At 51.7% G+C, this 113786-nt stretch overlaps 1 protein-coding gene across 3 annotated transcripts; it reads left to right on the forward strand.

Moving 5' to 3' along the window:
* The first annotated feature begins 18677 nt into the window (after nucleotides 1-18677).
* On the forward strand, nucleotides 18678-104869 carry LOC122366401 (chondroitin sulfate synthase 1-like). 3 transcript variants are annotated; one of them, XM_043338638.1, is made up of 13 exons: nucleotides 18678-18785; nucleotides 27917-28085; nucleotides 28128-28283; nucleotides 29065-29164; nucleotides 29927-30083; nucleotides 39854-40024; nucleotides 91041-91181; nucleotides 94505-94616; nucleotides 97227-97420; nucleotides 100181-100360; nucleotides 100900-101061; nucleotides 101762-101986; nucleotides 102646-104869. In XM_043338638.1, exons 1-13 carry the CDS (start codon nucleotides 18783-18785, stop codon nucleotides 103177-103179), a joined length of 2304 nt encoding a protein of 767 aa, XP_043194573.1. In that variant the 5' UTR covers nucleotides 18678-18782; the 3' UTR covers nucleotides 103180-104869. The 3 variants fall into 3 exon arrangements, with proteins under 3 accessions (XP_043194573.1, XP_043194582.1, XP_043194564.1); XM_043338647.1 differs by having other exon boundaries at nucleotides 28131-28283; XM_043338629.1 differs by having other exon boundaries at nucleotides 27917-28283.
* The last annotated feature ends 8917 nt before the right edge of the window (nucleotides 104870-113786 follow it).

Here is a 113786-nt window from a genome sequence, read left to right on the forward strand (position 1 = left end):
ACTCTTTCGCATATCTTGCATAATAAATTCCAAGAGTTCGGAATGTTTTGACTTTTGAGGCACCAATGCAAGGCTGCTCCATGATCAAGGTCACAAAAAAGTGTCGTGGCTAGAGGCTATTTCACTGTTTCAAATAAGCCATAATAATTGAGACAGTTTTGCCATATTGAGGCTCTAAATGAGTAAAATGGATGCCAGATTCGTGATCAGTGGCTACAAATCCATCATATACGACCTTCCATTTGCTAAGGTCAACCAAAGATCAATCGAGGTCACATGAGGTTAACATAAAACTTGAACTTTTCCAACCAAAATATGTATATGTCATTCAACGCGGCGTGACAAGACGAATGCGTTGGTACCACTGCCATAGCTCTAGGAATATTTTTGTTGAAGTTATTTGCATAAAAACTAAAACTCCACCTCGGGTTCGTTGACCTGACCTCTCTATCTTTATATTTTCCTAGGTCAAACGCTGCACAAACGTGCTCGTAATATGTCTTTACATATCTCTATTCTCTATTTTTGGCAGCTATTTGAAGCTCACGTCTGTGATGCCGTAGCTTGCCATGCGGTATCTAGGAAAATCGACTCTGTAACGTCATCAATGGGACGTTTTTTACTCCGGAAGATGTCAAGTTGATGGGGGAACAAGTACTTGAAGTTTCGCTTTTCCACCCCTAAGCGTTCGGGAGCTATCGCCAATATTCGCCCGGGGGGGGGGGCGAAACACGCCCCCCGGGCCTGCGAGGGCTAGTGCAGCCCAATTCCTGAAAACTAACTTCCTATACCTACTAACCGTCGCTTTTAGCCTCCCCCCGCCCCCACCAGAGTGTTCGCAAATACGCTGCGCGCCGCCGTTTTTGGTATGCCTGTTCATACATCTTTACGTTGTTTTAAAAATTTCAGACCAGGGTCGTTCAAGGTCATGTCACCAGGTCACGTCAAGTGGCCTTACCTCAGAAAAAGTTCCAATGCTCGCTATACCCACACCAACTGAGCGATCACTTTTAAACTTCAACGATTGATAAGCTATTACTCTTATAAGATGCTTCAGAGACCCGTCTTGGAAAGCCGATTTCCACATCCGTTTACGTTCTACGACCATCAGTTCGGAAGCCAGGCGGAGGGGGCAGAATCTGCCCTCTAGCGAGGCACGTTCGGGGCAAAATTGACCTTTGATGAATTTTAAAGACCAGACCTTTGACCTGACAAAAGAACCTTCCTCATTATTTTTGTGCTATTTTAAATGCCATTTACGAGGAGTTGCACGCTGTTCGCGACCTCTGAATATAAGCATAACCGTTTAGGGTTGAAGTAGGTAACTGAAGACACAGCTTGAAAGAAAGATAGGCCATGGATTTTCAAAATATATCAGCCTGATACTGTCACGTCGATTTGGCCAACAACATACAAAGTGACGTGGGCATGCTTTTCGTAGGTGTACAGTGTATAGTCGACTACAGAATGATGTTCCACTTTTCACCAGGCAATTATTTGCCTGGAGTGGTAGGCTTTGTCGCATCACACGGGCTGAGTTCACAAATTATAGCTTTGTTCCAATGCTCACAATCGACACGCTTAATTGCGTGATAAACGGCACAACTTAGCGCTCCGATCAACTGATAGCTTCTGAGGAGTGGAACATCATTATGTGGTCGACTATACACCCATTGTAGCCATCTCATTCACCAATCTCACTCATTATTCTTACGTAAGGCACGTCCAGGATTAGGCGCTCCGGACATGCATAGCGCCTCTAGCGGCAGCTTTCGTACTAATAGTGGACAGGTGGCGGCTGGCGAGCTGAGGTGACAATCTGGTGGCGGTCAGGGCGATTTTAGGACTAAAGTACGTATCGCTAAAGTACGTAGGACAAAAGTACGTATGCAAATGTTCGTACGCAAATATACGTAGGCGCTAAAGTTCGTATGCCAAAAGTACGTACGCAAATGTTCGTACGCAAAAGTACGTATGCAAAAGAACGTAGCGCATAAAGTACGTATGCCAAAAGTACGTACGCAAATGTTCGTACGCAAAAGTACGTATGAAAAAGTACGTAGTGCATAAAGTACGCATGCCAAAAGTATGTACGCAAATGTTCGTACGCAAAAGTACGTATGCAAAAGTACGTAGTGTAAAAAGTACGTATGCCAAAAGTACGTACGCAAATGCTCGTACGCAAAAGTTCGTATGCAAAAGTACGTAGTGTATAAAGTGCGTATGCCAAAAGTACGTACGCAAATGTTCGTACGCAAAAGTACGTTTGCAAAAGTACGTAGTGTATAAAGTACGTATGCCAAAAGTACGTACGCAAATGTTCGTACGCAAAAGTTCGTATGCAAAAGTACGTAGTGTAAAAAATACGTATGCCAAAAGTACGTAGGGGAAGTTGGGGGAACGCCGAAAACTTTTTTTCTGACGCCCGTAGCACGCAAGGTAGACAACATAAGCTATTCTTGTTGGCGTCATTCGAGAGGCCAGTCTTTTGCCTTTCAAACATACCAGGCGCATTTTATGAATTCGCATACCGATAAGCGCACAAACTAAAAATATCAAAGAAGTGACTTTTTCGGCGTTGCCCCGGACTGCGGGGAAAGCCGAAAATGGGAGAAGTGATCTACGGGGAATGCCGACATTGATGTTTTGCCACTTTATCTCAAACTTTATCCAGAATTTATCAAAGCTGACACGCGTTTTAAGAGCTTGAGGACGCTTGGTGCACACTGGAAGTTATAATTGTGTGATATAATAAGAAAATGCCAGGTAAATAATTCCTTATAGGTAACAGGCCGTTGTGTCGGTTGAAAGTGTAATTTGTGTGACTAAAAATTCGCGTTGCTATTCTACAGCAGTAAAGTCCACGTAGCGTGCTTTAACGTGCGTAATTGCACGTTTTCGGCATTACCCCAGCCAGCCATACTTTCATTTGCAGGCCCATAACTGTCCAACGTGCCGTATAAATTTCAAATAGGCAGCACACTTATGCAAAGACATGCTGAAGATTACTTGACCGAATTGGCCAGACAAACGGTAGCATAATGAGTAAGAAATGCAGCTTCAAAGGCGCATGTAGTACAAGGAACGCGTACCTTGAAAACGCTCTTGGCGCCCTCACAGCCGAAGTATTCCGAATGACGACTCGTAACAAACATGCGATAATTGTAGTCACTTAAGCTTCAGAGCATCACTGACAGGTGGCATCCATGTCTTACGGTTTCCGAAATATCTCGAATTTCGGCTTTGCCCAAACTCCGGCATTGCCCCAACTTCCCTACGGTTCGTATGCCAAAGTACGTAGTGTATAAGTACGTATGCTAGAAGTAGGGTATAGTAGTGTAAGTTGAGCCACTTTTTCTTTATTGCTACCCTGTTGCCATACTACAGGGAACTCATGATAAATTCATATACCAAATAATATAGCTTTGTCCCTTTCGCCCATTTACTCATCGATAAATTTTGCTATGCCTTGTAACAAATGCTCATAAAATAAAGAATAAGAAAGGTATTACGCATTGATCAACTTAGGTACCCCATGGGTGGGGTACGTACTTTATACCCAATACGTACATTTGCTATGCGTACTTTTGTCCGTGACGTACTTTGGTCCAAATGTAGGGTAGACCGGGGCAAGTCGCCCCGCCGAGGTAAAACGCCTGGCGGCCTCACCGATGTTTCTCGGAACTGACAGGGTTCTGGGGAAAGATCCTCTCTTCTGTTAAAGGTGCACTATATGATCATTATATGAGCAGACTGGAAAGAAATTGTGATAGCTCTCTGGGGAGATATAGCCAAAAATGTGTTTTTGAGTGATTTTTATGTTTGGTCATCTGATTATGCATCATCGCGTTCTTTTGTAGTCCACATCAGGTTAACGACTTTTATGTATTTTGAACAACTATTGTCTAACGCTTATAATGCCGCGTTGGTTCGTGTCTTCATGTCTTGCTGGAGCGCAAGGCGTTGTTCGCTGACCGAACTACGTGATGGGGTAAAACGCCCCAGTAGGTCGCGGGGCAAAAAGCTCCATGGGGCGTTTTACCCGCATGTGTTGTTCGGACTACCCACTTCCTAATGTTCGGTAGCTGGCGAACAGCAAGTTTCTATGCATTTATATGTATTTTTCTCAGCAGCTGTATGGCAAAGGAAGTGTATTGTTAACTGATTTGCTTTGCAATAATTTATTATTTGGCCTTATGAGGCACGTGAAAAACCTGCTCATACAATAGTGTCATAGCTGAACACCTGATAGGATGGAAGGTGCTAACTTCAGTGCCGTGCCTCCAGCGGTCTAACGGACCTCTCATATAAGATTTAGTCAACTACCATGTTTAATCTTTAAGCTAGACTCTAGAGTATGGGGCTTCTTGCCTCAGGCCGTGGGGCGTTTTGCCCTGGTGTTGGGGCAAAATGCCCCATTTGCAGTTGCTTCACAAATCACTTCCTAGCTGGGAGTCCGATCATAAGTGAATAAATTTTAGGGGTGAAATTTAAAGTAAAATGTCCAAAGAACACATTGAGCACAAATTTGGCCTTCCAGGTGATGTAGGACAAAATTTAGGTAGGCCTATGTAGCAAAATAAATTATCTGGGGCGTCTTGCCCAAGGTCTTTACCTTGCGTCTTTACCTTTATACCCTACGTACATTTGCTATATGTACTAGGGTGGCACTAAAACGGGGCTAAAATTTCGTTTTGAGAATTTTCAACGGGACGGGCAGCCAATCTGTTCTACCACCCGAGAAAACGTTGTGTGTAAAATATTTTTGGAAAATGTGTTTATTTAGTGGTAGCTCAACCAGGTCAAAGTTCACATTTTTGTGAAAAACACAATTTTGCCGAAATTTTAATTTCCACGTGTATTTCTGATGTTCACAATGACATTGGACGCTGCCAAGACTTTATCGAAACGTTTCAGCACCTAAAGCTCAGATATATAGGTACATATGAGGCACATAATTCTTTTGAAGGTATGCATAACTTACTGCATAACTCCATGAAAAGAGAAAGCGGTATCATCCGTAATCAGCACATGTACACATCATTCGTCGGCTAGTCTTGCCTACTTATAAGTTACAGTCGCCTTGCGTATGTCAGAATGCTTGCGTCTTTGCTCCTCGACGACCTACAAGAGGAGCTGCTGTTAGTCTTTATCCTTCGTGGGGGTCAGATCGATTTCCTGGCCATCAACAAAATGCCTCGTTCCGCGAAGTCGTCGAGGCGTAAAGAGACCTCGTACTGCATGGCGGCGTTGTAGAATGGCTTGACCTCCAAGGAATCAGATCCTTCAAGAGGAAGTCGGTGTCCATACCGAGGATGCTGAAGAAGCTTGTGAAGCCAGTTGTGATATGACGAAGTCTGCCGTGGACTTGCTAGAGACTGAAGCTATAGTAAGTTCAACGTGGGCTCGACGGGGGGGGGGGGTTACTCGGCCCTCTCCTTCTCTCGTAACGATGCAGCCATCTCACGTTTAGTAGCAGCGATCGTTATCTCCTTCATTAGAAGTTGAGGGCGACCAGCCTCTCATTTAGATACCAGAGGTGACGGCTGAAGGCAATGGCTATCGTCTTGGACACCAATTCGAACACCAATTCGTACTCCAGAAGGGACTTGAGGAAGTCGAAATCTTGCGCTGGTGCAGACGCCAGAAGCGGTGCATTGAATCGAGCCGAAAACTACGTTGTTCCCACAAAGGTCACGATTTGTTGGAGGCTCTTCTTCTTAGACGTAGTGAGCCGGGATTGTGCTCGGAAGAGGTAAAACTTCATAGCGTAAATGGCATTGGTCAACCAGCACACAAGGAGCATATCGAGGCGAGCGATCTTCATACCTCGTTTCGGAACACCACCGAGGACAGTGATGACCAGCTCCAGCATCTCACGGTACGACCGAACATCACGCGGGTTGTGGAGGTGGGACATGTCACAGTTTTTGAAGGTTTATGGCTTCGTTCTATCTAGATGCCCACTTTTATGGAAGCGCTTAAACAAAACAACGTCTGGGCCGCTGGACGAGCCGAGGCACGCTGAAAATGTCTTTATAGAACAAACTCGTAAATGTCGTGGCAAGTCAGGTGGAGCAAGTCCTGCTCAAGCCGCTGCTTGATGATCGTGCAGGCTCCTGCATTGAGACCGGTGTTCGATGCACTTGTGTCAAAACTGAGCGCTTTCACTCAATCATTCAACTCTCACTCATCGAGGGATTCTTGAACAGCGTTTGCTGTGGCCTGTCAATTTGAGCCTGGCTAGCGAAAAATGTTCTGAAAAGGCTTAGCAAAACAGTCAACTTATCTTTTTCACGTGCACGTCTTCTCCCTGACATCACGAAGACACGGAGACCTGCCCTGTGGCCGTACACTGGCAGTGTCCCCCTGCGCATCAGTAACCGGGGATACATCAGCACAGTAAATGCGTATTACAAACGGATCACAATACTCAGCAAAGAAAAACCATTCCTGATACGCATTTATTTGCTCATGTAACCCCGGTAAGTGCCAGCAGTCTCGTGACCCTTCCCAACCATCGTAATACGAGAGAAGAGCTGAGGTTGCACGCCTGGCAGCGGGCTACCGTCACCGAACAAAATAAGCTAAACTACGCTGAACGGCCATTGGTTGAATCACGCATTGCGTCACAGCGCGTTTGCGGCGAGAAACACTGTGGTTATGAAACAAATAGAAAGGCATCTATCATTCATTTAAACGTATTACAGCTCAAATATGACAATGCTTGGAATGGCGCGACACACATCTGAATCCCCGTTCACAATATACGTTTTCTCAATATGTACCAAGTATGACCCCATTGAGCTACCTCTAAATATAAATATTTTTTGATAAAATTTCATACAGATCATTTTTTCGTGAGGTAGAACAATATGGCTACCCGTCCCGGTCGAAATTAAAAAAGTCGAAATTAAGTGCCACCCTAATATGTACTTTTGTAAGTGACGTACTTTTGTCCATACGTTTACGTAATTTATACCCTACGTACTTCTGCCATACGTACTTTTGTCCGTGACGTACTTTTGTCCATACGTACCTTTTACCCTACGTACATTAGCTATACGTTCTTTTGTCCGTGACGTACTTTTGTCCATACGTACTTTATACCCTACGTACTTCTGCGATACGTACTTTTGTCCCTGACGTACTTTTGTCCATACGTACTTTTTACCTTACGTACATTAGCTATACGTACTTTTGTCCCGGACGTACTTTTGTCCATACGTACTTTATGCTGTACGTACTTCTGCGATACGTACTTTTGTCCCTGACGTACTTTTGTCCATACGTACTTTATACTGTACGTACTTCTGCGATACGTACTTTTGTCCCTGATGTACTTTTGTCCATACGTACTTTATACTGTACGTACTTCTGCGATACGTACTTTAATCCTACGTACTTTTGCTTACGTACTTTTGTCCTACGTACTTTAGCGATACGTACTTTTGTCCGTAACCCGGTCAGGGCAGTGCCTTACCTGTATATAGATATACTGTTCCTTGTTAGTCTGGCTTTCAGATACCAGGTAAGGAAAAGGGCAAGCAGGGCGAGCAAAGCCAACTCAACTATGCAGCATGTCAGGTATTGAATGCCAGGAATCATTGGGAAGAAAGCTTGAGAACGACGGCGGTATTCTGCTGCCTACCTGAGCGATCACTCTGACTCTGAATGATCACTGATCCGCTGGCAGGAGAAATGTTCGAGCCTTGCAGTGTAGCGTCATCTACAATAATGCAAACTGCGACATCTAGGCAAATTTCCCGAGAAACATGAGATGGGATAAACTTCAGGGACACTGCCATACCTCGGACGAAGGCGGAAGTTTATAGAAAAAAAGAGCTATTCCACACCAGTAACGTTTATATAATTGGTAGCTTTCGAAGGCCGCTGCCTTCTTCGTCAGCCATAGGTATATGTTCTAACACAACAAAACAAAATAGTTAAAGTGATCGTCTGGTTGGAAGGATGCAAATACCTATAATAACACTTACGCCTTGTCCGTCCATAACATCAGACTCGTTATGGGGAGAAATTGAAAAGATCAGCTTGACACACCAAACTCCAATCAGACACCTGATCAGACACTGGTACCTCAACGAGTGATTAGCTGCGAATCCGTCTAGTCACTTGTGCCTTTTAACACGGAAAATAATAATGACATTGTACCTATATTGTTATATACCTATATTGTACCATTGTATGTACCTATAGGTACAATGGTACATTGTACCTATACATTGTACCTATAGGTACAATGTAGGTATAGGTAGTAGGTACCTACCTATAGGTAGGTACTGGTTCCATGAATGCGGTTAGCCTGATTCCGATCGAAAACCCGATATCCCCTTTGAACTCATTGCTGAACCGTTTCTGTCGTCCTCGCCAAGCTGAGGGCCAACAGCAACTAATCTACACTTCCTTAGGATTAGGCACCATAATTCATCCGGGCTGTCGGTCATATCCACCAGACAATCGGGGCGCGGGGATAATCTATTATGTTAGGTCAGGTCAAAGGTCAGATGACCAGAGGTCATCAAAGGTAAAATGCTGCCTATTTCAACCTTTTCTAAGCAGCGGCACATAACCCAGAAACCAGTAAAGCTGCAGCGCCGCAGAAAAGCGCATTCGATATCCCTCTCAACCCTCTTTCCGGAGTGTGCCCTCAAATTGGACCTCAGGTCAACGGTTTAGCCTCCAGAGGGCAAAAGCTAAAAAAATAACCGTTTTACGCATAGAATGTTTTCTTTACTAACTTTTGACTCAAAAGAGTCACGACATTACTCTTGCCAGCATCGTGTTCCTCTCGTCGAGACGTGTCGAATGAAAATAAGTTGAGCTCCTTGAAACAGGAGGAAGCCAATTATATGCAATTCTAAGGTCACGTGTCAGTTGTTGACCTTCCACTTCAAATCAATGACCCAAATGTCCGGAAAATCGGGACCTGCTAGCTGTCCTGGAGTGAGAATTTCTAGGATATTTTCGGGTCGTGAAGATAACTTTTGCATTCGTTCTGTTGAGTAATGTTAATTTTGGGCCTTTTGAGTGGGTCGCTTCAAGTCAGGTCAGGTTAACCTTCAGGCTCCCGTCGGCTATATTCAGGGCCCATGTATGTAAGAATACCTATACTTGCCACCACCGGTATCTCAGTCGTATGATAAATACTAGGAAGACTTAGAGAGCGAACTTAGTTCTCAAACGCTTACCTATACCTAACGGTGTTAATTAACACGCGTCCCGTTGAGGTCTGGCAGGTTCCACGTCCTGTTGTGTGTGTGTGTGTGGGGGGGGGGGCAAAGGGTTCCCTTCGTATCTCCGGAACCAACAGTCGGATCGGAAAAATCATACGGAATTCGAAAGATCTCATCGAGGTGCACAAGCTAGGATACCGATGACCTTGATATTTGACCTGTGACGTCACAGGGAGATCAAAAAGGTCAAATCAGTTTAAGTTAAAATGACGAGAAGTCGGTCATAAAATTAAAAAATACATCTAGGTTTCCAAAATGAGTCTGAATACCCATAGGATATAGCTGGCATGTGGATAGTCACCTGAATGGATGATGACCTGTGACGTCACAACAGGGGTCAGCCTCGACCAACCAGAAAACACTTGCGTGAATGGTAGGGAAAGGCATGCTAAATTGTGAATATTTCAGTCTTTGTGAAGACATGTCAGATATACCTATGCAAATACAGAAACATCCTTGACCATTTCGTTCCACGACAAATCGACAAGTGCCCTGGACCCTCATATTTTATTTTTTGCTTAAAATTGGTCTAATGGGTTGTGATGGGCGGGGAAGACAGCTGTGGCAAGGATTTTTTTCTTCGAACAACGGTTTCCGAGATACGAGATGTATAGCCTTGGGCAATTCCTCGAGGTCGCGCTGCAGCCCTAGTTTGGCGACCTATAATTCAAAAACTATTGGTTTTCTACGATAAAACTTTATTATGGTTCAACTCACAATCAACCAACAAACATTTTGGCTATCTCGGATTTTCAATTGTTGAAAATTTTGATCACGTGACCTTTTGACCTATTTTTCGAAGAGTGACCTTGATATTTTCCCCACTGAAAGTTGCAATTTTGTCTGATGACGATTAAAACCTTTTCAATTGTCATTCATATGCGAAAATAAAAAAGTGGCTATCGCCCTGCGTTAACCTCAGGTCAGGTCATTTTTATGACCTGTCCATTATCACGAGCGGGAGCGACAGCGAGATCTCGAGAATAAAGCAAGATAGCGACAAGCGGTAAACGGTGCAGGGTACACACGGATAAGGTCTATAATTTTTACTGAGGTCATTTTCAGGTCAGGTCAAAGATGACGTCACAGGAGCAAAAAGGAAGTCAAAATTGCGGCACTACACTACATATATATGAAGTTTTTCTCGAATATTCTTAATATTCGAATTTCTTTGACCTGACCTGAAAATGACCTCAGTAAAAATTATAGACCTTATCCGTGTGTACCCTGCACCGTTTACCGCTTGTCGCTATCTTGCTTTATTCTCGAGTTCTCGCTGTCGCTCCCGCTCGTCACGTGACCTAAGGTCAACTTTTGACCTTTCGACCTTTCGAGGTCAACATACATATGTTTCGATGCGGATCGACGAGAGGATCACGATGGTGCTATTAGTTTGTTCCTAGCTGGGATACCTTGAAAGTTATTCGAGAAAAACTTCATATATATGTAGTGCCGCAATTTTGACTTCCTTTTTGCTCCTGTGACGTCATCTTTGACCTGACCTGAAAATAACTTCAGCAAAAATTATAGACCTTATCCGTTTGTACCCTGCACTGTTTACCACTTGTTCGCTATCTTGCTTTATTTAGTCACCGTGGCTTTATTCTCGAGATCTCGCTGTCGCTCCCGCTCGTAATAAGGGACAGGTCATAAAAATGACCTGACCTGAGGTTAACGCAGGGCGATAGCCACTTTTTATTTTCGCATATGAATGACAATTGAAAAGGCTTTAATCGTCATCAGACAAAATTGCAACTTTCAGTGGGGAAAATATCAAGGTCACTATTCGAAAAATAGGTCAAAAGGTCACGTGATCAAAATTTTCAAAAATTGAAAATCCGAGATATCCAAAATATTTGTTGGCTGATTGTGAGTTGAACCATATAAAGTTTTATCGTAGAAAACCAATAGTTTCTGAGTTATAGGCCGCCAAACATAGGGCTGCAGCGCGACCTCCAGGAATTGCCCGAGGCTATATCTCGGAAACCGTTGTTCGAAGAAAAAAATCCTTACCACAGTTGGCTTCCCCGCCCATCACAAGCTCTCACACCAGTTTTCAACGAAAAATAAAATATGAGGGTGCAAATTTAATTTTTTATTTGTCGATTTGTCGTGGAACGCCCCTTGGAGCTATGACGTCACAGGAATGTTAAAAAGCAAAAGGTGAACCGGTTTACAACGAAAAATAATTTTTTTACGTAAAAGTGAATTTAATCTGCATAACAGATCATATTCACTCAGGAAGAGGTTAATAAATATCATAAGTATTACTTCTAATTGATTTCAAGCCCAAATTCTGAAAATATAGTGACGTTATATAGGTATTAGGTAACTTAGTTTTACGCAAATAACTTTAACAAAAATAGTCTTAGAGCTAAGGCAGTGGTACCAATGCATTACATCTTGCTAAGACGCGTCGAATGACGTAGGTGCATATCTATGCTGTTTGATAAAGGTCAATAGGTATTTATTTTAACCTCATGTGACCTGGAATGACCTTTTGTTAACCTTGCCACTTGATAGGTTGATTGACTTATACTCTTTTATTCTTTGCATGTTTGTGCCGATATATGTGTGAACCTGTGTGTTTTTAGCATAGTTTTTTTTTTTTTAGCAATGTGATATTTACATGTACTGACTGGGCCGTAATAGCCACTCTGTTGGAAAAGCCCTAATAAACGAATACGAATAGGTCACATATGATGTATTCGTAGCCGCTGATCACGAATTTGGCATCTATTTCTAAGCATTCATTTTAAGCCTCAGGATGGATCTCATCTGACGTGCCGCCGGCTCTAGCTCACATTGTGCAGCGCCGCTCGGACGTAACAGACCGGCGCACTCGGAGCGCATGTGGAGGCCAGCTCGAAGTCCCTCGTATCTCCACTGAGCACGCCAGGCGCAGCTTCCCCCATAGAAGTGTGTGCACATGGAATCGAGAGATGGCCTCCAAGTGCATTGTCGGACATAGCTGAACCTGACTGTCAATTCTTTTTAACCGTATATTAATTCACGTTTTTAACATTTATATTTTCATTGTGTTGTTCTTACCGATAGAGTGTATTTTACTGTGTTTGTATTATGTATGACGAGAGGCCTGAAAACCATTTACTGGAGACCTCAATAAACTGATGATGATGATGATAATGATGCTGCTGCTGCTGCTGCTGCTGCTGCTGCTGCTGCTGCTGCTGCTGCTGCTGCTGCTGATGATGATGATGATGGCGAACTTGTCTTAATTGATATAGCTAGCTTGAATTAGTGAAAAAGCCTCTATCAAGAATACTCTTGCGTGACTTTGACCTTGCGCCTTGCATCCTAACACACAGTGGCGGCGGAACACCTTCAATTAACCCTATTAGTGGCAGGCTCCTGGCTACCCCATATTAGTGGCAGGGGGGGGGGGGGCTGTTTACGACCCCCCCTTGATATCTCGAGATCTAACCGGCCGATTTTCAAAATTCAAACGGCATTCGATTTGGCTCAACGAGATCTACATTTCTAAAAAAAAATGAAATTAAAAAATGTCAATAGGGGGGTGGAGGGGGGTAAAAACGGGCAAATTGCAGATACATTTTAGACTGTTTATCACGGCCAGGTTTCTGAACCAATCTTAACGCAACTTTTACCGATCGATAGAGAATGAACCAGGAATTCACATGGATCCTAAAAATATGCATTTTCAAAAATCATAGGCGGATACAGATCATTGAGATTGGGGGTACACAAAAAGTATAGTAAATAAGGTTTTTGTTGGTACTGTTTCTAAAAAGGATGGCAATGGTCTTGTTATGTTACAATTTTCTTATGAGAGAACGACTAAAATTGTATTGGTCATGCATAGGCGGTGTCAGGGCACCTATGTTGGGAGGTAAAAAATAACCCCCTTTTTGGACGCCTGGATCCGCCTATTATAGCAAAAACGTGTCAAAAGAGGATGCACAATAACTTTGTATATGTTATCACATGATACCTTTCATTCACTGTTCGTAAAACTGGTGCAGCATCGTGATCTTCGCCCAAATGACTCGCTTCACGAATAGGACCCCCAATTCCCAGTGCTCTAGAGCCGCCCCTGGTAAAGTTATGAACTTGAAATTTTCAGGGAATGTGCCCAATTTAGTTTTAGGAAAAGTCAGAAAATTTCAGCATCGTAGCTTCAGCGGTTTCGGAGATATTCCCGAAAAACCTGAGGGGTGGATAAAAACAACCCCCCCCCTGCCACTAATAGGGTTAACCCGCGCCGGGCCGGTGCTCTGAGATTCCGCGCCGGGCCGGGGGGGGTGTCTGAACACCCCCCCCCCTAACTCGGCTCCTGGGCCACGTAGCGACACGCGGTAAGCGGCAATCGAAAGAACGTCCAAAATAAGGACGACGGTCACAGTTGCCATTTTCCGGTTCAGTGTGTCAATTTTACCTACATCTCGATGTTTGAGAGTGTCTGAATAGCGTTCGTGCAAAACAGACGCTTTTCAATTTTCTCCCATTGACTTATAATGGAGAGGCCGCAAAATTGAGCTGACATTAGGTCACCGATATCAAAATTCCGAGATATAGGGGAAGCGGGGGTAGCACCGCCATGTGGGAAACACCGCCATCCTCTCTATCGGCAAAACTCTGAATTGTAAATGTAAACACCCGCCATTTCGGTGTCCGAACGGAAACGGGACGCCGCATGAGGTAGGTTTCGCTAAGATTCATTTGATTTTGAGATCGCAATTGCCCATTTTGTGAATTTCAAACCATCGTTGTAATCATTTGGCATGTTTGAGCAGCAAGTAAGTGGTCATTTCAAGTCAAAATGCCTTGATTTTTACGTTAAATTTGAGGGCATGAAGTGCTCTTTGCTGAGAAAGGAATTACAGAAGAATCGCGTCCCGGCTTGTTTTGCTGTCGGGGCGTTGTCGGTCCATGACTGTGAGTGGGGTAACACCGCCATGCTCGGCGGTGCTACCCCAAGGGGTGGCAAAATGGATAAAGCCGCAATGATGATTCACTCAGCTCGGAGAAGAGCTTTAGTTAGGCCGCAAACGTCGTCTGTTTTTTTAACCTCACGTTTGACTTCACTGGATGTTTCGAAATAAACGTGAATTTGTCATGCTTTGTATGCATATTGTCCGCAACAAACAGTCTGATCTGTGACAAACTAACAACCAACTCTTGTGTGTCTTATATGAGTTTGAGTTACTATTTCAGACAGCAGTAACGCTTCCAAGGGTGGCTGTCACCGTAAAGGCCTATCTGTGGATAACATCGCCATCAGTGGCGGTGCTACCCGCACATTTTTTGGAGGACGAAAAATGCAGGACTTGTTTTCGACGTCTGTAAAGTAGCGAAATTTTATAATGGAGCGCTGGAAACTATGCCAACATGTAGGAAAACATTCCTACTTTCACATGAATGCAAAAGAGCTTCGTTTTTACTACGCATATCAGCTCGGTGAGCAGAACTGCTTAAGGCGGTGCTCCCCCCGCTTCCCCTACATTTTATAGATAATGTTGCTCTAATCAATCGCTGAAAGTTTCAAGGCAATCGATCAGTCGGTGTAGCTATGACGAGCATTCTTATTTTTTTCTGAGGTGAGCTCACTTGGCGTGACCTGGTGACCTGACCTAAGGCGACCTGGATCTGAAATTTTCACAACATGTGCGGAAAAGATGCACGAACGGCGTCGTTTTCCAGATATCTGCGAAAAACCGCAGGGGGGTGTTTAAACACCCCCCCCCAGGCCCGGCGCGGGTTAAGAGGGCCACTGCCAACTTTTGGTCCCATTCTTTCCATGCAACGCCCATAGGGCTCATGTTAACCCGCGCCAGGCTGGTGCTCTGAGATTCCGCGCCGGGCCGGGGGGGGGTGTCTGAACACCCCCCTTTCTAACTCGGCTCCTGGGCCACGTAGCGACACGCGGTAAGCGGCAATCGAAAGAGCGTCCAAAGTAAGGACGAAAACACTTCGGTCATTTTTTGGGTCAGGTCAAAGGTCAGGTCACCAGAGGTCACCAAAGGTAAAATGTTCACTATTTCAACATTTTAGAAACTGCCAACGACTATCTCGGGAACCGATAGAGCTACAGCGCTGCGGAAAAGCGCATTTGATAGCCCTTTTACAGACCTTTCTGTATAATGTTCTCCGATTTGACCTCAGGTCACAATGGTTTAGCCTCCAGAGGGCAAAAACTAAAAAAAATAGCCGTTTTTACGAAAAACGTTTTTTTTTCGGCAGTAACTTTTGACTTAAAAGAGCCATGACATTACTTTTGCCAGCATCGTGTTCCTCTCGTCAAGACGTGTCGAATGAACTATAATTTGACCTTGAAAGGTCAACTTTAAAATTTGACCTCAGGTCAAGGTCGTGACCTGACCGGAAAAGGTCATGTTGCATATCAGTCGATCTGCAACGTCAAGCCGAACACATCTAAGGCGTTTTCAGCGCTCTAGCACGCCTCTATAATAATTTATTAGCGAAAAACTGTTAGATTCTGTTCGTGACCTGAGATGACCTAGGGGACATAACGAGGGGTCACAGTTGCCATTTTCCGGTTCAGTGTGTCAATTTTACATACATATCGATGTTTGAGAGTGTCTAGAATAGCGTTCGTGCAAAACCGACGCTTTTCAATTTTCTCCCATTGACTTATACCTAATGGAGAGGCCGCAAAATTGACCTGACCTCAGGTCGCCGATATCAAAATTCCGAGACATACGTTTTATAGAAAATGTTGCTCTAATCAATCGCTGAAAGTTTTAAGGCAATCGATCAATCAGTGTAGCTATGACGAGCATTTTTATTTTTTTCTGAGGTCTGGGTCTGAAGTTTTAACAACATGTGCGGAAAAGATGCACGAACAGATGTGCCAAAAAAGGCGAGATATGTGCGAAAAACCGCAGAGGGGGGGGCACACAGATCCATCGCAATTTCAAATGTGGCCGAAACCTCGAATAATGACCATTTGTAAATTCCTTCAGTGAGTGATTTTTTAACACAAAACAGATTGAAGCATCTGAAATCACCTTCGGCATATTTTTTAACCACCTGATCTCCGCTCACCGCAGTCGTGAACCTGGAACTTCTTCGGAAGCGCATGGCAGACCCAAAAAACATGTGAAACGCGCGCAACTTTGAGTGACTGTAACATTGTAATAATTTGCTCGAAACCGCAATAAATGGGCATCGCTATGTTGCATGGTTCGTGCTGAAAATTTTGGTACCAAAAATAATGTTTTAGCTCGTCATCAATGCCATGCTAATTAGCAATTTTCGGGCACATGCATCACAGTACGCATTTTCACTCATCGCATACTTGACAAAGGCCTACAAGAAAATCATCAATCACCCCCCAAAATTCGAATGGCTTAAAATGAGCCTTAGAACGTTCACAAACGGTTCCCGAAAGAATTAGCTGGGCATCAGTGGTCAAACTTTAGCTCTGGGCCCTGGGGGCAGACGTGATGTGATGTCGGGCGGATTCGGCCGGCCGGCTGACCCGCGAGTCAGCGTCAGCTGTTGCTAGGCTGGGTCAGGGTCGACCGAGGTCAATATTGGCTGGTTGCCAGCGGGCGTCTGCTTGAATTTGGTGAGAGTATGAAAAGTGCAAAATATGAAATCAATCCGACGCGTTTTAATATGTGCGCCTTTACTTTGAAATTTTTCACAAATGCATTGGAGGTAAAAAAATCAACATGTGAAAAATTGTTAAAAATTTAGGCCTATAACACGTAAAATGATGACAGGATTCCAAATCTGGTCGCAAAATTCAAATCGGAGAACATTTGACTCCTGTTTTGGCCAAAAACTGTCCAAATTTGCCCAAATTGGATATTTTGCATATTTTCGACAGTTTTTTCGCCAAATAGGGGTCAAATGTTCTCCGATTTGAATGTTACGACCAGATTTGGAATCCTCCATCATTTTACGTATTATAGGCCCTAATTAGTAATGAGTTTTACATTTTAATTTTTGACCTCCAATGCATTTTTGAAATTTTTCAAAGTAAAAGTGCACATAGTAAAACGCGTCGGAATGATTTCATATTTTGCCCTTTTCATACTCTCACCAAATGCAACCAGACGCAGGAAGGGAACCGATGATCCCAGACAAAAGTGTTTTTTACGAGCCCTAAAATAATCCCTCTTCAAAATTTCGCGTATCGCAAAAAATGTGGTTTAAAATGGCAGAAATATTTCTCATTTTCTAAGAGCGTGATTCATCTGCTTTCATTTGAGCCCTCTATCACATCTCTAGCTTCCGTAGTTTTTGCGCTAGAGGTTTTGTCCACATTTGAATTCGAGATGGACCTGTGTGGGGGGGGGTGTTCAAACACACCCCTCCCGATTTTGGCATTTTAACATTAGCCCTAATGGCGGTGCATGGAAAGAATGGGACCAAAAGTCGGCGGTGCCCCCCCCCCCTCTTAATCGAAGTTGTTCTGCCGCTACTGTCTGGAACACTTAGTTGGAGACAACTACACATACGACTTTTTTCCTTTGACTTTGATCCTTGAAAACTGACCTGAGGTAAACAAATAGGTGCTTTAAAATTGTCTCGTGGAGACCTTTCATTTGGTATCACTTTTGTTTCCGTAGCTCCCTTATTAACGAAATTAGACGGGGCCGGAGGGAGGGGGGGGGGGGGGAAGAACGCCCCTCCCGGGCTGCAGTGGTCGGGATTACCTTCGGGCCCGGCCGGGTTAAATTCGAAATCAGCTCCAAAAACTACCCAAAAAGCGTACAAAATTTCAAAAGTCAACTTCCACAAGGTCGTGAACGGTCTATGACCTTGATCGGACTTCATATGACCTTGACCTGACCTTTACGTGACCTCAACCAAACCTTCACATTACCTCGACACTTATCAGAATTCATGACCCATGGGGCAAACGTTTCGCATGCTGGCGAAATTCTTGTCACAAATAAGTTCGGAAACGCATGGATGTTCAACATTCCCCTCACACCGTCCTGCGTTTTTCTCACACCGTCCTGCGTTCCCCTCACACACAAGTCCTGCGTTCACTCACACACCGACCTGCGTTTCCCTCACACCGTCCTACGTTCCCCTGACGCACCGTCCTGCGTTCCCCTCACACACCGTCCTGTTCCTCTCACGCACCGTCCTGTTCCTCTCACGCACCGTCCTGTTCCTCTCACGCACCGTCCTGTTCCTCTCACGCACCGTCCTGTTCCTCTCACGCACCGTCCTGTTCCTCTCACGCACCGTCCTGTTCCTCTCACGCACCGTCTCAAGTTTCCCTAACACACCGTCCTACGTTCCCCTCACGCACCGTCCTGCGTTCCCCGCCGCAGGGTGTCCCCAGCATTGGCCCGTCCTTGGGGTCGGGGTCCGCGACTACAAACCACGCGGACCCTCGCGCCGCGCGCGGCCCCCTACCGGCGAGTCAGTCTCGCGCCGCGCGCTGTGGGGAGAGGGTGCCCGCGCTGCGCCGCTGTGAGCTGCACTGTTTGGTTACTGCGACTGTGGAGCCAGCGGCGAGGGGAGCCGACTGAGCTGCGTCTGGAGGCGGACTCCGTCACCATGGTGAGTGCTTCTTTCCGGGAGAGACGCGTCGATCACGCCTGACGTGTGTGATCGGAAACTGGAAAAATGTGAACTATAAGGTAGTGTGAATGATGTCCCCATGCGTGAAGGTTGTACGAACACGGGAAGATAATGGGTATGGCGTGTGCAAGTATTATTCAGCAGGGTTGGACAATTTTCTTTTTTTTTGTCCCTGAGATCCTAAACATATCCCTCCTTCGTAACACGTCGTGTTTCATCCCGCTCTATAGCGCGGAATCTATTTCCGGTATAGGTACGGCACGCTGTGAACGGAAGGCATATTTACCTACATTATACACGTTTGATTTTTACCTTCTTTTTCGCCACGGTCTCTCTGCAACAACCAGCAAGATGAGTGGCTGGGATACTCTCTCAGATACGTTCTCCGCTGACTGCTGAGTTTTTATCAACCCAGCATCGACTCGACCTCCCTCATTTTAACCCTATAGTGCCACCAAGTATCGGTCCTCTTTGTCTCGGTTAAATTGATGAGTTTGAGTAGGCCATTTCAGCTATTTCAGCCATTTTAGGCCATTTCAGCCACGTGGTTTCACAAACCCTCTCCGGCGTCTGTGCCGTCCCCCTCTCCACCTGTGCCTCTAATCCCCTTATCGCTGCCCGTTGTCCCTCTGTGCCTCTTTTCCCTCCGGGCGCCGACGCCGCCGTCTGCCGCCGCTTACCGGACGTGCAGCCATTGACACCGCTTCCGGTGACCCGGCTATGGCCTGTTTGGAGCGGGTCGCGCCGCGCCGGACGGACATACATACGGACATACATACGGACATACATACGGACATACATACGGACATACATACGGACATACATACGGACATACGGACGGACGGGCGGACCGGGCTTCGCCGACCGGCCGGACGGACGGACACGGGTCGGGCCGCGTCTGGGACGGCGGATGGCCGGACAGACGACGGTCAGCCACCCTTGCCTGGCCACACCATGCTGGGGCCTGCAGTGACGGTCACCGTCGCGCTCGTGCGCCGCGCAACTGCGAAGTCCCGGCCCGTCCCGCTACCCAGCTGCGTGGTATACGAGCGACAGAGTGTGGCGCACCGGCGGCAGACGTGGTCCCGCCGGCTGCATCACATCCGGTCAGGGTCTGTGTGCAGGAAGGCTGGAGCAGGGGCGAGCTCAGAGCAGCTCAGGGTATCGCTGAGCGAGGGCTGGAGCAGAGGCGGGCGCAGAACTGGGCTCAGGGGAGGATTGGGAGACTTTTGGAAGGTTGGAGAAGGTTCTACGAGGGCTCGGAACGAAGTGCTTGAGGAGCGACTGGAAGAAGAAAGGTTTATAAATAGAAGAACGTTTATCGAAGGGTTCGGGGGAGGACGTTGCTACCTCGGAAGGGCTGAACCAGGAACTGCACCCTATCTTCGCGGCGCCGAGGTCGGTCCGGATATCACCGGCGCCACCGGATGGCCACATCCAGGGACGTTTATCACTGAATGTGGTAGGACGTGGTCGGCGGACGAAGCCATGGGCGGGCAGACCTCGACGGGGCCGTCAGGTCAGCCAAACGGTCCGCTGACCTAAGCGAAAACAATATGAGTCGTGCAGTCCATATCCATCCGAGGACAGACGCGCACTTTCCTGTGGGACGTCCTGTCCTATCTGGGCGTTTCCGCGCTAGAAAGCGTCAAACACTCGCTCTGCCACTCTTACGTATAGAGCCGAACTGTGGAAGGTCTGGTGGTGGCCAACTGTCGTTAACGACTGACCAGATCAGACCAGATGCTGGTCACTCAGCCGCTGCTTGGTCACTTTCACCGCACGTGGGGCCCGGACCGGCTGCGTGCGCCCCAACTGACTATCTGCAGTGGCTTGGGGGCTGTGCGGCTCCTGATTCGACTAAATATGGTGCGACCACGTCCTACCACCGGCGTAACTCCGCAGTGAGGCGACGTGTAGGTACCGGTCAGGTCGGTATAGGCACAGGCGCGGGAGCCGGGGGGGGGGGGGCAGTGGGGGCAGCTTGCCCCCCCCCCCAACTCTGGGGCCGTGGGGGCGGTGCCCCCACAGCTTTGAGACGGAATACCACACTTTTTTTTGCAAATGTTTTCTTTTTTTGTTGAGAAAGCCGAGGGGTGAAAAATAAGTGGCCTAAAACCGGTGAGAAAACTAGATTTGGGGGTACCCTTGGCTGATCTCTATTATGGTGTGCCCCCCAGTCGGAAAGTAGTTCCCGCGCCCCTGGATAGGCCAGATACACAAGATATCTGGAGAAACATGAAACAGTCGGGGCGTCACGCATACCTCGATTCAAGGCTGAACTATGTACCTTTTGTTTCATATTAGAGCCCCAGAGGCTTGGTCTCGTATGGTTGTACTTTTTTCTGTTCCGCGTGCTCGTCGACTTTTGGAATATGCTCGAATGCCGAGTGCACATTTTGATGGAAATTGAAATACGATATATTTGGCCAAAGATTGAGTATATTCATCTACGTAAAATGATCCGACACCCACTCCTCAGCCATCCTGCAGTCTGCACGGCGCTGCTGACTAGAGTTCTGCACGGCTGCAATTTTCCACAGCCTAGCCGCCCCGCAGCCGTGGCTCCACAGCCACAGCCGCCCACAGCCGTGGCAAACTGTGGGCAGCCAGCCGTCAGCCGGCCGTGGATACTTTCAATGAAATGCAACCAAATAGTATATAATAAGTTGTTTTTAGTTGAAACATATAGCCAAAAGCACATTGCAATGGGCTATAGATTCTCAAGCTCATGAAGCATCATAGGTTAAGTGGTTGTGTATCTGGCTTTAGGCCGAAGGCCTGAAGCCTGATGCGCAACGCATGCCTACACAAGCCCTTGCAAGTTGTTGAGAAAGATGGGTAGGTAGGTAGGTAGGTACCTACATCAACAGAAAACATAAACAACGAACCAGAATAGAAGCACTAGCACAGTATAGACATCTAATGCCAAATCCTGAAGCATGGTTGTGGGACAGAACAACAGACCCTGATGCTTTTCATTATCAATGTTAGGTATGGAAAATGAAACTGAAGTTGATGTACTGTCAAACAGTGATTGTCTAGTCAAAACTCTTGCTTCTTCCTTACCTTGCATATTTTCTGGGGTGTGATATGCCAGGCTTGAAGCAGCCTTCTGAACAAGTCTCAAACTAATTTGATATGCAAGGCATCAAAACACTAGTGAGCATCAAAGAAAGAAAAAACATTCATCTATTTTAATTTTTCCAAATAATGATCTTCGCTCAAATCCCCAAGGACGTGCGAGCCACAATTGCCTCTTTCAATCAAAAATTTTACTTCAGTCTTTAATGACGTCAATAGCAAAAAAGTGGCAATAAATTGTTTTGTTTCATTATAAACAGCCATAGAAATTATCATTTATGAATAATAATGTTATACAGTTAAAAGCTTTTTCTCAAACAAATATTTGGTATCAAATTTTTATATTTTCAGAAAAAGACGTCATTTTATTAGTAAAGTCAACAGCTCGCGTAAGAAATATTGTGTTCAGGGTTTTCACCATCATGTGAATTACGTGTTCAGGGTTTTCACCATCATGTGAATTAACCGTAAGTAAGGTTCATGCTTACTTATTATCTAATGTCATTGGCTCCGTTGATCAGCATTTTCTGTTAGCGGTCACTCACACACCAGTTAGAACATAAAGCGCCAGTTTTATATTATGTAATTGGACTTGCCGAAAATCCAGAAATACATATAAGAGTTATTTTAGATAATATTTTATTAAGCTTTTACCTGCCTTTACCTAGGCGTGATTTCTTTTTCTATTACCTGAAAGAATTATTGTACGCTCGTCTTCAATAGCTGTAAGGTGCTCTCCTAATGACCAGGTGAGATTGATTTGAGAGGGATGTGACAATGCAACATGTTGCATTTTCTGAAACTGTCAAGCTCTTGATGATGAAGGAACAATTGGTACCTATAATTAGTATTCTGTACCAGAGTGCAAACTCCCCTACAGCAAATGGTAAAACCATTACAGGTTTTCAAAGGCTTCACCACTTTCAATGATGCTGGGCATCCTTTGCATGATTTTTATAGGCTAGACTGCTTATCAGAATGTAAGATTAAGGATTTGAAATTTTATATTTGAGTACTTAAGATTGAGCTTGAAATCTCACAGCCGTGGCCACAGCCGTAGCCGTGTTCTTGGAGATATTTGCAGCCGCCCCGGCCCACAGCCGTGGGGCTGCAGCCAGCCGCGGCTGCAGCCGGCCGGTGCAGACCTCTACTGCTGACCAGGCCCTCTCTCGTAGCCGCGTCAGCCGGCCTGTCTATGGTCGGCGGTGTCATCCAGGGCACAGAGTGTCAGCTGTGGATCGGATTCTCAGCCGGTGACCGAGTAACGTGTCCTTGCCCTGTCGGACAGTACAGGATTGGGCAGTACACCACACCGGCCGCAGTGCAGTGTCCTGGGTGGGGACGAACCGTCGATGACCGTTCGTCTCTGCGATGGCTACCATGAAATTGACCGAGCGCATGGTAAATCTGTGGTGACATGATGTGAATATAAGTTTCAGAGTCAGGTCCAGGCTTGACGTCTTATGCCGATTTGTATTTGACCCAATGCTATTGGGGTAGTTGCTTCATTCACCGAGCCGATATGTCATCCAACTCGTGCCTCGTCTCGTCCGAAGTTGAGCCGTCCAATACTAAGTCCGATACAGCTGATATCGAGCCGGAGCATCATTTCGAGCTGGAAAAGTTCGTGAAGCACGCCAAAATCCAATTTGCTTCGATGACATTAGGGGATGGTATTAGTATTGAAATGAGGCCTACGTTTATTATTGATTTTAGCAGAGGAAGGACATGGCGATTGGTGGTTGCGGTGGTCTTTCCGCATTCGATGAGCCTTCGATAGTCACCGTGCCTTCGACTCGTGTTTTCGACTGACCCCACCAGATTTAACTGGTACGATCCGGTGCACCCGGAGCTGGCTTTCCCCCGTTTTCGTGCCTGGTCCGGGTTATTCCATCGTTGGGCATCCGCGGGCGGATTTACCCGGTTTTTAGCGCGTTCCCCGATCGAAATCGCAACAGCGGCGCGAGTAAGGGTGTCTCGAAGATCAGCAATCTTTGTTCCTTTCAATCGCGCGTGAATACCGAAGTTGGCTAGTTTTTTAATAAGACAATTTTCAAATTTTGCGTAGAAAATTTATATTGTTGATGTAATTATATTAACGTTTTGGTTTGCATGGAATATATAATTATTCCTGCGCTTAACAACATTTTTGCGAATCATTGAAGTAAGAACAAGGATTGAGGCCAGTCTATAACTACATGAACTCTGTGCATGAGCCACCGTTCCGAAGTTCACCTTCCACGGGCGTCCTCATGTGATTGCCGCCTATCTCTCCTCCGCCGGAGGCCTTTTACTGCCGCTAATTCAGCTGTGACGTCAGCGTATCGGTCGATCGCCATGGCAGCAGATTGTTCCCCGACAGATGACGCCAAATGTGCCGTCATTTTCGCCGTATCTCAGCCCTTGTCGGACACGTCGCTTCTCCCGGCTACTGTCGTTTTTCTGTTCAGTTCATTGACACTCGTTCCACCGCTTCGAACTGCGGCAGCTGCCGTTGAACTGAAGACATTTACGATAGTTGTCGGGCATGCAGAAGCTGGATCCGTAACGAAATAGCCATCACGTATCGGTAATCACATTTGCCGGCGTGACAATGAGACATTTGGAAAATTCCCGAAATCGCCTGCCGTCTTCGGCGGGAACCGAACCAGACATCCCGGCGGACTGTTGATCCTGCTCTGCTCGCGACCCTGCGCAGACCGCAGACGATAAGGCGTCAGTCGGTCTGCACGTCAGTGACCTCACCGTGTTACCCACCATTCCACTAGCCTCCATCTCTGAGTGATATCATAGCGGCATTTGCACATCACGGGGCGTGTCTGGGCAGTCCGAACCGATCACCGCCGCTGGTGTGCAGTTTATTTTCAAACGGGCTCGATCGGTGACCGTTCCTTGTCACCCTGTTCTGCAAGGGGACCACCCAGAGGCGATCTCCGCCGCCACCTCGGGTGTGGAGACGCCTGGGAGCGCCGAGCCCGAGTCCCATGTCACGATGGGCGGACGGTTCGGACGCTGCGCGGATGGGCGCTGCATTCCGACACGCGCCCACTGCGCTGCCGCAGCCGGAGACCCGTTACTGGGAGGCCGGGCAGTGGTGCGACGGTCGTCAGCTTCAGCCGTGCTGTGAAGCTGAAGACAGGGAGGTCCATAATCAATATAGATTAAAAACGGTGAAGACATTCTTCCGTGAACTCTGGTAGACGAACTCAGGATTGTCCATTCTCGCGATGCGCATTGTGTTCCAGCCATATCCCATGGATGGGATTGTAGGATTATGGATACGCTGAAGGGAGACTCATCATTAGCTCCTGAAAGAAATCAATTTCCATCTGAATCAGATCAATTGCTGCCCCATGATTAAAGCCTTGAAATAACGATTTAGTTACACTCTGATAGCCGCTTCGCGAGAACGTTCACGAACCACGGAAGCGATATAGCCGACTTTTCTCGATGCCCGTCAAAGCTCAGATCCGATGGTGCAATCTGCCAAACGCTTGTACGACATTTTTTTTTTATCTGTCCCACAAATATAAACCAGTATAACGCCTTTTGGGGCGACCAACGGAGCGAGCGAGAGGGTGGGCCTTGCACGTGCGAAATTGCGAGGGGGTACCTCCAACTGACTTGTGCACGGCACCCTACTAACCGGTCTCTAGCGACGTGCCAAATTTGGGCACAATCGGCCCAGCCGTTCTCGAGATCTGGAAGCGGCACCCTGCACGTGCGCACGTGCAAAATAGGTCCCAACTGACTTGTGCACGGCACCCTACTAACCGGTCTCTAACTGTGTACCAAATTTGAGCGCAATCGGTCGAGCCGTTCTCGAGATCTGGAAACGACCCCTGCACGTGCGCACGTGCAGCAGCACCCCAACTCTGGCACATGGATATGCATTGCCTAGTGGGTGCCTACCTACATGCCAACTTTCAGCGCAATCGGCCAAGTAGTTACGGAGATATTGCAACAATTACAAAAGTGACACCTCTTCGTTTTGCACGTGGCACGTGCATAAGGGGTCACCCACATGCATCGGGAATAGTCCAATACTTGGTAGAAGGAATGAAGCTACCCTACAAAAATTACCGCGTGTAAATCGGTCAAGTGGTTGCTGAGATATAAGCCTCGCAAAAGCGTGACCACGGCCGGCCGGCCGGCCGGCCGGCCGCTCATACTCAGAAATTTCCGTTAATCTAAGGAAAGACTACGCTCGCTTCGCTCGCTCCGTAAACATTTATTACTTCTAACCGGCAATGTTAGGATCACAATAAGCTCATTCCGGTGACAAATGCCAGCCTTATTGACTAGATGACGCCTCGAGTCTTGTCGTGATTGCTATTGAATGCTGTTTTGTTTAGTCCCCAATAGGATGGTGCCGTTTGTCATCAGGGTTCTGGGTGTGCATTTCCAGTTGTCGGTCATGCCATGGCATAGGTATGCACGACTACCCCGGTAGCCATCTGTTATCTTTAGGTACAGCTTTAGTGTCGCAGCATCCACACACATTAGTCCCAAAACGGCAGCCCGTTTCCGACGACTACCTATATGACCCCCCATGTGCTTGTGGTCGATTCTGCTCCACTCGACTCAGTTGAAAGTGACTAAATTCATACAATCTCACACATACATAGTCGAAACGGTAAGAGAAGAAAATGACCGTACATGAACGTTCATTGCCGAACAAGAATATCACCTGCATGGGAATTAAGTCCTAGGAGTCGCGTGGCGAAGTCCATTTACCGATGTTTTGGCTGCTTGGTTGGATCGGACTATATTTACTTACGTTGTAGGGTATAATATTAGGTATGATATAGTTAATTACTGCGTTGTGTAATGAGTTATTACGCAGCCTTGAAGTGTACAAATTTATGGTGTCTGTCGCCCTGAAATGACGTGCCTGTGTACTACGGATATACGTTGTGTCACAATAAAACCGGTTGGCCGACAGCGGTTTAGCCAGTATCTGGAACCAGCAGACACGCAATGCGCTGCAATTGGAAACGCTGCGCCCACAGCCTCGAGGGCGTCGGCTCACTGTCTCGCTACTCAAGAGGTTGAATGGATGGTTACTTTGGATCGGTCAGCAGCTTGCGGCGTGGGTATCATGGGGTGATATATAATCTGCAGGGTGTGGCATATGACGATATCTATTGTTTGACTTAAGCGCGTGCAACGTGCATTCGATAAAAGGTCTTCCCAACATTGAGGTGTTTGCTTGAATGCCATTTCGATACGGGTGTTTGATTTGCACAGCTTATGCCAGTCTGATAACCCTTTTCTTTCATTGTCAAGGCATGTTGGCTTTCAGTGTTCTAAGACACATCGCCAAGTCATCTTCAGCGGGGACTCGGCTGGCTGCGGCCAGCGCAGTGCGCGTGCACACGTGCGTCGTACTCCCTGCGCGGCTGATCCCGATCTTTCACCGCCGACGGGCGGCTTCTGCGCTGGCGCCGATCCACTCCAGCGGTGCTGGTGACGTCACTGGGTGCCGGTGACGTCACCGTGTGGCCCGCTCCGTGTCCTCGGGTGCTCGTCTGCGGTGCATCCGCCTTCCGCCGGAACAGTCCAGTGCGGTACCGGTTCTGGGTGTCTGAACATTATCGGTCTAGCGGAGACTGCACGTGGGCTGGCGGTGGGAATAGGCAACACCCCCGCCTGCAATCGCCACAAAATGATGGGTAGCTGCAATGCGACAGGACATTGACCCCTGAACATTCATAGATGCACAAGTCGTGTTCAATGCACATTGCACAAACCGTTATTTTTAGTAGACCCTAGCCTGCACGGCCAGCGATGTCTGAAGAGATAGCAAATGGTTTCACATCGACACCGTTTTAGGCATCTATCCATTCATGTCACCACAACCTCCCAAAGCTTCTGTGTTGCCACACCACCCCTCCTACGTGCCACTCGAGCCGTTCGCTCCTGGCCTGTAGCCGCATCAATGCCTAATCCTATGCTAATTCTATTCCGCCTGCCCGTCTGGGTCGGTGCATGTCTGGCGCTGACCGAGCTCTCCGTGTCCGCAGAGGTCGCTGCGTCGGATGAACGTCCACTGGGCGGGCTGCGTCACGTCCACCCTTCTGGGCGTCTACATCGGCATGCAGCTGTTCGCGCTGCTGCAGGGCGCCGGGCCGCCGCCGCCGGCCGTCCAGCGCCAGGAGGAGGGCACGGCGCGGCACGCAGCCTCACTGAGGGCGGCGCGGGCGGCGGCGGCGCCGCGCACCACGGCCGCGCCGCCGCCGCCGCCGCCCGGCCCCGACCTGCTCTTTGTCGGCGTGATGACCGCTGACAAGTTTCTGGACAGCCGCGCTGTGGCCGTGTACGACACCTGGGGCCAGACGGTGCCCGGCAGCCTCGAGTTCTTCACGTCCGAGACCTCCGGCGGACCGGCAGGTCAGTCAGAGGGGAACCGCCGCCGGTGGGGCCATCAGGGATGCTGTCGGGGTTGAGGGCGATTGCAAGGCCTTTAATTTAAAATGAAGGGTACCGAACTCAATGTGACAGCTGAATTGATATTTGAGTGATAATTATTTCTAGAAAAATTATTTTCACCATTTTCGCTTGTGGGACATTCCCGTTGGCCGTTACTTTCTTCACTCTTTAACGACTACGCCGAGACGCTAATGCTCAACTGATGGCCCCTTGAGCGCCATGTCACGCTGGGTCCTCGTGTCACGGCGAGCCCGAGTGACCACTGTGTGACCCTGAACTAACGAGGTCACGGCCTCACCCGAACGGCCGGTCCCTGGTGGAGGGCGCCTCTCTCAGCAGTGACAGGGCAGGGGTCGAGTAACGCTGCTGTGCCTCGCAGGGCGTGGTCCGAGATTGATGATGCTCTGTTTTGTTGTGCACAAAATCGTTAACCTTGCTACCAAATTTTTATGTCATTCCATACAAACATATGGAACGGACATGTGACCCACTATTTTTTTCTTGGCTTTGATCTGCCATGTGAATGTCCATGACGCGGCATATTTTAATTGCGCAATCTCTCACTTGTCAATAAGCTTTTCAGAGACGGAAGGGTGTGCCGTGTGTAATTAATTTTCCACCAATCGTGCTCACCATTTAGCGACAGAATATGCGATTGGCATAATAAGGAAACGTCAGCCTGACGATTTTCGAAGCAAAACGGGTTGTTAGGGGATTGGTGACCATTTGCTGATGCCGGCAGATCTTCCCATCGTGCGCCTACGAGGCGTCACCGACCAGTATCCCCCGCAGAAGAAGTCCTTCATGATGCTGAAGCATATGTATGAAAACTACGGAGACAAGTAAGTGAAGCCTCTGACCCCGTTTCCGAATGATCAATTTGTGCGTGACTGCCCGCTTCGGACGTTTGTGAAGTGTTGTTCCGACCTCCGCAGCGGCCTTGTTGGCCCTTCCCTTCACTAAGGTTTCTGTCTTTGCACCACATCCAACTCGGTGCGTGCGCCTTGACATGCAGGGTGTGGTTCCCTCTGCGGAACACGAGATCCCCTGCAGTCATGGACCGCGCTCTCGCGTGTGGGAGTGACCTTACACGACTCATTCAGGGAATTTTCCCTGTTGCCTTAATCTGTTGCGACGGTGTATAGTCTAGTTGCTAACCTGGTAAAAAATAGTTGTTTGGTTTGAGGCATGTTTTCCTGGATTAAGCAGTCATGTCTGACGAAGCACATTTACGTTTCACGTTTTACGAAGCCGGTTTACGCTTGACTGATGTCCTGCCATATGTATGGATGAGTATACGGAATCGGGCTGGTAAGGTTGTACTTCCTTACCTTAAAGCCGGCGATGAGCTGGCTTATCTGTTAAGCATCTGTATCCATCCCTCTCTCTCTCCCTTCCTATTCCGTCTACTTTCCTCTTGAGTCTCAGTTACCCCTCCGCTCTAGGTTGTACAGCATGCAAGAGTGTTATTGCCTCCTCCGCGGGTCTTACTCCACCCTCACCCGCAGGTACGAATGGATCATGGTCTCCTTCCACCCTCACCCACAGGAACGAGTGGATTGCTCCTTCCACCGAGGTCTTAACTATCCCACCCTCACCCACAGATACGAGTGGTTCATGCGCGCCGATGACGACGTGTACGTCCGCACCGACCGTCTGGGACGCTTTCTGCGCGGCATCAACTCGTCTCAGCCCATGTTCATCGGACAGGCCGGCCTCGGCAACAAGGCAGAGTTCGGACGGCTCAGCCTCGCCAGCCAGGTGAGTTCGCGGCCCACCGGGTCTCTCTGGTTCCATTTTCTTCTGAAATTGGTTCGTCTTTTCTTGTAATCCTTCGCATGATGGTTATGGCTCTACTTCCAATGCCTCATCAGCGGACGTCAGTGATGTTCTTTTATTGGCTTTTCTCTTTCTATAGTTTAGTCTCGTACCTCGTTTTCTGAGGTCAGCTTTGGTACGTTGTTGTTTTACTGGGTCATATGCCTCTATCACAATATCACAATAGTAGTAAATTATGTCTGAGCGGCCTTTTGTGCGATAAGGAATCGGCTCAGACTCAAAGCAGTTTGCACGCCGATAATGCAAGCCCGAACCCTGGTATTTGGCGTTTTCACAATCTAATCTCGGTCTCAGCGGCTAGGTTAGTGTTGGCTTTAGTCTCAGTGTTTATCAACGATCCTGCGAGACGAAAGGAGTAGGCTATGTTTGGCGGTAGGGTAAGCACGGGCTGCAAGGCCAGCCGAACCTGGACAACCGTTCTCAATGCTTCAACGACTCGATTCTTTCGCTCCCACGAATGGGACAGTGTTTGTGGGAACAGTCGCGGGCGAAGCTGGGCAATGGAGCTGGTCATGGTAGTTCGTGAGTACATATTTATCTGCGGAGACTATGATGTGGGACGTCAGTGCATGGGGTACTTGCTGCTAAGCGCAGTTTGAATAGACAACTTTTCCTATGTGGCTTTCATGCAAACAACTGGCAGAGCATTCCACTTCTCGATGCATGGGTACCTGGATAATGGTTATTACAATCGTCGTGGAAGGTTTCTCTTACACAGGAGTTTCCTCTCACACAGTAAAACGAGCTTAGCGCCGTGGTGATATGCTCGTCGAACGATGACGTAACGCCCCACGCACGTCAGGCGTGCGGGCGCCGTGCGCAGAATCCCGCGCGGTTTCGCCGCTCGTCGGTCCGCCGTTTGGCGCGCTTTCTGTGTCCGCCATATAGAGAGATAAGCCGGCATTTATTGCTTTACAGGCTCAGCTGTGCCCGTTGATCTGGGCGGTAATCTGGTTTTACTGCTGCCGATACACGCCGGCTTCGCCGCGTGAGCCGCTAGTTTTAGACGGAGGAGAAAATCCCAATACCGAGGATTGGCGAGATGTGGAGAGCATCTGTCAGGTTCAGGCGACTACCTGGTGATTGTAAGAAATCCGTGTTCCTTAGTAGTTCGCGCTACTGTTAGCCGAAACATCAAGTGTCCATGCCGATCACCCCGTAGCACAGGACGCATCAGCTGTAATTTTTCAGAAAAGTCTGAACGTCTCGTCAAAACTCGTACCTTTGCTTCGCCTGAATTTCTTCATCATTTTCCACGCTAATATTCACTGATAGTATGCTGCATGGCGACCGATAACCGCCCACGGCCCACCGTTAGGTGACAGGGACATTCCACCGTCCCCAAGCTGACAAATTGACCGTCCGTCGGACGTCGCCACGGATCCGGACATGTATCTCCACGACGCGACGTGCTGAAGGCTCGATTTCACTGGCGGCGTGGAATCTGTCCTGAGAGCTGACCTGTTTCTCGGATTTATTCCTGAAACTGTCCTGTCCATAATAGTTTCTGTTCGGCGGCACTGCTGTGGAGAACTGCCCTGTCGGGAGGACCTGGCCTGAATTTAGTCCTGTCCAGCGCGTGGATCCTGAGGAATCGTCTGTCCGCCTTACATCATCTTCTTCTGTCCGACCTACCTCACCTATACCACCCCTCATGCATCGGAGAGGGATGCTCATTGCTCACTTATACATAAGACGGAGGTGGGATAGAATCGGCTGTGGCCTGTGGCCCAGCCAGACTCCACCGGCTGTCGGACCTCGGCGAGACTCGGTCTCGACCGGCGCGACAGGTGCTGGACGCCAGGAGGGATGGTGGACGTTTGTCACTGACGCTGTTGCCGAGCGCATGTCAGGATGACGGCCTTCCAACGCGGCTGAGGGTATCAGACGTCTACAACATTGGTGCTTCGGATAAGTCGATTGTTGCTAAAGTCTTAGGCATGTGTCAGTCAGCATGGAACAACATGTCGGTCTGGGTGGAATGGATGCGAGTTAACCCTCGCCCGTAAACGGCGATCTGCCACCTTCGCCCATGCAGGGGGGGGGGGGGGGGGTTGGGGGGGGGGGTGCGACCCCCCCTTGGCGTTTGAAAACGGAGCGTCGTAGAGCTTAGCGGAAAAGACCAACGGATTGCTCTCGCCGAGATCTCGCGATTGGTGGTATATTTTTTGATCCTAGGTCAACATTTGACCTACTTTTGACCGGTCAAAGGTCAAATTTTCGGAAAAAATAGACTTTTTCAACTTTCCGCGGCGATTGCGGCAAAACGGTGGGAGATATCGACTTGAAACCTTCACTATCGTGTTCCTTGATCAATTCTCTATCGTTTGGTATGTATTTCGTTTCCCTAGCTCTAAAAATGGCGCGTTGGGAGCGCCGGAAGTCGGCAAGGTCACAGTCGGCGGCAGAAATTCGAAAAATCAAAATTTAAATTTTTGAAATCTGATTGTATTTTTGGATTTGGGAGGTCCATTTGCTCCCTATAGAAGCTAATATTGCTGCATATTCCCATTGAGGTGACAAGAATTAGCAAAATAGTGGTTCGGGCGCTTTTCAAAAATAGTACCGGACGCTGTTCCTCTTGTGACGTCATCGCTCCGTGACCTGACCTGACCCGGTCAAGTTTCTTATACCATATGATAGCCAATACTTGCCCCAACATGCATGGGAAGTTTCATCACGATCCATCAACCGATGTCCGTACCACCGGCAGGAAACCTCGGGCGTTGGCACTCAGTTTGTGAAAATCCGGCCGGAGGCTGTTCCCTTTGTGACGTCATAACTCCGTGACCTGTCATGACCCGGTCAAATTTTTTTTTATCAAAAGATGCGCAAGGTTTGCCCCATAAGGTACCCAAAATTTGGCGGCGCTGCGCGCCGCCGTTTTTGCACTATTTCCGAAAAGCCTCAGGGGGGGGGGGGTGCACCAACCCACCCTACATGGGCGAGGGTTAAGTTTCCGTACCATGGGTTAGCTGAGCCAGCTCATCGTTTTCACCTTTTATCCAGTTGATGGCCAAGACGTCATCCGCTCAAATGGTCGTCACCCGCAGCCCTACCTCACCGTCCGGCAGCAGCGGTGGCAGGTGTGACCTTCACCGTCGTCGCCGCATGTCGCGTCCCGCTGCGTCGGTCGGCTTCGTCCAGACTTCCAGTCACGCCCCGTCACGCCCCGCGCGTCACGCGGCACGAGCTGTCACCTTGCGTGACGCGGCGTCCCGCGGTCATCCGCCGTACCCTGCCGGCTGTCACCCCCGCCCTGCAGTGACGCCCCGGTGTGGCACGTGCTGCGTCTCGCGGACAGGTGTTTGTGACATAAGCGCGGCTATGTCATCTGAACCTCCATGTCGTGACGCTTCACGGGATCCCTAGCTTCCCGGTGTGATATTTCAAATGCTTGCCGGATATTCAGCCGCCACAGCTCGCATGGCGATACGTGATTCCTTCTTTCCGCTTCACATGGTCTGATGATGCCATGTCATGAATCTTCCCATAATCGCCGTGCTATTCACACCACCTTGCTGCTTTTGACCTTACATCGATAGGTCATTGACACTAGTCCAGAGACACTGGTGGCTTCTCTAGGAGATTCCTCATCGCATTCTTGTGGCCAGGTGCTTGCTTTGCTTATTAAAGGCATTCATGATTTCCCTTACGTCCGTGTGCCACATCCACTTATCTCTCAGCTATTCCATCTTCCTTCGTTCACCCACCCCTGTTCATTTTACCCTTCTTCGTTATCTCTACTTCCTTTCATCGCCCCTCATTTTCGCTACCCCTCTCGTTTTCCTCTACCTTCACCTTCATCGGCATGTTCCCTCTTTTCACTTTCCCCTTCTACCACTCTCCCTATCTCATCTCTGCTCCACCTCACCTTCTCATCAAATTCCCTCAGTGCATCCCATCTCTCAATGTGCACGTCTCCTGTCTCTCTCTCTCTCTCTCTCTCTCTCTCTCTCTCTCTCTCTCTCTCTCTCTCTCTCTCTCTCTCTCTCTCTCTCTCTCTCTCTCTCTCTCTCTCTCTCCCTCTCTCTCTCTCTCCCTCTCTGCACACCTCCTGTCTGCTCTCTTCCTCTTTCCATACCTCCTGTCCATTCCCCTCGGCCGCTGCGCAGGTGACTCTGCCAGCGCCGCTCTGCTGAGCAGGCAGGGTCGTTTCGCTCCCCTGGTATGTTGTGCTTCGCTACCGTGACGCCGACGCCAGTAAGAGGGGTCAGGAACCGGCGGGTGGCGATGGCATCACCGCCACTGGCGCTCTTAGACACCCTTGAAGGCGCCTGGGTCATACCAGAGGGTCCCAATTAGGGCACCATGCTGAATGGCGAGAGTTTCAATGGGAGCATATAATCAGTCATCTTTTTATCTCTCTACTTCAGTACCAAATTACGTCAGTTGAGGCGGCGAGACAAAAGCTACTGATGCATCTTATTTTCCGATTTTGATTCGTGCATCAGATATCTACATTTTGTATCGGCTTCATCTGGTTGTGTCTACTGCAGACAAAAAGGTCTCGCGAAGGCAGACATGGGGCGGATGCTACTTGTTTCCGGTGGATCATTCGGGTTTCCATGGAGACCCGTGAGAACCCGTCTGACTCGCCGCCTCCCGGGTTGCGGTACCAGCTTTGCAACATGATGCAATCGGGCGATGTTGCATGTCACCCACCGCGGCACGAACCGGCGAGCTTCCTTCGCACGGTGGGCTCGCCGCAGCCACCTGACCAAGGCTCAAAACCCGTCTGACCTTCCCTGGAAATCGTCACGGTCGTGCCGGGTGTCTGGTGACGTCAGATCACGTGATGATGCCAGTAAGAACTCCCTTCAGCCGGTTCCGAGCTACATACGCCTTGCACCCTTTTACATAGGGCATCTTCGGGCGCCGGGGACCGCGCACTGGCCGGTCGCGGGGCCTCCAGCCGGGCTCGGACGGCCGGCTAATCGACAGTCGACTCGCCTGGCTCGGCCACGGTGTCAGCCGGGACCAGGCGCCGGTCGGGCCGGGCCGCCGAGCCACCGAGCCGCGCACTGGTGGCCGCGGATGCTCCGGCTCCAGCTAACGGTCCGTGACGCGACACCGCCCTCCCCAGCCGGGCCTGTGGCGGCGCGGCGGCGCAACGCACCACGCCGGCCGGCCGGCCGGCTGAGGTCAAGGCCCAGGCCAGAACTGGTCGGGCGGGTGGGGCCGCGGCGGTCAGAATGGCCGGTGTTGACGTCAATGTCGCCGCAGACCTGTGTGGGGTCTTTATTAATGGGGATTGATGAGCACCTGTTCTTAAAGCTGAAGATATGTGTTTTCTTGAGAGAAGATAAAAAGATCCCGGACTCAAAGCCGTCTGTCGATGCACTTGTCCATTAGAAAATTTCGCACCATTTGTTCTGAAAATTATTTTTAGAACTTGCAAATGATTCAGCTGGCTCGCCTCTATTCGCATATATGTTCGATGAAATTATGGCATGTGTTTGATGGATGCCTACACTTCATGATCTTATAAAGCGCAACTCAACTTCAGCAATGCTTTTTTCGCTCACATGAGTGTGTAGGGCATGACCTATAGCGCTTGCCGCCGTGTAGGAAGGTTTAGCACACACCTTTCAGTTAAATTCATTTTATCAGATATCTGAACGCAAAACTGTACACTATTTACCTAGTATGTCTTTCATATCCCCTTAATAAGACAAATTATAATTACATATCGAAGCCTGATATTGTGTGATTGCTTCCGAATACCACAAATCATGCGCTAAATCGGATGCATGTGACGTTTGAACGATAACGTATGCTAAAAATACCTCTGTCTGATCATCCATAAACAAGAAAAAATCTATCCAACCTCAGTGCATGCTTGTTTGTGTGCTATAATGATCAACCATAGATAAAATGAATCCAATGGCTTACCCCGTTATGGCGATCTTGACACGGTGTTTTTTTTTTTTTTTTTTGCTTGCCTTGTCGATTGCCTGCAGCCTGCAGGTTATAACTTATAATGCGTCTCCTCTTCAGACCTTTGCTATCGAAAGTAAGTGCATGTTCGCTTGTTGTCGATGGATTGCCAGTCATGGTTTTATTATTTGTAGGACAAGGTTTTATAGGTGCTTGTAAGGATGTTTCGCTTAGATCATTTCTGGACATAACGGAGGAGAATGCGGTGCCCCTGCAAAACATCAAGATGGGTACAGCGTAGTAACTTTTTTTTCTCGTAGATTCTGCTGATTTTCATAGGCTGGAAGTAAAACCCAGCGTATTGACAGCTAGCGGGGAATTGATAATGTCGAAACTGAAAATGCCAATGACCGAGCGAAAGCAAGCATACATACTTTAGTGCGGAATGCGAAGTAAAACCGTCGAACGTTTTATGGCTTTTCTATTTGTCCTATTGATAAAAGTGAGCACTGTGCACGCCGGCCTCACTCTCACTGGGAAGTCTGTGGCTCCTTTTTTGACGTTTTTTATGACATGAGTGTGACCAGCAACAAACAAACGGTCGAGAGAAACCCGGCACCGCGTTCCTAGCTTTCAGTGTGTTTTTCTGACAAACCTTGGACCCGCCTATTTTTTTCACGGTGACCCGACTGCCCTCCACCTAACGGCGAGCCGGCCGATTCATGGACCTCAGGGCGCCGACGCCCACGATCGCTGAACAATGCCGGATATCTGCAGCTGAACCTTTGGCCGCTGTGGCTGACCGCCCGCCCCGCCCGCCGGCACCGACGCTCCATAAATAAACGGGCCACACATCGGCACCTTCGCCCCCCCCCCCTCCCTCCGCCGGCCCACGCTCCGGGCTGGCTTCAATTCATCCCCCATGAACTGCCAGTCAACTTTCGGCAAACGCCAGAGCTGGTGCTGCCGTATGTTACAGAAGGCGGCGGGGTTCTCAATGAAGTGATAGTCTCTGTGATGGCGACCGACTGGTATATCTCTTTCGGCACTCACGCCTGGCCGTGGCTGCGTGACAGATTTGTGCACTGTGCAGCGTGCATCAGTCTGCGTCAGTCGGCGGCCCTGCATTGGGGTTTGATTTCCTCGGAGCTGGCAGCGCCGGGATGGTAGAATTGTGTATAGAAGACTCATAGCAAGCAGCCTCCAGCGACCTTGGGTTTGACCTATCGAGTCACAAAGCCATCAGATCAGCATCGATTCAACGGCCAAATGAGTCTCGAAAGGAGCTAATCTTTAGCGGCGACATCGATCCGGGCTCGTCCAGGTGGAAATCCTGCGGCTCTATTATTTAGTGATGAGACCGGTGGCTGCCATTACCTGTGGGAACATTCAGAGGAGTGCCCGATGAACAGAACCGACCGCTGTGCTCGCGTGACGTCACGATTCCGGTGCTGTGACGCTGGTGTCACAGGGGGATTGTCGGGGCGTGTCGGCGCCGGGGTCGCGGCTCAGAGTCGAAACCGCACCGCGCTGTGCGGGCCGCAGTGTTACACCCATTATGTAAGAGGGATGGGCCCCAGGGACCGACAGGAAGAGGTCAGATATGCCGCCACTATAGAGGAAAACCCTGCTCACAGACGAAACCCTTGTATGCTTCATGAGCAGCTACAAAGCTACGACAATTAACATGTGTACTCGTACATGCATGCCTGTGCCCGGTGTGGACCGGTAATTAAATTTAGATTACTGGCCTATACGCCGTGCACAGGTGTAATGGGGAGAATGACCCCAGCGACATTACCTAACTTCGTAGGACATCCATTCCTAATGGTAGTGTCTCCAAGTAATGGTATCCTCTCCATCTTCCCTATGTTGAATGTGTCAACGACGAGCCCGAACGTCTTTGAATATACCTATGTGTTTGAAGGCATACCTGAAAGACAGACGTATGCTGAATGGACACTGTCGGTTAAGGTTCAAGCCGAAGTTCATGTCAATAAATGAGTGACACATTGACATCACAACTTGTCAAACACTTCTATTGTTAAAACAATCTATTCGATTTCAGCGGGGCTGCCCTCCTAGTGGGGCAATCGATCAGCTACTCAGATTCGTGGGTGGAACTGGACAGATGTTGCCTAACGTTTCCTTTTCCAACATGCTAATGACCAGTTTCTGAGGAAGGACCTGTTTCTATCTCACAACGAAGTAAATTGTTACAGACATACGTCTTAGCTAAAACGATAACGCATTGTATCTTCTTCTCGTTTGCATTGTTCTCATCCGACAATGTCTAATAAACGGTGGCTGTTTTAAGATTTCAACGTGACTGGAGCCGCCGGGACAAGATTTAGCTATTTGAAGATCCGCCACCGTAGTTATAGTGGTTGTTAGTGACGTCCTTTTTGTTTCTGACGTCGGGTAGAACGCCGATGAAATAGTTCCGTGCTTCGACAGCACCCGGACAGCATCATCGTTTTCCCATCTCTAGCTCCGTATCTGTTTCAGATGGCAAGTTTGCTCAGCGGCTCATTCTCTGTGAATTGATAGCTAATCGGCTCATCTCGGTCCACACTGACCCTGCTGACCCGACTCGGGACGGAAGCTCATTAGCTGTGGGTCCACGGGTGGCTGCGGTCAGGGGTGCCGTCCCATCCGCCTGCCTGTCGACCGGTTCCACCTCGCCGTGGACCTGTGTCTCTGTCGGCGGCGGTCAAACGTTGCACAACAGTCCAGGCGTGCGACCCGCGCCGAGCTCGAGGGGTACATCGGCACTGAAGTGTCCCGGAGGGCCTCTGAGGACGGCTATAGGAGACTGAGAACTCCGCAGACCCCGATAACGCCGAGTTCAAGAAAGGCTTTGATAATTTAAAAAAAAGATTACCTATAAAAAGATCGACAAATGAGCTGTTTCCAGGCCTACCGATGTTTCGGTAGAACGGTATGAACCATGTGGTATGAAGTACGGAATAACAGTAGAAATGAAGGATTGCATCTTCGACTACCGATGAAGGGGATTAAAGATAATAAATACCAGTCCATAGCTCGTGGAATCTTTGGCAATGACGTAAGTGCCGATGACTGGGCCTGGTTGAGTGGCGCCTCGGTGGCTGCGGATGACCGTCCTCTCTTCATCATCAGGAGGAGCGGTCATCGAAAGTCCTGATTCCACAGCGGCAGTAGAGATTCCTCGCCAGTGATGTGGCCATCTAAGCGTTAGGGTTTTTTATCTCCTGTCGTGTGTGTGTGATGTCATCCTGGTCCGTTCGATCGAGGTGTCCCGTTACGATCGGATGGTGATTTACTGTAATATCACCGGGTGCTGGACAATTAAAAGTAACTGGATATTTGATGTACCTTCTGTGAAACAAAGTCGACACAGTGCTGTTGTTCTACCAAACAGGAACTAACGCAGAAAAGAGCGTTCGGGTCATATTGAGTGTAATCCATATGACATTTCTGCAGCGAAGGATATTTGCTTTTCAACGTACATCAAAAGCATCAAAGCTGTGTTTCCTGCTGACGGGTTTGCAGCATTGCTCACTCACTATATCTTTCGGCGCAGTGCAATAACACGTCTGGTATGTGTTTACACAAGTCCAAACCGTCAGGATTAGTGGTAGAATGTGTGCAAGAAGCTTTTTTCTATTTTGCGCACATTAGTCGCTAATTCCTCCGTGTATCTACACGCTTAGCGACATTCTAATAGTTTTCGCCCGTTTGCAGGCTGTTCTATCAAGCAAACATCCCGCAGACTCGCGTGCTGTTTTCGACTTGTCGACCCTAACTCCCATCGTGTCTGTCTCCCGCAGGACAACTACTGCATGGGCGGCCCGGGCATCGTGATGAGCCGCGCCACGCTGGCGCTCATATACCCTCACATCCGCCAGTGTCTGGCCAACCTGTACACCACCCACGAGGACGTCGAGATCGGCCGCTGCGTGAAAAAGTACGCCGGCGTCAGCTGCCTCTGGAATTATGAGGTGAGTCCGCTGAGCGTAGCGGCTTGGGCACACACACACATGACGCACACATGCAGGAGCTGTGGGGACACACACATGGAGCGTTGTGCGGTCATCACTGTTATGGTTGGCTTTGGCAGTGCGAGCTCAGTTTCGAGCAGATACTTTGTGGCAAGGATGCGGCTGTATGCGATGAAGCGAGTGGACAATTGTATCGCTTATTGATAACGAATAACATGCTCGACCGTGGCAACAGCCTCGCTTCAGGCTGCAATACCGACCGAACACGATCTCTATCCGGTGCGTGATATCGTCACGTTCTTTCATAACCAAACCCGCTTGGTTTTTCATCGACTCTGGTGTAATTACGTGAAGAAGAACGTCCTCTGCTGTTCTTTTCACGCCATGAAGTGCATGGCTTTTCTGGTGATCTTGCTTTAGGGCGTTTCAGCGAAGCATGTTTAGCTGTCCGCCCCCGGAGAAATTCCGTCGTAGATTATCTCCTACTTGTCAATGGACAAGGCCGTCGGAGGTCGACTTTTATGGCGTAAATATGTCCAATTTCGTTTCTTTCACAATGGAGTTTATCACACCTGCCTACCAATTACAAGAGGACAGGTTCCAGCAGCTATGGGTCTGTCTCTAATTATTTTCGCTGCCTAGCCATACGCCCACTACCGTGACAACATGCCTACACGTTATATTTCGATGAATATTAAAGCGGGATTTATTCAAGACCTTATGCATAATGTTACTGCAAATACGACGCGCAAGACTCCCGTCGCATTGAAATTGCTAAGGTGCGAATAAGTGCCCATTTCACAGAGTTGACTAAATATATGTTCATAGGATGTCTGCTAACCTATTTATTCATTATGGTATTGTTTGTTGGATAAACAATCACCACTCCACTGCGCAGCCTTGTCCGGAACTTTCCTGTCAATTCTTACTGTTCTCAGTCGTTTGCGGTAACCTACACATAAACGAAATGATAAACCATTCCATTATTTACCAATGCCTGCATTGTGCAGCGATAATATTCAGGGTTACTTTTACAGGAAAAGTTGAGAGGGGGAATAAAGTTCGGGGCAAAGGCGGATCCAGGGGCATCTGAAAGGGGGGTGGGCGGCAATACCATTAGGTTTTTCGTTAGGATGGAGCCCGCAGAACCTTACCTACCCCCAAATCCTATTCTTTCCTCGGGTTTCAGCCACTTTATTTTGGAAGGTTGCCAAAAAATAATTTTGCTAAAAAATATATGCACCTACCTTGGCTGTAAGGGGCGGGGAGGTCCCAACTCGACTGCGCCCTTGCAAATGCCAATCAGTAGTATCAACCTATCAGTGGTATCAATAACTAGTAGGTATACCCCGGCCAAACATTAAGTAACGCCTTTCTAAAGAGAGAGGTTAATCCGCGCCCTGATTGGAGGTCATTTTGGCCCCCATGTGGGTTTTCTTGAAAAGCGAAAAACGGCGGCGCGCAGCGCCGCCAAATTTTTAGTACCTTACCGGGCATCAATTTGAAACCTTCGCACAAAATTTCAAGTCTTAGGTCACCTTAGGTCAGGAGTAATTGATGTCAAACTGTTCGAGCAAAAATGAGCAAAAAACATGAAATTCTTAAACGCTCACAAAAGCTACAGTTAAGCAATTCCAAAGTTCTTTGTGTGGTCGTGTATGTAGAGAAACGACGGCGCTACAAAACTGCAACCTCTACAACTACAAGGTGGGCAGTGATATCCGAACAAAAACTAATGAAGCACAAAACTTGAATTATTATTATTAGTAGGTATTAGTGAGCAGTGAAAGTTCCATTGGGAAAGCCGGCTGTGATGAGGTACATTTTTTTGCGCCCTGCTCTGCATGCAAAGCAGATGAACGTGAATGCTGCATAAAGAGAAAAGTCATTTATTACTCAAAGCTTTGATGCCTATGGGACAAAAATAACGTTGTTTTTCCTTCAATGATTCCGGTTTGGAGGATGGTTAAACACGGCCATTGTCATATTGGGACAAAAATTTTATATGTCTGGCCTTGGCGTCGATGAAAAAGTGAAAATAATCGTGAATAAATGGGTCGTTTCTGAGAAAGAACATGCAGAATATAAAAGGGGGTCCAAAAGGGGGTCACCTTCTTTTTGCGTCAAAGGAGGGGCCATGGCCCATTGCCCCCCTCCCCCTGTATCCACCCTTGGTTCGGAGAGGTAATCCCGTCCCCCGCCGGTTTCTACGCCGACGCCTGTACCGATATGTCAGTGATTGCGAAAAGACGGAAGAGACAAGACAAGAGACGGTCCCACCGACTATCCGATCGGTATCGGGTCAAATCTGGAGTTCCTGCTGCACTGAACGTAAAATGGTTGGATGGAACCGAAAATTGAAAATTAATAATTATCTTCACGCCAGCAACGTTGATTGATGACGAGAATCTGATTAACGATGACTATAGAATCTGAATAGCGAATTGATTGAAAATGGGCTCCAAAATAAATTTGAAAGGGGGAAATTCCCCCTTCCCTCCCTAGCCGTTCAGACACGATTTGAAAGGGGGAGCGGAATTTTCGAAGGGGGGAAATTCCCCTCTTCCCCCCCTTTAAAAGTAACCCTGATAATATTCCTTCATTTCCTGTCAATTTTCGTGACCTTTGCTATGCATTGAAGTTTTGCAATAATGGCCGCACAATTTGACCTTCTCGTTAACCCCGCTCTGAATACTCAAAAGATGAAGTAGTATCCTCGCTACCATCCGCGCCCATGGCCCTCGCCGAAGTCCTCGTCATCACAGCGGGGTCAGCCGACGTCAGCTCCAAGGCCCTATATACTGTCAGCTCGCTCGCTGTATCCAACCACTCGGCTCACCTGATCCGGCCCCGATCATGAGTCAGCGTGAACGCGACAGGCCATTGTCTGACGGCCGAGCAGCCGCCGCCGAATCCCATTGTTGGCCCGCTGAAAGAAAGATGGACCCCTTCAGTTGTTGGAGCATGCTCGTTTGTGCTCTTCCTGCATGTGAGGAGGTAAGATGGGACGACGTTCCATGTTCGTTGTGCATCTTAGCGAGAGAACGAAATGAAGCTGCTTGGCGGATGAACAGATTGACTTCCTGTCGGAAACCTGTCGGAAACCTGTCGGTATTTTTAGCAAGGGTAATGTTTCGGGAGCCCGATTGAATCATTCGCGTTTACGACGTTGCTCGTGCTGGCTCATTAAATTACCTTTCATCCGGCTCGTGAAGCGCTGATATGCCTTTGGCACGACGCCTGCAGTGGGCGTTTCTGGCCGCTATCTTTACCCCGCGGGCCTATTTACCTCCTTATCGGTGCAAGATCCGCTCTCATATCGCCGGCGCCGTTTGAATGGGTCGGCCTCGGGCCCGGATACCGAGGAACCAGGAATGTCTGGCGTCATCAGTTACGGCGAACGGAGCAGGCGTGTCTGGCGAGTCCTGTGAGAGGTGACTGCGGCGGCCCGCGGCGCCGGCCTCGCCAGTGACGCGGCGCTCTTCCTCGCATGTTGCGTCACCTGCACCTGGACGTCTGCAGTTCATCTGGAAAGGCCGCCGGGCGCCCGACGCAGCGACACTGTGTGCCGTGTACACTGACCAGTGGCCACCGTTCAACGTCCATCCCGCTCCCCGGTGGTCTCACCAAACAGCTTGGCGGGCCGGAGAGCGCGGTGGCCTTGTCAGGCAGACGGGACACACAGAGCGACCGCCGCTACTGACCGCTCGGCTGGACCGGCTCGCTGGTGGAATGTGTGGGCCGGCTTCACACATGGCGCTTCGCGCGGCTCACAGAACGGCGGCCGACGACCTTGGGGCCGCGCTCTCCGCCCTCTCCTTCCCTCCCCCTCTCTCTTTCTCTCTCTTTCTCTCTTTCCGCTCGCCGCGTCGCCCTCGCCGCGCAAGGTGTTGGCGACGGCGACGGTGCACGCTCGCCTCGCTCCGCTGTGGGGTCGAGCGGTCGAAACCTCCGGAAGTGCGTTACCGCAACTCTCGCCTCTCGGGGACAGCAGTTCGGTGGCACTTCCGCGATTGCGTGAGCCCACTGCCGGCTGTCCGAGGGGTGTGAGTCAGGCCGGACGGCGCGACGTTTAGGAGCGATTGATCGTGGGTACCCAGTGTGCGACTGGGGCTCTCACGAGCGCCCTGTCGCAGCTGCCACGGACAGCGCGGCGAGTGGCGCCGGCAGGCGTCCTCCACACGGCCTTGGCGTGCGCTAATGACACGGAGCGCCGTTGGCTGCGTCCAGCGGGGCCAAACGGCGGTCAGCCGTGCGGCCGGCCTGCTCCAGAACTCTGCGAAGCTGCCTGCGGTACTACTGGCAGCAGCTGAAGGCCTGCGGTGACCGGTTGCGGCGGCGCCAGTGGCCGGTGGGTGGCCCGGAGGCGGTCCGTGGAAACGTCAGGCAGTTGGAATGGAAGGAGAGGACAGGAGGGTCACAGCAGTGCAGCCGAGCGTGGCAGAGGCCAGCCGGGCCCCCTCTTCCGCCGACAGGAGACACGGATGCCTGCCGGCGCCTCACGCATCACTTGACGCACTAATGCCCTCCTATATCTGACGGTCAGATCCATTACGAAATCGGCGCCACCGCAAGGCTACTGGAAGAGCCATGCCACTTGCTGCACACTTTGCTCGATCGGCGTAGACTGGCTGCAGCCTCGCCGGCAGCAGCCGCTCCTCACGAACCTTGATGATAGCCCGCTGATGGCCACGATTGTCGGACAGACTCATCTGATGTTGCGCCAAGGGCCAAACCCTTTGGTGCATGACATCGGAGACATCTTTCGCCTTGGCCCGATATGGTGTATCTGACGAAAAGGTAAAAGGTCCGCCCATGCTCTGCAGAATCCTTTCGCACCAACGCATTGTCCTTAACCACTTTGACGAGCAGCCAGCGTACCAGCGTACTTCATTTTAGTTTATGTGTGAATGGAGACTTATGAAGCCTGTCTGGTGGGTCTAAAAGTAACTATTCTTTTTGCATAATGGTTGCATGATAATGCTAAAACGTGTCTCTGCTAAACTAATGTTTCCGGCGTGCAATTAACAAACAACTTCTATTGTAAACCTTGAACAGTCGCAGGCAGAAATGCCGCACAATGCCTCATGAAAGCCTCGTCCTTGCTGGCTAGTGCACTTTTATCCCCCGAATGAAACATCCACAGACATGAAGCAGTTTTCTCTTGATGCACAAAGTCGCGAAGCCCCCGCTTCCAAGAATGATTGCTGACCTTTTGTCATCCAACCACTTAAGTATTCAAGTTGCAACTTTCGTTTTCTGCCGTGACCCACTTGGATTGAAGAGCTCATGGACAATTTGAGGCTGACGACAGTTGCAACCTTCACCTCCATTTCCTCCAACACTTCCACCGCCGCTGTCCCTTCGTCCGCCGCCAGACCGAACATCCTCTCATTGACGCGTCAGCCCGCCTTGCGCAAGGCGGTGGGTGTCGCGGCCGGGCTGGGCCTGGCGGCGCGGCGGCCGGGGCCCGCGGCAGGGTGGCCGTCGCCGACCCTGTTTGGGCAGGAGGGTCCGAGTTCAAACACCTCAGCCAGCGCCGGCGCCGGGAAAAACACATTTGGACGGCGCGGCGCGGCGCCGGCGCGCGCCGCTTTACGACCTGGCGCGCCAAATAGCCGGCGGCTGTCGCGGGAAGACCCGTGGCTGATCCGGCCGCCGCCTCCTGACCGCTCCGATAGAAGGAAGATCGCCGATCGGGCTGTCCCTGAGAGCCTCCATCGCCGGCCTGCGAAGAGCCGCAAACCCTCAGGCGGTGTCTTTTAATAGGAACTAATCCCCCGTGCCTTTGAGTCTCCATGACTTCCTGGCCGCCCGCTTCTGGCTTGGTCATATAGCTGGGCTGATCCGAAGACCATCTGTTTTAGAGACGCTGACCAAGCTGAATGGACCTAACGGATTCTTGTGATTGATTATCATTGCCGTCTCGGTGGAAGCTCGATCCAATATCTCGGATGTGATTGGTTATTGATGGCCAAGATTTGTTTTGGAGCGAATCACAGTATGTCAAACCGAAGTATATCAATGTGGAGCTCTACAAACGGACACGGTATCAACGCTAACTGGTGCAACAGCGACATCCTTGCTGCTGCAAGAAGTGTACGACGTACCACGAACTGTGTCCCACCTGAGGCCGACATTTCGCTAATTTAATTCGCTGTTCTAATGTGCGCTGATGGTCATTAATAGTATCCTGAAGGCCGTTTCGGACGGGATAATTTGAACGGGGAGCGAAGCACGGCTCCCGGCGGTAGGGATGGGAGCGTGGCGTCCTCAGCGTCCGGTAAGTACGATCGGCTCCTCTTGTCCCGCTGTTCATGGTACGATGATCTCCGCTCGCTCAATGCACGGAGCGAACCGCCTACGGGCCGATCGTCCCTTTTTCGGCTTGTCTGCATTGATGTCTCGTAAATAAACGTCCGCCAGCAGCGCGGCCGGCTATGATCTACACCGTGCACAGTGGCCGGTTTATTCCGAGTCCTGCAGCCAGCTCCGCGGGCGGTCGCGGCCTAAATTCCGCGGATCGGTCGTCTGGCTCCCGATATCGGGTTGTTTCCCACATGGTTGCGATATTAGGGCGGGTCCGAATGACAGTGCGTATTGAGGGCATATTTCGCTGTTGGCTAAGATATTAGATATACATAACTTTGTCGGCTAAGCGTTGTAGCAGCAGTTGCGAAAATGTGACCTTCGTCTGGTATCGTCTGCGATTATCGTAATCGTCATGCAGTGACGTGTCAAATCTTTTAATTGCATACTTTAAATGTTAAGTAATCGACATCGTCTGAGGTAGCCACATTTCAACGGCTAGTATCTATAATCTATTCACCGCGCGCGCCTTTTCTACACGTGCCTTCCGTAGATGAGTCGATTTCTGCGTAGACATAACATTAAGCTGATGCAGACCATCAGCATGCAGCATCGTCATCTGTTGGAGGTGGGGATTTACGATGGGGATGGGGAGGAGGCAGTGTGGTGGCATTTCCTGCTTGCCGTCCTCGTTCGGCTCTCCCTCTGAGTCCGGTGGATGTGTCTGTCTGCCTCCGACTTGGGTCTAGTTGATGAGCGGGGGTGCCGGCACCCCTGGCGGCGGTCAAGGTCTACGGAGTCGACGATTTAGCTGCCTGCCTCTGACCATGGCACTTCGGTAGGAGCGGCGGGAAGCAGCTCGAACCCGCCTCGTCCGTGGCTGAATCGTGGCCTCATCCCGGATAGTTTTTGTGGGACTCCAGCCCGCTGAGAAGAACCTTTGGTGGGTTGAAGGTGCCTTCTGGCGGACCAATATGAGCACGTGAAGCCGAGGTGGACTGGACGTCGACACGGCGGTGACAGAACCGGCGGGTCCGGCTTGCATTATCCAGCGCCGCTGACAGCCAGACTTCCAGCGATGCCCACAGCTAATTACACGCCTGGTGACTCTGCATAAGCGGCTCCGTGCTGACGACCCGCGGTATGAGGCCGAGACGGGGGACGTGTGATGCATGCCGTGCAGAAGGCTGTTGACTTCTGACCGCGTCCGCTGGCCAAATGCACCGCGCGTGAGTGTGCGCACTCCGCCACTAAGTGCGTGCCGAGTGTAGTTGCTTCATCACGCCTTCCGACAACGCTTTAGGGCATCGCAATCCCAGCGGCGGAGGTGTTTTCGGCCCAACTGGAAGGAAGGGAGTCATTTCCACAGGTTTGACAAGCGTAGTCCACCTGAGGCGGTTCGCGGACAAGTCAACAGGATAATTTATGTCGACGAACTGTTGCGCTCTCACGCTTACTAGTGCGATCTGCAGCTAGCGGGCAAAACCGAGTACAACGCGTCGAGCTGCAACTGCGCAATGTTGAAAGCGGTTTAGGTTGCTTGTTTAAGCCGACGACGTCATAGGGATGTGTGTGGGATCATCGCTGACCACGGGGCGTGTCCGACGCGGGATCCTGGATCCGCGCCGGAATATCCACCGGAATTCGTGCACTGTAATCCGGATCGCGCGCCTCCCCTGCCGTGTTACCCATCTCCACGTCTCGCTCTGAGGTCGGAACTTGTTCCATTAAGCTGGGTGTTGCATCGCTTCAGACAGTTGGCAACTCGTGGTAGAATGTCGTGGCGCAAGAATGTAGGCTGCTTTTGTTTTGCACGGGGATCACATATGTTGTCGTGTTGACGGCATGGGCTCAGGTGTTGCAAAAGTAATCAGACATGTCTGGCACATGGACCCCATCGCATTGGTGGGGAAGCTCAACACGTTGACGAAATGGGAGCTGGTCTCTTTGGCCTTATTGTGAAGGCGAAAACGTTGTTTCGTGAAACAAACGCTGCAAAGTCAACGAAGACCGCCACCGTTGAAATACACCAACTTGAACGGTGAACGTAAACGCAAAGCTAACCTTAGCGTGACCAGTGTCGAGAACTAAACGGTGGCTTAGAATAAGACTTTGAACGGCTCCCTCATTTCGTGTATTTGCCGTCATGCAATATCAGAAAGCTGGGCAATGCCCGGTTATATCTGGTTTGTCTGCATAGGCATAAAACACTCAACTTGACATTTGCACTAGTTACTTAGGCGTGCATGCAATATCCTGTAGAGATTCCATCGTAGCCTTAGTACCACAGCCTCCTTGCGGGGTGGTGAGCTCGTCCGAATGAACCGTGACGCACCCGAGCACCGTGTATCGGGCGGAGCCACGTCTGGCTCACTCAGCAGCTCAGGTATCATCAGTCAGCTCCCTGCAGCGATCCAAGCCCCGGACCTGCCCCGTCCTGCCGTCCAGCCTCAGCAGGTCGGCTCCACTGCACCGTTACCCAGCGAGGACCCGATAACCCAGTCTCGCGCGGAACACGGCCGTCATATCCACAATGGCATTATTGGGCAAGGCGCTCACCTTTCCGGGAGCGCTACGTGTCCGATGTGTCAGACTTGAATGGGGCGGTGTGACGCGGCAGTAACCGGCTTCATGCAGGAAAGTCACAGGGACTAAAACGTGGTGGTTTTATGGTGTGAACTGTGAATTACCTTTGTAGTTGTTGTCTCTAAGAAAGTCGTGCCAACTATCCTCATTGATTTATATTGCGTATTGTTCTCATCTGGTTTGTGTAGTAAAGTTTCATTCAGTATATTTAGTTACGCATCACATACGCTGTATGATATTGTGCCTGGTGTAAAGATGGTGCAGATGTTCTAGCCGGCATCCTGATTTGCTGCAAAACATTGGCTTCTGAGCTGAGTAACCTACATAGGTATATCAAAAGTGTCAACCACGTGCGGCTTACTCCTCTGGAAGCGTGCTATCACCTATAAATCGTGCCGCTTCAATGCTTGTCAGTCTTGTAGGAGCGGCCGTGACAGACATCCTTCTGTCTTCCACTAAATCCACAGATCACGCGCATTGAGCATTGAGCAAGCCGTTATCCTGCAGGAAGATGGAACCAACCACTGTTCCGCAACATTTGTCAAAGCATTGTTGGTATGCTAGAAAACTCGGTCAGCGTTGCTGCGTTTCCTACCGCAGACGTCTGTCGTCGTACACTGGGCTCGGGCAAAGGATCACCCAGATGACTGTTCGCATCGTTGCTCGGATCTTCGCATAATTGTCATTGTAGAAGTGTGAGCGTTGCGTGGTCCTTGCGGTCTAACCGTCGGCTTCCACCTCACGTGATTTCGTCAATGATGATAGACCATACCTATGCAGGGTCACGTTTCTGCTTCAGCACAGGGTCATGTCTCCCTGCTGGAAGACGGATAGTTTATACGTTTCGCTTATCGTTCGCCGTTGACTCATTGTAATTATCGCAAGTTTTCTCACAGTTTTACCGGTTCCCCCAGCGAACGGTCACAGTCCGTCCAGCCTAGACTATGAGGAATGTTAATGCATTCTTTGGAGTGGTCGGATAGGGTTATTTCGCTCTCTTAGCTAATCAGTTCAATGATTTTCACTGCAATTAATTCTGTTAAGTATGTATGCCAACACAATTTTCATTAAGTGAAGGAGAGTTATGAAATTATGATGAGCTCATTCTTTTGTTCGTCATTCGCTTTCCAAATTGTCGGATTCAAGATATGTTGACCCATTCTCCCTGACCTTTATCTGACCGAATATGTGTCAAGCTTATCATCAGTTTACTGTTTCATTTGATGCCAAGGTTTTCCACCCTGCTCTATGGTTGTGGTCTGTACATAGAAGCACAGGATCAGCGCGATTTGACCGCCAAGTTCGATCACCTCTCACGCCCGGGTCACCGGTCGGAATCGTCCGCTCTCAACTGGACGGGAGGCCGTCTGGAATCGGTGGACTAGCGTCTATTGCGCTGGTCAGCAGCATGACTGGATGCCGGCGGAGTGACTCAAAACCCGGTATCATGAACCGTCTGCATTTCTTATCAGCTCGCCGAGTCTTTGATTGCCAGCGGCCTGACCCGTCGGCAACTTCCCAAAGGCCGAGGCATTCATAAGCTCTTATCAGACGGGATATCCACGTAGCTACTTAGCGGAGAATGAACCCTGAAGGTTGTCATCCCAGAGAGCAGACACTAGTTCCGGAAAGGCCGGAGCTCTGTCCGATCCACTGCTTTGATTTATGTAGCTGTGAGTTGTCATGGCTCGGAACAATTGCCATCTTCTCACGGAGAGAGGTAGCTTTGGAAAGGCGTGTTGAGCCGATTCACCTTGCTGCCGCGGTTACGGACAATCTCCGAAGCTGCGTCTTCGATCAGACATTGCTCGTACGATGTGTCCAGTCCCCGAGCGGCGTACAATGTATCGTCGGGGGCCGGCGGACACCTGAGTCAGACGCCGCAGACCCCGGGGCCCCGTCAGTCCCCGTGACCCCGGCATCCATAGGCGTAGGAACGTTTTCGAAAGTGGGGGGGGGGGGGGGGCCAGGCTCCCAGAGGTCCAAAACCTAACCTACCCCCAAAATCCAATTTCTCCTCGGATTTCGGCCACTTTGTTTTCGCAAACATGCTCAGAGTTAAAAAAATCGAGGCAAAAACAAAAACAAAATTTGTTAAAATTTCAGGGAGACTCCCGTCCATAAACTCAAACTGATGGACGCGTTCCCCTGTCCTCCGCAGCCGTTGGCACCCATGCAAATTCCAGAGGCATCCATCAACTTTTTTCATTACGAGCAAGCGTGAAACGTGCAAAGCGAGTATTTTCAATATACCTATAAAAATCAGCATGAACGGCCCAGCTAGGCTCAGCCAGGCCTATAACGTTTTAAGAGGTTTTATATTAGCGACCACTGCAACTGGGCTGATTGACAATCAGAGGCCGGTGTGGGAATTTAACCCTCGCCCGCACATGCCATTTTCCCATCCTAGAACGCACATGGGGGGGGGGGGGTGGTTGCCACCCCCCCCGCGCCATTTCGTTCCTGTTGGAGATAGAGCTTAGCGGTAAAGACCAAAAAGATTCTTTGGGAAGAGACGAATCCAATGATACCCAGTTTTACCTTCTCAGGTCAGTCATTGACCTTCCAGGTCAGGTCAAACTAAAAAATGTTGCTGTTTTGGGTCACCGTTGGATATCAAGTGCGCTGCTTATCATATACCGATAACGATGCCGTTTTCTGGTGCCAAGCCAGCTAGAACCTCTTTCTCACACTACCCGACCAGGTTTTTGCTGCTGAGGTCATTTCAGGTCAAGTTAGGTCAAGGTCAATTATATGTGTTTGTATGTCTGTGTGTGTCTGTGTGTATACTGATGTGTGCACCGATTGTTTATGTGTCCATATTACATGAAATCATGATCTGAGAAGCTTTTACCAAAAATGCAGTCAAAAAACTTCACAAAAAGTAAATTCCGCTTGCCTAAAACGCAATTATCTTAGATGACCTAGGTTGACCTTGACCTTGACCTTGACATCTGTACATCGTCGAACAACATGTTCCATGATGGGTGGGAGGTAAGACTGGTAAAAAAGGCCGAAATCAAGGTGTCAAAAGCTCACAAGGCCCATAGCCAACGCAAGATGTCGAGAATTGGCCATTTGGGTCATGACATGACCTGAAAAACAAGGTCATATCTCCGAAACCAAAGGTCACAGCAACTTGAAATTTTCAGTGGACATCAAGAAAGGATAGAGGAGCAGCTATACGAAAAATCAGCCTTCTAGCTCTAAAAATGTTGAGTGCAGAGCAGAAAGACTGCCTGGGGGGGGGGGGTGGCAACCACCCCCCCCCCCCCCATGTGCGGGCGAGGGTTAAGAGGCCGGTCTGGGCCCTCAGAGGCCACTGTAACCCTCGACGGCCCGGACCTATAGTTTTCTACATACGCGCCGGCCGAGGGGGCGGGGGGCGGGTACGACCCCCTCGCCGTTTCGCCCCAGGTGGAGCTAGCGCGTCACGGAAAAACGAGCGTGTGCGCCGGTACAAGACGCAGATACCCGATTTTAAGGTCCTAGGTCAACCGGTGACCTCTGAGGTCAGGTCAAGTGCCTCAAGGCACGGTTCCGTTTTTGATGAATAACTTCGCAAAAAACGGCCGCAGAGCCACAATTTTGCCAGCATCGTGTTTGCCTCTCTCAGGCGCGTCGAATGATATACTTTTTGTTTGGGTGAGGTAAACTTAGGGTGTTAACCTCGGGTCACGGTCAGGTCAGCGCCCCCAGGTGGCTTTCCCGATCGTTAACTCAATTTGATCGAATTGACGAAAAACTAATATGACCCTTATAACTTCATAAATGACGTCGCGCAAGGTCAACATTGCAAAAGTGACGCATCGAACCTTGCAAGGAGTGCATTAAATCACGATTCGGTGTGCTTGAGATAGTTGGAGATCGTTCCCGGCGCCAGAAAAAGTTCAGCTTATCCCCATTGACTTATACCTAATGGTGAGGTCACGAAAATGACCTGACCTCATACGACCTTTAGGAAAAATCCGAGATGTACAAGTTGTGAGACTCCTAATGGATACTAGGTCCTCCAAGGTTCATTTCCCTGTGAAATCTCCTCTGGCAGTGAGGGCGTTGCGAAGTTGCGACATCTGAAGGCCGTGCAGAGGTTCACTTATGACCTCATGGGTCAGTGACCTGATCTGACCCGAAAATGCGGTTGGTGTCAAAAGATCCGGCTTGATTCAAAGGTCAGGTATGCCAAGCTTCAGCTCTCTATCGCCGGCGTGTTCGAAGCCATCGCGAAAAAAAAACCTTTGAATGGGCGGCGAGGGTTAAGGCCCTCAGAGACCAGTACAGGGCCTGCAAAGGGCAGGATGAGACCTTTAGATGCCGACTTGGGGCCATCAGAGGCTAATGTGGGTCCTTACAGGCCAGCATGGGCCCTCAGAGGTCAGTGTGGGACCCTAAAATGCCGGCATGGGCCGGTGTTGGACCCCAGAGGCCAGCAGAAGGCCCCCAAAAACCAAGATGGGCCTCAGAGGCCAGCATCGGGTCTTCAGAATCCAGTGCAAGGCCCTCAGAGGCTAATGCGGGTCCTTACAGGCCAGCATGGGCCCTTAGAGGTCAGTGTGGGGCCGTAACAGACCGACATGGGCGGGACTTGGAACCTAGAGATCAGCGGAGGGCCCTCATAGGCCAAGGTGGGCCCTCAGAGGCCGATGCGGACCCTTAGAGACCGGCATCGGATCTTCAGAATCCAGTGCAGGGCCCTCAGAGGTCAATGTGGGACCCTAAAATACCGGCATGGGCCGGTGTTGGACCCCAGAGACCAGCAGAAGGCCCTCAAAAACCAAGATGGGCCTCAGAGGCCGGCATCGGGTCTTCAGAATTCAGTGCGGGGTCCTCAGAGGCACCTAAAGGTTAGTCTTGGGACCCCAGAGACAGAAATGAGGCCACCAGAGGATGGTGTGAGGCTCTCAGACGCCGGCTGGGCCCTTGAGGCCGGTTTAGGGACCCTCAAATGAGGTCAATGTGGGTTCTCAGCGGTCAATGTGGGCGCTTGACCGGCACTGAAGGGCCCTCCGAGATCAGTGTAGGACCCTCAAAGACTGGTTTGGGAGTTGTTAATAGCTAGCGTGGGATTCTTGAGCCTCGTGACAATCGAATAACGGCCAGAGCCCCATACGCCCATGGGGCCCATTGGTTGTTGGGGGGGGGGGGGGGCGCAAATGATATGATGGCCCCCTGATTAGCCTTTGGAGGGGGAAAGGCATGGCCCTGATCCCCCCTCTGCGACCGCCACTGAACTGAAAGTGGAAGGGGGAGGGGCAGATACAGACATTGCTGACCCCCAGCCTGTTTGAACCGAGGCTGGGGCACGGTCACCCTGACCCCCAGCTAGTACGCCTTTGACGAACTATGCCGACCCCAAGCAGATCCGGTCAAGCGTTGGTCGTTTGTATACGTGTAGACGTGCCGTAAAGCTCGTTATTCGTCGTAGCTCTGTATTGCACTGTCACAAGTCCAGCACATCCGCAGTCCCAGCTCTCAGGTACCAGTCTCCCGGGCCGGCGGCAGATCAGAGCGAGGTCATCTCCGATCACGTGACCGCCCCCGGCAGCACACGCCCCGCCCGGGTCACGCAGACAGCCCCGGCTGGGCCGGCAGGGCCGTTCCGATAGAGCCCAGCCTCAGGACCGTTCTCCGCGCGGCCCGTCCGTATAACAGCCGAGCAGCCGTCTATACTGCACCCCGCAAAATAAAGTGCCTATACCGTTGAAGCGCAACTCGACACTGCGCAGCCCGAGACTGAGCCCGACGCAGTTAATGATTCACACGCTTAAGAATTGACACACAATCAGACACACGCGAACTGAGCGGAACTACAGTGGCGAAGCACAACCAACTCGTATTACGCACTACACAATCAGCCCTATTTCGTACACCCGTCAGCATACAGCGGAAACGAACACATCGAACAGCATCTCACGGGCAAACAGATAAGCACTCTAAATAAACAAACGCTCGATGCAATAAACAAACGCTCGATACAACCCTCCATTCCAGGATACACAATACACAACACCGAGCACACGACACATCTCATCTCATCTCATCTAGATCTCAGCTGATCAAGCACTAACTAGGAGCAAAACGGTCAGGGGGAACGCGCCTTCGATTGGATCGCCGAGGAGCAGCAGTCAAAACCACATCGTCCAACGGTACACCCTCCTCCGGTGTTCCGATGACTGCACTGGGGCTAACGTCCGTCAAATTACTGCCCGGTTCAAGATCCGAACTCCGACCACACTCGACAGTCTCCGCAGCCATTTCTACGTCACGTGGTTCCGCCGATGTTTCCCGGTTAGTGGGAATGATTCTGGTTTCCGGTGACCGCAGCCGGTCACCACCAGAGTCAAGTTCGGACAACCCCGCCGATGCTGAATCGCTCGGAGCGGGACTTGGCCGGACAGTCACGTCCCCGGCATCCAAAAATGAAAGCATGCCGATACCGGGCAGCCCATTAGCTGTCGGCTGAAGGGCTCCCATGACAGCGCAGGAGCCGCCAGACCAGCGCGGATCTCCCTCGGTTGCACACGCGGCCTGAGACAACGGAACAGCGCCACCTGGTGGCGTAACAGTCGTCGCGCTGTCACCATCGAACGCCGGCGCAGCAGCCCCACCGCCCACAGAAGCGCCGGAGCCATCCGATGGGCGCCCGCTGCTCGCCGTTACGTCGTAACGACCAGAGCTCGTCTCCCTCAACCCCCGGGAGTCGCTGGGCGAGCTCGAGTCAGCAGGTTTTAGACGATTATGATGGACTAGGATAGACTTCCCAGAGTTTTGAAGCTTCACCCGGTAGTTAACCTCTCCAAGCTTACGCAAGACCGTTGCCATTTTCCAGGGTCGCACAAATTTGTAATACTGCCCTCTTGGCACCACATTTTTGTACACAAACACCCCATCCCCAGGCTGAAAATTGAACTCATTCATCTTTTTCTCAAAAGCGCGTTTGTTACGCTCGTGACGTCTATTCGATGCTGTAATAGCGAATTCCCGTGCCAGACGAAGGCTTGTACAAAGGGTATCGATGTAGTCAGCGACACTTTTTGGCCTTGAGACTGCCGGCAATTCGACAGTAGCCTCGGCGGGAAGGCGGGGTTCCCGAGCAAACATGAGAAAGTAAGGGGAATACCCGAGAGAGGTGTGAATTTGTGAGCGGTATCCTAACATTAAAAGCGGCAAATGAATATCCCACTCCGAATGGTTGTCGTTGAGATAGCGGGCGAGCATGGCGATGATAGTACGCATCATTCTTTCGACCTTGGCGTTACCTTCAGGATGATACGGAGATATTTTTGACTTCTCTATGCCCAGAATCCGACAGGTCTCTGTGAGCACCGCTCCCACAAAATTGGCGGCACAGTCGGAATGTAACCGCCTGGGGACACCGAATCGCGCAATGAACTCGCTTACTAACGTAGACGCCACCGTAGTAGCCCTCATATCGGGCAACGGGTACACTTCGCACCAGCGTGTGAAATGATCACACACGACCAGTAAATGTTTGTTCCCACGCTCTGAGGTGGGGAGCCCCGTCAGGAAATCGATCGAGATCGTGTCGAAAGGTTCGTCAGAAAACAATTCTCCCATCGCAGCCCGAGGCTTTGGAGAAGGTCCGCTGTGTGAGGAGCATCGCTCACACTTCCTGCAGAACCTCTGCACCTCAGACGCCATTTTCGGCCACCAGAATCGGACTTTGGTCTGCTCAAGCAGCTTTTCTGGACCGAAATGTCCTCCTGATGGCCCAGAGTGGAGCGACATCAGGACACCCGGTACAAGCTGTCTGGGCACAACAAGCTGCAATTTCCCTCTTTCACCAGCGCGCCGCTTGTACGTCCTGTACACCACGCCATCGGTAAGTTGCAGCCGATCCCATTGTCGGTAAAGGTCTCTCGCTGATTCAGGCACCACAGCCCAGCGAGGTTTCGTCCCGGTTGACAGATGCCGGGCAATATCCCTGATCCCAGCATCCTTGTCCTGCTCCTGGCGGAGGTAGCCGAGAGACCAGGACCCAGCAGTTACCCGACGGGTCGCCGCATCATCGTCGGCCAGGGCAGCCGCCTCAGATCGACCGAGCGGCCGCGGCACAGACACCCCAGCGGACACACCGCTCGGCACTGGGGCCGCCGCGTCAGCGCCATCGAGCTGGCCGGTCCCAACCGTATTGCCAGTCCACTCCTCCGTCTGCGTCATCACGTCCGCACAATGGGACGGCTCAGCTTCCACCACCACCCGGTAACACTCTGGTGGAACCTGAACCTCTGCGTCAGCCCGATCAGGCGGCCGACGGCTAAGTGAATCGGCCACAGCATTCTGAGCCCCAGGACGGTACACAATATCAAAATCGAATTCGGCAAGGATTTCCAGCCAGCGAGCAATCATGCCCGACGGTTGTTTAAAATTCATCAGCCACTGTAAGCTAGCATGATCCGTCCGCAGACAAAATTTCTTGCCAAGCAGATAGTGACGGAAGTGCTGTACGAATAGAACACACGCAAGAAGCTCTTTTCGCGTTGTACTGTAGTTTCGTTGAGACTTTGAGAGCTTCCTGCTGGCAAACGCTATCACTCGCAGTTCGCCGTCCTGCTCCTGAAGGAGAACGGCACCGGCTCCGCGATCGGAGCAGTCACAGTCCAGTGTGAACGGACCGGCCTCTGGTCCGAACCTGGGCAGCGCAACCACCGGGGCAGCGATGAGAGCGCTTTTAAGTCTGTCAAATGATTCCTGAGCCTCCTCAGACCAGCGGAATTCGACGTCCTTGCTGGTCAATGTGAAAAGAGGGGCCGCCATCTCAGCGAATGATCGGACATATTTCCTAAAGAAAGACGCCAAACCCAGAAAGCTGCTGAGCTCTTTTGCCGTTCTCGGCACTGGCCACTGTGCGACCTGACGGACCTTCTCCGGATCAGCTGCCAAGCCGTCGGGAGACAGCACGTGCCCGAGGAAAGCGACTTCCGTCCGGAAAAGTGTACACTTTTCCGGGTTCAGCGTCAGACCAGCACGGTTCAGGCGGTCCAAGACTGCGTCTAGCTTACCCAGCACATCGTCAAAATCGGAGCCGTGCACTATGACGTCATCAAAGTAGTTGACGCAAATGGCTGGCCGCAGGTCACTCAATACAATATCCAACAACCGTGCGCACGTGGACGGCGCGGAACGACAGCCGAACGGCATACGAACGAATCTATGGGAACCGAATGGAGTGACAATAGTGGTTTTATCTCTGTCACACTCGTCAATGCTTATCTGAAAATATGCACTGTTTAGATCGAGGACGCACCACATTTTGGATCCAGAGAGCACGTCAAGAGTATCGTCCATCCTAGGAACCGGATAAGACGACGGGCGAGTGACTGCGTTCAGTCGCCTTAAATCGGCACACATCCTGTATTTTCCGGACTTCTTCCGCACCAAGCAAATGGGCGAAGCCCAACCACCCCCATCAGTCTCCTCGAGCACGCCCTGCCGAACCAAATCATCGATTTGAGCTCGCAGCTCGTTCCGCAGGTGAGGAGGCACCCGCCGAGCCGGCTGACTGACTGGCGAGTGATTTCCAGTGTCAATAGTATGTGAAACAACGGTAGTGTGACCCAAATGGCCATCAAACATGGATGCGTACTTATCCAACACGGCCTGCGCCCTGACTCGCTGCTCCTCAGTGAGGGGAGAGTCGCTCAGAGCGAACCGCTGACCCGTGATCTGGAGCCCCTCGGGCCCGACGTCAGAAGGCTCCTGCTGCTCCGCGAAGCCAACCTCCAACTGACCAATCTCGGCACGTTTAGGTAGGCTGATATATTCTGCTGTGATATTACGAACAACAAACGGAACACGGTCCCCCTCAACATGAACGAGGGAAGGTACGAACTCAAGTCCAGTAATGTTGAGAGATGGCTCCACGATAGCCGGACCAACATAATCGCAGTTCGGGACGCGCGCCGTGAGCAGTGACTCTCGCCCGGGCGGGATACTGACACTCGCTGGCGCCACCAACCGCCCGACCGACACGGCCTCGGCAGAGATGGACCGAACAGACTCCGACGGCGTCAAGACGAGCCGGCGCTCACTCAAGTCGATAACGCATGGGCATGCCTGAAGAAAATCCAGCCCCAACAGACACGGAACATCGATCGCATCGGACACGAAAACATTTAGATTTACAGGCAGGCCACCGATATGAAAGCACAACACAACCCGTCCCAACAGTGGTAAGTCTCCCCGCGCTGCAGTTCTCGCTCGAACCGGCGTCTTACGCAGTCGCGGGGTGTGTGGCAGCATCTCAAGAACTGCATGATGCATGATGCTAATGGTACTACCAGTATCAAGTAAACATTTGCACTCGACCCCAGAAACCTTAGCCACAAAACACATTGCCTGGTCCAGAGGGACCGAGCTGACATGATCACCGCTAGAGGGCTTTAGGGCCGCGGCTTCTCTGTTGGTTCCCCCGTGGCCCCCCGGGAGAACCCGCGACCGTTTCCCTGATACCTCCCACAGACCTGCGGCAGGTGTCCACGCCGATGACAGTTGGAACAGGACGCATTCTTATGTTGACATTGTGAGCGGAAGTGTCCGTGGTCGCCACAAGCGAAACAACCCCCAGTCCCGCCCCCACGGGGAGGACCCCTGACCGCTGAGTTTACCTTCGCTTCGAGCTCCGCAATTCTACGCTCGAGGCGAGCCACAAGGGATTCGTCAACTGAGGCAGCCAGTTGACGGACAGGCTCACTCCTCTCAGCCCCCTGAGCTAGACGCTTCGCCGCACTGCATAAGTTCCTAACCTTGTTGACCGCGCCGTCAAAAGTGCTGATGCCATCGGCGATGATGGCTGAACACAGCTCGTCAGGGACAGCCGATAAAAAATGATTATATAGGAGCCCCTCCGACGGCTGATCAGGGAACGCAAGGGCGACGAGCTTTTTGAACTCTATTACAAACGCGTCCAGCGATCCAGATGGATCGAACCGGAGAGCCCTGAGGTCTACATGATGATCCACAGAACTGCGGCCCGAAAAACTGGCTCGGAACCCAGCGGCCAGCAGTCGCGCCCGCGAATGTAGCTTTTTGATCAGTACTCAGAGAGTCAAACGCGTCCCTCGCGATACCCACCAGACACAACGGGAAAATATCCAACTTCTTCTCCTCGTCCCATCCTTGTAACCTGCTGTACCGTTCGAAATCATCTAAAAACCGCGGGACCGAACTCCGGCCATCAAACGACGGTAAACTCAAAGACGCAAACTGAGAGTGCAACATGGTACCCGAAACTGTGGTCGTGGGCAACTCAGAAACCTCAAACTTCAGAGACATGTAGCGGGATTTCGCGGCGTTGCGGGGCTAACCGGGCGGTCGCTTCTCAGCAGGTGGGCTGGCTCGAGTGGGGGTGTTAAAATCGGCCTAATGGGTGCGCTTCTACTCGTAAAAGCCCTTCTCGGTTCAGCCCCTCGCGAACTCGTCCCGACTCTGTCTTTGCATTCTCCGGGGCGATCAATCATCGGAAACACATAGGCCAGGGTTAGGGAATGGGATATATTGATAAATGATAATCAATTACCCTCGATCATATTGGTATAGAAAATCAACTCTATTTAACAAAAAGTCCCACTCTCAAACAACAGCGCCCTTCCTAGCTGAGGGCTATCTCCCACCGGATATACACAACAATCATACTTCCACTCGTGCATCCCTTCTCACTTCTATCATACGTCCAGTTATACCTCATAATTATCAGAGTTAGCCGTCTCCGATCCCTCCCTCTTTGCCTAACTTCCCCCGGTGGTGCTAAGGCGTGCGCAAGTCATTATTGAGTCATTGGCCTTAAATTTCATTAACCGTTATCCCTTCATAACCACAATGCTCCGTACATCAGACAAACGCTTCATAATGCTCACGCTACACGAATAGAATATACGAACCACCACAGATTTCGGCACTCCGCCCTTGAATTACGCGACTTATAGCGGGTCCAAGACCATGCCGAACTACCTACACACAAATAATAAACACACACGCACGCAGGTTGTTGAGCGAACAATGGACTTACAGCATGGGCCGGTAAACCTTTGCAACAACGTACGCAGCCCTTGTCTTACTGCCACTCACGCGTGGACCTACCTTCTGCTGCCAGTGGTCAGTCAGCATCTCTAACACACTCCAGCCCACGGTTCCGGAGCTAGAGCTCGCAGGGCACTCAGTAGCCCGGGCTTTCCGCGGCGGACGTATCTAAAATTTGAAAGCCGGGTTGGGTAACTAAAGTCCGTCCGTGATACTAATGACCGCATCTCGCACCAGCCATAGTTCAGGGTTTCCGGGCCAACCCGGCGACCAAAAAAAAGGTTAGCTCTCGTCGGCTAACTACAAAGACGACACGCGTCTTCCACGCACGCAGGTCCACTCGGGGATATCCTGCACTCAACACACATCGTCGACTACCAGCACATAGGCGTCCAAAGCCCTATCTATCCGTGGCTGGTAGTTAAGCTGTCGTCACAGACCTATTCGAAAGGACCAGAGCATGGCCGGAGCTACTCGACTGACTGCGGGTGGCCAGCACCGTCTGACTGCGATCACCCGACTCGAATGCTCGGTATCTAATGTTCACCCCCGTCTTGCGGCATTATACGTTCCTTCGCGGGGCATTACTCTTCCGGCGGCATACGATTCCCTCGCTAAGACGCCCGGGGTCCTAACCACCTCCGAAACTATCTATGTCGCTCTTCAAATGACGTCCCGCGCCGACCACTTGAGGGACCGATAGCGGGCCTACCTATCTTTTTGAAACCGGGCTGGGTAACTAAGGTCCATCCGTGATACTGATGACCGCATCTCGCTCCAGTCATAGTTCAGGGCTTCCGGGCCAGCCCGGCAGCCTAAAATCTGCCCAGCCTCCGAGGCTGTTAATCCGAGACGGAACACCGTCATCTCGCGGCGGCCCACCCGCCGATACACATCCCAGGCGACAGCCCACGTGACCTTAATTATCACCCAGGCCTACCCTGGGCCGGAACAATCGGGCCACTGGTCCCGTGTCCCGCTAGCCAGAGGTTAGACAGACTACAGCCCGTCGTCCCCTCCGAGCCAGGACACGAGGCTGACCGGGTAACATTTCTTGAAACCCTCCTCGGCGGTCTGTGCCCGACTCGCCTTCATCCTCACGTTTAATTTCGCGACTTATTGCACGCATCCAGGGCTTACTCAATCGAGGCCTAATATCTAGTGGGGTCTGTCCGAGTTTAGCGCCATTCGGGAAACCCGATTGTTCTATTTGTACAGTCCGCGTCTCTACTCGCGTCTCATCTCCCTCCTAACCCATGGCCGCGTCGGTGGATTCTCCACGCACAGGGGCGTGACGTGCATCATCTATCTCCCCGGTTCCATCCCTTGCAGTGTCCATGTAGAATAAAATTACATATATTTCGTGTGCAACAAGGTCTAGTGTGTTGCTTGTGTGCGGACCGTTGGTAAATTGATTAGTGGAGTGCCAGGAAATCCGCTGGCGAGGGCATTTGGGAGTCAACCGGAGGAGCTCCAGTATCGGTTGGGCTAGGGAGGTCCTGTATGTGTTGTGTATAATCGCTATCGTTTGGACCGTGGGATAATTCGGGGAGGATGGAGTGCCAGGAAATCCACTGGCAAGGGCACTTAGGAGTCAACCGGAGAAGCTCCAGTATCGGTTAGGTCAGGGAGGTCCTGTGTGTATTGTGTGTAATCGCTATTATTTGGACCGTGGGATAATTTGGGGAGGATGGAGTGCCAGGAAATCCACTGGCAAGGGCACTTAGGAATCAACCGGAGAAGCTCCAGTATCGGCTAGGCTAGGGAGGTCCTGTGTGTTCTGTGCTCCCCGTATAATCCCTGTGTGCACTGTGTAAAATCAAACAGATAAAGAAAACTGATCGTTGTAAATTGCTCTGGCCAGACACCTTGGAAATGACCTCTTTCCCGACTGTGGGTTGGCATATGGCCTTTTATGCTCCATCCTCCGATCCCTGCCCTTCAGCACTATACCTACTCACACTCGTATTTCAATATTTACAAGTCCCATTTATTTACATACTCCGACGCAACACCTTAAATTCCCTTACACGTCAAATTTAAAAGAAACATTCTGGGCCCAGGCCGCCCATCAACTGAGCCCCACAAGCCGCGCGGTGCGGTACACAGTCGCCCGTCCCTTTCCCGACTCCCCACGGGGCATAATCCCCTCCGTCCGCTTAAATCACAACGGGGCGCCAGACGACTGAAGAGGGCCCACGTCGGCACGCGTGTCGCACTACGCGCACAGTTACATAATTGATCGAAATCGAATTGTGAACTTAAGCTACCTAGACTGAAAGTCCCAAGAATAAATCGAACTACCTAAGCTGAATGGCCTAAAATATTGCAGACGACACCAAAAAGGGGAATATAATGTGGCTCACATAGCAGTAACGAAAGAGGGGGGGGGGGGGTACTTGAAGGATTTAGGGACTAGGTGCGCACCCGTGTTCACCGCGTGACCTTACTTGAAATGGAGTCGCTGACATGATGGTCGTGACCGTCCAGTGCCCGGCCAGGCGGCCGGAGCCGCCGCCGGCGCCGTGATGCCAGCCGCTGGTCTCTCGTGGGCTGTCCACGGTGTCAGATGTGAGCCGAGAGCGAAGAGCGGCGTGGGATCCGTCGTCCGAGAGAGAGCCCGAGAGGGCGTTCCAGTTCCGTTTCATCAACTTATACTTTTGATGACGTCATACTTCAGAGGGCCGGGCAGCATCTCCTTGTCCAATCTCCGTCCTCCATTCTCAGAAGCTGCACTCGGCTCCGCCCTCGAAAGTTCGTGATTTGCTGACAAAGTTCGGTTCCCCTCCGGCCATGGCAGTCGCACCCTTTCACGCACCCTTTCACGCAGCGATCGGGTGGAATTCGCCGCCGGCGCTCACGGCGCCTGAGGCGCCAGGTGGCGGGCCTGGCCCTCTGCTCCCCTTGTTTTGAAGTCAGGTCCGGCCAGATGTCCTATATTTTGTCGTTGGCGACCGAGTTCCATTTCATCCTGTTTTCGTACAAACCTGGTCGGTCTCCGCTCCCCTTTCTTGTTTTGGTTCAAATCAGGGCCGGTCTGCACTCCCCTCTCCTTGTTCTTCTCTTCTGGCGGGGTGCCGAGCGTGGGACAGAGTCTTGTTTTCCAACGGCTAAACTGATTAATGGCTCGACACCGGCAGGATAGTGCGTTTCGGTATGCTATTTGTTGGCTTCAGATCCGGGTTCTCATGAAGTGGGGTGGTCATCTATAGAGGACCCCTGTTTGTCAGAGCCGACTGCGCCGTCTGTGTGGACGCCAGCTGGGACGGAGAGAGGGTATCACAGCCGATTTAGCCGGCTGATCGTGTCTGTGCGGCGCTCGCAGATGACCGTGTTTCAGCTTGTGGCACAGCTTGCAATTCCGCATGAAAGATGAAAAAAAAATGTAGCGCATCTGCGTTACATTTTCAGACCTCTTTTTATAGTCGCGCCCCGCGACTAAACGTTTGAGAGCTCGCTTCTGCCGTGCTATTTAGTGCCGTTTCCTCGTGTTTCTTGGTGACTTCAGAGCAGGTGGCTGTCTTCTAAAGGATTGGTAGCTATTTCAACATCAGTGTTCGGTTGGGGAGGATGGTATAATACGAGCTTGGATGATTAGGACATGAGGATTGCGGGTTTTTGCGTCATTGCACAGTATTTCAGGCCATTCTTACATTTCCAGAACTAAAACATTCACGTACTATCCCGTAAAACACCACCAACTACACATCAAATAATTAGCGCGCAAAACAATGGAAATTGAATGAAACCATTGAAATAATTAACACATGACAATACAAAAATGACATTGGTACATTTGGTTACTATAATCCAGATCAAATTAGCGACAACATACCGGTGCAGATTGTGGTATGCCAAAGAAGTGAGCCCGGCACCTGATGGTGGCTCCATGAGCCACGACAGCTCCGGTCCGGGATGGCCGCGATGACGGACTGACGGTCGTCCGCGATTTGGTCTCGAACCGGCCGGCTGCTGCTGTAGTCGTGTCCCAGTTCCGGATTTCCCCAGTCTCGTAGTTGTAGTCGTAGTCCTCGCCGACCATCGATGTCGTACGCAGCTGCCCTGGTGAGCTGTCAGGGCTGGCTACGATCGGCCCAGAACTCGTCGTCTGTGGCTGAGCCTGGTTGAACGTGGCTTCCAAGCTGTTTCTGCTGGTCTGGTGGCCGCAGAGGCTGCGCTCTGGTGTAGACTGCCGATGATGGTTTGGCTGTCACATCTGGCGGCAGGTGTGGTTCCACTGCAGCCTGCTCCATGATTACTTGGCTGTGACGTTGAGAACATCGCTCCGGCCTGCTGCAGATCACATGATCGGTCTCGAAGTTTGGGAAATGGGAGCCACCTGCAATTGATGAACGGCGGATCACCGCCTGCCAGTGCGGCGGGCGGTCCAGAAATCGGCCCGCAGACTGGCCCGGTCCATTACAGCTGTCCATTTTGGTTGAAACAGGCAGCATTGAGGTGTCCCTGAATGGTCGTGTCTAATGATGCTTCATGGTTGTAGTTGTCGTCACCATTACTCCGGTTGCCGTCTGATTTTGTCGTCACAGACGTGCAATGTAACTGCTAACAACATTGTAGTTTTGGTTCTATTCGTGTCTCCTTCTCCTTCTTCCGGTCTTCTGTTGTTATTTATTTCCGGCGTTGCCTTCATTTTGAGTTCCATTGGGCACTGGCTGTCAGGCAGTCGCTGTTGATGACTACCTTTTTTCTGTTCTTCTGTCGGCGTCTCTTCTTCTCTGTGCTGCACGTTTGCTCTTCCAAATGGCTTCGTGATGTTACAGTTCTTCAATCATTTGCATTTTACTCTTCTCAGCTGTCGTTTCCTTTCTGTGATTGCATGTATCCATTGCCATTTAGTATCAACGTCGTTTCCATCGGTATACTACTTCAATGTCTTCTTTCTCGCCGTCACTCGGCTGTGTGTTGTCCTTGTTCTTATCGCAATTCAGCTTTCCATACTGCTTCTAAAACGTGCCTCAATCATTTACAATCTGCGCTGTCACCTTCATTTCAGTATGCTGCGTCCTATTGGTGACTTTTGCGTTCTTCAATCCTGATTTTCATTTTAGCACATTCAATTTCTTCATAGCGTCGTGCTCAGTCGTATTTTTAGTACGTTCATTGGGTTCGGCAACATACATGACTGCCTGTTCTGTAACGGGGGTTTCCGTCACGGAGAACGGCTCGTGGACGGTTGCCGGTCTCCTGTCAGTTCTCTCCAGAGGCGGGTCAGTCCACGGGTCACACATAGGTCACTGCACCTTTTTGGTATAGGATGGGTACAATCTCTTAAAAATTGGGTTAAAATGGCATCCTCGGTGTGATTACTCTAACTTTGGATCACGGGATTTCACTCAAGGTTAGGGTTCGCTAGATGTGAGCCACATAATTTTAGTTAGCGATACCTGTAGCCGAAAAAAAAAAATATACCAAGCCCGCTCGCCCGTCACTTAAAATTGATCCTCGATTTACCCTTATCACTTCATGATATATACACCCTCCAGCAATCCACGCTTTCTGATTTCAATCAAATCAATTTAACCCGAGTAACGCTGCACTGAGTGACCAGCTCCCACTGCATCTAGCTCAGACATAATACGTTTTCTCACTCACGCTCGCATTTCCTCTGAAATTTTAGCTTTGGGTTCGGCAATGCACGTCCGTCCACCGACTTCATGTTTCCTTTGATTGATCCTACCCCACGTTGGGTGCGCCAAATCTGTAGCGGGGTTACGCGGCGTTGCGGGGCTAACCGGGCGGTCGCTTCTCAGCAGGTGGGCTGGCTCGAGTGGGGGTGTTAAAATCGGCCTAATGGGTGCGCTTCTACTCGTAAAAGCCCTTCTCGGTTCAGCCCCTCGCGAACTCGTCCCGACTCTGTCTTTGCATTCTCCGGGGCGATCAATCATCGGAAACACATAGGCCAGGGTTAGGGAATGGGATATATTGATAAATGATAATCAATTACCCTCGATCATATTGGTATAGAAAATCAACTCTATTTAACAAAAAGTCCCACTCTCAAACAACAGCGCCCTTCCTAGCTGAGGGCTATCTCCCACCGGATATACAGAACAATCATACTTCCACTCGTGCATCCCTTCTCACTTCTATCATACGTCCAGTTATACCTCATAATTATCAGAGTTAGCCGTCTCCGATCCCTCCCTCTTTGCCTAACTTCCCCCGGTGGTGCTAAGGCGTGCGCAAGTCATTATTGAGTCATTGGCCTTAAATTTCATTAACCGTTATCCCTTCATAACCACAATGCTCCGTACATCAGACAAACGCTTCATAATGCTCACGCTACACGAATAGAATATACGAACCACCACAGATTTCGGCACTCCGCCCTTGAATTACGCGACTTATAGCGGGTCCAAGACCATGCCGAACTACCTACACACAAATAATAAACACACACGCACGCAGGTTGTTGAGCGAACAATGGACTTACAGCATGGGCCGGTAAACCTTTGCAACAACGTACGCAGCCCTTGTCTTACTGCCACTCACGCGTGGACCTACCTTCTGCTGCCAGTGGTCAGTCAGCATCTCTAACACACTCCAGCCCACGGTTCCGGAGCTAGAGCTCGCAGGGCACTCAGTAGCCCGGGCTTTCCGCGGCGGACGTATCTAAAATTTGAAAGCCGGGTTGGGTAACTAAAGTCCGTCCGTGATACTAATGACCGCATCTCGCACCAGCCATAGTTCAGGGTTTCCGGGCCAACCCGGCGACCAAAAAAAAGGTTAGCTCTCGTCGGCTAACTACAAAGACGACACGCGTCTTCCACGCACGCAGGTCCACTCGGGGATATCCTGCACTCAACACACATCGTCGACTACCAGCACATAGGCGTCCAAAGCCCTATCTATCCGTGGCTGGTAGTTAAGCTGTCGTCACAGACCTATTCGAAAGGACCAGAGCATGGCCGGAGCTACTCGACTGACTGCGGGTGGCCAGCACCGTCTGACTGCGATCACCCGACTCGAATGCTCGGTATCTAATGTTCACCCCCGTCTTGCGGCATTATACGTTCCTTCGCGGGGCATTACTCTTCCGGCGGCATACGATTCCCTCGCTAAGACGCCCGGGGTCCTAACCACCTCCGAAACTATCTATGTCGCTCTTCAAATGACGTCCCGCGCCGACCACTTGAGGGACCGATAGCGGGCCTACCTATCTTTTTGAAACCGGGCTGGGTAACTAAGGTCCATCCGTGATACTGATGACCGCATCTCGCTCCAGTCATAGTTCAGGGCTTCCGGGCCAGCCCGGCAGCCTAAAATCTGCCCAGCCTCCGAGGCTGTTAATCCGAGACGGAACACCGTCATCTCGCGGCGGCCCACCCGCCGATACACATCCCAGGCGACAGCCCACGTGACCTTAATTATCACCCAGGCCTACCCTGGGCCGGAACAATCGGGCCACTGGTCCCGTGTCCCGCTAGCCAGAGGTTAGACAGACTACAGCCCGTCGTCCCCTCCGAGCCAGGACACGAGGCTGACCGGGTAACATTTCTTGAAACCCTCCTCGGCGGTCTGTGCCCGACTCGCCTTCATCCTCACGTTTAATTTCGCGACTTATTGCACGCATCCAGGGCTTACTCAATCGAGGCCTAATATCTAGTGGGGTCTGTCCGAGTTTAGCGCCATTCGGGAAACCCGATTGTTCTATTTGTACAGTCCGCGTCTCTACTCGCGTCTCATCTCCCTCCTAACCCATGGCCGCGTCGGTGGATTCTCCACGCACAGGGGCGTGACGTGCATCATCTATCTCCCCGGTTCCATCCCTTGCAGTGTCCATGTAGAATAAAATTACATATATTTCGTGTGCAACAAGGTCTAGTGTGTTGCTTGTGTGCGGACCGTTGGTAAATTGATTAGTGGAGTGCCAGGAAATCCGCTGGCGAGGGCATTTGGGAGTCAACCGGAGGAGCTCCAGTATCGGTTGGGCTAGGGAGGTCCTGTATGTGTTGTGTATAATCGCTATCGTTTGGACCGTGGGATAATTCGGGGAGGATGGAGTGCCAGGAAATCCACTGGCAAGGGCACTTAGGAGTCAACCGGAGAAGCTCCAGTATCGGTTAGGTCAGGGAGGTCCTGTGTGTATTGTGTGTAATCGCTATTATTTGGACCGTGGGATAATTTGGGGAGGATGGAGTGCCAGGAAATCCACTGGCAAGGGCACTTAGGAATCAACCGGAGAAGCTCCAGTATCGGCTAGGCTAGGGAGGTCCTGTGTGTTCTGTGCTCCCCGTATAATCCCTGTGTGCACTGTGTAAAATCAAACAGATAAAGAAAACTGATCGTTGTAAATTGCTCTGGCCAGACACCTTGGAAATGACCTCTTTCCCGACTGTGGGTTGGCATATGGCCTTTTATGCTCCATCCTCCGATCCCTGCCCTTCAGCACTATACCTACTCACACTCGTATTTCAATATTTACAAGTCCCATTTATTTACATACTCCGACGCAACACCTTAAATTCCCTTACACGTCAAATTTAAAAGAAACATTCTGGGCCCAGGCCGCCCATCAACTGAGCCCCACAAGCCGCGCGGTGCGGTACACAGTCGCCCGTCCCTTTCCCGACTCCCCACGGGGCATAATCCCCTCCGTCCGCTTAAATCACAACGGGGCGCCAGACGACTGAAGAGGGCCCACGTCGGCACGCGTGTCGCACTACGCGCACAGTTACATAATTGATCGAAATCGAATTGTGAACTTAAGCTACCTAGACTGAAAGTCCCAAGAATAAATCGAACTACCTAAGCTGAATGGCCTAAAATATTGCAGACGACACCAAAAAGGGGAATATAATGTGGCTCACATAGCAGTAACGAAAGAGGGGGGGGGGGGGGGTACTTGAAGGATTTAGGGACTAGGTGCGCACCCGTGTTCACCGCGTGACCTTACTTGAAATGGAGTCGCTGACATGATGGTCGTGACCGTCCAGTGCCCGGCCAGGCGGCCGGAGCCGCCGCCGGCGCCGTGATGCCAGCCGCTGGTCTCTCGTGGGCTGTCCACGGTGTCAGATGTGAGCCGAGAGCGAAGAGCGGCGTGGGATCCGTCGTCCGAGAGAGAGCCCGAGAGGGCGTTCCAGTTCCGTTTCATCAACTTATACTTTTGATGACGTCATACTTCAGAGGGCCGGGCAGCATCTCCTTGTCCAATCTCCGTCCTCCATTCTCAGAAGCTGCACTCGGCTCCGCCCTCGAAAGTTCGTGATTTGCTGACAAAGTTCGGTTCCCCTCCGGCCATGGCAGTCGCACCCTTTCACGCACCCTTTCACGCAGCGATCGGGTGGAATTCGCCGCCGGCGCTCACGGCGCCTGAGGCGCCAGGTGGCGGGCCTGGCCCTCTGCTCCCCTTGTTTTGAAGTCAGGTCCGGCCAGATGTCCTATATTTTGTCGTTGGCGACCGAGTTCCATTTCATCCTGTTTTCGTACAAACCTGGTCGGTCTCCGCTCCCCTTTCTTGTTTTGGTTCAAATCAGGGCCGGTCTGCACTCCCCTCTCCTTGTTCTTCTCTTCTGGCGGGGTGCCGAGCGTGGGACAGAGTCTTGTTTTCCAACGGCTAAACTGATTAATGGCTCGACACCGGCAGGATAGTGCGTTTCGGTATGCTATTTGTTGGCTTCAGATCCGGGTTCTCATGAAGTGGGGTGGTCATCTATAGAGGACCCCTGTTTGTCAGAGCCGACTGCGCCGTCTGTGTGGACGCCAGCTGGGACGGAGAGAGGGTATCACAGCCGATTTAGCCGGCTGATCGTGTCTGTGCGGCGCTCGCAGATGACCGTGTTTCAGCTTGTGGCACAGCTTGCAATTCCGCATGAAAGATGAAAAAAAAATGTAGCGCATCTGCGTTACAGACATAACATGTAATCATCGACATTCAGACACCCACCGTAAGACGGACCGTCGCGATAGGTACCACCAGCATCAGATGACCCACGGCAGGTGTCGTGGCCACCCAACAGCGTCGCGGCCAGACGAATGATAGCTGGGGATGGTGAGCGGTAGTCGAACCAACCAGATGAGCATCAGACGAACCAGCCAGACGAGCGGCAGCCGAGCCAGCCAGGTGAGCGGCAGCCGAGCCAGCCAGGTGAGCGGCAGCCGAGCCAGCCAGGTGAGCGGCAGGCGAGCCAGCCAGGTGAGCGGCAGGCGAGCCAGCCAGGTGAGCGGCAGGCGAGCCAGCCAGGTGAGCGGCAGACGAGCCAGCCAGGTGAGCGGCAGACGAGCCAGCCAGGTGAGCGGCAGACGAGCCAGCCAGGTGAGCGGCAGACGAGCCAGCCAGGTGAGCGGCAGACGAGCCAGCCAGGTGAACGGCAGGCGCACCAGCCAGGTGAGCGGCAGACGAGCCAGCCAGGTGAGCGGCAGGCGAGCCAGCCAGACGAGCGGCAGGCGAGCCAGCCAGACGAGCGGCAGGCGAGCGGCAGGCGAGCGGCAGGCGAGCGGCAGGCGAGCCAGCCAGACGAGCGGCAGACGAGCCAGCCAGGTGAGCGGCAGACGAGCCAGCCAGGTGAGCGGCAGTCGAGCCAGCCAGGTGAGCGGCAGACGAGCCAGCCAGGTGAGCGGCAGACGAGCCAGCCAGGTGAGCGGCAGACGAGCCAGCCAGGTGAGCGGCAGACGAGCCAGCCAGGTGAGCGGCAGACGAGCCAGCCAGGTGAGCGGCAGACGAGCCAGCCAGGTGAGCGGCAGGCGAGCCAGCCAGGTGAGCGGCAGACGAGCCAGCCAGGTGAGCGGCAGACGAGCCAGCCAGGTGAGCGGCAGACGAGCCAGCCAGGTGAGCGGCAGGCGAGCCAGCCAGGTGAACGGCAGGCGAGCCAGCCAGACGAGCGGCAGGCGAGCCAGCCAGGTGAGCGGCAGGCGAGCCAGCCAGACAAGCGGCAGACGAGCAGCAGACGAGCGGCAGACGAGCGGCAGACGAGCGGCAGACGAGCGGCAGACGAGCGGCAGACGAGCAACGACAGAGGCGGTGGAAGCCCTTGGATGGCAGGCACCGCTGCCACCAAATGTAGACGTGCCGTAAAGCTCGTTATTCGTCGTAGCTCTGTATTGCACTGTCACAAGTCCAGCACATCCACAGTCCCAGCTCTCAGGTACCAGTCTCCCGGGCCGGCGGCAGATCAGAGCGAGGTCATCTCCGATCACGTGACCGCCCCCGGCAGCACACGCCCCGCCCGGGTCACGCAGACAGCCCCGGCTGGGCCGGCAGGGCCGTTCCGATAGAGCCCAGCCTCAGGACCGTTCTCCGCGCGGCCCGTCCGTATAACAGCCGAGCAGCCGTCTATATACGCATTCTCCTGCACCGTGCTAGTAAATATTGTCTTATACCTTTTCAGTGGCCGCTCATTCCGCGCCTCGTATTCAACAAAATGCTGTCACCAGGACTCACAAGTCTTGTCTCTGATATGGTTTCCTTCATTGAGTGAAGGAAAATGCGGTCAATAACGCTGTAGAAACAAAAGGGAATCTTCATTAAAGGGCAAGCTGAATTACCGGGTGGTAGGTAGGTACAGACAGACACTTAAGTCAGCAAAAAGTGGGGGGGGGGCCAGTTAACATTGCTGGCCCCCCACCTCCGAAAGTGGGGGGGGCCATGGCCCCCCCGGCCCCCCCCCCTGTTCCTACGCCTATGCCGGCATCCTACATCCGGGTGGAGAATTAGTGCTTCCGAGCTGCCGCTGGTGACGACTTGGTGCTGGTGATGGACGCAGACAGACTGGTGATGTAGCTTTGAGTTGTCATGGGCCGCCAGACTGCCGGTTTCTTTTGAACAGGCTGGGTCAGGGGTGCCGGCAGGAACTGGTCAAGGCCCTTGGTCAAGGGTCACGGCTCGATCGTTAGCCGGTGACGCGAGGATTCCGGCTAGGGAGTGTTCAGGCTTGTCAGAGTGAAATATGTCTTGTTCGCCGCTATGTCAGCGGCAGACGTCAGAACGCGGACGCTGCGGTTTTGTGGGCGGCAGCAATCCGCAGAGACGCATGGCTATTTGTGGACAGCTCATACTTTTGCGTCAAGATGTTCTCACAGTGTGAGTGTCGATGTGAACTTCTGTGTGAACGGTCGTGATGGACTCAATGTCTTTAGCTAACTGCTTTGGACCTATTGCTCGTCTGGGAGTTGGCCTCCACTATTCGGCTCATTCCTGAAAGTTCATCGCTCGGTCTGTTAGTTCATGAAGTGGAACGGGTGAAAGGTATGATTTTAGGTTTGATTTCGCGCTGCAGCACAGTGCAGACTCTCTCCTTACCTTGTTTGATGCATCGCCCTTCCTACATTCGGACTGGCTTCTCCATTTTTCTTTACCGCAACAAAAGCGCCGCGAAACCGCTTCGAAATCTTAGTGGAATCACTCAGAAACCGCTGCATAGTTGCTAGGTTGGTCTCATCTGTTATGGCCTAGATCGTGGAAGCGCCTGCCAGCAAAATGCATCCTGGTCTCGTCTTATTTTGCCAGCCTGCTCGCCGGTCCATCCGAACACGGAACACGGCTGTCGATCCGTTAATCGTTTCGTCCGTCTGCGCTTCTGCCCTCTGCCATTCCGTCAGTAATTTTCTAAACATCTGCCCGGTTGTCCGTCAGCCCGTTTGCGCACATTTATGCCCAATATGAAAAGAGACCGTCCATCCGTCCGTCTGTCAGCCCGCCCTTCTGTCTGCCCGAGCCTTTGGCTGTGAAAACCTGGCCCTGGGACCTCCTATACCGTCCGTCTGAAACTCGGAACGTGGGCCCGTCTGCGCGCCCGCGTGTGGGCGTGCGACCAAACATTGGCTCCGTCTGGGGCGGCGGTCACGACCGTCAACGCCGGTCTGTGGCTCCAGCCTCTCTGTTTACCCCTGGTGCACCGTGCACGCGGTTTGCGACGTGCACGGGGCGGCGGTGGTTCGGGACCCTGCAGTCGGGCCATGGCGGAATGTGACCTGTCTGGCCTGGAAGGAAGTGAGTGTCATTGTTTGACTGTATAGGAGGGAGGAGAGCGTGTCAGAGAACCGCCAGACTTATAGGCTTTATTGTGCATTGGTAGGCGCTGTTGTCGAAATGCGGAAGTTGTCGAAATCGAAGTCCAGAGCGCACCGAATCCAGTTTGTTTCCGGTATGATGAGAGGCGTAGCGACATTCCTCTGGAAGCATGTTTTGAGTAGATGCGCAGTTCGCTGGAAATGAGAGCCCTTCTCGGACGAAGGACGGTGGGCGGAGGAACCATAAAGGAGGCGGCTAAGTGCCGACTTCCAGCGGATGCTAAACAGGCGAATTTCTGCGTATCGATCGCCCCGGCTCGGTCGTAACGTTCTTTGTGTGGCTCTCGTGGCCTCCCATGCTTCCTGGCCGTGGCCGTGTGAGATCTGAAGCTGCCGCCACTTCCCCTCCCGAACCGTGGGTGGTCCCCGCCCTATACCCACCTACCTTCGTCAGGGATTCGATTTATCCAAACTGTAGCTTGAGGAGATGTCGTAGCTGTGGTATAGCATTAATAGCTTATGCCACATCGCCCCTCATTCCAATCAGCACCGTCCAAGCGCGGGACGTGACCCTATATGGACTTGGCCTGGCCCCGCGAGGTTCACTCCCACCTGGACAACGGGTCCGCGCCGTCGGACCCCTCATCACCGCTGCCCGCTCTCAGTGCAGTGGACCGCGGTGGGCTCTGCTGTGGGCCCGGCCCGCAGCTCGGCCAGAACGGATCAGCTTTCGGAATCCGACACCGGCTCGGCGGCGACTTTTTGCGGCCGGCGGCGGGGGCGGGGAGCGTATGGTGACCGCCTGTGTACCCGGCGAGCGGGTGGCCGGGCGGAACTGCGGCACACTGCGGTGCACCCGACCGAAGGACCCCTTCCTGCGGGGACACCGCGCTCTGCTGGCTGCATGTGGTGATCCGGGAGCATAGAGGATGCATCGCAGATAGTGGGCCGCTGGCAGCTTGCCATTATTGCCATTACTCTATTATTGAAGCTTGCTAATTATTTTTCGGCAACCAGTTTTGAAAATAAATTTATCGAGTTGGTAAAATGTCATCTAGCTTCTTCCTTACTGGCGGGATATAGGGAGGGAGAATCGGCCGTTCTCTTTCACTTTGTGACACAGGTAACGGACGAGAACCGTCGCCAACGACTAATATCCCGGATCCATGTAATCGCTAGCTTCCATGTCACCCTTTTCCCGTCTTTCTGTTGCTGTGACGTGCCGGTTTTCTCCCGCAGACACCTCTCTGCTCCTCGGTACGGTCTAGCTCGCCGATAAAACTCTCCCAAACCGCAGCCGTTCGTAACGGTGCACCGGGCGGCCGGCGCGGTCACCCTATCCCAGAAACAGGATTCCAGCGGGCGCGCTATCTTGTGAAGATCGTGATGAAATAGAAAAGTGTTGTCGTCACCCCCTGCCGTCAAAAATCGCGCCGGGCTACCGTACATCTGCTGATAGGGCGTCTGGTCGACCACACGGTAGCCACGCTGATGGATCCCACGATGAGCCCTGTCTGATGGTCTAGGTGCGCGTCTCGCCATCTCGATATCGTCTAGAGGTACCTATCGACTATCCAGTCGAACTAACGGGACATGGAAACTTGCCGCCACTCAATCAGGTAGCTGTCGCGGCTTGTGGCTACCGACTGCGACCAACCACTCTCCCTACCAATTTATCCGCTTTCTTACGGCCCCACGGCAGGTGACGAACTTGTCCAGATGTCCCTCTCATAGCCCACCCACCGCACTGGTAGGGCGCCCAGGCGGCGGCGTGGGTCGTGTTGGGGTGGCACCCCCGCTGCGCTCGACCGGCGGAAGGCGATTAAGGGGGGGGGGGAGGGGGACCATGTGACCAAGGTCGGCCTTTCGGTTGGTCGGTCGGTCGGTCGGTCGGTCGGTCGGTCGGTCGGCGGGGCGTCGGATCGGGTGTTAAGTGTCAGTGGCGACGCGATAGACTGCACCGTCTTCTGGAGGTGTCAAATGACACAACCTGCTATTATGTGTTTGGCACTTGAGAGGGGATACCGATAGTCGAAGGTGCATCATAATATTCCCTATCAATAGATATTTTCTCCGTTTCTTTTTACTGTTGCATGCATGCAGTTTATAAAGGTCCACCTGTTCCGTTACCCGGGTTGGTATCGGATGGATGATTTCGGGACGGGTGACGGGTGGCGGCCATCAGCCTCAGCGGTCACCATCAAGGCCGGAGGGTCGTCGGCATTGAGACGGCTCCGCCACCTCTGCGGGCGCGTGCCTATGCACCGGGCGTGACGGCCCGGCGGCGGCAGAACCGCGCGACCCCGGGCGGCAGAACCCCGACCCAGGGCGGCAGAACCGCGACCGAAGGGACCGCAGGCCGCAGGGGGAGCGGCTCAGCGTCTAGGCCCACAGAGCCGACCGGCTCGGTGTCTGCGGCAACCCTCTCCTCAGAGTCTGATCGGTGTCTGCTGAACCCCTCTCCTCTGCGCCTGATCGATGTCTGGGTACCCTTCTCCACAATCTGGCATATCCCACCCACCCTTCTGTCAGTGGCGAAACGAGCCCGAAGGCAGCATTCCTCACGTTACCCGCGTTGCCAGCCATTTTGTGCCGCCGCGTCCCGGGTGTAAGGCCCACAGACCCGTCGAGCAAGGGTTCAGTCCCCCGCGGCGACGGCCAGTGTTGTTTTCGCTTGGCGGGTTCAGGGGTGACCATTGATTGCCAGCACAGTGGAGATCCCTTGGCCCTGACCTCCGAGCCACCGACCGCCAAATTATTTGAACCTTGAAAATATGTTGTTTTGAACGTGCAGGGTTGCGTCAGCTTCAGATTTTTGTTTTGAAGAGTGGGACCTATATGTTTTCCGGTGCGAGTCGCCGTGGTAACAAGGGGTTCCCATAGTAATCGGCAATGGGTAATCCGCAGTATACGTTCTATCGTAATGGCAGATTAACCGTGCGTTCTCCCATGGTGTGTCTGCGCTAGTAAACATGTTGTTTTCCTCCTCTGTCAGATAACCTTTTTATTTTATTTCATTTTAAAGGACATGGCCGCCTATTACTTACCGCGATGAAATAGCACAAATGAACAATAAATCGCTGAATCTGGCTAATTCAAACGCTAAAACCCATGCAAATGCACGCTCGTTTGATTTGGATGCGTACCGACAGGCCGCCTCCCTCCACCAAGGCGTTGCCAAGAAAACCGAGTAAGTAGTAAGTACGTTTGCTTTCAAGGCGATGCCGAGTAAAGCGAGTTTGTAAATTATATGCAAATCGCTAGGAGTGTCTCATCGGACTAAACTGGCAATGTGATAGACGTTTGTCGTGATGGCCACACTCTAAAGCATTCAAGCGTCTGTTACCGATGACACGCCTGTTACCGATGTCTGCTGGATATTGCGGCTTCTGCCAACGTCTGTTGTACGGCACGGCTCTGATACCGATAGTGGTATCTTCTGGATGGTTATACGGCCACATGGCGAGGGGGGGCAGTGCCATCGACTGACGTCATCTGATAATGCTAATTACGACCGGCGGCGGACGGTGACGGCAGGTGTGCTGAGCAGTGACCGTCAGCGCTGCGGTGACCGGTGACTGGTGATGGCCGGGGGTTAACGGGGGGACATGTGAGGGGCGCCCAGCGGCCATCAATTCCTGATGAGTGCGGTGGTAGGTGACAAGGTCGTATGGCTCCGCACACCTGCCCTGGATGACGTCACACTCGCCCCAGCGTGACGGGAATGTGACGCGCAATGGAGCGTCTCACTCTCGGAAGGTGCCCGCCTGCCCTCTGACGGAAGAACACGTCTGGCGGCGTCCAGTGGCGGCCTCGGTGACCGGTTTTCGATGCAGAGCTGGAATGTGACCCCGGAGATGAGATGCACGAGCGGTGTCTCATTCAGTGAGCGGGCCCCGGCCATCCTCCTGGCTCGGCGCCAGTTCAAGGCACTTTGTCAGGTGTGACACGCAGGGAAAGTGTCTCGACGCGTCGGAATTTACTTTCCTGCGATGATAAGCTGTCCGTACCAACCACTGCGAAGTTTCATGCCAATGAGTGGATTTGTCAGACGAAGAATAATTCAATACCAGTCGTCTCGTGACTCACACACTCAACTGTCACTCCCTAGCCAAATTTAAGTAGCCCTCCGATCATAAAACGGCTTAAAGTACCATCCTTATTACTCAACCCCCATATAACTCCAAATGACTGACCGCAGTATGCGTGTGTGACTGGCCCTGGCTCTGCAAAAACTGCGCGCGACGCGCCTCCTTATATGACACATAATGACTGGTGCGTGGAGGATCCCACCTTGATGATATAATGACCGGCACTTCACGGGGCCTGTGATGGGGGCACTCAACCCCACACGGTGGTCAGAACCCGAAATCGGCCAGTCTGCCACGCAACTTTAGTCGTCCTGGATGACCAAGTCGGTCAGTGCCACTGACCCTGTCGCCGGCCCGGCCGCCGCCAATGCCATCGCCACCGCCGCCGCCGCCACCGCCATCGCCAGCGCCACGGCCAAACTCGAACGTCGATGTCCATTTACAGCCTCCCAGCCCTGCCGCACTGAAGGCGAGATTCCCCACGCGATACGACGGCGGCTCAGGCGCTGCGGTGGATCCCGGCTCTGTAAGCCGCTCTCTGTCCGCGCCGCTGGTCTCTACATACAGGCAGCCAGACGCCGAAATCGCCGGTGTTTAGTCCGCAGCCAGCCAGCCGGCCAGGCAGACCTGGGGCGGGGACGGGTCTCCCGTCTGCCGCCAGGGGCACTTGGCGCGTCCCGTCGGATCATCCCCGGCGGTATGTGCGGCTGATGCTGACCCGTCTGACCCGTTGGACCGCCGCGGGCGATGAGCTGCTGCGGCTCGGTGGACTCAGGTGGGGTGGCCGCCGGGGTCAGGAGGGGTCAAGGCCGTCCGGCGCGGCCGGGCGGCGCGCACGGCTGTCGGCTGGCGCTGCCGAGGTCGGTGAAACCGTTTGTGCCGGACGACTACCGGCGTGTCAAGGGCGTCTGGGAGCCGGCTGTGGCGTGCAGCGAGGTCATGTCAGGTCAACTGGAACAGGAAACGGTGCGGAGATCACGCTACCATTAGCCACACTCTGCGGAGTGGAGCACCTCACCTCCGTAATGGCGTCGTGCCACGTTCCAGCTATCTTTTCAACTGTTTGAAAGCTGCATACTTTGGCAAATTTCATTGTATTGATAGGCTTATGGGAATGAAGCTTGATGTGATTCCTGACCGGGCGATGATTCAGTGTTTGCGGATATATTGTCACATTTAATGCCGCAAATAAGGTCATTCAGCTGCCACATTTAGCTATCGAGACGGCCGGATGCCAACTACCTACAAATACTACAGACTTTTGTCTCTTTTCTTATGTTCTGTTTTCTACTCTGCTTTGTTCTGCTCTTTTCTGTTCAGCTTTCTTCCTCTCTCACCCAAACACTCTCACTTTGCATTAATCACCGAGTCGTGATATACCTACTTCACGACCGTGACGTCTATGCCGCTGTACCTGATTGTGACCTAATTAGGGACCGAACAGCGAATAGAGAAGATCGATCGCTGCGTCGTTTAGCGTAGCCCATGATATAAGGGTGCGCTTTGGGATTGGATTGGTTTATTTTTTATAATTTCTTCATGCGTCTACGCTTGATCATGATGAGTAAATTAAGTCTTATCGCAGTAAAGTGTGGACAGATTTGGCACACCGCGGGAATTGTTCCAAGGTTTTGTGGATCCTTTTTGCTTGTAGGGCCTTCGGAGCTCCTCAATTATCGATACTTTATCAAAACTCTGACGTCCCTGGGGTGGTTGTTTGTTTCGCATGAAGGACGGAACTCGGTTCACTCCATTTCACTGAGCCCCCAGTGCAGCATGGAAGCGAAAATGGAAGCACGCCTTCTGTTTATCACTGGCTTGCCGTTAGCTTTATTTGTAAGCCTTCGTTGTTGAGGTGTTGTTTCACACGGTATTCGGGTGCCGGGTATTAGGTATAGTTCCGCTCCTGTAGACATGTTGGCGTTTTGTATGCATGCCACGAATCGTGAAAGGAAGGTGTAGATTCTGTATTCCTCAGCGCGCACCCTCACACCGTCAGTCCATCTCGCTCACTGACTCACCGCCTGCCCGGACACAGCTTGGCCCCGGCGGCAGCGACCTGACACCGCCTGAGCGAAGTCCATCCGACTCGCATCGCGGAAAGCATCACTTAGCATCGAAAAGCATCACTGAAACTACACTCCACCCTTGATCTCAAAGGATCAACCCATCGATTGGAAATACTGGGCCTGTCTACGTTCCCGCTCGCTTCTACGTGGAATCTGTCGGTCCTCCTCGCCCACAATCTCAGCTGACTCTCCCTCCACGACTTCCGGCCCACTGTTCCCCTCTGAGCCCGCATCATTCACCACCGGCACGGTAATGACCAGACTCTCACCGTCCCTCTCTCCCTCACTTTCGCCCTCACTAACGGGCCCCTCCTCGACGGCGGCATTCCGTCGGCGTAAATTTCTCACGTGCCATGGCACTCCATCGACTTCTACGACCTGCTCAGAAACGACATCAGACACCGTGCCGGGACGCGACGCATCAACACACCGAGTTCCCCGACGACGTACCCAGACAGGGTCGCCAACACGATACGCGGCTGCCTCACTGTTCACTGGTACGGGGTTGGGCGTCGGCGGTGCAGCAGCGGGCCGCACATTGTCCCTCACATTGTACCGGAACACGACACTCGCGGGTGCAGATCCACCCACGCGCGGCGTTACATTGTACAGGTGGACTGCCTCGGCCACCGAGCATTGTTTTCGCGCAGCAATGACCTTGATCGTGCGATGGTTCCGCTCAACTATCGAATTGCCAGCCGGCTCATGAACCGCCCTAAATCGAAGACGCACGCCCCACCTCGCTGCAAAAGCCGCAAAACTCCGACTGCGAAAGATGGTGTCATTATCACAAAGCAGCTCCTCAGGTGCCCCGCGCTCGAAGAAGATCTGTTCGAGCTGAGCGATCGTGACATCAGCGTCCGGACGACTCAGGTGTCGCCACAGACAGAACCGCGAGGGTCCACAGTCCACAACCGAGAGAAACGACTGGCCCCGGTAGTGCGTTACATCAATTGCCAGTCGCTTCCATACGTCAGGCACTTCCAACGAGCCATGCCTCCACTTCATTGGCGCCGGATCGATTGAGCGGCATGCGTCACACTGGCTCACCACATTTTGCACTTGAGCTCGCGTCACGTCCTTTGAAATGTCACGCCGTGCAAAGTACAGTGTCCGACGAACCCCGGGATGTCCGGCGCGGTCATGCACTCCTGCGATGGCCTCCGCAATATCAGCAGAGCCTCCTGGTGCAAGCTGATCCTCCGTCCGGTCCTCTGCCGCGCCGGCCGAGTCTCCCCGCGGCGTCATCCGATCCACCTCAGCGCTGCTACCACCTGCAGCTGCGACTTGATCGCCTCCTCTCAGTACTGCCGAACCCGATGAATCGTCAACAGTGTTAGGCAATGCCAGCCCATTGGCCGCAGCCTCGCAGACGGCCATTGTCTCAGTAGCTGCAGGCGATGACTCATCACGCACCCAGTCTTTCGGCACTCGGGTCAGCTCGTCTGCTCGATTCGCTGCGCTCCGCACTAGAGTTACAGACAGCGACAGCTCGAGCTCATCCACCAGCTGTCGAATCATGTCGACCCTGCGTCTGATCAACATCTCTCCGTGTGCCTTGGTGCGCAGCCGAGTGCGGCCGCTCAATGCATCGTTGATCCAACGGTGCACTGTGACCGAGTCCGTGCGCAGATCGATGACACGCATGTCCCAAGCGACGGCCACGTTGATGCCTCTCACGGCCGCATTTAGCTCCGCAACATTTATGTGTGTGGATTCATCCTTCCTCAGCCAGCATCCGTCTTCAATGACGTCGCCGTCAGGTGACTCCACCACCACACCCGCTGCTACGGAGCTCGCATCCACCCAAACCACAGCGCGGTCGCTCCGCACGCTCCACAGACCGTGTGCCGGATCGTGACTGGCTACCCGAGCCGCGACATGACTAATCTGCTTCTGCAGAACTCCGTCGTAGGTGATGTCATCCCATCCTTGTGTGACGTCATTCACGCGTCGTTTCAACCAGGCCACGGCAGGGCGGAGCCAACCACACACGGGCATGTGAGCGATCAGGCGTCCGCACCACGAGAACACTCCACGGCGCGTGAGCACAGCCGGTGGTGGTCCGACTGGGTTGTCTCTGCTCCACACCAGCCTGCCAAGCTCCCGTGAGACTCGCAGACCGAGCAGACGCGCACCGCCTGCCGCCCGCTCTGGAGGCTTGCACTCGAGACCAAAGTTCGCCAGATGAGCCACCACTCGCTCTGCGCTAACAATGTCCTCGTTCACCAGCAGATCGTCCACGTACGGAAGCACTGCCCGGTTTACGTCCGCGTCACGTTCCAGAACCGTCCGAATCACCGCCTTCATGACGAGCGGAGCCACGCACAATCCATAACCGAGCCGTGTCAAACAATGTCTCTGGTTTTCGATCATCACCGTCTGAAACGGCCACAGCTGGCGGTCAACCTGAATCTGCAAATACGCGTGACGTAGATCTACGACCGCAACGTTTTCGCCATGTCGTCGCCACTTCCTCAGTTGGTCCGCACAGACGTCTGCGTCAGCTGTGTGAGCTGTCAAGTAGTTGTTCAGTTCACGATAGTCAAGCACAGGTCTCACTTTCGATTTGTTCTTTTGTTGGACTGCCATTAAAGGCACCAGACCCTTTGGTGGGCCAAGCTCTGACTCGTTGTAGGGAATAAGCCAGCCCTGCTCCACCCAACGTTTGAGTTCATCGTCAAATTCACGGCGAGCGTCACACGGCACCCTGTACTGTGCGACAGTGTTCTGCAAGCACTCCGGCTCTGCTCCGTCAGTCCACTTCCATTTCATTCTCCACGCCTTAGATGTCGGATCAAAGTACACGGCATAATCTGGTGCATCCACAACTGGTGCCCGGTCCGGGTGCAGGTCGGTCGGTGTCGGTTCGGGTTGCGCCGCCGTCTCATTGCAGCCCGGATGCAGCGATGAGGCTGCTCCATCCGAGACGCCACTGGCAGCCGCTGCAACTGGAGCGGCCGGCACAGCTGAGTCCACTCCAAAGTTCACTTCACTGGATGCACTAACGAACACGCCCTGCAGAGCAGTCACACCGTTCATTCCCAGAATGAATGAAAAGTTCAAAGGCTTTCTAGCAGACACCAGCACTTCCAACTCAACTCGAGCACCAAACATGGTCTGCACTGACACGTAACCTCTGCCTTCGCATGCGTATCGTTCTCCACTCAGTGTCACAACGTTGATTCGCTCCGCAGACCAGCGGCGGCAAACGGAGGAGTGCGCGACGCTCACGGTGCATCCGGTATCCACGAGGGCTCGACACATCACTCCGTCCACCGACAGGCGCGTGGTCGGCAGAGCGCCACTCACTGGTGAGCCGGAGAGGAGGCTGGCGCTGAGGCCACCTCTCCGCCGCCGTTTTCCGGGCAGGTAGCTGCCACGTGGCCGGGTCGGCTGCACCGGAAGCAGAGCCTGCTTCCGCCCAAACCACCTCGACGTCCACGGCCACCTCGACCACGAAGACAATCGCGGGCCAAGTGGTTGGGCTGTCCGCACGCATAGCAAACGGTGGCTTCCTGACGGCGCGGACCGCGGTGGTCTGCCGCTGCAGCTACCCCCAGAACGCCATCTCGACAGAGGATAGCACGGGCCCGGTCCACCATCTCCGACAGAGACAGGGACTCCATGCGGGCGCCTGTCTGGAGAGCGTGCCGCACGGACTCGGGCAGTCCTGCCACAAATGCGCAGCTCAATCCCTCTTCGTTAATGCCTCCGAAGATCGACGACAGTCTTTGTAGGTCCGCCAGAAACACATCGACGGACTCGTCGACCCGCAGCTGGCGATCTCGGAACTCTTCGTAGGCTTTGAACTTGTCGACTGCAAACGCACGCTGCAAAGCCGCCTTCACTTTCCCTGCGTCCGCCTTGTCGGCTTCACTCAGTTGGCGATAAACAGCCGAGGCACCCCCTGTCAGTCTCAACGGCACCACCACGGCCAAGTCCACTGCCGGTTTTTGCAGGCCACACACCAGTTCCACCTTCTCATACCAACACGGAAAGTCACTAGTGCCATCATACTCCGGGATGAATTTCAAGTCGAAGTTCGCCATGATGGCCGAAATAGCTTGTAGATTCTGTATTCCTCAGCGCGCACCCTCACACCGTCAGTCCATCTCGCTCACTGACTCACCGCCTGCCCGGACACAGCTTGGCCCCGGCGGCAGCGACCTGACACCGCCTGAGCGAAGTCCATCCGACTCGCATCGCGGAAAGCATCACTTAGCATCGAAAAGCATCACTGAAACTACAGAAGGCCTTCCGGCTGGTAAGGCTGCTGCTAACGTTTGCTTGTGCTTCGTACCTACCTTCGGGACTAATGACTATGTGTGATGTGAAAGCGCGTTGTTAGCTCTCGCTGGGTAAAGTAAATATGAGTGTGGAATAAGCGATGTTTTCCACGGCGTACCTTAGTCTAAGTCTCATTCGCGACGGTGAGCTGGTTGTATACCAACAGCATAGCTCTGTATTTTTTTTTTTAAATTTAGCTCGAATGTTTGAATGGACGGATTGACAGAGCCGGGGCCCACGCTAAGCAGAGCTTGTTGCGTAGACCCCGACCCCTACCATCCGATCGCGCAATTCCGGGTAACGGGAGAATTTTGATGCCAAAGTTTAACGTGCCCTTCAAAGCCGGACACGGCCTGTCCCACTCAACTGACTTCAACTGGCTGCGGTTGCTCCCACCAACCGCAGACCATCCCCGTCAGGAGTCTCAAATATCGAGCGCCGGAGCGACTCGAACCCGGGCTCTCACTACCGGGAGTCCGGTGCTCTACCAACTGAGCTACGGGACAGGCTCGGGTAATGACCTGCGCCTGAACATATGCCATGTTTGCATGCATTGTACATACAGTGGAGCGCAAACGTTTGTTAAACTTATTAATGCGAGCATGATTCTGGAAGTGTAGGTACTTGCTGCATTGCACTGCATATTACATACAACATGCGCCGTTCTTGCCTGCCCGATCGAGGCCAGTGGCCTTTGGTCACGGCGAGTCCAATACTGATGTAGGTAATTCTTAGATTCCACGTTGATATTTTAATGTGTTTGGCAATTTCCACATCATTAGGTTTAATTAGTCTCGATTTAAAATCGATCGATAGGCAAGGCTTTAGGTATTATATATTCAGATTTCAGGCTGACAAATGCTGGAGCCAAATGGGATAAGTGTCTTACTAGCCAAGTTGTTGGCTACTTTACTGCAAAGAACACACCACTTGGTGCAAACATGCTTTCTTAATTATGCTTAAGCGCAGAAATATGCATTGTAGTATTGGAATTCCCACGCTGCAAAACAGTTCCTGCAACTAGCTGCAATTAATGATGCAAATGCCGACTGGATCCCCCAGCATGGTCAAAAATCCGAAAGGCTTGCAAAATCTATTCGATGCGATTCTGTTTGACGAGTTTTAGATAACTACCAGATTCTAAACAACTGCCGCCTTTTCCCACGAGAGCATGGCGGGGTGGCCAACCGCACGACCGACTGACCTGACCGTTTGGCTCTCAGCTATGCCGATCTCTGTTCTGCCTTCCATTGTGCTCAGTCATTTCCAAGCTCTCTTTTGCTCCTGCGATGTCAGAACATAGATGCGCTGGACCTGGCCTTTCTACTCCGTAAGGGCCCGCTTGTGATGCTACCAGTGCCTTATCATCGGCTAGTGAGTGAGGGTGTCTGGAAACCAGCTGGGATGTCTGGTGCCCCGTCTGTGTCGTCTGAGTTTCAGAGATTCAGTGCCTGAGCTCTAGAGGGATGTCTGGACTCGCGAATGGGCTTAATGAGACTTTGTAGTTTGTGCTATGCTCCGGCTGTCTTGTCCTGTCCATCTCGGTCGGCAGATGGTTCCGGGGGTGCCGGGGACGCGCCGCGCATACCTGTACCATCGAGCGCGCGCTCGGCCGGGCCCTGTGACCTGCACGGCGCGGCTAATGGCCGGGTGAAGGACGCAGTCGGCGTAAATCTGCCGCGCGCCGGGGGAGGCCGCGTCTGCTCCCCTCCCCACCCCTCTCCCGTTCCTCGAACCCGCCCCTCAGCCTCTCCATCGCCGGGCTCAATCCGCACACCCGCTCCTTGTTCTCGGCCGGTCTTCTCTCCCCTCCCCTCCCCGCGCGGCCGGTCTTCTCTCTTCTCTCCCCTCCCCTCCCCTCCCCGCGCGGCATCCCGTTCTGTCCACGGCGAACGGTGCTCGCCGCGTGGCGTCGTCACGACTCGGACCGCTCCTCTCGTCTCTGCACCCTCTCCCCTCCTTCCCAGACGCTCTGGCGCGGCATTCTCACGAAGTCGACTGGATAACCTTCGCCGTGACCGATGGCAGTGGTAGTCACTGTCAGCCTCCCCCGCGGGCTCGGGCGGCCGCATCGACGGCGTTCCGGGTCCCGGGCGCCCTCCGCCATCACCCCAGCCTCGGCAGATGAGGCGCCCGGTGGTCGTAACTGAGCTGGTGTATCTTTTTGTGGTTGAAAAGTTTTTCGGGATTTTAATTAGTGGATGGGATACATCGTGGTAAATAAGGCTGTCTTTTTGCCCATGAATTATGAGGAGATATGGCTCGTTTACAACAGAGATGTTCTTTTACAGGGGGCTTTTTTTGCTATTGATGCGAGTCAAATTAATGATTTGTACCGTTAGGCACAGCTGCTGTGATCAACATTTCGTGCGGTGCGGCCGAGGGTCCTGGGGTGGTTTGGTCAGATAATTTAGAAGGAAGAGAATCTTCTTTTCTCCTTCGTAGAGGATGGAATTCCCGTCACTGGGAATTGTTTTTCGGCCCTGAGCTGTGGTCTTGAGCGTGTTCTCCGTCGCCATTTGACCTCGCTTGGTCACGGTGTCTCAATCGGTCGTCAATCGTCATACACGTCTTTGGTGATATCAGTCTTCGGCGTGGCGCCCGGTGGAGCTTTACGATCTTGAACATCAGAAGCCGATGCTCTCGCGAGTCTCGTGCTCCAGCTCCTGTTTGTTACGTGTTTTCCGCACCTGTCCCTCGTCACCAGCATTCTAGCAGTTGTTTGTCGCGTGCTCCTCGCACCCATCCATCGTCGCAAACATTCCTGAAGATGCCCATTCTCCACCTGTCCGACGAGTAATGTGTCATCAGATGGTCTGAAAGGTTTCACCTTCTTGACGCGGTCCCCTGTCAGCTGCCGCACTATCTTCGTGTCAGGCTACCGCATACCCTATAGTAATGCTTCATTCTGTTGTGCACACCTGTCACCTAATGCCGTCTGTCGTCTGTCCAGACCGTGCCGGTCTGTCTGAACATTCTGAACAAACACTGTGCCTCGCTTACTTCAACGCGCGCCTGCACCCTATTAGCTTATCGCGGCTTGAATGCGGCGGCCGTTTCCTCACCTGTTCCTGGTGCTGCTCAGTGCTCATGAGCCTATCCTCATAACCTGAGGGCGTGCTGTACTCGTGACTCAGAGCCAGCGGAAGAACCCGTACCGGCCCTTCAGGCGATCGGAAACCTCGCTTCTGAGTCACTCCCGGCCCACTGGCGGCTCGGTCTGCTGGAAATGGGCGCTGTTATTCGGCAACGCGCAAGGCCAGACGCATTTCCGGCCCCGTCGAGGTCTGCTCGGCTTGACCTGCCCTGGTGAACCAATCCCACTCGACTGAAAACCACAGCCCACGTGGGCCAACCAGGCCGGCTGGGGATGCTTTATGAAGCGGCCAGAGCCTGTCACTTTCCAGCTGGGCTGCTTTTTGTCGCCAGCGCTGTGCGCAGGCCTGCGTGGTGGTCGTTTTTCCTCCTTTGGCGGCATCTGCCGCCCCGAGTCGGCACCGTCTGTCAGCTGCACACAGCTTGCGGGTGAAGGTCGCCCTGTTGGGGTCAGACTGCGGCGGCCCGAGTCCAGGGGGCGCCGGGCGAGGGTGGGAAGTGGCCGCGGAAGGGGTCGGTGGCGTCCCTTTCCCGCGGGAGGGACGGGGGCATACGCCGATTACCGAGTGTCCACCCGTCGGCTACCGCGGGCGGCCGGCCGCCGCGGGGGTCGGTATTCCCAGAACCCCTCGGCGGCCGGGCGTACGCGGACCAGCGCCGGATGTTTTCCACCAGTCCACCGTCTACAGGGGCGCCGCCGGTTCAACGCACCGCGCCGCCGAGTTTCGTCACATGCGTGAAGACGGACGGTGGGCGGTGCCGCCTCCGCCGCCCCGGCCGGCCCGCGCGACCTGTTGATGGTCGTCCAGGTTCAACGAACTGGTGCGTGGCGCCGCTCGGTACGGCGCCGACCTCGTCAGGAATGTCCGAGGCCGCCGCCGCCGCCGCGGCCGGGGGCGTCCCGTGCTTCGTGTGATTCACGGCGAGCGTCCGTGCTATCGGTGCGCTCGCTGCGCCTTTTTGCAGCGGCTCGCACGCGGCGCCGCGCTGCCCCAGGACCCGCGGGCGGCGCGGCCGATGACGGCGGCGGCAGGAACAATGACGCCGTCCCGCCGGCGCCGGTGATGACGTCTCGACGGCGCCAGCGATGACGTTTAGATGGCTGCAGAGACGGCGGGTGGCGGGCGGCCGGCCGGCGGCTGACGGCTAAAGGAGTGACGAGTGAGGTGGCGGCGGCCCTGTCAATCGAACGGACTCGGGGGGTTGCTGCTTGCATCACCGTCTTCGTTTCACAGCCGATGGTAGCAGCGCTAATAGGGTGTGAGGACGGACAGCGACCATCTTGGTGAAGAGTCACCAGGACTTCGATCGACAGGGAACTGACCCATCGCTCAGACCATCGCGCACGATAGGACCGCGCCCGGAATTAGCGCGACATTGGTGGATTTGGCGACCTTTCCCAAATTGAGTTAAACTGTGTCACGTAGTTCAGAAATGTCCATGGACCACGAATCTGCAAATATTTTTCGTCCATAGTGTACAGCGTCCGCGCCACATCAGCCCAAACACAAAGTTTTGTGCCAAGCATCGTAGACCCGTTTTCGTACGGAGAAAAATAGCAGCTAATGTAGGTAAAAAATATATCTATTAGACGGCTTTATCAATATTTTCGACGTCTAACCTGATAGTTTAGACCATGGGCTACACGATGGAAGGAAAAAACTCATATCGGAATATATAAATACGCTTCAAATGCTAAGTTTTTTTGGTGCTTTAAAAATTGTGAGTTAATTTTACTGTTATAGATATTCTGGAATGCCGATATAAAAATTCCCGCTAGGTCCCGCTGTTCTTTTATCAATATGGTGTTTACCAATCAATTGCCTTTCAGAAAATGTATAATTTAGCTGCGTCAGCCTGCGGCAGCGAAAATGAGGGGCATTTTTTACTCCAGGTCGCCGCGGCCGGGAGCCGCGAGTAACAGAACCTCAGGAACCGAACAAGGTTGCCAAGTACCAACTATATTAAAGTTTTGTCCGGACATATCCGTACCTTCTATCGGAGTTTCTGATACACTTTTCTGACCCGTAATAAATTTGTTATATAGTCATGTAGGCCATCAGATTCCCATCTTCACGCTTTTGGTGGCTACATTATTTGCTTATCGGAATTTCCGGTGCCGTCATGACCTGGCCTGACAGGTGCTGCCGTCTTATCACGTGACCGAGCGGAGTCGAGGTCAGGGCAGGTCAACCGATTAATTAATAATTAATTAATGAATTAATTAATGATTAATTAATTAAATTAATCAGAAATTGCTTAGAAAGTACACCGATTACCATTTTTATGATTCTACCATCCTTTTCATGTGAAAAGCGGGCACGAAATATGAAAAAGTACCGATGTCGCGCTAATTTTCGCTCCGGTCCCATTGTGCATCGGCATGGGTGAGCCTTGGCTACTGCCCATGGCCGTTCGTTCACTCTAGTTGATTTGCCGATTCGTGGTCGACCCAATGTCACTTGCTAGTCTTTGGCTAGCCGTATAGGTCACTGGCCGGCCGTTTGCCAACGGTGACCGGTCAGGAATGCCCCTTCTCACCGTCGCCGCGCGGCCACTTTGTTTTCCGTGACGTGGCGTTTGCGGGAGCCGGTCGGTAGCATTGTTGGTGGGGCACTGCGGCGTGGTATTGCGGATAAAAGCGTGAGACTGGCCTGCAGGGCCCACTGCCACTGGGCGACTGCTACCGTTTGCGAGGTCTGCTCCACGGATAAACATACATAGAACTATTTCAGGCCCGGATCACCCAAACATATGGACGTTTACGGTCTCCCGCAGGCCCCTCTAAGTGATGAAACGTCATGCGTTTACAAAAGTAATGCGTTTACAAAAGTGATACTAAGCGATAAAGTGAAATGTAACTGCATCCAACAGCCAACTGTAAATTAAAAACACACGTTTTCAGATTGTTGTGTGCTCACTGAAGTTTTTGGCTTTTCGGCGTTTGAGCACGCTGCACATCATGGACCGACAGTCATCATAGACGTCAGTTCTGTTGATCAGCTGCACGCTGAATCAACAGCGCTGCCTCAACATCCCGTTCTGCACGAGCGAGCAGCCGTAAATAAAGCAGACGAGAAACAACATGCGAAGCTCTTGCCGTGCTGTCGGTGATGTCTGATCAATGACGATATGATATACTTGTGGGCTGTGGCACCCCGTCTCGCGCCTTCAGCCTCAAAGAGACGATCCGGAACGGCCTGTGTTGACACGGAAAGATATTCCTGTTGTTTAGATAGTCCGTGCACCAGTTCTCGATCTGAAATCAGTCTTGCATAACCAATGGACACTGAGATAATGGTAGAAGCGTGTACTGCTGTGGTTGTTAGCAGTGTGGTGTCATGTTCCATGTCATCTGTCAGCCATTTCAATCTTTTCTCACATGTATTCTCCCTGTTTTCTATACATTTATTCATATCGTGTGCTCCCATGATTCTCCAAACTCGATCTCCTTCGCCGCTAGCAAGCTATTTAGGACGGCATTCAAGAAATGACGACATTCTGCGATGACTAAATGCGTTACACGTTTTTTGCACCTTTCTAACCGCATTCACCCTCTGTTTTCAGATGCGCGAGATCTTCTATCACGACCAGAAGGGCACGGACGCGTTCACTGGCAACCTGAAGGTTCGCAAGTTCCTCGGCACGATAACGCTGCACCCCATCAAGGTTCCCACGCTGCTGTACCGTCTGCACAACTTCTTCCTGGTGAGTGCTGGCCTCCACCGTGATGGTCTCCAGTTGAAACTTTGTGTGTCCTTTTGTGGAACTACCGTATTTCATATTAGAATGCTTCTTTTTTAACTTTAAAATATATATTCTGTTAGTAACCTTCACCGAAAACACTATTTATAAGCTCATTCAGGATTTAGCAGCGATTCGATTGTCACACCAGTCGCCACTCGTTTTAGTTGCTATAATAGCATTTACGGGAAGAGATTAGCCACTTATTTAAACGTCCGCATCTCTTCATCAGATAAGTAAAATCTCAAGCAAGTGCTAAAATAAATAAATGTCATTAAAAGGTCATTTGTTGTTTGGTCTTTTCACGGAGCCTGCACTCTGCAGTTTATTTGACACTACGATAAGCCCTGAAGGTGATTTTCTTTTACAATAGATCACCTTTCATTGTAAACCTAATTGATGGCTGTGGTATTTAATGCTGAAGCATACCTAATGCGTCTCAAAAGTTTCCGGTTTTTCTAGTAGGCACAGTTTTGTAGAGGTAGGTACCTATACTGTCATGGAGCGACTGCTCTTTACTGGTGCCCAAACAATATATGAGGAGATTTTACAAAGTCTTCTTTTGCTTTCGTCGTGCGGCCACTGTGGTATGCACTATGCAGTCATGGTAAATAATTGCCGGACCTGGCGCTTGAGAGCAGCCGTGGTTTGTGGGCTTTGGCACTGTATGCCGAGTACACGGATGTCGTGTTGACCCCGAACCTGTCAGTTTCACACGGAACTGCAGCTATAGTTATATTTATTTAATAATTGCATTTTAGATAGAATAAAATCACAAGGAATAACGATAAAGCTTGATTAAACCAACTGCATATTGGCAATTCACAAATGTTTAGGGCTCCACAAAGTCCAGATGCTTTTTCAAAATGTCAGTGTTTTGCCCGCATAGCCAGGCGCGTAACCACCACTGGGGACCGGTCCTCAGTAACTTTTGTGTTACTGGGGACCGTCCCCAGTAAAACCGACCACCTCTTTAATTTGCATAGCCAAATAGGTATTGTCTCTAGATCAACGTGAAGAGTGATATGTACTATGGCCACGGAAGACATTTTAAGAATATCTTTCGACAATACATTTCAATGTACATATTTAGATTTTGTGTTTGCCAACAAAAGTTCTAAGACACCTAAAATACAAGGAACCGAAGTTAACCGACAGATCGATTTAAGATATTTTTCTTAGATTTTATCCTTAACAATTCCACCCACTGCACGTATCTCACCCCACATCTTAAATATTATATTCGGTCTTCGCGGCCCTCCATGTGGTCCCCAGTAACTTCAGACTCGTGGTTACGCGCCTGCGCATAGCGCAAACGTTAACTAACTTATTGGCGTTTGTTTTTGGTCGTCATTATCTACCACAAACCTTCCGTTCCCAAGAAGTAACTCGCACATAAGATAAACTGTAAGACCTCACGCACAAAAACCACTCGAAGCGAATTGCTGATGGCATCTCTCGAATCAAAAGACTCGCAACCCTGCCAGCTGCACGGGCGAAGTTGCGCGTCCTTTGCTGTGTGGTGCCGCCGCCTCGCGCGATGTTTTGCTCCCTCTGTAGACGATCTGTGGGAGACGCTCGGAATAGCTGATTGGCGCCTTCGACTCGACTCATTTTCTCGGCATCTCCGGTCGGATCGCGCCCCTTTGTAGGTATACGACGTCATCAGCGGCGGGGTATGTCATTTCCATCAATTAAAGTCGGCACCAAGGCCGGCCGTCTGGGCGGCCGTGTCGCTGCGGCGGCGCTATGATGTTCCGCTCGAATGCTCGTCTTTGGGCTCCGCGGGTACCGTCACCGTCCCGTTCGGTTCGCAGTACTCGAGTACCGCGCGGACTCGCGGAGGGCAGGCAGGGGCACTGCGCGGCTCCGTCTGACCGTCCGTGCTTACACGTGATGGTGGTGAGCGGGGAACACCAGTCCCTCTCCCAGTCCGGTCCGCACAGTGTCCCCAGTCGACCGGTGGGACCGCTGGTCGGAGCGGCGGGCGTCTGACCGTGCCGACGATAGCGGCAGTGGCGCAACGGCGACGGCAACTTGGGATGCCGCGGCGCCCGATGTCCTTGGCCAAATCGGCCGCCGCGAGGGGACGGTGACTGTCGACTGTCGAGAGGCCCACCAGACGACCTTCGACGCGGATACATTGCACGCGCCTTATGTAAATAGGTCACAATTGGTTCGGGGAGGCTGGTGATTGTAGTGAATCCTCGCAAAAATTTGATGAGCCGCCCGAGGAACCTTCAGCAATATGTCACTGGTTATGATAAGCTTTCACCTGACCTCACGCTAATACGACTATGTGTCAGATTACTTCATGTCATAGCCCTAAGACATCATGATACATATGATCAGCATTGATTAGTGACCTCATTTTTAAAGGATAGCTTCGACATTCGAGAAATCGTTGAGACAGACTGGAGACGAAGGCAAAGACCATCAGTTTTACCAATACCTGACCATAAGCAAGGATCGCAAAGTGGCATACATCTTATGAGCCGAGAGGCAATCTCAGACACAACACATCGCTCGACCAACGGTCATTTGCTGGTCCGGGTCGTGTGAATATATTGCATGTGATAGGTGATGCTCTGGGAACATTCAATCACATGTAGACAGCAGTTTCTTGGGACAAATGACCTCCATTCTATCGCAGTGAATAGGTATGGATTGACTTTATGTAATGCCTGCTTGCCAGTTGTCCTTACTGGAGCTGTGGCAGATAACTGCGTAAGCGTCTTTTAAATAAACGGACGTCTTGAGCGTTTTCTACAGTACTCAATCGATACATTTGCATCCCAACAGCGCAGAGTGGGTACTCGTGCCCCTCGTGCCTACCTTTTACTTACCGTGACATGACCGCTGTGCTAATGTGCTGACTGCTGATGTGTTTGACATGCGTTGCTCGGTCAGCATTCGACATGCGTTGCTCGGTTCTTTGGCCCTGGCCACATCCCCTGACGTCTATCTAGAGATATAGTTATTTCCCCATAGTGACCCCCTCCCCTATCCAGCCGTGTACTTTGCCCTTACAACACTGATAATGTTCTGGCCCTTTTTATCTCCATAGTGAGGACACTTAGCTGTGTACTCTGCCCTGCCCTGCCCTGTCCTGTCCTGTCCTGCCCTGCCCTGCCCTGCCCTGACCCCACACTCGCTATCGCATGTCCCTCCCCGCAGTCAGGACATCCAGCCGTGTACCCAGGTACCCTGCCCCACACCGCTGCTCTCCTAGCAAAGTAGGTAAGCCTTCTGTCTTCTGACCCCGCGACCCTCCGCCCCTCCCACAGAGTGAGCAGGTGCAGGAGGAGCAGCGGAAGAAGCTGGAGCGCTACCGTCAGGTGGTTCGCAGCACCCCCGAGGACCAGCTGGACACGCTCAGCCCGCTGACACGCCGTCTCGGTGAGCTAGGGGCGACCCCATCCCGACGGTATACATATGCTCTGTCGGGGTCACTGGTCACTCAGGGCTATACAGTCAATCGACTGAGACTTGGGAGGCGGGAGGGCTGGCTCTGAAGCCTATCCCGTGATGATCGATTGAGTTATGAATGTGCATGCGGTGCGAGCTTCCCTGCATTGTCAACATTTGGCGCGGTAAACATGTGCTATAGTGGCGTCCTTGCGAACTGAGTTTCCTGGTTGACTGGACTATTGTATACTTGTGTACCTATCATGCATGTGAGCAGTGAGCACCTCACGACGCAGTTTCACACACAGCAAAAAGTTTACCCAGGATTGTGACACGCCACAGGATTGTCGTGTAAGTTACGAACTTTGCGTGGGTTCTCCTGTCCGCCCGCCCATCCAATGTCAGTCCGCCGAACCGTCGGTAGTCCGTCCGTCCCATGTCGTGACTTCCTCTGCTGCCGCTCCCCGCCTGACATGAGTGATTGGCGCTCCCCCGCTGCGCCAATTGCCTCGAGGTCTGTGTCGTTCCGTGTCGTTCCGTTGTCTTCCCGTGTCGTTCTGTCGTAGTTACTTGACGTCCCGTCGTTGTGCGGCTGTTTCCGTACGCCTCTGCCCGTGACCTACCGTGACCTCGAGTTCCCGGAACCAAGGAAGGGTTCATTTTAAACTGGGTTCATTGTACTCGAAAACAGTCTCGTTTCTAGCCGGGATAATGTCACATCGGTGAATTTTAATCCTCTGTCGATCGACGATAACATCGAGCTATCCGATCATATACCTAGCCAGCCGTACCAAAATGTCAAAAATTAAGCTACCTGGATTCATTGCCCCCGTGAGAGTGAATACTTGGGTTCGTTGTACTCGAAAACAGTGTCGTTTCTGGACGGGATAATGTCACATCGATTAAATTAGATCCGCTGTCTTTCGACGATAATATTGAGCTGTCCGTGGCGACGTGGCTGTTTAATTGTTCGAAATTTAGCTGCCTTGATTCATGGCCTCCGTTGTCATTGGCAGCCCGCCAGTGAGTTGTGTGCAATTGTTGTAGGTTTATTGTGGTGGCTAGCTCAGGCCCGCGGAAGCGTCCCGTCCCGTCAGTTTATTCGGGATCAGCTATGCAGAGATGGAGTGGAATGTGTCTGCCGCCGCCCGGGCCAGAGTCGGGATACGGCGGCGGTGCCAAGCATCGCATTCACCTTTCACATGGTCCGGCGCTGGGCCAGACAGACTGGCGGCCGGGACGACCGGGATGCCGATGTCTGGTTCACTGGGAGGGCAGTGAAACCGGCTAACGGCCCTCCCAGTGCACTGAAACTGGCAGTGGCCCCCCGAGTGCAGTGAAACCGGCTAAACCCTCCCAGTGCGGTGAAACCGAATAATGATAATATGCCAGTGCACTGAAACTGCTATACGGTCCTCTCAGTGCAGTGAAACCGGCTTGGCTGGTTACGACCCACCGATCACTTCCTCGCCTGGTGGCGTTATCGGAACACCAGACTCCCTCCCTTCCTCGAACGAGCGAAGGGTGGCGACTCCTGTCTGTTCCGACGCCTTCCTCCCTCTCTTCCCTCGCCCGTCGTGCCTCCCTCCTGTCCTTCCGCGACTATTTCGGGCGGGCCCGCGGGAGGACGGACGGGGATGTCGCTTAACCAGCCGGACTGGCTGTGTGCTGAGGCCGTGTGCCTGCCGTCTATGGGTATAGGTGTCGACCGTCCCATTTGCTAATTGTCGGTCCCACAGTCCCTACTACACCGGCCAGTCCGTGATCTCAGCGCCTCTACGGCGCCTATACCTCCGTCCAGCGCCCGGTCTCAGGTGGAGCAAACCCACATAAATAACCGACACGATGCTCCTTTGTAAACTGCTCGTCTCATCAACCTGCCCTGTCCGTGAACTGTAACATGGCTCACGGTTTTTGGTCGTGTCGTGTTTTTTGAGCCGCCCACTGCGCTGTTTTTGTCGCGGGAGTTTTACTGCCGGGTAATTTCGGTGGTCCGGCGGGCCCGCTGGCGAGGCCTTCCATGACTCCATCTCTGCCTCCGGGCGGCTTCATCAATTCCGTTTTTGTGTTGAGTGCCTTTGGTCGGAGCTGCGTAGTGCGCGTCGGGCTCCACGCGAGACAGGGGCCTAATCAACCTTATCTGTCTCCGCCGAGCCGAAAAACTCCGCCGCGGCTATATGAACGCGCTGACAGGAGGGGAACCGGCTGGGTTGTTCCATTGTGGGAGGCCGCTCAACCGCTGCTAACACCGGCCTTGGTCGGTTTATATTTTTGTCACTTTTTATGTCTGTGGTTATTCGGAGATGGGAGTGGAGATCCAGGCATACGATGGGGACCCGTGGTCCGCTAGCACAAAACCGCGAGCGTCCTTGCCCCGCAAAAAGATGGGATGCCGTCCTCTGATAGACATACAGCGGGGATTATTAGTTGATGCGTAATCCGGCGGCCGGGATAAACGTCAAACTTTGACTGACAACTCTTTCGATACTGATGCAATCGCGTTCTGATTATAGCAGGCATGTGCACGCATATATGAGTCTAGTTAATTATCCCAATAGTGCACGCCTGATGTGTAACCTAGCCGACCTTATCTTTCTACAGGATCGCCGCCGAAGCTCTCCAAGCTGGCCGTCACTGAGCCGGAGCAGGAGCGTCCCTGGGCGCACCTCAACAACCACTACTTCATGCACACGGAGAAGACGCTGAACCCCAGTCTGACGGCCCAGATGCACCTGCGAAATGGAGTAACCGACGCCACCAACTCGCTCATGGATTACATGCTCTCCTTCTCTCAGGTAGCAAATACTGTACGGCGCTCATAACACCAGTCATCAGAGGGTTGTGATCCTCAGAGTTCCAGATCTCTTCGTTTGAACGGGAATAGCGTGGCAATGTCACAGTGTCGCTGGTCATGTGACTCAGGCTGAGCGGCAGACCGCAAATGTCAGTTCATCTGGCTGCCATCAGGTGACCCCGCGCCCGGCTGGGGGTCCTGGATTTCCACGCCCTGCTGGGGGGGGGGGGTGTTTGAACACCCCCCCCCCCTTGTAACTCGGCTCCTGGGCCACGTAGCGATACGCGGAAGGCGGCGTTCGAAAGAGCGTCAAAAATAATGACGAAATCACTTCAGTCAATTTTTTTGGTCTGGTCAAAGGTCAGGTCACCAGAGGTCATTGAAGGCAAAATTTCGCCGATTTCCAAGTCGAATATCGAAAATTTCCAAGAAGCCAACGCATAACTCGGGAACCAATAGAGCTACAGCGCCGCGGAAAAGCGCATTCGATAGCCCTATTAACGCCCCTTCTGAGTAATTCTCTCAGATTTGACCTAACGTCAACGGTTTTGCCTGCAGGGGGCAAAAACTGCAAAAATAGCCGATTTTTTTCGGAAACAGTTTTTCGGCAATAACTTTTGACCCAAGCCTTGTACGAGCTTACTTTTACCTGCATCGTGTTCCTCTCGTCAAGACGCATCGAATGAACTATAACTTGACCTTGAAAGGTCAACTTGAAAATTTGACCTCAGGTCAAGGTCATGACCTGACCTGAAAGGGTCATGTTGCATATCAGTCGATCCGTATCGTCGAGCTGAACACATCTAAGGCGTTTTCATCGCTCTAGCATGCCTCTATCAAAAGTTATTTGCGAAAAACTGTTAGATTCCATTCGTGACCTAAGATGACCTCAGGGCATAAACAAGGGTCACGGACACCATTTTCATGTTCAGTGTGTCTAAACCACTTGTAATTCAGTGTTTGGGAGTGTTTATAATGTCTTTCGTCCCAAAGAGGCGCATTTCAATTTTCTCCCATTGACTTATAATGGGGAGGTCGCAAAATTGACCTGACCTTAGGTCACCGATATCAAAATTCCGAGATATACATTTTATAGATACTGTTACCCTTATCAATCGCTGAAAGTTTCAAAGCGATCGGTCACTCGGTGTAGCTATGACAGACATTGAAACTTTTTATGAGGTGAGGTCACTTCAAGTGACCTGGTGACCTGACCTTGAACGACCTTGGTCTAAAATTTTCACAACATGTGTAGAATTGATGTATGATAAGGTGTACCAAAAACGGCGGCGCTCCGCGCCGCCGTTTTTGAGATATTCGCGAAAAACCACAAGGGGGGTGTTCAAACACCCCCCCCCCAGCAGGGCGCGGGTTTTAACACTGTACCAGGTAGTGCCTAACCTTTACTTTATGCCGCTACCCCTCGGTCAGAGGCCTCTGCGTCGCACCTCTGTATCAGCACTCAGTAGCCGCCGGAGGCTGCTGTGGCGATCACCGGACTGAAATTTGCATCGCCGGATTTCCCAGCGGTGGGATCAGCTCCATATAGGCTTAGTGCTGCCGCCGTCCTGCATGTTGCGTTGGTCGGCCCGGGCTGGACGGGGCTGCTCACGGCTGAATGCAGTCGGGCGGTCCGATGTATATACGGGGCCCGTACGGACTCTGACTGACATCTGGGTGACATGGTTATCTGCACCGCTCTGCGGCGGGCGGCGGTAGCGGCGGTGTTTACGCCCCCGGAACACGCTGTTGTGACCAGGAGTGATAGTGACCTTCCTTTACCACGACCCGACCACTTGCATGCATGACCTTACCATTATCGGCATCCGACCGTGGCACTGCTCCAACCACTGTCAGCTGTTATTGTCCGCTGGGTATACCGTTTACACTTTCTGCTTAGTACTTACTAATTACTATAGTTCATTTCTCGTCCGGTGCAGCCTCCGAATGCCAGAGCTTCAGGGAAGTCATTTTTGTGCCAGATATCTAATTAATTACCAAGCGAATCCCCTTTGCTAGTTTTTTCTTTTCTTCAAATGACATTCTTAAATGCATGGACTCCTACAACAAGTTGTATTTTGTTCTTGTAATAGGTATGTGAATTTAATTATAAGCGCTCGCTTTAGTTTCTAATAACTGTATTGAAGCGAAATAAGGTCACCTTCATGGAAAAATGCGATGTGAACGAGAACATCGCGTAATATGTGGGTAAACGGGTTTCCTAATAGCGCGGTATATGGGCGTCAGTCCATTCCGCTGTGACCAGCCACCAGTCGCACGGCGTTTGGGGCGGGCGTCCAGTCGATTTCGCGTGGGACACTAGCTGGAGGTGTCCAAGTTCGAGAAGTGTCTGTGGGAATGATAACAACATGTCCGGGTTTCGAACCATGTCAGTCCGCTTTGTCTGTAGGCACGCAAGAGTCTAGGTCAGATGGACCCTTATGTTTACGTTTTCGTGGTACCAATAACGCGGCGCTGCTTGAGCACGCAATCAGTTAGCTTTTGCGCATTTAATGTCCTTGGTCTAGATTTACATATTTTCATCTTTCCTTCCATACCTTGAGAGCTTAAACACGGCAATGTGTTGTAACTTTACGGATTTTCCTATTGATCTGAAACAGCACATTACTTGCGTGCCAGAATGGACTAGGTAAGTCGGACACCTGCGTTTCTAACCCTTGATCGTTCCTCTGTTTTGCCCTCTGGCTGTGATATTTCGACCTTTATCCCCCGCAGTTCTAACCCTGACCGTCCCCTCCAGGAGCGCGGACGGAGCCTGAAGCTGCAGGAGCTCAACTACGCCTACCACCGCGTGGACCCGCTGCACGGAGTGGACATGGTGCTCGACCTGGTGCTCCAGTACGTCCGCTTCCGCGGCAAGCGGGTGGTGCAGACCGTGCGCCGACACGCCTACATGCAGCAGCCGTTCGGAGTTCCCGAGGTGAGGGGAGGGGAGGGCGAGGTGAGGGGAGGGAGCTGGGTGGGTCCTAAGGACCTCCATCCCACTCAGGGCTCGTGAGAACCTCCATCCCACTCTAATGAGACCCATAAGTAAATATTTCAGAGGGTCAGTTTGGATTTTCATTAAAATCATTTCCATCAGTTAGAGTCAGCTAAGTGCATCCATTCAACCTCTTCTGCAGATGGTCGTGAATATTGTGCGACTACTCACAGTGCTCTGAGTAACTGTGATTCTAACCGGCTACCAGACACGTGATGTTCTTATAAGGAAAACATGCGACTTTTTAGCGCACTAGGCCACATCTTAGGACAGGTTATATTTACATGAACACAAGGGCTTACATAGGCTGCTATAAACTCTGAACAGTCGGTACCAGCAACGGAAATGCAATACTTTTTACGTGCCATGCAGCCATTGTGCGCAGTGTGCATTGTAGATTCGACTACTCCCTCCGTTATGCCTGTGATCGGACGTGACTGGGCATTTGTGTAACCATTAGTTCCGCGTTTGCCCACCAGGTGCGCGTGGTGCCCCGTCGTGACACGTCTACCGTGGTCAATGTCGTGGTGGCCGTCTCCAAGAAGGTGAAACCGTTCTACCGCTTCTGCGACAACCTGGAGCAGATTGGACTGGACGGCATGAGGATCATCTTCGTCTTCCACGAGAATGATGTCAGCGAGGTGAGATACGGAGCTTTTGTCTAAATGTGCCTGTGAGTGTGATATGTGAAATATGTGATGTGTCTGAATGTGACTGTGCCCTGCAACTGTCAGACCACCCTGGCACCGGTTTTATCGGCGCTGCATGGACGTGCAGAAGCCACTATAATTTGTTTATTTCTCCATTGTTCTCATATTGCATTCGCTATAAACGTCCATGCTATGGACACTCCTCAGTGTTTCTCATCAGCATGCAGTGCAGTTCGAAGCGTTCGTCTCGTCCGGTGGTTCATGGCTCAGTTCACTGTCGCCGTTGATGCATTTCTCTTGTCAAGTATTGACCTTGACAGAATCGTCCATGCGAGCTAAGCGATACAACAAGTTGCCGTTTTAACGAGGCTGACATTGAATCTTTTGAAAGTATTTAGCGAATGAAGGCGCTTCTTTCAGAAATGGTTGAGGTCTAAGTGGTTCTTTTTCCATTCAATATGACGAAACACATAGTGTTATGCATTTGAGATTCGGTGAGAGCCTGTAAGTCCAAACATAATTCCAAACGGCCCGATGCCTTCCCTTCCATTCTGTGACATCTGTCCTTTGACCACAACTGACTTCTTCACTTCAATAGCTACCCTTTATTCAATGGCCTCTTCCTCAGCTGTCGTGCGGCCTCTAGCTTCCATCCTATCACAGCTGACCTCTATATCTTCGATCCCCACAGGAGGAGAAGGAAGCGACGGTGACTCGGATGCAGCAGATGCAGGCCTCCTACGGCGAGTCCATCTCCATCATCAACACGGCCAACACGTTCAACCGCGCCTCCTCGCTGATGCTGGGCGCCAGCCTACTCACCGACGACGACCTGGTGCTCTTCATGGACATTGACGTGCTGTTCGACGCCGCTGCCATCGACTCGGTCCGCCAGTTCGTCGTGCAGGGCAAACAGGTGCGTGTGACCCAGGGTATATCGTGTGACTGATCGGTGGACAGAGGGGCAGGGGCAGGGGAGGAGACTTGTGGACGGGAGACGGTGGGCTGGGAGCGTAGAAGCGGCCGGTTACTGTGTTCGAAGGTGATAGCAGTGTTACGTATATAGAGCATCATAAAGCGACATGTGTTACTGCCTTGTATTATCGTGCGGCCGGCCTCCACCAAATGACGATACATCCTGGCGTCCTTTAGAACGGTGTCAACGGGCCACCGCGGTAGTGTCACAGATTCCTTTGTCTGACAATGAATCACATGGTGTGGAATTGTGTCAGTGAATTGCCGTGAGCTGTGTGCATTGTACTGTTAGTCAACTGACAGTGTTTTGTATGGCAGCGAAACCATGACTTCCGTTTCTTTCTCCATGAACGTAGTATGTCAAACAATTTAACACCAAACGCTCACTCGCTCTTTATTTGATAAGTAACCTAAGTGGGCAGAACGAATCTCTAACCAACGATTTGACCGTGGGATTAGCGTGCATCTTACGTGTGTTAAAGGAGCACTTAACCCATTATTATAGTTATGTTATTGTCTCACAAGGGAGACCTTGAGAACCATATCGCTGACATACAGTATCAATTCTGAATTTTACTTACCCGGTGCGTTTGTCGCCAGGTCTACTTCCCGATCGTGTTCAGCCAGTACAACCCGGAGAGTCTCGGACTGGCTGAGGTGGCCGCCGACTCTCCCGAGGTCGACCCGCGCCGCGGCCGCTTCCGAAACTTCGGCTTCGGCATCTGTGCCGTCTACGTCTCCGACCTGAAGCTGGTGCACGGCCTGGACGAGGGCATCACCGGCTGGGGCAAGGAGGACGTCGACTTCGCCAACCGGCTGCTCAAGAGCCCGCAGAACTACACGATGATGCGCACCACGGAGCCGGGCATGATCCACATCTACCACCCGATGGCGTGCTCCTCGGCCAACCTCACCCGCGAGCAGCGCGTCATGTGCGAGGGTTCCACCAGCACGTTCGAGGCGAGTCGCGAGACGGTGGCTCGCGAGGTGCTCTCAGACTATCGGATTTTCCCGTTCGCCGAGGCGCGCGCTGCTCAGGAGGCGATGCGGGTGCGCGCCGAGGCGAAAAAGGCCAAGGAGGCGAAGGCGGAGGCGGCGAAAGCGAAGGCGGCAGCGGCGGCGGCGGCCACGTAGCGATTCTGGTGACTAGGAGGTGTGGCGATGGTCGGGCGTATCGCTCGACCGCCGGACGCTGTGATAGGGACAGGAAGCGGGCCGTCTATTTATTGGGGAGCAGCCGCCGCCGCCGCGACCCTGGACGATACGGAGCTTACGGAACCGAGGTGCCAAGACGTGTGGAGTGAATGTGGCGGCCGGACCGCCACCGGCTGACCTGTGTGGACCGTCCGAGGGAAGGGAGAGCCGGGCGCACGCCACGGCGCAGCTTCCCGCGACCCCGGATGGCGCGGCCCCCTGGTGTTGTTTTCCATGGTGCTCAAACGGATGTGGCAGAGATGTGGTTCCTTGGGTGAAGTTTTCATTTGAAAACAGTATGCCCTGACCGGTGCTTCCAATCGGTATTTCCTCGATAAGTGCCTTATTTCAGTGTATGCAACTCTTCTGCATCAATTATATCGATACTTATCGTGTGGTTGGTATTCAGGTTCGCACCAGTCACGCGAATGAATCACTTAGTGACGAAGGTGTGAGGCTTTCCATTGCATTATTTATTCTCAGACCCTTGTATATTTATGATTCATCTCATTTACATTCTGTCCTCCCCTTCATTCTCGTGTTTGCCTGGCTACTGCTTTTATTCTTGCATCACCGCATTATTTTAATTAATCGTCTTATTCCGGTAATATTTCACTGTTCAGCGACTGTGGCTCGATGTTTTGAGGATGCGCTCATCGTTCGGCGTGCACGGCATGCGATAACCAGCGATTTTCTATAGGCAAGGTACTTGCGAATTAATTTTAATGTTTAGTTTTAAGTCTTGTGAGCAATCAAACGAATGACACGTGTGTTTCGGCGGATTCCTATCATGCTCATATGTTGTGTGCTTGCGTCGCGATTGTATCAGTAACTGGACCGTGCCTGTATCTCCTTCTGGTTGACGGCATGACATTCTTCTTTTCGTGCGATTTTGTAATGTCTTATGTCTTCAAGATTCGCACAGATTGTGTACATTTTTATGAGCCATTCGCTTGAATCCCAGCTACCGGAATTGCTTTGCTTGAAAAGGATGACTCCCCATTATGAGTCAGCCCAAAGTTACCACACCTTTCGAAGACGTTTCTGTTGACATCAGTGGCGACTCGACCAAATGTCGATGTTCCTAGATGTCTTTGAAGTCCCGGGGTCGCCCAAAAGTGCCTCAGCGTCACTTGTGTGAAGTTCACCGTCACCTCTGTGGCTTTTGTCCTCACCCGGGCTCCTAGTTAGTTGTAAATGTATCGAATCGAATCACATATCATAAGTGTGTGCGTGTGCGCGTGAGTTGCTGAGCGGGGTAGCTGCGGGTAGGCGATGTATAGGCGGGCAGAGCACAGGGTGCTGGGTGGGGGTGGGGGAGAGGGGTGTCGCGGTGTATTGTCGATGAATACCAGTGTCTTGTATGCGATGACTGTGACCACCCTCTGATGCCGGATCGCGGCCGTGCTGCTCTGGTCCGACTGACCGATATTTCACTCTGTGAGCGAACTGGGGCGATCGACCTGCCATCTAGCACCCGCCTGGGCAATCACCGAGAATAACCGGGTCGTGTCTTTCGCTGGTTGCCAATTGGATCACTCCGGCTGATAACTTTATACTCTTGTGTGCGCATTCGATGTCTCTGTATGTGTATATGTAGTTTGATAAAATAAATGGAAACATACTAGGGTGACCCGCGTGCTCCGCAACGCGAAAAGGGGGTATTTACGATCGGCGGGTGTTTGGTTGTTCTTGTGTCGGTTGGGTTATCTATCCATTTCGGTCGATTGCTTTTTGACGGCTAAACGTTTTGGTTTGGAAAAAATATCCATCGCATCGAGGTGCCCGTGTCTGATAAGCATGCTTTCCACTTCCAGAATCTGTCAAATGTGTTTTATAATTTAGGTGCGTAGTTTTATGACAAATTAAAGGCGTAGATAATTTTCACTAAAAATCGTTTTGCAGAGGTTTGAAACATTTATATTTTTAAGAATACTGTTGCTTGTCATGCAAACGTGATGATTGGATCTTGGAGAGAATTGAATGCTCTTTCCAATGATAGCATTTTCAATTGTCAAACGTATCAGGTTAAGCAGCAAAATCTGTGTAATTATTTAGTGGCACATTTTGGACAAATACCATTTAATTCAGCGATTTTTTCCACATTGTTTTTGATCAATTAGCTTTTCACAATTTTTCCATGAGAGGCGGTACATTTCTCTTGCCAATTGACGTTGTTTCAACTCTCTCAGTCTGATGGTCACGGGAAAATAAAATAAAATCCAAAATCCGTTTAAAATGGCACTTTTTGAAATGAAATTGCCCTCACACTTGCACGTGGCGCGTGCCACCCCTGCACCGCACACTATTCGATTGCCCGTTCGATTCTCTACACGATGCTGTTTTCCCCGTACCGGTCGGGCCCACGGTTACCGAGATATTGCACCGGGACCGGACCCGTGTCGGGCAAATTTGGCTGTTTTCGCCCGTTTTTGCCAGCCGATTAATACATGTCAAGTCTATGACGCGAATTTGCACTTTTTGGGCACGCGCCACGCGCTCGCTATCGATCCGATCGAGCTGAGACCCATCAAAGGCACGTTGTCCATCCTTGCTCTATGAGTTGCGCAAACTTCAGCGCGGTAGGTGCAACGGTGTGACCTGTAACCCGCGCTACGTAGCACCATGTCGCGACCTTCGTTATAGACAGAAACTACGTCACCACAAATAGTAATATAGACAAGCGGCTGCGCCACTTGCTTCGCGGCGTAGCCATAAAATGCGGGAGCAGTCAATTTGCTTTCGAATGGTGTTTGATTTAAATTGATCTGTCGTCTGGAAGCAGAGATATGGACGGAAACGTGTAGAGGAAAATTTTGAACATAAGAACTATTCTGAAGGCTAAGTTGGATGAAATTTGGGTCATACGGGGTCAAGTCAGGTCAAGTTGGCCATCCCTGGTCACACTGGGTCAGGCCAGGTCACCTTCGGTCAGGCCAGGTCGTATAGGTCACCACGTCACATTGGATCGGCCTGTACCACACGTCTACTACTTCTACCCATACAACTACTCCTACCACTACCCCTACTACTACCCCTACCACTACCCCTACCACTACCCCTACCACTACCCCTACTACTACCCTTACTACTACCCCTACTACTACCCTTACTACTACCCCTACTACTACCCCTACCACTACCACTACCACTACCACTACCACTACCCCTACCACTACCCCTACCCCTATTACTACCCCTACCCCTACCACTGCCCCTACCACTACCCCTACCACTACCCCTACTACTACCCCTACTACTACCCCTACCACTACCCCTACTACTACCCCTAACACTACCCCTACCACTACCCCTAATACTACGACTACCCCTACCGCTACTCCTACCAATACTACTACCACTACACTATCACCACTACCACTGGGTCATGTGAGGTCACAGATTATCATATAAACTGATGAACTAAAAAAGTGTTCCTAACCCTGCTCCTTATCGTGGCATTCCATTGTTCTTAATCGTATTCGGTCGAAAATGGCGCCTTGTGACAAATGTAGCGCATTGCGGCAAACGCGGTGCATTTGTACCTGTCGTTTAATCATGCATCCTTCCACCGAATTGCACCTTTATCGGACCATATTTGACAACGTTGTGCAATTTGCGGCAAAAATGACGCCCTGAGGCAAATGTGACGCATTGTGGCAAACGTGGTGCATTCGGTTAAGCGCATTGAAAACTGTCTTTATTTACCGAACATCAACACCTTCATTCGCCTCTGTTTATCAAAGTCAATAACTTGCCAATCTGCAAATGAGAGGCACCCGCCGCCGCTTGCCATGCATTTTAGTTGCAAAGTTTATCGAGCCCGGCTGCCGATGCCTTGAAGACCGAGCAAATTTGTGAGGAAATGCGCACTTTTCCAGCGCGTGTCACGTGCGAACCATCCACCCCCCGGGACTCGAACCTCGACACTGCACGTGCGCGTGACGTCATCAACACGCTGTGAAAATTTCAGCCCCATCGACCGCACCGTTTGACCTGCGCACGGCGTCAAAGCACACCTCTGCACGGTGCAAACACACATTCACACAGAAAGACAGAGTATCATTCAACAAATAGTATAGTAGACAAGCGGCTGCGCCACTTGCTTCGCGGCGTAGCCATAAAATGCGGCAGCAGCCAATTTGCTTTCGAATGGTGTTTGATTTAAACTAATCGGTCGTCTGGAAGCAGAGATATGGACGGAAACGCGCAGAAGGAAATTTTGAACATAAGAACTATTCTGAGGGCTTAGTTGTATGAAATTTGGGTCATACGGAGTCAAGTCAGGTCAAGGTGGTCATCCCTGGTCACACTGGGTCAGGCCAGGTCACCTTCGGTCAGGCCAGGTCGTATAGGTCACCTCGTCACATTGGATCGGCCTGGGCCATACTTCTACCCATACCACTACTGCTACCACTACCCCTAACACTACCCCTACCACTACCCCTACCACTACCCCTGCCCCTATCCCTACCCCTACCCCTAACCCTACCCCTACCACTACCACTACCCCTACTACTACCCCTACCACTACTAATACCCCTACCACTACCCCTACCACTACCCCTACCACTACCCCTACCACTACCCCTACCACTACTCCTACTACTACCCCTACCACTACCCCTACCACTACCCCTACCAATACTACTACCACTACCACTACCACTACCACTACCACTACACCTACCACTACTACTGGGTCATATGAGGTCACAGCCTATCAGATAAACTGATAAACTAAAAAAGTGTTCCTAGCCTTGCTCCTAATCTTGTCGCTCTATTATTCTTAATCATATTTGGTGGAAATGGCGCCTAGTGACAAATGTGGCGCATTGCGACAAAAGTGGTGCATTTATTCCTGTCGTTTTGCCATGCATCCTTCCACCGAATTGCACCTTAATCGGACCATATTTGAAAAAGTTATGCGTTTTGCGACAAAAATGGCGCCTCGTGACAAATGTGGCGCATTGCGTCAAACGCGGTGCATTTGTGTAAGCGCATTGAAAACTGTCTTTATTTACCGAAAATCAACATCTTCATTCGCCTCTGTTTATCAAAATAAATAAGCTGCCAATCTGCAAATGAGAGGCACCCGCCGCCGATCGTCACGCATTTTATTGTCAAAGGCGATTGAACCCGGCTGCTGATGCCTTGAAGCAGGCTTGAGAGCCGAGCAAAATTTGGAGAAAATGCACCTTTTTCCAGCGCGTGCCACGTGCGAACCATCCACCCCCCGGGACTCGAACCTCGACACTGCACGTGCGCGTGACGTCATCAACACCCTGCGAAAATTTCAGCCTCATCGACCGCACCGTTTGACCTGCGCACAGCGTCAAAGCACCCCTCTGCACGGTGCAAACAGAAAGACAGACAGACAGAGTTTCATTTCACAAATAGTATAGTAGACAAGCGGCTGCGCCACTTGCTTCGCGGCGTAGCCATAAAATACGCAGCAGCCCGTTTGCTTTCGAATGGTGTTTGATTCATACCGATGAGCCATCTGGAAGCAGATATATAAAGGGATATTCTGATGGCTTAGTTTGATAAAATTTGGGTCATACGGGGTCAAGTCAGGTCAAGTCGGTCATCCCTGGTCACACTGGGTCAGGCCAGGTCACCTTCGGTCAGGCCAGGTCGTATAGGTCACCACGTCACATTGTATCGGCCTGTGCCACACTTCTACTAATTCTACCCATACCACTACTCCTACCACTACCCCTACCACTACCCCTACCACTACCACTACCCCTACCACTACTCCTATCACTACCCCTACCCCTACTACTACCACTACCCCTACCACTACGCCTACCCCTACCACTACCACTACCCCTACCCCTACTACTACAACTACCCCTACCACTACCCCTACTACTACCCCTACCGCTACCCCTACCAATACTACTACCACTACCCCTAACACTACCCCTACCCCTATCCCTACCACTACCACTACCCCTACTACTACCCCTATCACTACTACTACCCCTACTACTACCCCTACCACTACTAATACCCCTACCACTACCCCTGCCACTACCCCTACCACTACCCCTACCAATACTACTACCCCTACTACTACCCCTACTACTACCCCTACCGCTACTACCACTACCACTACCACTACACCTACCACTACCACTGGGTCATGTGAGGTCATAAACTGTCAGATAAATACTAAACTAAAAAGTGTTAACCCGGCGCCTATTCGTATCACTCCATTATTATTTATCGATTTGGTGCAAATGGCGCCTTGTGACAAATGTGGCGCATTGCGACAAAAGTGGTGCATTTGTACCCGTCGTTTTGTCATGCATCCATCCACCGAATTGCACGTTTATCGGACCATATTTGACAAAGTTGTGCGATTTGCGGCAAAAATGGGGCCTTTAGACAAACGTGGCGCATTACGGCAAACGTGGTGCATTTGTGTTAGCGCATAGAAAACTGCCTTAATTTAACGAAAATCAGCATCTTCATTCGCCTCTGCTTATCAAAATAAATAAGCTGCCAATCCGTAAATGAGAGGCACCCGCCGCCGCTTGCCATGCATTTTAGTTGCCAAGTTCATCGAACCCGGCTGCCGATGCCTTGAAGACCGAGCAAATTTGTGAAGAAATACGCACTTTTCCAGGGCGTGCCACGTGCGAACCATCCACCCCCCGGGACTCGAGCCTCGACACTGCACGTGCGCGTGACGTCATCAATACCGTGCGAAAATTTCAGCCCAATCGACCGCACCGTTTGACCTGTGCACGGCGTCAAAGCACCCCTCTGCACGGTGCAAACACACAGACAGAAACACAGAGTTTCATTTCACAAATAGTATAGTAGATAAGCTCGCTGAGTTTTCGTTGGCATGCGCCTGACTATGGTTTTACCGGAAGAGCCAAGCAGTATCAAAAGCTCGCTTGGCTATCCGAACTTAAGCATGTAACTTGTTGAACGTACCGGACTACAGTGCTGACTGTTAACGACCGGATGTCAATAAGCGGAACTTCGGAAGAATATATGGTAAATGGTTAAATACTATTTAGAGCATTTAGAACTCGTACAGCTTGGCGTATTCGAATAACAACCGAACGAAATCATTAATCAAATACGCTTCAGAACTGTATAAGATATGCGAGTGCGATCCTATCCGGCTTATGTAATACGCAGCTGTTTCGTCCATAGGCGCAGGAACACGGGAACCGCCGACCGGGGGGCGTGGCCCCCACTTTTCAACCATTTTTTAAAAGTAAAATTTTTATTTTGATTCAAATACAAAGCTAATGGCAGGAAATCGTTCAGCAAGGTGAGATGAGCACAAAACTGCAAAGAATTTCTTCATAGGGGTATTGGGGCTCCCACAAAGTGACATTGAAGTTTCGCTGCCCCCCCCCCCCCACTTTTCGTGAGGTTCCTAGTCATACGCCCATGTTTTCGCCTCCCATTTGGTATTTGTTTTGTTTTGTTGGGTTAGGCCCTTTCGGTCCAATGAGACCATTTCAGAGCCGGGAGGATGATAGGATATAGGGGGAGACATTGGTCTGGGCCATTGACCTCTATAATAGCCTAGACGGCCCACTGCCGCCCCGCGGCCGGCACGGAATCGTTCCCGCATGGGGGCGCAGTGGCGCCACCTGCAAGTGGTCAGAAGTTCCCGGCCCCCGTAGACGGTCTATGTGAAGTGGGTAACTTTTGAAGCTGATTTTTATGAAAGATACAGCCTGCGGATGGCTGAAAAGGATTGTTATGTGACTGAACATGCTTTCTTAGGGTGTGATGTGCTCGATTGCCAACAGAATGGCTCGAGCCATGCAATAAAGTGCATTATTTCAAATGACCCGGACGCTGGCAGTACAAAGCATACCGAAACGTGGAGAGCCTCCCTGCCGTAGGTAAGGCCATGCAGGACAAGGAACGTACACACTTCATACTCAGATGGAAAAAGATGATCAATTAGCAACCGAAAGGTAGGGATCCGTTCGACCCCCACCCTATTCGGGCGGGGGTCGAATTACCCTCGCCCGTATAAGGGGGGTTGAACGGACCCCACCTCAGTTTTTCGCGAATAACTCGTGTGGAAAGCGGCCGATTGCGACGAAACTTTTAATACCCTCGCGATAATCAATTATACACCTACGCTGAAAGTTTCATGACCCTGACCCAAATGACCTTTGACCTGTGACCTACTTTTCAAGACCATGTTTGACCGGAATCGCAATTCGGCACATGGCTGGCATTAGCCGCGCGCGTTAGCAGTCTTTTCGTGGTTTCAAGCGTTCAAACATGTGATATGATGCTGCTCCCGTGCATTAGGGTGGGTGTCAAGGTCACTTTAAGGTAAGGTCAGGTCATCGACGTTTGATGACCTCGGTTCACTTTTTTCGAGTTTTACATGTTTGTAGGCTAGTTTTTGGAGCTAACTTCGAATTTAGCAACCATTTGAACATTTAAGAAGTAGTTTTGGTGCCTTCGTAACATGTTGCGAAGCTGTTAGAGGCGGTTGACACCTACTACGAATACCTACCCGGCAGGACCCCTACTGGTTGACCTGACCTGACCTGACCCAACCTGGCCTTATAAATGCATCAAGACATCATCTGTAATCAAAACTAGCATGCTATTCGTGATCAGCACCCCGATAAACCCCATATCATCAACACTTTACGACGTTCTAACAGGTCCCGATTTTCCCGACTTTTGGGTCATTGACCTGACCTGGAATGTCACCCAATGACCTAGGAACTTAAAATCAGGTATAATCGGCTGCCTCTCGTCTACTTGCAATTCCATCCCTGATAGTCTGCCAGTGCTTATAGGCATCGGGGATCGGCAACCTTTTTTTGTGTGCGGGCCAGATAAGCGATTCGGAAGCAGCCGGCGGGCCGGAGCATGGCATGGTTGCAATTTGCTACAGTCACACGCAATATTTGAGAAAATATGACAGCGTAATTAATAGACTGTTGCACGGAAAATAAAATCAATATATGAAGGTACCACGGGCTGGAACGCGATGTTAGTTGCTGTTACAAGACGCTAGCCGGACGTCAAATGGTCGCGGGCCGAATCCAGCCCGCGGGCGCCGTAGGTTGCTGACCCCTGGCTTATATAGATCACCATCGATCTGGAATGATCATCTTTTGCCACCTGAGTAGGAAGTGTGTACGTTCCTGGTCCTGCATGGCCTTACCTACGGCAGGGAGGCTCTCCACGTTTCGGTATGCTTTGTACTGCCAGCGTCCGGGTCATTTGAAATAATGCACTTTATTGCATGGCTCGAGCCATCCTGTTGGTAATCGAGCACATCACACCTTAAAAAAGCATGTCCAGTTATATAACAGTCCTTTTCAGCCATCCGCAGGCTGTATCTTTCATAAAAATCAGCTTCAAAAGTTACCCACTTAACATAGACCATCTATAGGGGCCGGGAACTTCTGACCACTTGCAGGTGGCGCCACCCCAGCCAGCAATTCACTTGGGCTGAACTGTGGCAAACGTCGGGCAGCTTAGGGTTAGCTTGGGTTTGCCCACTTTGATCAAAACCAATGTATTTTTTACTAGGGCTGAGCTTGGGCATGCCGCAGCTATGCCCACGTGCGGATAGCAGTAGCTCAGCCCGACATCTGCTCTGCCCGCGCATCCAAAACAGGCTTAACTTGGGCGGAGCGCGGGCTGATCAAGCTGGCTGTGTCCTTCGGCTAACTGGAGTAAAGCCGGAGTTTAGCCATACTTGTTCGGCTGTTCGCGCATGCGCAGTTCTGCGCCAATCATGTGCAGCGTTTGTGACAGTCTGCGCGCTGTGCGACGAAACGACACACCGGTGCAGTGTTGGGGCATTTGGTGGTTGATGTTTGGGCGCGTGTGACAGCGCGAAGAAGGGATAGTGCTCATTGCTCTTATCAAGTGGACTGGCATGGAGTTTTACGGTAGGTAATTGTATTGAATGGTGCGCTTGATCGTATGTAAACGTCATTATTTTGACTGAGTTTCACGCCATCAAACATGAAGCTGAATAGCTGTTCAGCCTGGCGACTTATACCCTCGCTCAGAAAAGCCGCATTCCGTGCCTTTATGTATATCTTTGTGAAATACCAGCACTTCTGAACCAGGAAAACGAAATACAAAACACAAATATTTATCTGCTTTCACCGAGCACGCTCATTCTCTGTCCGCGTTGAAAAATTCGAATGAACATTTTATACGGATCAATGAGAAGTGCTGTTACAGTATTAATGCAACAATAAGTTATTTTTCGAGCAAACATGCAATGTAAATTAAACCAATTGATCTCTTTTTCAGGTACGTACCATTAGAGCAAATGGTTCCAAAAAATGGAATAGTTATACAAACCAGGACCGGGTGGACGCCGCTGTCGCCCTCGCCAAGTGGTTTAGCGGAAACTGCCTGCTTATAATTAAGTAGGTATACCTACATATACGGAAACTGCGCCGAAAGCTGGCCGACCACCTACTGCAGATGTGTGTGTGTGGAGGAGCCAGACGCCTCCAAAGCTCCCATTCACCAGAGTGAAGTTCTTTATAAACGATTGTTTGCTA

The sequence above is a fragment of the Amphibalanus amphitrite genome, unplaced genomic scaffold, assembly GCF_019059575.1.
Source record: "Amphibalanus amphitrite isolate SeventyFive unplaced genomic scaffold, NRLGWU_Aamphi_draft 000029F_arrow, whole genome shotgun sequence".
NCBI classification, from domain to species: Eukaryota; Metazoa; Arthropoda; class Thecostraca; order Balanomorpha; family Balanidae; genus Amphibalanus; species Amphibalanus amphitrite.

What these genes read in the sequence shown, in the direction of transcription:
- LOC122366401 (XM_043338629.1), top strand. An exon ending in GGCTCAGCCTCGCCAGCCAG is followed by an intron (nt 30,084 to 39,853) that starts GTGAGTTCGCGG and finishes TGTCTCCCGCAG; the next exon opens with GACAACTACTGCATGGGCGG. An exon ending in AGCCGTTCGGAGTTCCCGAG is followed by an intron (nt 100,361 to 100,899) that starts GTGAGGGGAGGG and finishes TTTGCCCACCAG; the next exon opens with GTGCGCGTGGTGCCCCGTCG.